Raw genomic sequence first — 142,944 nt, forward strand, 5'->3', positions numbered from 1 at the left:
CAGGAGATAACTGACCCAAAGCTTTCTTTCCATCCTTCTCGTTGTCAAGGGGCCCTCCATCGCATACCAATTCTCCTCTCCCCCTTGTACCAGAGGAGAAACTTCAGGATGTGGTGGGTCCTATGGGACCTAGGGCGGGTGACTGCCTCCCTCTCTTGGGAGGCCAAACCTTTGCCCTGAGAGAGAAAGCCAGGAAACCACCTGGGTGGAGAGATGAACAGAGTCTGTTTGAGGAAACTAGAGCCCCGCCAGCATGGGACAAAAGAGAAGTAGGCCCAGAGGCCAAACAGGCAGTCGTATATGGGGGGGGGGGGTTTGGGGTGAGGCAAGGGTTAGGGAGGGAAGAGAGAACCAGGCCCTAGGGGAGCCAAAGCAGGAAGGGAGGCAGGCCCTTATTCCCCAAAGGCTTAGCCTGTGAAGAACCTGATCATCTCCTCTTCCTCATTTCCCCACCCTTCTTGGGGAAGGGAGGAGGTGAGGGGACAGAGGCCGGGCTGCCAGGATGTCTCCCAGGCTCCCTCTCGGTGGGGATGGCTGTTTGGCAAGGTTCCGGGATGAGTTAGGGCTCTGGTGGGGAGGAAGATCCTGGTCCTGGGGTCAGAAAACCAGGAGCTCCAAATTCTTGACTCTGCCCCTAATTCACTATCTGACTTTGGCCAACTTCTAAAAGTTTCAAGGAAATGAGAACACTAGACTAGAAAATCTCTGAAATCCCTCCACTTCTAGCATTTTGGTGCTAGGGGGGCTGAAGGAGTCTCTGCAGGTGCCTTGCCCGCCTCTCCCCCCATCTGGAGAGTTTGGGGAAAGGGACGGGCTAGGACAGAGTGAGCCCACAAAACTGGGTGGGGGCCGGGGAGGGAAAGAGGTCTCTTTGGAGATGCTATCAGAAGGCCGCTGAGCTCCGGGTGGGGAAGAATGGGCCTAAAATGGGTCCCTGCAATGGGGGTAGGGGCGTGTCAGGAAGATCTCACACACTCTTTAATGGCTTTAATGGCTTTATTGAGACAAGCAGGTCAGTGCTTTGCTCTCTCATCACTATAACCCTTGGAGTGTGGAGTGAAATCAATCCCTGACCCTGGCTGACAGGCGCTATCCTGGGCATGGGAGCTCCTCAGGAGGCCATGGGAGGGATGCAGGGGGTGGCAGGGGTGGGCCCAGAAGAGGGAGCTTTCAAGGGCCAGTGCTGCTGGTCTCCACAGTCTCGGTCTCAGGTCTCAGTGTAGCTGGAGGAGGTAAGCGAGGACTCCGGTGAGGAGGAGGATGCTCCAGGTAAAGGGTCCGTGGAACATCTGAGATGACTGGCTCGTCGTTGGCGTTGGGGTTGCTGATGTCGGGTTGGAGGCCTGCAGAGGACGGACAAGGTTATGTAGGGGGGAGATCCAGAGCCCGAGCCCACATGCAGCTCCCCAGGACAAGAGGACATCACTATTAGCTGGACGAGAGTCCAGCTGGTGGGAGGTTCCATCCATCCCCCCTCCCCCATCTAGGCCCTCTTTGGGAAGAGGGAGAAAGCCTTCATCCTCAGATCTTCCATTTTGCTTAAGTAATGAAAAAAGACCCTGAGGGAAAATCCCTTTGGGTTCTTTTAGAAGCAAACACATTTCAAAGTGGGAAAACCCAAAGTAGAAAAAAAAAATTGGTGCTGGAGGCCCTGGGTTTGAAACCTGCCTCTCTGCCCACATAACCATGGAAAGTCACTTCTCTAAGTCTTACATTTTTATCTGTAAAATGAGAATGTTGAACTAAATGATTTCTAAGGTCCCTCACAGCTCCAGATTATAAGGAAATTTGGGAGAGAGGTCAGAGCAGAGAGACATTGGAAAGGGCAGAGTTCAAATCAATTTAACAATTAAAAAAATATATTATGTATGAGGTACTGAAAATATAAGATTAAAAAAAGTCTTCATCAAGAACTTTACATTCTACTTGGAGTGGGGAGGGATATGCCATATACATTTAGAGGTGATTAGAAGTAATTGGAGAAGAGAGAAAACTTTTATCAGTGGATAGGGGGAGAGAGAGACAGAGACAGACAGACTCTAAGAGACAGAGACAAGAGAGACAGGGGAGGGAAGGAGAGAAAGAAAGAGGAGAAGGAAGAGGAAGAGGAGGAGAAAGAGGAGGAAAAATGAGGAGGAAAGAGAGAGAGAGGAGAGAGACAGACAAGAGAGAGATGGGGGGAGGGACGGAGAAAGAAAGAAGGAAATGAGAAGGAAGAGGAGGAGGAGGAAGAAAAGGAAAGAGACATAGAGAGAGAGCATTCATAATTGGTAGATTCAGGGAAAACTTCAGGAAAGTGATACCTGAATGACTGTAAGCTTGCTTTCCATCACCATTATCTACTTAGCACAGTGTCTTAATATAATATAAATTAATAAAATAAGTGGTTATTGAAAGAAGGTAAAGATTCTGAGAGGCAGAAGGGAACAGAGAACAAGTTTTCAATAAATGCCTCCTGTGAACCAGGTACTGAGCTAAGCCCTGTACAGATAGCATCTCATTTGACCTCACATGAATGCCTTCTGGATAGGGGCTGTTATTATGTCCATTTTACAGTTGGGAAAACCGAGGCAAACAGGTTCAGTGACTTTCCCAGAATCACACGGCTCAGTTTCTGAAGGTTTGAACTCGGGTCTTCCTGACTCCAGGCTTAGTGAGAAGGACACATTGCAGAAATAGGGCACAAGGCTCTGGGGAAGGCCCGGGGCGATTGTTAAGTCACAAGGCAAGTCTATGAGAGAAGTCTGAAGAGGTCACTGGGGGCCGCCCTGGAGAGGGTCCTGCCTGCCAGACTGAGTAATTTGCACTCTATCCCAGGAGGAACCGCCCTGGGCAGCAGAACGAGTGGACATCGGAGAGAATAGAAGAGCTGCAAGGGGTCAGAGTGCACAAAAGAACATGTTGAGAAATGCCTTAATTCGCAGATGGGGAAGTTGAAGCCAAGGAAGGGGAAGTGGCTGGGATAAAGTCACATAAAGGAAGGCAGGACTCCTGCGCCTCCCAGCCGGGGGACCTTCCAGGAGAGGAGGGAGAAGCGTTCTCAGCTTCTAGTTGAGCATCCCGGCCAGTGGGAGGGAAGGGAAGAGAGCAGGGCTGGGACCCCGGAAGGCTGGGTGTGCCTTTTTCTGATAACTGCAGGTGGCATTTCCCTTTTCTGAGCCTCAGCTTCCTCATCTGCAAAACGGAGCCCCTGAACCAGAAGGTTCCTACAAGCGCCTGCAGTCTCAGTTTCTGGTCTACTGAGAGAAAAGCCAGCTGGGGCAGGGCTGAGTTATGGTTCTCTGACTTCCTACGGTATATTTTCCTATCGCTGTGGGTTACCAGGAAGTCTGATGCAAATGAGGCAGTTATACCTGTGGCAACTGGGTGGGTACCTTGGAGAGGGGGAGTATTGAGGAGGAAGTAGTTGTAAGTGAATCTATCCATCAAGTCCTGCTCGCTCCCCTACTCAACAACTGGGATAATCCTTCTTCTCTCCCCAGGAATCGGATACAATCCCATGAGGTTCAAACTGTTGGGCCTTCCAATTTAACCTTGCAGGAAGGGGGAGAGGGAGATGGAGTGAGGAAAGTATGGCGCAGTGGATAGAGGATGGGCCCTGGGGTCAGGAAATGTCATATTCCCACGTTCAAAGCCAGCCTCAGACAATTACTAGCTTTGTGACCCAGGCCGAGTCACTTAACCCTGTGTGCCTCAGTTTCCACATCTGTCAAATGAGCTGGAGAAGGAAACAGCAAACGACTCCAGCATCTTTGCCAAGGAAATGGAGTCACAAAGAGTTAACTGTGACTGAAAAATGAATCAACAACCCCTTTATGTCACAGAAATCAGATATAAAGTAAACCAATCCAAGAACTCTTTGGCCAACTGTAAGGACTCTAGCCTAGTTCCAAAGCTGCAGGGAGGAGAATCCCCCTTTTGGTTCAATACAACCGTGCAAGTTTGGTTTTCAGAGGCAGGGGAGAAGACTGAGTCTCCCTTCTCAACTAGTGTGGAACTGAAGCTGCTACTCGGGACTATTCAGTCTGGAGATTTTAACCCTCTCCTAGGCTGCCCACCTCCACTTCATCGAACTGTCTTTGGCCCTCTTGCAGATCAAAACTCCCAAATTCCAGAGATCCACCATTCTTAACCTTCCCCCGGCCCAGCAAGGATGATGGACATGGACTGTCCCTGAATCTGGGAAGCACCATATCCTACTGAACTCCCAAGGGTCTGGGGATAGATTTCAGGGGTTTATGAACTAAGCCAAAGGGGGGGGGGATCACAAAGGCCTTATTTTCACACACTGCTACTTATAATTAAACATTTCCTACAATCATTTAAAAGTCTTATTCTAAGAAGGGACTCATCAGCCCCCCAAACTGCCAAAAAGTCCAGGAAACAAAAAAAGTTAAGAACGCCTGATGGCATCCTTTGGTGTTGGAAGAAATTGTCTCTACCAACACAGGCTGTCAGCTTCTCCATAACTGAAAGCCATAGAGTCTTGCTTGAGGGTACAGAGAAGTTAAGTCAGAGAAGCAGTACTTGCACCCAGGTCTATGACATGCAATCAACAGGAAGGAAACCCAAAGGCAAAGGGTTTATCTAGTGGTCTCTTCCCATCGTGGGGTCTTTCTTTAGAGCTGCCTCTGAGGAATATTTCATCCAGAATCTGTCTTCTAAATCTCATAGGGTACTTAGCTCAACTCTTGGCATTAAAATCAGTTCCCCACCCCGCTTTGGATCCTCAGGAGGGAGGTAGGATAGTTTATATGCCCTGGGCTCCCATCTAATGGCCTGATTTCATCCCACTGTGGAGTAAATGGGCATTAACTGGGTTAGTGGGGGGGGAGTCTTTCCAGATGCCAGGCAGTAGGAAGGATTTGGGGGTTAGTTCCCTTTCTCTGGAAAAATTCCACTGAAGCTAGAAATCAGAGATGTTGAGCATCTTGGATATGATAGAACAAGGGATGCCCTTACCGCGATCTGAATCATGGCCCCAAGGCAAAGAAGGAGGAGGAGGAAGAAAGCCTTCATCTTGGAGCCTTTGTGCACAGCTGCTGTTCCTCCTGGCTGGATCTGTGAGAAGCTTTTGCCTCAGAAGAGATAGTGGTAGATATAGTTGAGGGAGGGGCATGAGCACATGGGAGGGACTATCACTGACTCCTGGTGAGGGAGCAGTTGATCATCATCATAATCATGTCCTCTAAGGTTTGCAAAGCTTGTTACAAATGTGGTCTTATCACGATCCCCGTTTCAGAAATGAGAAAAGCAGGGCCCAAGAGGTGGGGATTTGGTCGGGCTCACACAGCTGGGAAGAATGGGAGGCAGGATTCCAGTGTTCTTGGCTCCAAATTCAGCACTCTGCCCAAAATGCCAGGGGACTTTGGGATGCAGAATGGAGCCCAAAGAGGATCATTAGAACTTTGGAAAATACACTGTTGGAACTGAAAGAGACTTTAAAATATAGAATGCTAGATCTAAAAAAGGCTCTATTTTCTGACTTTTCAGAGGAAGTCAGAGTTGGAGGATCCTTAGAAACTAGTCTGTCAGAGATGGGAGGGAAATGTCAGGGCTGGGAGGGCCCTTAGAACCCAGGATGTCAGAGCTGGGAAGGGTCCTTAGAACGTGGTATATCAGAGCCAGAAGGAATTTGTTAGAACCCCTTCATTTTTCACATGAGAAACCTGGGACCCAGGAGAAGCAATGCCTTGGCCAAAGTCATATAACTATTCACTTGGAGTTACAGAATCCTAGAAGGTCAGGTCTGAGACCATTTGTTCAAGCATTTCAAACTACAGAGGGAGCAAGTGAAGTCTAGAAAAGGGTAGCACATTCCCCAAGATTACACAGCAAGTTAATGGTAAAGTTGGTTCAAGAACCTGAATATTTTGGTTCCTGGCCCAGACATCATCCATCAACAGATTTTTGGTGAAAAAGGGAGAATGCTGTTCTCCAACTGATAAATGGTCAAAGGAACAGACAATTTTCAGATGAAGAAACTGAAGTTATTTGTAGCTACATGAAAAAATGTTCCAATCACTATTGATCAGAGAAATGCAAATTAAGACAACTCTGAGACACCACTCCACACCTGTGAGATTGGCTAAGATGACAGGAAAAGACAATGATGAATGTTGGAGGGGATGTGGAAAAACTGGGACACTGACACATTGTTGGTGGAGTTGTGAAGGGATCCAGCCATTCTGGAGAGTAATTTGGAACTATGCTCAAAGGGCTATAAAACTGTGCATCCCTTTCGACCCAGCAGTGTTACTACTGGGACTGTACCTCAAAGAGATACTAAAGAAAGGAAAGGAATCTATATGTGCAAGAATGTTTGTGGCAGCCCTCTTTGTAGAGGCCAGAAACTGGAAACTGAGTGGATGCCCCTCAGTTGGAGAACGGCAGAATAAATTATGGAATATGAAAAGGGAGAATGATGGCCTGACAAATGATCAATGTGTACTAGATCCTGGTCGACTCGACTGCCAGGTAACTCGAGTTCCACTTTCATTTCTGCCACTAAATGTTTTCATTTTCTCTGCTCTAAGGACCTTTTCAGCCTTAATATGGTCTGAGATCCTTTCCAGTTCTAATGTTCTATGTTTTAAGGGTCCTCCCAATTCTGACATTCTGCGTTCTAAGCTCTTTTCCAGCTCTGTCATTCAGTGTTCTAAGTTCCTTCCCAGTCTGTATTTTAAGATCTCTCCTAGGATTGACAGTCTGTGTTTTAAAGTTCTTACCAGTTCTGAGGTTCTCTGTTCTGAGCCCGTTTCTAGCTCTAATATTCCATTTTCTAGGTTCTCTCCTGATCCCAACACTGTTTTAAAGTCCCTACTAGCATTCTGTGCTCACTGCAGGTTGATACTCTGTTAGTTTAGTGAAAGGAATGGCCCACAATGAAAGAAACTCAGTGGAATTAGCCACCCTGGGTTCAGAGTAGGAAGGGTCTCTGCAGGTACATAGACATGGAGTTGATTTATATTCCTCACTTCTTCCAAAGGGCCCTGGGACCATCCCATATAGTTTCTGCGCATTTGCCTCCTAAAGTGAAAGGACTTTTGATCAGTTCCATATCCCCTTTAGGCCCTCAGGCTTCCTTTTGATACTATCATTTGCATGTGCTTTGTATAACAAATCTAAAAACAGAAACAGAATCTCTCCACCTCCACTCATTTGAGTTGACCTGGGAAAAGATCTGAGTTTTGGGATGCCTATGTGCTTCTTTTGTGACCTCACTCTGGAGTAAGAACTGAGACTTGGGGAGGGAGGGGGAGAAAGCAGGAACAGGAAGTGGGGGTGGAAGAACCTGGGGCTGAGGGGGCTGCTTGCTCTTTGGGGAAGGAGCAACTTGGGCAGAATTAACTTAAAAACTTCATAACCTCCTTCCTCCTCCCCTAGTGAACCAAGACTCCTAAGCCTTTCCCACACAACCGGTACTTTAAGACTGAACCCAACACTTCCTTTTTAGTGTAAAAATGGGTCCATCTCTGAGTGGTTATCATCTGTGAGCTCTTAAGTATGGCCCTATTTCCTTTCCTTTGATCCAGATCTAGAGTTGAGAGGTTAGTGTTCAAAGTCCAATTCCAGTATTTACAAAAAATATGATTTTGTGCAATCACTTAACTTTCGTGAAACTTTAGTTTTCTAATTCATTAGGTCACTGGGGTATGATAATATGAGCTAACAATGATGATGATAGCTAGCATTTATATAATGCTCTCAGTGAACAGTCGATAAAGATTTATTAGGTGCCTACTATATGCCAATAACCACAATAAGTACTGAGAATACAAGAAGAGGCAAAATACAAGTTCAAGGAAGTGGCAATCTAAGGTTTGCAAGCTGCTTTACTTAGTTCGTCTCATTTCATCTTGAGTCCTCTGAGTCCCACATAAAAACATTTTTGGTATGCAGCGTTCTCCTCCGAGCTTAGCCATGCATCTCTAGTCATATTAGTGCACTCGATCTGGGGAGGACAATTGATTTCTTCTCCCTTTGATGTTCAGGGGGCAACCTGGAAAGATTTGATATCTGGTGCTGTCACTCATTAGCTGCCATCCAGCATACTTCTCACTCCCAATATCAAATTGATATCAAACAAAGAGAAAAATCCCAAAGCTCTGGGGAGAGTGGGCTCAAACTTTGAGGAACGTTGGGGCTGAGGGCTACTGGGCCCTTTAAGTCTCCCTTCACAGCGTCCCCACCAAGTTCCTTTTTAGACAGGTCACTCTCAAAAGAGCGTTTTGGCTGCTGCTGGTTAAACCACCGCTGGGACAGGTCAAGCAGGGGGCTCATCAAGGCTGGTTCTTCACCAGATTCAGCTCCTGCTGCTGTTGACTCAAGCAGTCTCAGCTAGTGACTCAGGTTGCTAAGGGGACCTCTGTTTCTTCTTCTAATCTTTTAAAGATCACAAGATCATAAGCTGATCTACCCCATCTCTAGATACTGGTTCATTGAAGATCAGGAGACAAGAAACAGGCACTGTGGTCAACAGGTTAGAGATAGGGCTTCTGCCTTTCTCCCTCGCTATAACTCTCCTCACTTGAAAACCACCAGGGAAGAAAACGAAAAGGGTGAAAGGAGGAAATGTGTGGATCCTCTCATATACAAATTAAGTCACATCCTTTCACCTTGCCCATGCATCCTTTCAGCTCTGAAGCCAGCTGGAAAATTTATTGCCGAGCCTTCCCATACATTGAAGTGGTAGAATGCAGGGGAAAAAACTGTGCATGCTCTAAAGCCTAGTCAATCATACATTATTTTATTGAGATAGGGATTTCCTAGGAAGGAAACTTTCTCTTCTAATGTAAATTAACACCTGCTCAGTGCGTTGCCTGAGTTAAGTGATCTATACAGTGGACAGTTCTCTGATTCTGGCGTCATGAAGACTTTCCTTCAAAACTGGCCTCAGACCCTTCCTAATTGTGTGATCCTGGTCAAGTCATATAAACCCTCTTTGCTTCAGTTTCCCCATCTGTAAAATGAACTGGAGAAGGAAATGGAAAACCATTCCAATATCTTTGCCAAGAAAACCCCAAATGGGATTACAAAGTCAGACATGACTGAAACAGTTGAACAACAAATTATTATTATTATTATTTGCACAGTTATGCAACCAGTATGATACTTGAACCCAGGCCTTCTTAGCTTCCAGGGCACTTCTCTATTTACTATACCCTGCTGCCTCTTGCCATAATCACAGTAGGGGCTTTATAAGTGTTCTTTGAATAGAATTGAATTCCCTGAATCTCTTCAATTTTCATTAAAAATTAATTTAAAATTTAAATTTAATTTATTAAAATTAAAATAAAAAAGTGCTAGTCTACTCTATGCCCCAATTGTTGATATTTCTTTTCCTTGAATTTCTCATCACATTTTGCCTTCTCCTCTCCTTTGTAGCTGTCACAGACTCCACCCAGGATTTAGTTATTTGTGTAAATTCCATTCCATGCCCCTTAGATTGAGAGCTGGATCTGTGTTGTATGAGTATAACTCCCACTGGGCATTTATAGGATTTCATTGTTTTGTTTCTGGTAGGCAAATTTACAGGAATTTGCCTCTCCATATTTAGCTTAGCTGGTCCTCAGATGAAAAATCTGGAATCTTGCTGGCCATATGCACTGAATAAACGTTTGTCTAGTGTCCTTGTAAAATGGAATTGTATGAAAGGTTCCAGAAGAACAATGAGGAAGCATGCTTTCTGTCTCTTGACAGAGGAAATGGATTGAGGTTGCAGGAGAAGATACTTTTCTGGCAGTCAACATAGGATTTCTTTTATTTTGATTATGAATATTTTTACAAGAGTTTTGTTTTTCCTTTTTCCACTTTAGGAGGAAGGAAGGGAAAGGAAAAGGAGAGCTAGCAATGGGAAGAAAGAAGGAAAAGAAAGAAGAAATAAAAAGGAAGGAAAGAGGAAGGAAAGAAAAGAGAAAGAGAGAAAGAGGGAGGGAGGAAAGAAGAAATGAAGGAAAGAAGGAAGGAAGGAAGGAAGAAAGAAAGAAACAAAGAAGAAAGGAGGGAAGGAAGAAAGAAAGAAGAAAAAGAAAGAAAGAAGAAAGGAAGGAAGGAAGGAAGGAAGAAAAAGAAAGGAAGAAAGAAAAAAGGAAGGAAGGAAGAGAGAAAGAAAAAGAAAGAAAGAAAGGGAGGGAGGTAGGGAGGTAAGAAGGAAGGAGGGAAGGAGGAAAGGAGGGAAGAAAGGAAAGAAGGAAGGAAGGAAGGAAGAAAGAAGAGTCATTGAAATATGTTTATGAAATCACTGAAAAAAACAAAGGAAGGCCTGAAGTCCTAGAAAAACAGATCAGATTTGAAAATAATATGTTGAATTTATTAAAAAGAAAAGCTAAACCAGAAATACACTTTTGTACAAAGCCAATGTGGGAGTTTATTTTGCTTGTCTATGCATACTTATTACAAGGTTTTTTCCTGTGGGGATTTTTTTTCTCTTTTGGGTTTGGGGGAAGGGAAGTGGTTTCTAGTGGTGTATAAGGAATCCGTTGGAGGAAAACAGAGAAATAAATGCTTATTAATTGAAAAAATAAAATTTCATTTAAAAAAGAGAAAAATAAAACTAGTGGGTTCAACCATGTGACTATTCACATTGGGCAAACCACTTTCTTTGTGGTTTAGTTAAATCTGTTAAATAAAATGAGATAATGTCAGGAAAACTATCCATAATGAGGGAAGGGCCTAAGCACCTTCTATGTACCAGGTACCATGCTCAGTTCATCACAGTAGAGCTATATAACTTCATATTCAAACCTCTGTCTCTGGAAGTGCTTGTTTTAGTTGATGCTCATTAAGAATTTTTAAGAGGGAGGTAAGGATAGTATGGAATGAATTATGAGTTTGTGCTGTGAGAAAAATCCTGGGTTTCAAGCTGAAATGACCTTATTTTAAACCCCCACTCCTTCTACCTTCTACATGGATGACCTTAACCAACTTAGTCCTTTTATGTCAAAGCATTTTAACTTGAGGACCTCAAAGACCTCTGGAAGCTCTAGATGGACATTTCTATAATCATACAGGATTGTGGTTTGGTGCCTCTGGTGATTGCTGGGTCTTGTGAGAGCGTGTAAAAGTCTGCATATTTCTGTGACAGTATGATAGGAAGTGCTTGCTGATAAATGCTTCATATCAATTATAACTGACTACATTTATGCACCTGAGAGTGGATGCATCTTCTAGCCATGTATGTGAGTGAGTGAGTATAGGTTGGGAAGGAAGGGCAAAAATATCTTCTTTTAGTTTTTATTTCCACTAAAAACCTCAAGTTTCACTTCTCTGTCTCATTCCTGTACCCATTTACACCAAGAACAATGAGACTGAGCCGGGTTTTGGGGAAGGAAAGTGGTTTTCAGTATGGTCACTGTGGCCTATAAAGAATCCCTTATAGGAAGGCTCAGGCCTGAGGACTACCTGGGAATCTGAAAAGGACCCAAGTCCTTTACCTCCCTTGTCATAAAAACAGTTTCCTGAGGCCCCCATTGTTGCCAAATTAAATTTGAAAAAAAATAACTGCTAAAAGATCAGTTTTAAGGGCCTGTGATAATAGTAGTGGTGGGAAGAGGAACAGACCTAGTTTTGAAAGAACCCCAAAATAAAATTTAACACAATTACCAACTCACATTTTCATAGAGGATTTAGCCACTACAAAATACTTTTACTGAAAACAACCCAGTGAAGGAGAGAGTAGAAGTTTTGCCATTGTAATGGTATTGGTGAGGAAACTGAGGCCCAGAGGAGTCATGTGGTTTACTTCATAACAGCAAGCATTTATCACAGCTGATTGTCTGAGGGGAAGTTTCATGGCCTTAGGCTGAGACATAACCTCACTTCTAGTGATTTCCTCTGTAAAGAGGCGGGTCTAGATGGTTCCTAAGTTGCTTTTGATCTCTGACATTTTCTTTTCTAAGGATCTCCCCCAGCTCTCACCTCCTGGGTTCTAAGGGCCCTCCCGGCTCTGACCTCCTGGGTTCTAAGGGCCCTCCCGGCTCTGACCTCCTGTGTTCTAAGGGTTCCTCCAGCTCTCACGTCGCATGTTTTCTGATCTTATTCTGATCTTATTCTGGTCGTATTTGTCTCATAATCCCCAACTCTAACATCCTTATTTTAATTGTTTTTGTATTTACCAAACATATGCATGGGTAATTTTTCTTTTCTTTTCTTTTCTTTTTTATTTAATAGCCTTTTATTTACAGGTTATATGTATGGGTAACTTTACAGCCTTGATAACTGCCAAATTTTTCACCTCTTACCCCCCACCCCCTCCCCCAGATGGCAGGATGACCAGTAGATGTTAAATATATTAAAATATAAATTAGATACACAATAAGTATACGTGACCAAAACGTTATTTTGCTGTACAAAAAGAATCAGACTCTGAAATATTGTACAATTAGCTTGTGAAGGAAATCAAAAATGCAGGTGGGCATAAATATAGGGATTGGGAATTCAATGTAATGGTTTTTAGTCATCTCCCAGAGTTCTTTCTCTGAGCGTAGCTGGTTCAGTTCATTACTGCTCCATTGGAAGTGATTTGGTTGATCTTGTTGCTGAGGATGGCCAGGTCCATCAGAACTGGTCATCATATAGTATCGTTGTTGAAGTATATGATGATCTCCTGGTTCGCTCATTTCACTCAGCATCAGTTCGTATAAGTCTCTCCAGGCCTTTCTGAAATCATCCTGTTGGTCATTTCTTACAGAACAGTAATATTCCATAGTATTCATATACCACAATTTATTCAGCCATTCTCCAACTGATGGGCATCCATTCAGTTTCCAGCTTCTGGCCACTACAAAGAGGGCTGCATGGGTAATTTTTCAACATTGACCCTTGCAAAACTTTCTGTTCTAAATTTTTCCCTCTTTCCCCCCCACCCCTTCCTCTAGATGGCAGATAGTGCAATACATGCTAAATATAACATCTTATTCTAAAAGAGGAACTTGGAGTGGAGGAGGAGAGGAGACTTGGGTGCAAACCCCATAAATGCCTAGCAACACGTACTGAGGGCAACCATCCACTAGAACCACAAGCCAGATTAGGACAAGAGCAGAGGCCTGGAGAGCCCTTATCTGTAACTATGCACTGACCACAGTGCCTCACATCCCAGCCTACCCAGACAGATTTCCTCACTGTGCCTCCCATGTGTAACTTCTGATTTCCTGTCTCGGCCATTTTGCCCAAAATGTTCTTCCCACTCTATGGCTCAAAATCCTTTTCTAGTCTGCAAAGTTCTCTGGCCCACTGGAGCTTTCCTCATTGGTGATTTCACTTCCCCCGCCACTGCCTAACAACGGAGCCTTCCTTCCTTTGGCTTCTCGTGGCACTTACTCCAGTCTCACAGAGCTTCCTCATCTGCGCTGATCCTCAGGATGGAACACAAAATTCTGGCATTCAAAGCTCCCTCCCCACTTCACCCCCATGTTTCCAATCTCCCGACTTTCTACATTTCTCCTCTATTCAGTCCGACACGGGCCCCTTTCTTGTTCCTTTCACAAAACACCCTGTTTTCTGACCGTTTAGGTGTCTTCCACACCTATGACACTACTTTATCTCTGACTTCTGGTTTCTTGGACTTCAAGTTTCAGCTAAAATTTCACTTCTACACAAAACCTTTCCCAATCCCTCTTAATTCTCGTGCCTTCCCTCTGCATTTTTCAACTTATTGAACTCAACTTATTGAGAACCCTCAACTTATTTTCAACTTAAATCGTAATTAGCTCGTTTGTACATATAATTCACATGTTTCCTCCACCACCCTGTGAGCTTTTTTTTTAACCTTTTTTTGTGTGTCCAGAGTTTAGCACAGTGACTGGGCACATTGTAGGTGCTTAATAAATGCTTGCTCTCCATCTCTCTGCTATCTAATCAATCCCATATAAACACATTTGTTTCTGTCTCTGACTTCCTTTGGGTATGGGCAAGGCGATGTGATTTTTGTTGTTCAGTCACTTTGGTATGACCTCATTCGAGATTTTCTTGGCTTGCCATTTCCTTCTGCAGCTCATTTTTACAGATGAGGAAACTGAGGCAGGCAGGGTCAAAGGATTTGCCCATGATGCTCTGAACTGCATTTGAACTTAGATGAGTCTTCCTGACTCCAGGCCAGTGACCTTTTTTTTTAAGAACATCACAATTTCACCAAAAAAAAAAAAAATAATAATAATAAGATGATAGTCATGATGCGGGTGTGGTCCCTTTAAGGACTGACTTGTTCCTTTCTTTCTGATTCCCGACCCCTCCTAGTGGATGTCATTATCAATCCAGGACCTTTGGATGTATAAACCCTGGTCCCTTTGAATTCCGATAGAGGATCGCACCCGGATCTGAGCCAACTTGGGGCCCCTCTGGCGAAATCTCCCATTATAAAAGGGGCCAAGCTGGCCCCTGGAACTGCGTCTCTTCCTTTACCTATTTCCCTAACTATACTTTAACCTTGCTTCCAAACCCAGTAAAAAGCCTCTTTTATCGATCTAGCTTTTTGGGCCAATAAATGCTTTTTTTGGGATTTGCCCGCCGCTTCTGGAACCTGCCACCAGACGCAACGAACCTCCACTCCACTTAGGCCCTGGCCCTCATCAGTCTTTCCGCGGCTCTTTCCCAGAAAGCCCCGCACCCCGTTTGCCATTTGCCAGCAGAGCCGAGACCTCCTAAGTGACTTTAATTTGCAATCCCTGATTTTTTGTGATTTGGGAGTGTCACTTTAGATTTAGTTGCTGGATATCTGCCCTTGATCACGCATGATGCCCTTTGGGATAGGGCTCTTCCGGGTATGTTTGTTTCCGGTCTCCATGGAGACATCTTCCCCACTCTCCCTTGGTCTTTGTAACCGTAGCCCTGATTGGTACGTGGTGAATTTCGGGTAAATGCTTGTTGATTGGTTGATATCATAGATATTTGATGCAGAGATATATTTTTCTATTTCATGATTTCTTTTCTTGCCCTAATTAGCTACTTTTTAACGGAAAAGGGCGCTCCTCTGCGGCAGACCCGCCCACATTAAGCGTTAGGACAAAACTTTCCAGAACTCTCACTCTCCCTGAGAGAAGGCGGAAGAAAGAGAAGGGCTGAGAAACACTATAATTGGCAGGATGCTTGTCCAATCGTCTGAGACTGAGTGCACGCTCTCGTCTCTTCAACTGTCTGAGATTTGCAATCCCACAGATGGCGCGAACCAAATTAACCAATCACATTTGAGGAAAGAAGGCTTTTTCCCACCCCCGCAGGAATACTCCGTACAGAGGGGCGTAGAAAGGAATTGATTGACAGATTTATTATCCAATCGAATTTCCCCATCCTGCCGCTACAGATTAGTCAAGACCCATTACTATGGAGTCGGGATTTGTAATTCCCGGACACTGAAATCACCAATCAGGTTTAAGGACAGAGTATTATACCCACCTTCGGTAGGCCCGTTACTAGGCGACTGCTCTAATGACCAATAAAAATCATGGAGCCCTCGGTCGCCGTGGTGACCGCGCTGATAACAAGATGGCGGTGCTGCCAGGCCGGTTCAGTGCCCTGGCGTGGTGAGTCCCCCGCCAAAGGCCTTCGCTGTCCCTAGTGACCCCCAAGCAGCCCGGTGTCCTCTCTCCCCGAGAGTCCGTTCCTGGAGCTCACAGTAGGACTGAGTGAGTCACAGAAGCGGAGTTTGGGGCGGTCTAGGGAGCTTTCTTCCTCCCCCAAGTCCTGTCTAGTAGAGACCCGAGCTCTCGTTACCATGACGACGGGTCGGATGCGCTTTGAGAAGAGGGAGTACGGGCTGCACAGAGCCGAGGAAGGGGGAGGGTTGGGGTCGCGTAGTGATGATGTCACGCCGCGATAGGAAACGTAGTGAGAAAGGGGAGACAGCCCCTGTCTTTGGGGAGCCTTTGGTCTGGTAGGAGGGACACAGCCCCTGGCCTCGGGGAGCCCCCCGACCTAGAAGGGAAGACACAGCCCCTGGCCTCGGGGAACCCACAGTATAGGAGGGGAGGCACAGCCCCTGCCCTCCGGAAGCTCCCAGTCTAGGAGGGGAAGAATAATCCCTGACTGCTGGAAGCCCTCCAGCCTGGTAGGGGATACGTAGCCCCTCCCCTCGGCGAGCCCCTGGTCCGGTGGGGGATACGTAGCCCCTCCCCTCGGCGAGCCCCTGCTCTGGTGGGGGATACGTAGCCCCTCCCCTCGGCGAGCCCCTGCTCTGGTGGGGGATACGTAGCCCCTCCCCTCGGCGAGCCCCTGCTCTGGTGGGGGATACGTAGCCCCTCCCCTCGGCGAGCCCCTGGTCCGGTGGGGGAGTCTGAGGGCAGTCCAGTCCCTCCATTCAGGGCCTTCACCCTCAGGCCTGGTCTAAGGGAGTGAGAGTCCTTACCCCTAAGAAACCAAGCACCAGCTGAGAGTAGAAGGCACCATAGCCCGAAGCCTCTGGCTCCGTGAGACAGACAGACCCGTGCGAAGACTTAAGATGCTCCTAATTGCAGAGGGGATGTAGTGAGAGTGTTCTCTGGGTAGGGACTGTGGAGGGTGCGCGCATTGGAGGAGCAAAGGGAATTTGGGGAATTCAGGTGGGGAAGGCTGCTGCCTGCCGAGGAACTGTGTGTAGGGCCATTCATTCAATATTTATTGAGCACTTTCTCTGGGTTAGGATCTGGGATACAAAGCAGAAGACCTGGTCCCTGCCCTCGATAGTCCAGCAGAGGAACAAGGCCAGTATACAAATACTCCTAACAGAAATAAGACACTAACATCACCACCTGGGCTCTGGAGCTAAAAGGAAGAGATCACGTCTGACTGGAGTGGGTGACGGGGAGGGCTTCCTGGAAGAAGCAGCTTTTGAGCTGGCTTCATTGACAAGACCATACCCTGTCACTGAGCTGTATGTTGTCTTAGAGTTGCAGCCAAAGAGAGGATGCTTTGGGTGTAAATGGGTGTGTGGAGGGAAGGGACCAGGGGAAAATTTTTTATTAAGAAATCTGTTTGATCTCTTCCTCAAAACATCCTGACCCCAAGACTTCCTGTCTGATGAGGCGATTTGTAAAACTCATTCTTTCCTTCAGCACTTTTTCACTTTTAGCTAGCTCTAGTTGTTATGACATATTCCCTAGTCCAATCCCAAATTTGTCTCTGCAACTTCAACCCATTCTGCCTTCTGGGGCCAAGAAAGACAAGTTTAATCCCTCTTCTTTTTGACCTAATTAAAGCTATTCTATATGTGTATTTTCCCCACCACCCCCACCCCTGGCCTTCCTGCCACTTAGTCCAGGTTAAACAATGAGGGGATTGTTTATCTTTGTCCTTTGTCCTTACTAAAAGGGGGCACATAAAAGACTAGAAATAATATCCAGATGTGGTCTCACCAGGCAAAAGGCGGGATTATCATGTTCTCTCATCTAATGCAGTCTATGGGCAGCTAAGCAGGGCAGTGGCTCGAGTGCCAGGCCTGAGGTCAGAAAGGTTCATCTGCTTGAGTTTATGTCCAGCTTCAGACACTAAATGTGTGACCCTGGACAAGTGATGTAGACCCCTTTGCCTTGTTTCCCCACATCTGTGACATGACACACCACTCCAGGAACTGCCAAGAAAACCCCAAATGAGGTCATGAGAATATGAAATGACTAAACAACAGCAATGCAATCTATGTTTTTAGTAGCCTCCTTGGCTACAGTGGTATAACAGACACATCTACCAGTTAACTAATCAGTAAATATTTATTGAGTGCCCACTATGTTCCAGACACAGTGCTAAGCCTTGGGGGATACAAAAAGGAGGCAAAAGACAATCCTCAACCTCAAGGAGCTCACAATCTAACAGGGAGGTGACACATAAATAACCATGGGCAGCAAGCTATGTACAGGATAAATAGAAATAATTAGCAGAGGGAAGGCACTGGAATTAAGAGGGGCTGGGGAAGGCTTCCTGTGAAAGATGAGGTTTTAGTTGGGACCTAAAGGAAGCTGGGGAGGTCAGTGGTCAGAGCAGAGGAGGGAGAGCATTTTGGTCATGGGCTATAACTTGAGGAAATGCTGGGGGCTAAGATAGAGGACCAGCCTGCCAGTTACTGAATCAAAAAGTACTTGGTGGAGAGTAGGATGTAAAAAGACTGGAAATGTAGAAGGGGACTGAGTTATGAAGGGTTCTGAATGCCAAACATTTTATATTTGATCTTGGAGGCAATAGGGAGCCATCGAGGTTTGTTGAGTAGGGTGATAGAATCAGACCTAGATTCTAGGAAAATCTCTCTATAACTGAATGAAAACTGTGAGTGAGGGAAAGACTTTAGGCAGACAGACCCACCAGCAGGTTATTGCAGTAATTGAAGCGTGATAGGAAAAGGGTCTGTACCAGGATATGGCAGAGTCATAAGAAAAAGGAGCTAATTTGAGAACTGTTGCAAGCTGGCATCTGCGGGTCCTGGCAACAACTTGGGTGAGAGATGCTGAGGAATCCAGGATGGCTTTTAGGTTGTAAGGGATTGAGAGGATGGACTTGTCCTTTACAGTAAGTGGAAAGGTAGAAGTTGGGGAGGATTTGGGGAGAAATAATGAGTTGTTTGGACATGTGGAATTTAAAATGTCTACATTGGAATCCAGTTTTGGATGTTTGAAAGGCAGTTCAAGATGTGAGATTGGACATCAGCAAAGATTGCAGCAGGAAAGGTTGAATTAACAATTGTCATATTCAGTTTGCCCTCTCTTAAGGCCTCTGGATCTTTTCAGATTAACAATCGAGCAGCTATTCTTTCTTCCCAACTTTCACTGTTGATTTTTTTTAAGCCCAAGTGTAAGACTTGATTGATTTTCATCTTTATCTTATGTTGTGTCCTTGTGTGTTAACTTGAAAAGATATCTTTTGAATTCTGTTATCAAGTGTATTAGCTTTCTCTCCTAGGTTTATGTCATCTGTACATTGGTTGAGCCTGTGGCCCATTTCTTTAATTCATCCATAAAAATGATAAACAACCCAGGGCCAAGCTGAGCACCTTGAGGTCATCTTTGTAGAACTTCCACCTTGACAATAAGTTAGCACTTTGTGTTCCATGTACTTAGCTGTCCAAACCCTTGGGTGGAAAGTGGATAAAGCATTGGGCTTGAAATTGTGACAACTTATCTTCCCGAATTCAAATCTGCTCTTAAACTTGTACTAACTGTGTAAACAGTTGCCCAGCAGGGCAAGTCACATCACTCTGTGTGCCTCAGTTTCTTCATCTGCAAAATGAACTGGAGAAGGAAATGGCAAACTACTCCAGTAGTTGCCAAGAAAATCCCAAGTAGGATCACAAAGAGTCAGACATGACTGAAAGGACTAAATAACAAAAATTTTTATCAGTTTAGCCCACTATATGGATTATAGCATAACAGGCTCCTTTTTTTCCCCACTATCTTTTGCAGTCTGTCTGAGTTCACATTTGTTGCTCCCATGATATCTGCCCATTTTCCTTTACTCTTTCCCAGCATCAGGGTTTTCTGCATTGAATCCTGTCTTTCTCATTATGTGGCCAAAATATTTAAGTTTTAGCTTCAGTGTTCTAATGATACTATGTTCTCAAATTCTTTTAGGATCAGAAATCAAACTTACTGGCTTATCCTTTGAAGATTTTCTCTCTTTTATTATTAATAATGGGACATTTTCCCTCCTGTTCTTCAATCCTTTAATACCTCTTCTGCTTTTTACATTTATTTCAGAGATTACTGACAGTGGCTCAGCAACTCCACTAGTTCTTTCAAAATCCTCTAATATAGTTAGGCTGGGTCAAATGAGTTCAACTCACCAGACACAATGAGTAGTGTTCATATTTCCCTTTGTCTCTCTGTTTCTGTTTCTGTCTCTCTCTCTCTTAATGGGCATTTCCTTATTAAAATATAGACAGTGGAGCTCAAATCTTTTATATAATCAGACAAAAAACTCATAATAATGAATCTACAAAGAAATTGCTATCATTCCTACTTGATACAGTATGGTCAGAATGTGGCAAAAAAACATGCTTAGTGGAGGCCCATGGTTGGAGGTAGTAACAAAACCCATATTAGCCATCTTTGTTTTCACCTTTCCAATTTAAGATCATTCCTCTTGGCAGAGAAAACTAGTTTAACAGCCCAGTCATCTCTCTGTTTTTGTTGTTGTTATTCTGTATACTCTAAGCAATAGTCCTGCCCCTCTCTGATCTTCCTTGTTCTTCTAATGTAACTCTAAAAACCTCTCCTTTTTGTGACCTGTAGGTTTGCTCTCCAGATTCAGCCCAGTGTAAGCATTGGCATTCCTCACATGATTCCTTAGAGAACTCTGCCAGGATTTTATTTTCATTTTCTATTATTTACCCCGTTTTCATCTTCTCTTCATGTCTTAAACATCTAAGGTGAGTGCGTAGTTGGGTCTCCATATTGGTCTTAGACAACTATTTTTCCTCATTCCTCTTCACTGGAATTGACTTTTTTTATGTGTCTTCAGAATTTCGTTCTTGCTCACTTGCTCTTCTTCCTAGACTGACTTCTCCCTGAGAATGTTAAATTCTGAGATCTTTGAATCCATTCTCCTGAAAGTTAGAATGCATATTAGACCACTCCCAGCTTTCCTCCCCCTCTTCACCATGCTCTGATCACTTTCTACCTCAGCGGCCAGTTTCTCCTGTTGAGGAGCCTCGGAGCCCAAGGAGAAATTGTCTAGTACTCCCTGCCTCCCTTGAATTCTCTGTGGTGCTCAAAGTAGTTCTATAACCTGAGAGCAGAGGAGCCGTGGGCAGGCTCCTGTAGTCTCCATCCTGCCCAACAGGGGATCATTATGCAGGATACAATGGGGCTTTGGGGTCCCCAAACACCCAACTGTGAGGTGGGGAGAAGAGCAGGAAAGGGATTAATTTGTGGAAAGAACAAAAAGGTATGGGACATTACCATCTCTCTGCACTCATTCAACGAGCAGTCATTAGACACTTATTATGAGGAAGAGCAAGGTATGAAGCAGTTCTTCCTTGCCATCGACTCTGTGACATATGTGGCGCCCTGTGATTATTGCCATTTTACAGATGGGGAAACTAGGCCCTGCAGAGGAGATGTGGAGGGACTAGTCACCTCGAGGGCCAGTGGCAGAGTCAGGACAGGAGCCCAGGCCTTCTGGTGTCCAATTTGGTGTTCTTTCCACCATCCACATGCCCTCCCTAGAGAATGTGTTGTAGGAGGACAGGAGAAAGGTGTAAGGGGCTATGAGATTGGGGGATCACAACCAGCTGTAGGGAGGCAGGCAAAGAGGCCATAGAGCCCCAAAAGACCTCAGGAAGGAAGGGGGTGTTTACTAGGTGCTGTCTGTTCAGGGCCTGTGGTAGTTGTTAGGTGTGGCAGCTTTTCCCCTGGGGGGAAGGGGAACATAACTGTCTTCAAGTGTGGAAGTGTCTTCAAGAAGTCTTCTTTTATGTGTGCATGTGTGTGTGTGTGTGTGTGTGTGTGTGTGTGTGTGTGTGTGTGTGTGTGTTGGGGACCAGAAGTGTGGTATAGAGCAGGAGTTAGAGGCTTGATGTGGGTGTAAAACACTTTTGAATTAGAGCAGCTCAAAAGGACAGAGGACTGCTCCACCATGCAGGAGGTCCCCTTCAGTTGGCAGGGGTCTAGAAGGAACCTGTTTGGGCCTGGGTTGTTCCAGGTGACCTCTGATACCAGGTGCTGCCCCTCAGAAATTCTGTGACCTGTGCCTCCAATGCCAGTAGTTGAGGGCAGAGACTTACAGCAGCAGCTGCTTCTCGGTGATGGTCGCAAAGCACAGCTGTGGGAGGGTGGTGGAGGCCCTTGCCCTGTGCCAGGGTGGTGACTGTAAATCCCTTCATGTCCCCAGGGGTTTCTTTCGGTTTGCTTTCAGGGACCTCCTGACCGATAGGATCTAGAATTAGCACCTATGAGTTCCCCTCTGGCCTCACTTTCCAAGACTCGGAGGGTGCCTCTGCAGTCAGACGTCCAGAACTCAGGGTAAGCAGCAGCCCCTGTCAGACAGCAGCCCCTATCAGGCAGCCTCGAGGCTGATGGTTGTGCTGGGGGGAGCTGGGTGTGGGTGTGGAGCACAGCCAGAGAGAATCTGTTTCCTAGGCCCCAAAAAGGTGCAAGTACTCTTCTGGGATTTCTCCTGGACCCTGTCTGGGCCTCTGTCCATGGGCTGACAGTTTTGGCCATCTATGTCTAATTGGTGGATAGATAGCCTCTGCTGGCTACCCTTCCAATGCTGAACACCCCTCCTACCTGGGAAGTTCTGTCTATGTCAGAACAGAACCCAGAAATTCACATTTGCTGATGTTGAAGAGTAACAAGAAAAGCTAATGGATCGCCGAAACCCTCCCTAGTACCTCACAAGCACCGTGACTTTTTCACAGAGCACCCAGAGATGGCCTTGGGACACTTTTCCTCTGTTGGAGATGACTGTCACTTCCCCCAGGCAGATGATAATTGTCACAAAGCATTTAACACTGGTGTGGCGCTGGATTGTTTTTCAAAGTACCTCAGTAATTGTAACCCACATTTCTATAAACCTTTACCTCTGTCTTCTCATGTAATTCAGTTAGTCACACCACACCTCCTACCCATTTTAAAGATAAAGAAACTGAGACTTAAGAGAGTCCAAATGTGTTGCCTGCATTCTGGGTCTGAAACCCAGTGTGTCTGATGCCCATCCCATTTAGTAACAGGCTTTCAGTCCCAAGCTCTCGGTGCTTGCCTAGCACTCAGCTTACTGTGTTTCCTATGCCCCGGTGCCTTTATTGTATTCTCCAAGGAAGGGAAGGAAGATGTCAATTCTCATGACTTTTACCCATAGCAGGCCTTCCTCTGGTGGAGGTCTCTAGACTTCTGACCTATTTGTTTTTGAAACTGCTTCTCAATTCTTCCCTCCCATCGTTTTGGATGTTTAAGAGCAAACCAGGGATAGGACGCCAAGTCCCCAAATGAACCCTGCTTTTGCTCCCCTCCTCCAGATTGGTGATTCCCTTGAGGTGGAGGCCCTGGCATATGCTCCCAAAGCAGAAGGAAGAAGTTAGCCTCCACCTCTCCTCAGTTCCTTTGGATCCAGAATTAGGGAGCCTGGCCTATGGGCAGGGGTGGGGATGTTGCTGACTCCCCATTTTCCCCCTGATGTGTGGCAGTTTCTAACTGGCATTTCCTTCTTGCCCCTTTGGATTTCCAGGAGGAGAGCATTATCTTCTCGGATGAAAATCTTTGGTGGTGAGTGTCAGCTCTAATTGATCTTTATCTTCTTGTCCTGGATGCTGCTTGGGGTGGAACAGATGAACAAAGTAAAAAAAAAAGGGCTGGAAACTAACAGCCCCTTCTCGATACTCCTCATGTTGGCAGGCTGGAATTGGAGAGGAAACTTCAGTTGCCACCCTTCTGCCTGAATTATTTGCCAGTTGGGCTGACTGATGCCTCTCTAGGGTTCCTTTCTTCTCCTGTCCCCGTCATGTCTCCCTTCTTCCTGTCCTCCCTCCCCTCCCACCCCAGTCCCCACCTCCACAGTCCTGTTCTCCAACATCCTGTTAGCCATCTGCAAACCACCTTCCATAGGATGATTGGATGCCCTTCCTTACAGAAATCCTTCAATCCATTCCCCTTGTTCTATTTGATCCCCCAAAGTGCCTGTTACTTCCTTGTTTTCCTCAATTCCTTGAAGCTTCTACCTCAGTCTCCTCTGATGGTCTTTTACTTCTCCAGCCTTTTGTCAGTTTGATATGGACTAGACAGGGAAACTTGCTGATTGAGTTCCTAATCCTTATTCTCCCTTCTCTTTTTGAAAGCCCCCACTGGACTCTCTGTTTTATGGTTTTCTAGCTACACTCCTGACCTTTACACACAGGGACCGTCCCTATCGTCTTTCTTCCTTCCTCCTTGTCACCTCAGTCCTTCCCAGGAGCTGGCCTCTAGGGCCTATTTCTGGCATTCCCCTCACCGACCTACCAGCATTCTCAAGAATGACTGTTTTCTTGGAACCCCTTTTAGAGATGAATGTTCACCCAATTATCCAGTGGGCTTTCCCTCTGGCCTGGTCACCCTGAGAGTTGGGTACAGCCTTTCAAAGAATTGGGACCTCATCCTCTCTTTCTTTGGAAAAACCCTTACTCCTCTTTCCTTCCCCTAACCTAACACCTTGAACCCTGAGACAGTCGGATTCCAGAGTCTGCATAATCCCTTACCTCCCTTAAAAAATCACCTCATACTCTTTGATCTACAGAAGAAGAGGATGATTTGTCAAGTGATGGACTTAGTTCAGAAGAAAGGAGTCCGGGCCCTGGCAGCAACAAAGAAAAATCCTTCCACGTGGGAAGAAGTGGTAAGAGCTCCTGGCTGCCTCCGGAGATACAAGGATAACCTCATGGGTGGTCAGAACTCTTCAGGAACCTTGACTAGTGGTCATCCTGTCTCCACTGATTGGGCATCCTGCTGAATGAATTCTTGGACAGCTCTGATTGTTAGGGAATGCTAATGTCCACCTATTGGGTGGGAAGGGTAAAGAAATAAGCACTATGTGCCAGGTACTGATTGAGTTAAGTACTTTAAAAAGAAATTTGATCCTCACCACAATCTTGGGAGGTAGATGTTATTATTATATCCATTTACAGGTGAGGAAACTGAGGCAAACAGGGTTATGTGACTTGCCCAGAGTTACACAGCTAGGAAGTATCTGAGGGTGGATTTAAACTCAAGTCTTTCTGGCTTGGTCCGTTCTAATCATTATCTCACCATTTACCTTTACCATCAGTGGGTTGAGCAGAATAAATCTGATTTTTTTTTTCTACATGAAGAGTAAAAGTGACCACTTGTAGAAGATTTCTGGGGATTTAGCCTCCTATGTCTATCTGCTTCTTCATCTCCTTGGGATGAAGGACCTGGAGATTTCGAGAGGGGACTTGGTGATACTAGTAGCAGGGTTTAGGATGGGAGTGTTTGAGACAGATGTGGCTCTGTGCAGGACTTGGGAAGGAACTGGGAAGCCCAACATAACTCCTAATCGATGCAGACATACTTGCTGCAGCTTTGGTCCAGTTACACAGTTGGGCCTCTGTGTATCCCAGAACTATTCAGTGTCTGATGGAAGATAAAGGAAACAGATATTATCCCTGGCACAGGATAGGGGGACATCTATCCAAGTGGCCAGGCAAACTTCTCTGGCACTTGTAGTGAAATTGGTCATATTGAATATGAAAGCACTAGAGGGTGCTTTCTTGGGGGGCAAGACACGATGAGGTATGGGGCTCAACAGCTCACCACCTTGTTTCCTGTAAGTTCTGAGCAAAGTACCCTAGGAAGCTTTGTTGTGTCTGGATCCCACCCTTTAAATAGAGCCTTGGTTCTATTTCTTTGCCTTCTAAATGGAATATTAGCCTCTAAAAGAAAGCTAGAAGTTAGGCTGTGGATGTGGGGAGGCAGCTACTGAAGTCCAAACAATCAGGGCTTTCTTGTGCCAGGGCCACCAGGAAAGACAGCACCTCAAAACAGGGAGAAGTCTATGCTGCTGGCATTTTGGAGGGTAGCTCCCAGGAGGAAAAAGAAGACCAAAAGTCTTGTTGGGTCACCCAGATGTGGGGCTTAAGGGTTCCTCAGTACTTTCCCCTGTGTGACTTGTGGTCCCCCATTGCTGGAGGTGTTTCCCCAGACAAATCCTTTGTGTATTGGGTCATGCTACTGGGCTACAGGAGGTCTGAGTCAGAGAGGGAACACTGCAGCCTTTAGCAGGGCAAGAAGAAGCCACAATTGAAGTCTGAGCCTGAGCTGTTCATTAAACCTACCTCCATGGAAAGTACAATTGGTGTTTGGGCTCAGAGAATTCAAAACGGAATAAAAATAAGCTAGCCTTTTTTTGTTAATATTTTATTTTTCCAAATATATGTAAAGATAGTTTTCAACATTCATTTTTGTAAGACTTTGCGTTTCTAACTTTTCTCTTTCCCTCCCTTCTCTTCTCCTCCCCAAAACAATAAGCAATCAGATATAGGTTAAATATGTGCAATCCTTTTAAATATAGTTCCATATTTGTCATGTTGTACGAGAAAAATTAGACCAAAAGGAAAGAGGTCACAAGAAAGAAAAAAATAACAAAGAAACAAACAAAAAAGTGAAAATACTATGCTTCAATCCACATTCAGTCTCCATAGTTCTCTCTCTGGGTGTGGATGACTTTTTCCATCCCAAATCTATTGGAATTACTTTGAATCACCACATTGAAAAAAGCCAAGTCCCTCACAGTTGATAATCATATAATCTTGTTGTTACTGTATATAATGTTCTTCTGGTTCTTAAGCTATACAACCATCTTGGGCAGGGGGCAGAAGTTATGATTTCTCTTTATTTTTCAGAGGAGACATGACAGATTCTCCACTTGAGAAACTTATCATGTAGTGAGGGAAAAGACACAGATACTAATAACTATATTTCTGTTAGTTGCTAAGTGCCCTCCCAGGATTCTCCTGTCCAGATCCAGAGCTAAGATTAGCTATGTCTATAGTTCAGATAAGGACTTCATAACTGTTATTGATGTTTACTTTGTGATGAGGTGTCTGGGAGTACCAGCAATTTGTCCACAGATCCTACCCTCACAATTGCTTACATATCATGATGATCAAAGGGGGAAGTAACTCCATAGCAAGCCCTTGGAGGAGACCTCAGCTCTAACTCTACACACTCAGGCCTTTTCCAGAATACTGTTGAGGACCAGAACTCTCAGGTTTCACAAGCAATCCCTATACCCCATCACTGTCTTTGTGCTCTAAGTATACCATACCATATTTGTCAGACCAGGGCAGTTCTATAGGTCTCTGGCCACTTTCAGACAACCTTACATATACTCACGCCTTGGAATGGCCATCACTTTCCTTTGCAATCTTCCCTATAATAGCAAGGGTTGAGACAGAAATATCCCTATAAGTACAACCCAGTTGTGTTTGTTTCCTTCTTAGCCTTGTAGCATCCCAAGTTTCTGACAGATACAAGAGAGTATTAAGTGTAAAAAAGAGATGGAGGCCCAATGAATGCGATGAGACATTTGTGGCAAGAGAAGTCATTTTCATCTGGGCAGTTTCTGAGAAGGCTTTATGGAGGATGTAGCAACTGAGTTACACCTTGCATGAGGATATGAGCTTTGAGTGGGAGGCCCATTTCAGATATGGGGGATCTTGTGTGTAAAGACAGAGACATGAGAAAGGGCAGAACAATCTGTAATGTAGAAACCTGGATAGGCTGGTTAGGTTATGGAGGGCCCTGAATTCCAATGTCATGAATTTATCCTTTGTTGGACAATGGAAGGATGTGAAAGATTTTTGAGTCAAAGGATGATATAGTCTGAATTGGGAAGATTGTTAGGGCAACAGTGTGAAGGATAGGTGGGGGAAAAGAAACTGGAAGCAGTAAGACCAGTTTGAAGACAATCAATAGTCTAAGAAGAAACAGAGACTAGACTCATGATTTCCTCAATATTTCCTGATAAATGCCACTTCTTTGAGATCTGCTTAAACCACTCTGAGGATTAATGATTTCCCAGTGTCATGCAGCCAGTATATGACACTCAAGTATGCTCTCTATTCATTGAGTCTTGCTGCCTCTCGCGGTTGAGGCAAGAAGAGATTTAAAAATCTCCACAAATGTGGCTGGAGGAGAAATGGACAAGAAGAAATGGACAGGTTCACTTGAATGCAGGACAGGAGGTAGGAAGAAGTGGGTGTATGGATGGAGAAGATTGGTGGGTTTGGATTAAAGGCACTCTGGGACCTTCATGTCTCATGGCAAAGGCAAGATACAGTGCCAAGAAAGGAAAGACAAGTATAGATTACTAAAGTACAGGGGGGGAAGCTGGAGAAAAGAGAGGTGACTGATTAAATCTTGGATGAAATTAGTCAAGGAAAGCTCCAGGGAGCATTGAGCCAAGTTTAGAAGGGGAAGGGAAGAAAAAGGGAGGTGACAGTCCTACTTACTGTGTTCTGACCTTGTCAGGCAGCAATTGGAGAATTACAGATACAGTATTCAGGAGTGAGATTGGTCAAGTGGGTGGGAGCTTGAAGCCAGGCCAGGCCCATATGCGTTAAAAGGAACTTAGTATCATGAAAAGCACTAGCTTTGGAGGCTGAAGACCCCAGTTCAAGTCCCTGCTCTTTTACTTAGCTGTTTAATTGTAGTTAAGCAGAGCCTCAGTTTCCTCATCTGTAAATTGGGTAACAATTCCTGCAAGGCAGGTATAGCACTTTTGTGTTATAGAAATATGAATTAATTAATATTGAAATTATAGAATATAACATCAGTGGTGGGAGGAGTGGTGTCTGCAGCCTTGATGCCATGTTAGAAAGCCCTCTGATGCTCATTCTGCTTGACCTCAGATAGGAGAATGAAGCTAGAAGCACCGGGAAGACAGTTTGGTTCTCTTTAAAGCAGTTTTCTGTACCAATGGGGGCTGTTCAATATGGAGTAGGCTCCTCCCCGTTATCTTTTAGGGCATCCCGGGACACCTAACAGCCATTGGTCTAAGACTGAGAGATGGGATTCCTGCTTCATATTTGTTAGCAGATTGCCCTAAAGTCCCCTTTAGTGCTGAGATTCTTTGATTCTTGGTGGATTGGGTATTCCAGAGATAGCTGAAATTTCAGGAAGCCCTAATGAATAAAGGCTCGGTTGTAGATTTGGACACCCCTGAGGCAGAGCTGAGGGTATGGAGCCTACTAGAAGATGGGGGTCTTGAAGTTTAGCCTGAGATTCCCAGGTCAAGGTTCTTTCCACTTGATTAGCAAGATTTGGGTCATTTGGGATAGATGAAGGATCATTTAAGTAGTGAAGGGTCTAGTCATGGAGATAGGCAGGTCAAGGGCATAGGGGTATCAGTCAGGACCCAGAAGTTAAACTAGGTGTAGAAGGATTTCAGGAGCTGGGAGAATCAGGTCTTAGGCAGTCAATAGGTAGTTCATGTCCAGGTTGGGCATTCAGGGGGCAATTACTGGCAGTGGTTAATTGAGGTCAGGATGGGGAGGTCATTCAAAAGCTGGACAAACTCTCTGAAACCTTAGCAACTTGGTGGAATTGGGAGGATAAGGATCCATTCATTTGGTAAACCCATGGGCCCCCACCTCAGTTCTTTAAGCTGTGGCCTTAAGTCATTTTTTGTTAGGGTCCCTGCCCCCCGATATGGGCTTGGTCTCCTCTTTGGTGAAGAGGTTAAATGAACTGGAACAAAAGGTGAAGACGCAGGCTGAAGAAATCAACCTCAAGGTACAAGGTACTGGGCCCAGGCTGAACCAGCTGCTGTCTGCCGGGCCATGGGGGATTCCAGATGAGGCTACAGAGGCATTCAGCCCCTGTAGCAGCCCCAACACATCCCCATGGCAGCCCCGCAGTTCAGTGGGAGGCTTGGGCATCTTTCCTTTGCTTTCTCCTGGGGTGTTGGGGATCTAGGGCTCCAGGACTGAGCCATGGCAACAGGGTTCCAACAGCTTTGTTCTGCCACTCATTCTGGAATCTCAGTTTTTATACTTGGGGCCGGGAAGGAATACAATAGCGACTTCCCAGAGGCACCGTTCCCAGCTTCCCGAGTGCCAGGAACCGGTCTGGGGCTGATGTTGGTGCCTTGGTACTGCAGGACCAGTGGATCAAAACCCTCAAGTTGAAAATCAAAAACCTGCAGCCAGGAGAAGGTAATAGAATTCTCTGGCCAGAGTCCTGGCCTGTCTAGCTTCCCCTCCCATTCCCAACTCCAACCCCAGTCCTGGTAAAGAGAGACGCCATCCCTGCCTTGTGGAACTGCCGGGTGGGACGGGAGCCTGCATACACAAACCTGCAATGGCCAATGGGGAACAATATGAGCATTGTGTGGAGGAGAGATTAGACGTGTCTGCTTGGCAGCAGAGTAGTGAGAAGTTGTCAAGGCAGCTGCAGGCTCCATGTGGGCAAGTCTCCTCTTAGGGCCTTCCAAAGGTAGAGCAGGCTTCCTTGGGAGACAGATTTGCCCTCATTGAAAGTCCCCAAGTAGAGGGTCGATAACTCACTTGTCAGGAATAAAATTATAAGGAGGATTCTTGGTCAGATGGGAGGTAACTGGAAGCTCAGACCTGGAGCAGGAGGTTGGGGGGGTAGGGTTGGGATGGAGAGGAGTACTGGAGCAGGCAGCTGGGGAGGAGCACTGAGGTGTGACCATGGGGACAGGGCATTCTACAAGTCTCTCCTGACTTCGCTCAGAAGCATAAGTGCTACACACTTAGAAAAACAACTTATAGAAGATTATGTATCTTAAGGCTTCAAAATATTATTAAATTTCGAGATAACCACTGTCTTGTTCTATATGTTGCTCTAGTTCATTTTTAATTTTGTATACACTTTTATCAGCTGTGACTCAGTGACTGAATGATTACATTTGCAAGCTGGGCCTTCAGAAGATCCTAAGAATGAGGTTTTGACACAGACATTATAATTTTAATGTTACCCACAAGAAGTCTAATGGAACTAGATCAGGTGACCCACATGGTCAAGTGAGAAGACGTCCTGTAGGGATCAGTCAGTCCCAGAAAGTGCCCTCCCTAAACTGTCATGCATAATGCATAAACACATACTGCCTTGATTTGTTAAGATTAAAATTTTATTATTCAAAATTCACAAAATGGATACATTGAAAGACATTTAAGTAACTAAACTTGAAATTTTTGAGGGGTTATGTAAGTTTGTAGCATATTTCTGAAGTTTCTAAGACTTAAAACCACTAAGATTTTGGAAACACCCTGTATGAGGAGGTGGCAGTATTCTAATCACTGAGGAATGATCCAGCGGGGTGAATCAATGGTTGGAGAGAAGTCTTTTGAAGTGGGTCAGGTAACCAGACTATATTCGTCATCCTCAGAAGAAGTCTAAGTGAAAGCTGCCTGGAGACATTATCATTTAAGATTCACACAGTCTATTTAGAATGTCCTCTCTCCTCTTTGTTGTCATCTCTCCAGGTTACTGCTGCAATTTACTCAATTATGTTATTAGTTATTTTACAGACTTTTCATTGCAACTCCTAACATAACCTTCTGGGACTTAGGTGTACTTATTCAGGAACCATTTAGCACACTGACTTCTTAAGTCCTCCTTTTCAAGAACCGCCTCTACTCTATTTGGCCACACATCTGGATTAGCTTCACTCATTTCCCAAATTACACTGCTTCTAAGATCGAAATCTTCAAAGTCCATAACATTTCCTCCAAGATCACAACCTCCTATTTCTCTACTCATTCTCATGCACACGAGACCTATTTCCTTTTTACCCATATCATGACCTCTGACACCTCCACCCATCTCTGATCTCCTAGTCCCCATCCCCTGTTTTTTTTTTTTTTTCTTCTTTTTTTTGCTGAGGTAATTGGGGTTAAGTGACTTGTCCAGGGTTACACAGGTAGGAAGTGTATTTGGTTTCACTTTTGATGTCCTTTTAATGCCATTTAATATGATAGCTCCTTTGGTGCCTGGTCAAGTGTTAGAATGTTTCACTAGAATCCCTTACCCTCCTCTCAGTTAGCTCTTCTTGGCCTGGAAATCTTGTAATAATCACTTCCTGAGCTCTCTGCTCCTGTCCTGGGATTTGTGAAGCTATCCAGAGAAAAATTCAGAATCAGACATTTGTGTCATTTTTCAGCTGAGCCTTTGCTGTACTTTAAATTTCTGCCTTTCCCAACTCATTTCATTTGCCACAGTATCTGTTCTTTAAATCAACCAGACATTCATGGAGGCAGAAAAACCACAATAAGGTGCTGGCCCTCAAGAACTTTCATGCCCCTTGGGCAGTTTTGTTAGAGGCCTGGAGTTTAGGAGAGATACTGGGGCTGGCTACACAGAACTGGGAATTATCTACATAGAGATGATAACTGAGCTCAGGGTGCTAATGAGGTTACCAGGCAAGAGTGGCCTGAGAGAGACAGAGATAAACATGCACACAGAGGAGAAGAAAGAGAGAGAGAAAAAGAGGGAGGGAGGGAGGAAAAGAGAAAGAGGGAGAGGGAATGAGAAAGAAAGGGAGAGAGGGAAAGAGAGAGAGAGAAATAGAAGAGGCCCAGCACAAAGTTTACAGCAGAAAGCCACCTACTTCTCTGAGAAATCTTAGCCCCTCTTCTTGAAATTTCTGAGTATCATCAACTATCCTTTCCTCCTCCCTTCTGGTCACAGAAAAGATGCTCCTGCACCTTCTTTACTTACTCTCCCACAACTACCAATACCCTTTTTGTTGGCAAATCTTGATAGTCTTTCCTCAGGCTTCATCTTCTTGAACTTTCTGCTACATTTACTACATTACATCCCTTCTTAGGTTCTTTGCTCTGGATTTTCATGCTCTCTCCTGATTCTCCTCCCCTTCTAATTCCTCTTCTCCAGGCTCCTTTGCTTTCACCATTGTTCCTCTGTCTTCTTCATTGATTCCCCATCCTCTTCCCAACTCCTTAAGCCCTTTCATTTATTCCTCTGGCACTTGCTGGTCCTTTTATGCACATGGCTCCCTTCAGTGTCCCAGCCCTAATCTAACTACTGAACTCCAGACCCACGTTTCTATTGGCCATCAGGGCAAGGACATTTCAGCATCTTTTTACTACCTCAAAACTCAGTGTAACCAGATTTCCCCCATAAGTCAGTTGCTATTTCTGACTTAACATTTCTGTGTTTGGCACTGCCAGTCACCCCATCTCCCAGGTTTGGGTCTTGGGGTTATCTTTGACTTCACTCTCCCTGAGTGCTCATGTATAGTTAGTTACCAAATTCTCTCTATTACATCAGCTCTCTCCTATTTCATTTGCTTTTACCCAAGTAGTAAATATATATATATATATATATATATATGTATCACTCACAAGATGATTTCAACAGCAAACTCCTATTACTTTCGAAACCTGTTCTATGTCCCCTCGTTCCCTTCTCTATTTTATTCTTTCACTTTCCAAAGGAACTTTACTAACAGTAACTGCCCCTGGGATAAATTGAGTTGGGGGATGGGAGTATGGTCTGATTATTTTATGCTGGGTGCCAGGGCAGCCCATCCCCCAAGACTGGCAGTGACAGCCTAAAGACAGTCAGGTTAGGTTTGGGACCTCTGACTGCTTCAGGGAAGAACCTTGCCCTTCTTTGGGGGAGATTTCATTTGCTAGGTTCGGTATATAGATCTGATCATGTCACTCCTTTATTAAATAATCTTTAGGGGCTATGTCTGGTGCCTACTGAATAATGTTTAACTGCTTTACCTTGCATCTGAGGCCCTCTACAATTTGGACCCACACTCACCCCTTTCCAGCTGAATTTCATATTAAGGCCTATCATGAACTTTGCATGCCATTCAAATTGGACCAATCTCTGTCCTGTGAATATACCCTGTGATTTCCCACCTCCATACTACTGCTCATGATGTTCTTTATACCTCGAGGGCCCTGCAATCTCCTCTTTCCATGTTGAATTTCTATTCACACATTAAGGTGGACCCTAAATGGTGCTTTTTTCAAAAAAGTTGTCCCTGAGCCCACTATGGGTTATTAACGATCTTTTACCTTAGAGCACTCTTACCTCACAGAGCACTCTTCTCTAACACTTCTCTCTAACATACCTAAGACACAATGTTGTGTTTTATAGTTCAGTGTATTTCTTATCCACGTCTCTCTGAAATTTCATATTCAACCCAAGACTTGGTCCATAGTAATCATTTAATCTTGATTGTGTGAAGGATTGACTCAGCAGAAAGTAAAGAATACATGACTAGCAGGATTAGTTCGCCCCCAAATTTGTGAAAGGTGATGTGAAATTCTGGGGTTTGTATACAATCTCATTCCAGATTGTGCCTGACCCTCGAAGGTGTCTCCTTGGGCAGCACTTGAAGGCCCAATGGTTGGTCAAGGAGGCCACCCTGAGCCCTGCATCTCTGCTTTGGGGACCTCCTGAACCCAACCTATCTTTTTCAGAAGATCAAAAAAATTCAACTAATACAGAAGAACTGGAAGCCAAGTGTCAGCACCTTCAGAAACAGGTCCATGAGATGGAGGTGAGACAGATAAAGGGGAGAATGGGACAGGACCCTGAAAGGAGGAGGCTTTGGGGCATCTCCCAGTTGGGGGTCAAGGACCATAGGGGTCTTTTTCACTCGCCTTCCCACCTATCTATCACTCCCAATAGACCTTCCTGTCGTCACTCATTCACATAATATTCAAATTCTAGGGGCTGATGCTACCTGTGCGATCTCTTTATCTCAATTTCTTTATGTGTAAAATGATGGTTGGACTAATTTTAAGTTCCCTTTCATCTCTAACCCTGTGAAACTATGAAAGAGCTCCTAACTTGGCTTCTTATGCCCTGTGTCTGCCTGTGCCATGACTGATGCTTATGTAAATGTGCGCTGTCACCATCACCAGCATTCTCAGAAACCCCCCCTGGAGAAGACTCTGCCTTTTGCCTTGGTCACAGTTTAGCCAGAAGGAAGCAGTAAGCTATGGAGGAAATGACCTGGATCTTAAGAGTCTTAGAGTCAGAGAGTCTGGACTCAAATGCTGGTCCCAAGACTTTTGAGCTCTGTGATGAAGGCGAGCCACTGAGCATCTCTAAAATGTCCATGCTTGGGAAAAGCAGCTCACTGGGATAAGGGAGGCCGCTCTATGTCAGCCTTCCCATGATGGTTACCACCTTCTCACTTCCACAAATAATTGCCTGATGAAGTCAGTGCCTAGTTGCCAGTGTCACAGCCTAGTTTAGAGCCAGGAAGACCAAGCTCCAGACCTCAGCCCAGGCTGCAACATCAGCAGACTCCTCTTGAGGCTAAAACAGCCTTCACCTTGCCTTTCACATCTCATTTCCTTGTGCCACATTCAGCCCAGGAGCACATGTCCTATTTAAACCCATGGCCTGTGGCTTCTGGCAGTACCCCTCGCTGATGAGTGGAGTTGGTTGGGGGAGCAGAAGCGGTCTTTGGGATAATAGGAGGGAGGCCAAGCCTAGTCCTAAAATAGTGTGCTCCCTCCCACCCCTTCTTCCTTCCCTGTTTATGTGTCTGCGCTAGAACTCGGGATAGGGGGATAGGAGACTTGGACTTGATTCTCAGCTCTGTGCAAAATTCTAACCTGTTCTATGATCTTGAGCAAATCACTCCTTGCTGGCCTCCGTTTCCTTAGCTGTGAGAATGGAGAGTCTGACTAGATGATCTTTAAGGGCCTTCCCAACTAGTCATAACAGCTTATATTATTATACTTTTTAAAAATCATTTACAGGGTGAATGCATCCTTTTTAAAAATCTGATCTTCAGATCTAGGTAGATCAAGCATTGGTATTCCCATTTCACAGATGAGAAAACTGAGGCTCTGAATGAAGTGACTTGCCCTAGATAACACACTTAGAAAGTCAGAGGCAGGAACTGAACCCAAGTCTTTTGGCTTTTCTACCAAGCCACACTCAGTGCCTCAGCTCTGAAGGTCCCTACTGAAACAGGATGGATGCTGAGACTTCACAGCTCTGGCCTTGATTCTGCTGAGAAGTTGTTATTGAATCATGATATCGGTGACCTTCACTGTCCCTTCCCTTCTTGGTGTCTCCTGAGAAAGAAGCTTAACTAATGACAATCTTCCTGTGTCCTTTTCCTGTTCAGCGATTTCTGAACGACTATGGACTGGAGTGGGTGGGAGAACCATCGGAAACTGAGATGGAGATGGAAACGGACTTAGAGGCTGAGAAGTGGACGCTCAAGAAAACCTGGAAGCCAGGTAGAGTGGGGCCCGTTCCCTGACTCCAAGAAAGGGGACCTTTGGGCAGGACATGAGCTCCAGCATGTCTGTGAAAAGAGGGAGCTGGATCCTTAAGATACCTTCTAGCTCAGTGATCCTGCCACCTCTGAAATCCTCTCAGAGCTTCTATTCTAGACTCTCAATCCCTCCCATGTCTGTAGTCCCGCCATCTCTGAAGTCCTCCCAGCTCTACTGTTCTAGATTCTCAACCCCTTCCAGCTCTGTGATCCTTTGCCTCTGAAGTCCTCCCAGTGCTTCTATTCTAGGTTCTCAGTCCCTTCCAACTCTATGATCCTGCCACTTCTGAGGTCTTCCCAATGCTTCTATTCTAGATTCTCCATCTCTTTCACCTCTATGGTCTTGCTGCTTCTGAGGTCCTCCTAGCACTTCTCTTCTAGATTCTAATCCCTTCCAGCTCTGTGATCCTTCTGTCTCTGAAGTCCTCCCAGCTATATTCCTCTAGCTTTTCAATTCCTTCTAGTTCTGCAATCCTGACAGTTCTGAAGTCCTCCCAGTGCTTCTATTTTAGTTTTTCAGTCTCTTCTAGTTCTACGATCCCACCAGTTCTGAAGTCCTCCCGGAGCTTCTCTTCTAGATTCTCAATTCCTTCTAGTTCTGTGATACTGCCAATCCTGAAGTCCTACCAGCGCTTCTATTCTAGGTTCTCAATCTCTTCTAGTGCTATGATCCTGCCAGTTCTGAAGTCCTCCCAATGCTTCTAAATTCTCAATCTCTTCTTGTTCTGCAATCCTGCCAGTTCTGAAGTCTTCCTAGTGCTTCTATTCTAGGTTCTCCTTTCCAGCTCTGTGATCCTTCTACCTCTGAAGTCCTCCTAGGGCTTCTATTCCAGGTTCTCAATCCCTTCCAGTTCAGTGATCCTGCCAGCTCTGAGGTCCTCCCAGTGCTTCTATTCTAGATTTTTAATCCCTTCCAGCTATGCAATTCTGCCACCACTGAGATCCTTCTGACTCTTCTAGATTCTCAATCCTTTCTAGCTCAGCGATCCTGCTGCCTCTGAGGTCTTTCCAGAGCTTTTCTTCTAGATTTTCAATCCCTTCTAGCTCTGTGATCCTGCTGCCCCTGAGGTCCTCCCAGTGTTTCTCTTCTAAATTCTCAATCCCTTCCAGCTCAGTGATCCTGCCGCCTCTAAGGTCCTCTCAGTCCTTCTTTTCTAGATTTTCAATCCCTTCCAGTTCTGAGATCCTTCTGCCTCTGAAGTCCTCCCAGTGCTTCTATTCTAGGTTCTCAATCCCTTCCAGCTCAGCGATCCTGCCACCTCTGAGGTCCTCCCAGTGTTTCTCTTCTAGATTTTTAATCCCTTCCAGCTTTGTGATTCTGCCACCTCTGAGTTCTATTCTAGATTTTCAGTCCCTTGTAATTCTGCAATCCTGCTGCTTCTAAGGTCCTCCCAGTGCTTCTCTTCTAGATTCTCAATCTCTTCCAGCTAAGTGATCCTTCTGCCTCTGAAGACCTCCCAGCGCTTCTATTCTAGGTTCTCAATCCCTTCCAGCTCAGTGATCCTGCAGCCTCTGAAGTCCTCCCAATGCTTCTCTTCTAAATTCTTAATCCCCTCCAGCTCTGTGATACTGCAGTTCTGAAATCCTCTCTGTTATTCTAGATTCTCAATCCCTTCCAAGCTCTCAGGTTGTGAGCTATCTTCCAGCGTTGATACTCCATAGTCAGAGTTCTGTCCTAGCACCGATGTTCTGTGCTTGGCAATGAGTCCTTGCTTTATTTTCAGGCTCTTCAGTTTGTGTGTGGCTTTAAGTCAATATTTCTTGCCCATCATATGCTGTATTCTCATCACTCATGTGCTATTCCTTCTGTAAATCCTCTTTCTCTCTCAGCTACCATCCTTTTTTCCATCCTTTGTCCCTGTACTCAGAACTCACATTTACCTCTAAAAATTCTTTTTTATGATTATGAAATTTACAAATATCAACTATTTGTCCCTAGACAGAGAACAGAAGAAGAGGATTGCATAGAAAACCATGAATTTTCATTTTGTATTGTTGTTTTAAAAAAATAAATTTCAGAGTTATCATGTTAGTTCCAAAACTGCTCTGCTTGGCAGTATCTCTTTTTGGGTTTCCTTCTGCTTTCTTCTATTTAGTTTTTAAAAGCGATTCATTAAAGCTTCTTTGCTTTCTTGGTTTTTTTTTTTTTTTAAAGGATCATTATCATTATCCTCTTCTCATACTTCCCTTCCCCCAAATAAAAGCCCGACCCTGGAATAAATAAATGTAATAATTCAAAAGAAATCCACACATGTGCCTGCTGTGTCTGAAAATATAGGTATCATCTTACATCTGAGTCCTGTAGCTATTTGCCAAGAGATGGAAAGCATGATTTGTTATTAATCTCATGGAGTCATGATTTGTTTTTGTATTAATCAGGATTTTAAAGTCTTTCACAGTTGTTTTCCTTTAACAGTGTTGTAGAATATAAATTGTTCAAATTTTGTCCACTTAGTATCATTCACACAAGTCCTTTGAGGCTTCTCCGATTCTGTCCTTTTTTAGCAGTTTTATAGGGCTATTGCCCCATATTCATATGCCATAATTTATTTAGCTAATCCCCAATTGATGGACATCTACTTTATTTTCCAGTTCTTTGTTCCTACAAAAATTGCTGCTATAAATCAATATATACTTTTTACACATGGGTCCTGTCCCTCTTTGGAGTATAGTCCTTGTCATGATATCACTGGGCATTGAGTATGCAGAGTTGAAGTATTTTTTGAATATAGTTCCAAATTGAATTCCAGAAAGTCTAGATTTCTCAGTCCCATGGCAGTGCCTTTGTGTGCCTGTCCTCCCCAAGCTTCTCTGACAACTGTTATTTTTCCTTTTTTGGTCATCTTTATCAGTAGAATGGTTTTGAGGTAGAACCTCAGAAGGATGTTGTTGGGTTTGTTTTCTTAACTTTATTTTTTTATTCTGAATTGAAAGCAAAAAGAAAAAAAAAGCTTTTCCATCTACACAACAAAATAACAGAGAATTGTATCTGAAGTCATGAATTATCATTTTATGCTGCTCGATTTTTAAAAATAAGATATAATACATTTTCATACTTTAGTTTAAACATCATCCTGTTTGTGCTTTCTTATGAACTTCCTTCTGTTCTCTTCTGTGTATTTGAACAAATGTTTCAGAAGCCTTTTTTTTTTTACATCATTTTTGCTATCAGGAAGCCTCCCTTCTGTTTTCCACTCCAAGTCAAAAATAGAGAACAAACCTTGTAACAAGTATAATGAAACAAAACATCCACACAAGTGACCTTGCCTCTCTCTCCTCCCTTACCCTCTAAGATCCTCCTCTCCTTTCTCAACCGTCCTCTCTCCTCATTTGAGAGCATGAAAAAAGCAAAGCCCATTACCAACATTTATAGTCAATCAAAACAAATGTCTACATTGGCTGTGATCCCCCAAAATAGTTGTCTCATTCTGAATTCTGAAAAACTTCACTTCTCTATTAGGAGGTGAATAACAGATGTCTTTATTAGCCCTCTGAAATTCTGGTTGGTCATTATACTGATAGGCGTTCAACACAATAGTTTACCAGCACATTTATGTTCCATAATTTGTTAGGCCATTCACTGATTCATGGGCACTCCCTTGGATTCCTGACCATCGCCACTTCAGAAAGAGCTATAATTATTTTTGTATATTCCTTGGAGTTTTGCTTAGGATTCATCTCTCCCTTGATCATTCATTCCCTTCTTATCTTTCCCCTTTCTCTCCTATTTTCCTCTTGAGTAAAATAAATGTGTGTATTTCACTCATGTGCGTGTGTGTGTGTATTCTTCCTTCTTTAAATCAGTTCAGATGAGAATGAGGTTCCTGCTATGCCCTCTTCTTTGTTTACATAGATGTCTACTTAATTCATCCTGATTATGTGAAATAATTATCCCTTTCCTTCCTTTCCCTTCTACTCTCTTCTCCTTTTTCCCATTCTTAAAACTATTGAGAGTTAAAAGAACCACTTCCCAAGACTTGTCTAATTTGATTTCCTCTATGAATTCTCATGATGATGACACATGTAGTGTCCTAGTTAAATACAAGCAGTTAGTCCTTTATAATTTTCCATCATCTTGCCTTTTTAGGCTTCTTTTCACTCCTATGTTTAACTTTTTTTTGTTGAGGTAGTTGGGGTTAGGTGACTTGCTCAGGGTCACACAACTAGGAAGTATTAAGTGTCTGAGGTCACATTTGAACTCAGTTCCTCCTGACTTCAGGGCTGGTGCTCTATCCACTGTACCACCTAGCTGCCCCACTGTGTTTAATTTTCTTTTCTTTTTTTTTTCTTTATCTTAAATTTATTATTTTATTTTTTATTATAACTTTTTATTGACAGAGCCCATGCCTGGGTAATTTTTTTACAATATTGTCCCTTGCACTCATATCTGTTCCATGTGTTTAACTTTCAAAGTTTCTTTGAAGCTTTAGTCTTTCCATCATGAATGGTTTAGAAGATCCTTATTTTATTAATAATCTATATTTTCTTCTTTAGAGATTATATATTCAAGTTATTTTTGGCTACAGGCCTATATCCTTTTCCTTCTGGAATATTATATTTCACGTTCTCTGGTACTTTATCGTGATGGCTATTATATTTGATCTAGACTGTGGTTCCTTAGTATTGAATTCTTTCTGTTTACAGATTTTTTTTTTTAAATCTGAAAGCTCTGAGTTTTGACTATGTTGTTCCCAAGAGTTTTTATTTGGAGGTTTCATCTAGAAGGTGATTGGTAGATTCTATTTCTACTTTTCTTTCTGGTTCTAAGAGATCTGGCCAATTTTCTTCTAAGACTTTTTGAAACAGGATGTCTAGATTTTTTTTTTTTTTTTTTTTTTTGAGTCATGGTATGTAGATAATTCAACAATTTTAAAATCTTTCCTTCTTGATCTATTTTTTAGATTAGTTGTTTTTACTATGAGATCCATTTTCTTCTTTTTTCCAGCCTTTTGATTTTGTTTTAACATTTCTTGTTGCCTGATGAAGTCACTGACTTCTATTTGATTGATTCAAATCTTTAGGAAGTTTGTGGCTTGGGTAAGGTTTTTGAACCTTTTATGCTGTTAATTCCTTTTCTAATTCTTCCATTTTTCTTTCTTTTAATTTTTTTGCAACTTTTTTTTTCAGGCACTTATCTCATTTATTAAGAAATAATTATTTTTTAACCTTCCAAGCTGTGTTTTTCTCTTATAGATGTTTTGAAATCATTCTTTTCTTCTTTGTTTGTTTTTTGAGTATATAGCTCATAATAATTTAAAATAGCTTTTTTTTTTGGGGGGTGGAGCTTATTTTTCTAACCTCCTTCCTGGCTAGGGGTTTGTAGTTAGGACTGAGTTCTATATCAATTCTGGAGGGAAGGCCTGGGATAGCGCCATTGCTACTTTCTGGCAGTATTGAGTGTTGTGTTGTTATGAGATCTCAGGCATAGTCTGGGAAACTGCAGACTTCTGGTGTTCCCTAAGTAATCTCATCCAGGGCAAAATGTCTGACCTCAGTTTAGATCTGAACAAGAGAAGTACTGGGCTCCTCCTCTTGTCATCCAATTTAGAAAGATCTGTGGGTTCAAAATGGAAGAATTTTAAGTTTCCCCTTTAGTCTGGGTTTCCTGCTTTGGTTATTTGGTAGACTGGCCTAGATGTGAGAAGTGAGATTCTGCTCTGAACCTGGGAACTAAGCCACACTACTGTGACTACTGCTGCTGGCTTCTGAACTTTCTCCTTTCTCAGTACACTGCCCAGGTCCTCCTTTCCTGGCAGCTCCACTCTGGCCCCACTGGGCACAGGTCCCTTCCTCACTTTGCTCTGGATCTGAGACCTAGAATCCTGGGCTAGTGCCCTGGTCTCCTTTTGGATTTGGGTGCAGCTTCTCCTTGAGTGCTAGAAGGCCCTGTGCTCCTACCCCAATCCTGTTCTCAGTAACCACAATCCTGCCTCTCTTTACTTATCTAGGTGGGACAAGAGACTCACTGTGACTTTTTTTTCCTATATTTCTCTGTCAGGATTGGTCTGGTGTATTTTATAGCTGGATTTTGAGGAACTGTAGACTTCTCTTGAGCTACCTCATCAAGTCATATTTCTCAACATTCTCTGAAATCATTTCATCATGTATTACACAGTTCAGCATATTCAGATACCACAATTTGGTCAGCCATTCCTTAGTTGATAGACAATTCTTTAATTTCTTTTTTTTCCTTTTAATCCCCTACCCCTCCTCATTTTAGGATCAAGAAGTTTGTTTTGCTTTGGATTATTCTCTCTTTGCTAATAACCTCCAGCCCCAATCCCTGCTTATTTCCTTATTGAGCTTGATAGAGTTCTACAACAAGCAGTATGTATGTATATACAAGTAAGGTGTGTAAAGTGTATTCTGCCATTTTTTTGGTTCAGATAACAGTGAACTTTATCAGAATTCCCGCTCCCTCCACTCCTTTCTCTATGTTAATATACTCTATTTTTCACATACCTCAATTATAAAACATAGCAAGTTCTTTTTCCCTTCCTTCTGCACAAGGTTATACCTTTTACCTTTCCTTTCTTTTCTCCCCTTAGAAAAGAACTAATTCACCCATAGGTCCTCTCCTTTTATTATTCAACTCCCTTAATACCCTTTGAAGACATTAAGATTCTGAGGGGATATTTATTTCTTTTTCTTACTAGAATATTAGCAATGAATAAGGTCTGTTCCAGTTGCTCAAAAAAAGCTTACTTTTCTTCATTTCTCTTGACTCTTGAGTTTTGTATTTCTAAGTTCCTACAAGTTCTAGTCTCTTCATCAGTTTGCTTGAAAGTTCTCTATTTCATCAAAGAAACACTATTTTTTAAAACTCTTGTAGGATTTCTACTCAGCTTTTTAAAATAAGTTATTCTTGATTGTGAGCCTATATCATTTGCCTTTTGGAATACTGTATTTCAAAAGATTTCTTTTCATTTATAATAAAAAAAACTGTCATTTATAGTAAAAGAAGATCATGGTACTTGAACTTCTTTCTGCCTTCTTGAAGAATTTTGTTTTGATATAGATTGACTCTGGATTTTGACTATGACATTCCTGGGATGTCTTTTGTGGTTTCTTTCAAGAGATAAATAGGGGAGTTTTTTCTTTTATTTTGTACTTAGATTTTATTATATCCAAGCAGTTTTCATGTATGATTTTTTGAAATATAGTGCCCAGGCCTTAAAAAATTTTTTTAAATAAAAAAATCATCCTTTAGCAGTTTGAGTGGAAAGGAATCATAATAGTTAACACTGTCGTTGTAATTATTTTGGCACAGTCTAATTATGAGCAACCAATCTTTATATTTATTAAGGTTAGTCTTTATTTCTATAAGGACTGTCTTAACAATTGTGTTAATTTAATTCCTGTGTGTCTTAGTGCTGGACTCAGAGATATTTTATATATTTTGTAGTTATTTTCTATGGATTTCCTGCTAGATTTTGTTAACAATATACCAAAAGACCAATATTTTTGTGGCTTTATTTTTATTATCATGTTGTTTTTACTGAAATTTGTTTCATTTTAATTTTTAGTTGAGGCTCTAAACTTCTCTACATAAACTTTCATTCATCTGCAAAAGAGTGTTCATTCCCCACACACTTATTACCTATTTGTTAATATTTTATTCAGTATTTTTGTGTTGATATTTATTAACAATTTTGTTGTTGTTGTTGTTGTTGATATTGTGTTGATATTTATTAGCAATATTACCTTGCAGTTTTATTTTTTTTGTTCTATCTAACCCTGCTTTTGGTGCCAGGACCATATTTATTTCATAGAAGGAATTTTTCAGGATCCATTTTTCTTGATTTTTGTAAACAATTTATGTAATATTAGAATTAAGTGTTCTTTGAATGTTTGAGAGTATTCATTTATAAATCTATCTGGTTGTATGAGGTTTTTTTTTAATTCTTTTTTTTGGCTTGTTATCTCCTCCCCCTACTTCCCCATGATTAGGTTAGACAAATTCTCTATTTTATATGTGTGTGTGTATACACATATGTATAGTATTAATATTATTTCATTATCAATGGTACAAGGGTAGCTTTTCTTTTTATTTCTTGTCACAAATCTGTTTTTTATAGTTACTTTGTCTGAGATCATAATTATCTCTCATTTTTAAAAAAAACACTTCAAGCAAAATAAATTCTCCAGTGTCTCAGTTTAACTCTGACAATTTATATCTTAAATTTTTCTGGTAAACATATTGTTCTGTCCTATGACTTTCCTTTATTCTATGGGTGTATTCAATCCTTTAACATTCACTCTTTGAACTGGTGCATATGAGTTATTTTTGCCTTGTGTGTCCCATTTTTAGCTTGTTTAACTGCTTGTTTAAATACGTTATAATTGCAAAGATTTCTTCTTATTTTTATCATTTCTTCTCATTGGTGTTGACTTTAACTTTTGTTTTACTGGTCAGATTGCATAAACAATTATTCAGAAATGACTTCTATATCTTAACCTTAACCCTCCAAACCCTAAAAAGCTCATTCCCCATCTATACCAAATGGTTTATTATATGTTAAAGTAGTTGGTGTTATATTTTATGGCTACTCTGTGTTTACTGTACTTTGTGCTTTCCAACTTTGTTCTTGAAGAAAATATTCATGATATAGGCACGAGGCCTCTCTGTAGTCTACAAGTCCTTTGGTGTCTTCTTTATTCACCTTTCCTGGAAGAGTTTGGGAACTATCCTTCTATGTAAATGCAATTTTGTTTGTATCAATCAACTTATAGTGTACAATATCCATTTTAAAACAATATAAGAGTGTTTTTTTTACTGATAGTAAAGCAGCCTGACACTTTAGTCTTTTTGTTAAGAGAAAAGATGGATATTTCCTTTAAAAGCATGTCCAGTGTTATTGCTGTTTTCTAAAATCTGACTTCCATCATTATTTAGTGTAATTCAAACTTCATTTGTAGTGAGTGTGTTCATAATGGAACATTACTTATCAGACTATTTGTCTTTGGGAAAAGATTTCAAATGTAGAATACAACTAAATTAGTGTATATATGCCTAATAAACATATGATTCTTTATAACCTGTCCCATTTTCTGCCACTCTTCTCTTGTTAAGAGCTGAATAAGTGGACTAAAAGTACACAGGACTGAGAACTGTATTTTGATTTGTTTCCTGGATTGTAGAGAGAAGCAGCAGCATGATGTAGTAAATAGAGTAATTGGCTTAGATTCTGGAAACTCTGGGTTCACATCCTGAGCTGTGTGACCACAGGCTAGTTGCAGCTCCCTAAGACTTATTGATTTAATTATGAAAGGGATTGGTGGAAAGAGTTCTCATATCATGAATTCCTTGTGCTGATGAAATCCCAGATCCTTGGAGGAAGTGGGGGTTGTTAACCATCTGGTGGCAGCCATGCTGCTGGTAAGGAATCTCTTGGCTAAGCTGGCCCTTGTAATGGGCCCAGCAGGTCACTAGGACCGGAGGGAAGTCAGCTTCGAAGAGGCTCATCTGAAGCCTTTGGAGGAATAGGGCTTCTAAATTCTCTAAGGTTGATGACACCCTGGGAGGTAGCAGGTGCACTTAGTATTCTCCCCATTTGAAAGGAGAGGAAACTGAGACTTAGAAAGATGAAGTGACCTTGCCAGATGTCATCACCAGGGTCCGCCCTGGCCTGTATGCCCCCACGTTTCCTAATTGTGTCCATTATTATTTCCCTTGCATCACCCTGAGGAGCACCTCGTAATCATAAAATGTTTGTAATGATGGTTGGGGTGCAGCTTGACCTGGGTGGATCCCAAGGGGCACGAATCCTGTGACCTTTCTGGGTGCCAGGAGCCCCAGGAATTGGTTCTGTCCCATGCCCCGTGGCCCACACAAGAAGCTCTCCTGGAAAGGGGACCACAACTCATCTCATGGCCCACTGGGTAGTCAGACCCATGAAAAGGTGGCGTACTTTTCGAAGGATCATGGCCCCTCAAGGACCCTTTGGTTCCTAGGAGAATCCACAGTGCCCGCTCCCACAGTGGACTTTGATGAGCTGCTGGAGAACCTACGAGATCTCAGTCTGTTGGCTGGCGAAGGGCAGTCCTTGGTACACACCTCATCCAGCATGGCGGTGCTCAAGACCCCGGAGCCAGTCCCCCTGACATTGTATCAGAATGGGATCATCATGTTCAATGGGCCCTTCCGCCCCTTCTCAGATGTCTCCACACAGGTAAGGGGCCCAGGGGGCAGGGAGGGGGAGGGCCCAGCTGGCCGGGCTTCCCGTCACTAGCCCGCCACTGATCCTTCCTGTGGTCTTGGACATGTGAACATGGTCATGGGCTGTGAAATGGGGAGGGCTGGACAGAACCCTCTTAGATGGCCTGAAGCTGTGACATCATGGCTTTGCATAGTCTGGGGGAAGCTTGGGGGAAGGTAGAGGGTAATAAGGGAGACGAGTAGTTCACACGAGAACGCACCTGTCCTCATGAATCCCACAATCCAGTGGAGAGCAAAACTTAAATGCGGATGATGGTGATATGCCATAATCTATTCCGAGTGCTGCCCGAGCTCTCAGAGAAGGGTGGGAGGGAATCAGGATGTCCTTCCTGGAGGTGGGCAGCTTTGAGCTGGGCTGGAAACTCTGAGAGGCCACCAGTCAAAAGAGGACTTGGTTGTCACTGGTAAAAGCCTGAGCAAAGTCAGCTGGGGAGGGAGTGCAGGGGTATGGGGGGTAAGGGCCACTTCACTTTGGGCACACCAAACAGAGATACATACATACATATATATGTGTATATATATATATATTATATATATATATACATATATATGAGATATTCACCTACCATGTCCAGCACATCATGCCATTTTCTTTTTCTTGCTTTTTTTCTTTTTGAGGCAATTGGGGTTAAGTGACTTGCCCAGGGTCACACAGCTAGGAAGTATTTTGAAGGCAGATTTGAACTCAGGTCCTCCTGACTTCAGGACTGGTGCTCTATCCATTGTACCACCTAGCTGCCCCAACAGACTGGTCCAGTTTCTCTCAAAATATGTTTCAGACGCAAAAATGTCTAATCCAACAACCTTTTTTTTTTTTTTTTTTTTGCTGAGGCAATTGGGGCTGTGACTTGCTCAGGGTCACACAGCCAGGAGGTATTAAGTATATGAGACCAGATTTGAACTCAGGTCCTCCTGACTTCAGGACTGGTGCTCTATCCATTGTACCACCTAGCTGCCCCAACAGACTGGTCCAGTTTCTCTCAAAATATGTTTCAGGCTAAAAATGTCTAATCCAACAACCTTTTTTTTTTTTTTTTTTTGCTGAGGCAATTGGGGCTGTGACTTGCTCAGGGTCACACAGCCAGGAGGTATTAAGTATATGAGACCAGATTTGAACTCAGGTCCTCCTGACTTCAGAGCCGGTGATCTATCCACTACATCCCCATGCCATTTTCAAGAAGTAGACAAATGTCTGAGTGACCAGAAAGGGTAAAGGTTTTGCTCAGAGGTCAGGAGGTAGCTATTGTGACTGCTGTCCTCCAAGAATCAGCCCCTTCCCAAACACTTGGCTCCCAGAGAATGAGTCTGTTTGGCTACAACGGCTTCTGAAAATCCCTTACTAAAGTGTGGGGGAGAGGAAAAGTCACAGGTCCCTCAAGTTTAAAGAAGGGGACCTCCTCTCCCAGCCAGTGTAAGTAAGAGAGGTGGTTTGTGCCCCAAAGAAGCAGAGGCTGCTGGTGGGTGGTGGAGGTAGGGGATGCACCTTCCTGTGACTACCAGATATGCCCTTTCCCTGCGGTACTGAGGGTGGTCTCTGTCTTCAACTCTGGCTGATGGGTGACTCTTAGTGCCCTCATGACAGTGACCATCTTCCCCCCGGACATCCCATGAGGGCTTCCAGCCCCTCGAATAACCCTGAAAAGGTTATGTCTGAAAAGACATGTGGAAATAACCCAAAGGGGAAGCTGGCAGGGCTGGGCCTCTGGGACCTTGGTGTTCCCCAGCTCCGCAGGGACTATGGGTGGGCGTGGAGGAGGGAGGGAAGCGGTCTTGTTGATGCAGTGGAGCTCGATTCCCTCCAACCTCCTGCCTTCGGCCTGTCTTCCCTGCAGCAGTGCATCCAGGATATCCTAGATGGCTTCTTCCCTTCGGAGCTGAAGAAAATCTACCCCAGTGGAGTCCCTTTCCAGGTAAGGGAGCGTCTAGGACACAAAAGTCTCCCTGCCTCGACTTCACTCCAGGGCTTGGGGGGGCCGGAGGAGTTAGACGCAAGAAAAGCACATGGCCCCAAACTCCCATCTGGGACCGGGGGACCCTGCTTGCCCTTGGGGAGCTCCCCATTCTGACAAGTCCTTAGGGTGCAGCCAAGGCACAAAAGCCAAGGGAAGGTTTCAGGGCAGGAGCATGGGAATGGCACGAGCCGGCTGTTTGGGAGATCCTCCTGGAGGACGACCGCCTGGAGGCCCTCCCCTGGGGAGAGACCAGAGGCCTCTCCTGGCCTCTGCTGGGCAGGCAGGGAGAGCCCCCTGCTGGTCATACAGAGGGAAGGCTGCAGCCCTAAGTGCGGGTCCTGAGCCAGGTACGGAGGTCTCTGCCGCAAGAAACTTCGTTTGGGAAGAGTCTGGTCTGGGAATGAAACTCACCAAGCAGAAGGCGGAAGGGAAAGAGGCCGGGGTGGGGAGGGCTGGGGAGGGGAGGAAGTGGGACCGGCCACTTTCTCTGTGGGCTTGTTGCCTTTCCAGTAACCTGAGGGGGTTGCACCAGATGACCTCCTGGATCTGAGTTAAAAAATAGAGCCAACAGAAGTGAAGCTCTGGGTGGGGATCTCCCTCCACCACCACCCCCAAGGCAACTGGGGTCAAGTGACATGTCCAGGTTCACACAGTAAATATTGTGTCTAAAGCTGAATTTGAACTCCGGTGGTCCTGACTTCAGGGCCAATGCTCTCACCACTGCCCATCTAGCTGCCTCAGTAATGATCCCTTTCCAAAAGCTTTTATATACACACTTTCCAATTGCTCAGCACTGGCCAAGACAGAGGTGGAAAAGATGCTTTTATGGAGCTTACCATCGGTTCTGGGCAGGGGAAGTCATTTGAAGAAAAGGGCCAAGCTCAGAGTTGAGGGGCTGTGAAAGAGGCTGGCTATCAGGGAAGTCAGCCAGGGGGACTGTAGGAGGCAGAGTGAGGCTGGGAATAAGGAAGCAAGTCCACTGCATGCCTGAAAAAGGGCAACCCAAGGCTGTGGGTATTTGGGTACCATGGGAGACAGTGTAGATACAACTTCCCACAGCTCTTTTCTTCATGGAGATTACAGTTTATCAAAGACATAGAGAATAATCTAAATAAAAAGGTGGGCAGGTGGTTCAGTGGGTAGTGCACTGGGCCTGGAATCGGGAAGACCCAAGTGAAAATCCTGCATCAGACACTAGCTATGTGATCCTGGACTGTTACTTAACCTCAGCTATCCTTAATCCGACATCTATGCCAAGAAAATCCCATGGGCAGTCTTGCTGTGCCATGGGATAGTCTGGGGGGTCATAAAGAGCTAGATATGAATGAACAACAGAGCAGGCTTCCGCTTGACTATTCACAGGGAGCTTTCCCTCCATCATCTCTGTGTGTTGTGATGATTGTCTCTATGTTAGGAACAGAATTTCTGGGAGCTAGTGATAGAATAATGAGCCCAAATCACTGTTCATGACTGATGTTCACTTGGAGAAAGGGCAGAGACAGAGTGGGGCCCACTTCAGGCGTGGGCCAGAGAAGAAAAGTGCAGCCATGACAGGAGGGTGTTGGAGAGGAGCAGCCTCAGGCCCTCATGGGAGAGTACAAAGAGCATTGGACTTGGTGCAGAAGATCTAGGCTTTTCAATTTGGAACTGTGCCCAAAGGGCTGTCAAACTGTGCATACCTTTGATCCAGCAGTGTTTCTACTGGGCCTATATTCCAAAGAGATAAAAGAGAAAAGGACCCACATGTGCAAAAATGTTTGTGGCGGCCCTTTTGTAGTAACAAGGAACTGGAAACCAAGTGGATGCCCATCAGTTGGGGAATGGCTGAATAAATTGTGGTATATGTTATGGAATATTATTGTTCTATAAGAAACAATCAGCAGGATGGTTTCCAAAAGGCCTGGAGAGACTTACATGAACTGATGCTGTGTGAAGTGAGCAGAACTGGGAGAACATTGTACACGGAAACAGCAAAATTTTATGATGGATCAATTCTGATGGATGTGGTTCTTTTCAACAATGAGATGATTCAAGACAATTCCAATAGATTTGGAAAGGAAAGTGCCAAACACATCCAGAGAGAACTATGGAGACTGAATGTGAATCAACACATAGTATTTTTATCTTTTGTTGTTTTTTCCTTATTTTTTCCTGGTTTTTTTTTTTTTGTTTTTTTTTTTTTTTGCAGCACACTGAATATGGAAATATGTTTAGAAAAACAGCACATTTCAACCTATATCTGATTGCTTGCTGTCTTGGGGAAGGGGATAGGGAGAGGAGAGGGAGAAAAATTTGGAACACAAGGTTTTGCAAAGACAAATATTGAAAAAGATTTTTACGTATATTCAGAAAAATAAACTATCAAAAAAAAAAAAAAAAAAAAAAGGATCTAGGCTCTTGAGCCCTGCTCAAACTGGCCTTATCTCTCAGGAATGTCACTGCTTTGACTTTTATTGTTCTACAGAGGCCCCACAGTGTGGTGGGAAAGCTGGTGAACTTGACATGTCACCTCGAGTTCAAATCCCAGCTCTGTGACTCACTAGTTCAGGGACTTTGGGCAATTCACTTCTGTGAATTTCATTTTCTTCATCCATAAAATGGGAATAACTGCACTTGAAGAACCTACCTCTGAGTTATTAGCACTTTAGTCCTCAATTTTGTCATCTCCAAAATAGATATAGATAATACTTGCTCCCAGAGCTACTGGGGGGCTAGCACTTTGTTAAGTGCCACAGAAATGCGATTACTATTGTTTGTGACCCCTTTTCTGTTTAGACTTGCTGGAAACCAGGGAGGGGGAAGATGGAAGGCCTAGATCATCTCTCAGGATTTGGCTGCTATGGGACCCAAGGGGAGGATAGCTACCACCCATATCTCCTGCCAAAGAAGTTTGTGTCTGTACAGCTACTCCCTCTTTCCCAACTTCTTCCTTGTCTTCCTCAGGTGACAGACCTGCGCAGTGTGGTCTACCAGGAGAAGCAGCTCCCTAAGGTCTTCTCAGGCCCTGGATATGTGACAGGAACACCGAATTCTAAGGAGACCAAGAAGCTGAATGACCAGTCAGCTGCAGGTGAGCCTCTGGCAGGGAGGGGAGCAGCCGAGTGCTGAGGGCAACTTTACTGGAGGCAAGCATTGATGGGGACTTTGGGAAGCCTGGAGGTGCCATCCCTGACAGATCAGAGAGGCAGCCTGCTTATTCCCTTCTGCTGTAGAGCACCTCTTCTTGCTGGGAGGGGCCCACACAGTACTCCAGCTACTTGAAGGCAGTCATCGTGTCCTCCTCAAATCTTCTCCAGGCCAAACACCCCCAGTTGCAGGAACTGGCCCTTACCCTGTGTCCCTTCCTTTCCATCCTTTCTAAAATGTGGTGCCCCGAGGGGTCAAGTGTCCCCACGTGGCCTGTTTGGAGCCACCCGTTTGGAATGGACAGTCACTCACTGTTCCTCGCAGACCCCATCTTGTCCACATGACTCGTTGGCTGCCTTTCCAAGCTGCCTGGCCCGGTCCTGTGCACAGCTGATTTTACTATAAATGTAGACCTTGGAATTGATCCCTATCAGTTTGATAAGCCTTTGGTCTAGACCTTCACCTAAATCACTGGTGACCCTGTCGAACTGCAGAAATCCTGGGACAGATGTCATGCCTAAACTCCATCCCTCTAACTTTGCCAGAGAACCCCCTTCCTTTTGTGGGGAACACCTTCCCCCAAACTTCCACAATCACCAAAGAGCAGTTTCTGAAAAAGCTTCCTAAGTTTGTGATCCGCCATGGGGAAGTGATTGAAGTTCGGGAACCTATCCGGGAAACACTGGAGGTGAGTGCCAGCCGCCCTCCGGCAGCGGTCCCTGTAGCAAGGGGGCTGGGACACTCCTCCCGACTTGGGCGGCCACTGGCCCACCATTCAGTGAGAGGAACAGCGCCAATACCCATAATTCCCAGGGTAGGAACCGGTACCAGAGTGGGAGGGCTGATTCTGGATCCCTCTGGGGACCCTCCTAGAACAGTTTCTCTGATTTCTGTAGCCCGAGGTCTTGAGCTAGAACTAAATCACCACGGGGTAAAAATCCATATCTGGGCCCTGGCATGACCTGTGGAGAGGGGGGAGAGAGACGCCCCCTCCCTTAAGTTTTCCTGGAGCTGGGCCAGCCTCAGCTCTTCTCCCCTTCCAATCTTCACCCGATTGTTCTCACTAATCCTCCCTTTTCTGGGGCACAGCATCTTCTTCCTAACCCGGCCTGTCCCGGGCTCCCTGCGGAGGGACTGTGCCCTCCCCCCCCCAGTCTGTGGGTTCCCTGATTCTGGGGCGCTCTGTGGGCACCCCCGGTGGGGGAGGAGTTGCCTCCAGCGAGACTTTTGGGTTTTCCATTGTAGACAGTGGGGCTTCTGACACTCCTCTGAGCACAAGCGGGGAGGGGGGGGGGGGGGGGGGGAACTCTAGTGTCAGGGCCAAGGTTTTGCTTCCTTGCCTCAAAGGGCTGCACAGGGCCCCAGGAGATCTTGGTGGAGACTGAGAGGTGAGAAATTGGGACGGGGCAGCCTGGGGCTGGGGGGAGGTCCCCTAGGTGGGCTGGGTGGGGGTGGGAGAGGCTGCTGGGACCAGTCCCAAAGCCCCTGCAGCCCTGGGCCCCAGGGTGACGGGCCTGAGGCCCCCAGGCTGAGGCAGTCGTCCACGGAGATTCCCACCACCACTCTCCGGATCAAGTCCGAGAACGGGGAGCAAACGTTCGTGCTCCCCATGTCGCCTCTGGACACCATCGGGGACATCAGGCGCTACCTTGCCCAGGCCAGGTCAGCGCCTCCCCTCCCCATTCTCCAGCAAGCCTGCCGGACGAGCTGCCCCTCCTTGCCCCCCTCCCCAGCTGGGGGGACCTGCTGCCCTTCCCACCCCAACCTGCCACTTAGAGCGGGGAAGGTGCGGCTAGGAGGGAACGGCCAGATGAAGTGTCAATGGCGGAGCCACCACCTGAGCACGGGTCTATTTACTCTAAGCGGGGACGGGGGTGTGTGGCGGTCTGTTTACTCTAAGGGCCCCCTCCCCATTCATCGGCAGTCTGCGCCGTCCCCACGCGCAGGCCAAGGCCGCCCCGCCCCTCTAACCCGACCCCTCTCGCCTCAGGAACATGGACCCAGCCACGTTTGAAATCTTCACCGTCTTCCCACCCACCGTGTACACAGATGATTCAAAGACGCTGCAGGCCTGTGGGCTGGTGCCCAATGCCATCCTGCTGCTTCGGCCCCCCAGGACTCCACACCCAGTTCCCAGTCTCTAATAAAATCACATTTCCCCTTCCACATTGGGGACTCTGACAGGCTTGGTCTGTGCATCCTCTCTGCTCCCAAGCAGGCCCCGCCGGCCCGCAGCTGGCTCCTCGGGGAAGAGGTGGGGCCCGCAGCTGGCCGGGGGAGGAGGACAGAGCCCACAGCTGGGGGATGGAGGGCGGAGCCCGGCCTCGGCCCCATTCACTTCTTTCGAGATCGCAACCGAACTTGGCCAAGAGGAGGAGAACGGGGCCAAAGGGGAAGGCGTGGCCCCGGCCAAAGAGTAAGCGGGAAGGTGTGGCCCGGCGGCGGCGGAAGGTGCGAGCCAACCAGACCTCCACCCCCGCGGACACGATACCTCAAACCGGGCGCAGTCAGGGGACTACAACTCCCACCGACGCAGGCGCCCGGGCTGACGGGCAGGTCCGCGTACAGAGGCAGGTGCACACCCAGGCAGAGTGGTGGGCACAAGCCACTCAAACACAGGAGCAAGACCCAAGGCTGCAACTACCCCCCCTCCAGGGACGGGCACTGCCTCAGGAGCCCACCAGAGGCGGAAGAAACGCGTGGGGACGGGCCTTCCCTGGGGCCACCCCAAAGGACCACTCGCAAACTGGCTCCAAGCCAAATGGAACGTAACATTTAATCGCCCCTCAGTAACCGAGGCCACGGAAGAACAAGAGCCGTGGCCGGTCACCAACAGGCCCCAGGTGGCCGCCTTTGGGAGGGATAGCAGCAGGAGGGAGGATCCCTCCCGGGAAACCCGGCGCAGACGGAGGAATGGGGGAGGGGGGACACAGATACTTGGGCCAGTTTCTAGGGCCGATGGGCAGGGAATGTAAGGCAAGGGGATGGAGTGCTGGGGGTCCAGGAGTCAGAAAGGGAAAAGAGGCAGAGGATCCCTGGAGGTCGGGGCAGGACTACAAGCACATGTGGGTACGGGCAGGGGGGGGTCTGGAAGTGGAACCCGGATATACAGTACAGGTCAAGAAGTTGGTCCCAGGATCCTTCGTGGCTGGGAGTGGGAATGTTGGTCAGTCTATGGGGCTGGGGGGGTGTCAGTCCAGCTTCAGGAACTCCTGCAGGGTGTCCTGTTCCACAGCCTCCACAAAGAGCTCATAGTCCTGGGGAAGAAAGGGCACCCTGAGCGCTCGGAGCTCCTGCCCGTCTCCACACCCCCACAGCCCAGCCGGGAGGCCCTTACCCCACAGTATTTGTTCCCGTTGCATATCTGGGGAGGGATGGCCTTGGGGTCCCCAGCCAGGGTCCTCATCTCCTCCCGAAGGGCGTTGTCCTGGGAGATATCCACCAGTTCGTACTGGATCCGCTTACCATCCAGGATGCGGGTCACCTCACTCTGCTGGGACTTGATCTAGGGGAAACCAAGAGGGAAGGACAGCGGGGCACTGAGCCGGGAGGGGGAAGCCACAGCGGGGGAGGTGGTTCGGAGGGGCCGAGCTGTGGAGGTGCGCGGCTGCGGCTCCGGGAGCAAGAGCCTCCAACAAGGCTCGGGGCGGGGACTCGGAAGGATGGAGCAGGGGGCGTCCAAGGCCAGCCCACGTCTGGGGGGGAGGAAGGTCGGGGGAGCTCCCGGGCAAGCTGGGGAGGGGCCGGGTCACGGGATGGGGAGCGTCGGAGAGATGGGGAATCAGAGCCGGGGGAGGGCGGCACTGGGCCGGAGCCCCCCACCCCGCCTCGCCCCTGGGAAGGCCCGGCCCCGCGGTCCGCGGGCAGCGCCCGGGTGCAGGAGGAAGGCTGGGGGTCCCGGCTTCCCGGGTCCCGCAGCCGCCCGGGACAAGCGGCCCCGCCCCGCCCCCTCTTTCTTTCTCCGCCCCGCCCCCTCTTTCTTTGGCTGCTCACCTCCCGGGAACCGGTGACCGAGGTGCTGTAGACCCGGAGGCCGCTCATGCTGGGGCCGGGCCGGGCGGACGCGCGGGGGTGCGAAAGGAGGGCCACTCCGGGGCTGCGCGGGCCGGGCCGGGCCGGACAGACGGTCGGACGCACGAGCTGAGCGAGCAGCGGCAGCAGCAGCAGCGGGAGCAGGAGAGGCGGAGGAGGCGGCGGCCGCGCGGCCTTCGGGAGGGGTTTCCTTCCTGCCCCGCCCCGTGAGTCAGTGGCGCTGGGCACCAATGGGCGGGCCCAGAGGCGGCCGGGGGAGCGGCCTCCCCTCCAGCCTCCGCGGCGGGGGCGGGGAGACGGGGTCGCGCGCTCGGCCTGGACCCCCTTGCAGCGGGTGGCCTGGATGCGTGGGCTCCCCGAGCCCCGGGCCTGACCGGGGGAATGGGATGTTAGGGGCAAGGCCGGGCCGGCCCTCCTCCTCCCCGCTGCGCGCTTTCCCAGTTTCCTGCCTCCAGCCGGGGGCCGGACACTCCGAGACGACAGCTGGGCTTCTGCAATCCGGGCCTCCCTGTGGGCCCCGGCCGTCTCCCGAGGAGGTAGCAGCCCCAGGTGGCGAGAGGCCCTGGGGCCCCCGAGGCACTGCCGGAGCCCCCTTCCCCCGACCCCCCCCAACACCCCGGCCCGTCCCTGGTCATCTCCGGGGGACTCATGTCGGTTCCCTGCTGGGACAGTTGGGGGGATAGGAGACAATTATAAAACTTGGGCAGCCGGTTAAATCTTTTTATTTTGTAATCAAAATAATACAAACCAGTCAATATAACAATATAACAAAGATTCATATAAATACTTTGTGCTTATAAACTTAAGAGGAATAACAGCCCTGAGCTCTGCACTGGCTCCCGGCCCCCGGTGAGGACAGCCTCACCTGGCTTGGAGAAAGGATGCTCGGGGACCAGGAGAGGGGGCAGCCTCAGGGGCATGAGCAGCTTTCCCCAAACATCCTATAAATGAAACTAAACCGGTGGAGGAGCATTCCCCAAAGGCTCACTGGCCTCCAGACTGCTGGGGGCAGCAGGGACCTGCACAACGGGGTGCTATGGGCCAGCCCTAATCACCCCGTTCTCTCCACCACAGGCCAACGCCTGGGACCTGAACACGATGCCGCATAAAGATGAGAAAGACGGGCTTGATCCAAGGCTTCCCCAACCGTAGAACAAAAACCAAAATGGGCCCTGGGCCCAAACTCAAATCCAACTGACCAGTAACTAAAAAAGTCAACACGTTAACAGCTATAAAATCTAGAACCCAAGGGGCCAAGGCCTGTGCGAGCATTCGTGGCAAGCAGTTTCCACGGGAGCCACCCCTCTCAGGCCTTCCCTCAAGGGGCAGGGAAGGAAGGAGAGCCCCACAGCCAGGCAAAGTGGCCAGAAAAAGGGGGCAGGGAGGACTGTGGAAGGATGGGAAGACCAGCTGCACCATCCCTGAACAAACCAAATGGGCCTAGGCACTCATCCAAGCTGACCAGTAACTAAAAGTCATTACATTAACAGCATAAATCTAGAACAGGGGCCAAAGTGATGGGCTTGTTGAGCAGTTCCATGGTGGTCCACCCTCTCAGCCTTCCCAAGGTGATCAGGAGGGGATGAGCTCCCAGCAGAGAATGGCCAGTTAGGGGCATGGGAGGCTGAGGAAGGATGAGAAATTACAGGCACCTCTCAGGACAAGCCTCAGCGCCTGCTTCATCCCACAAAGACCATGAGACACTGTTGAGATTGCTGGTCACACCATCAGAGAGTGGATCTGATGCTTCCAGATACTCCCATGGTGAGAAATAGCTAGACATATCATTCTAAAGACCAGAACACTGAGGAGAAGAAGCATGAGAAGTGTGTCTGGGCACCAGTCCTGGGTATGGGGGTGGGATATGTGAGGGCAATCACAGCAAGGGCCTAAGGAGCTCAACCTCTACTGAATGCTGTGGGCAAAACAGCCTAAAGAGATTCTGGTCCCCATCTGCAAGGACGGGGCTCTGACAAGGCAACAGGCCAGGCTTCTCTGTGGCCTGAGGACAGGACAGGGTTTTCCTGGGCAGCAGGTTGTACCTTGGGAAGGCCAGTTAATGATTAACTCACCCTCTTCATCACTACCCAGGGGCACAAATCAGAACTGGCAAGTGCCAATAAACATGTTCCTGAAGGACAAGATACATCCTCAGCAGGGGGCTTTCTAAATCATTCACCGACCCCTCACAGCAATCAAGAGGCAGTGCTGGCCTGGCCTTCCCTCCCTCTATTTCCTAGGTCCTCATTGGGTGATACAGTTGTCTCCCATGTCCTGGGCGTATCTGTCAGACATGGTGGTACGTATTTCCTCAATGTCACGATGCAACTGCCTGACTTCTTCTAGCTTCCTGATGATCACATCTGGCTTCTGCAAATCTGGCTCAGTCGGGAGGTGGGATGTAGCTGGGGAGGAAAAGTTCATCAAGTGGGCTTATTGGGAAAAGCATGCCTTAAGACTCCCACAACCTTGGAACACAGCTCTTCAAGGGCCAACTTATCCCTACACACGAGTCTGGGTCCATTTTGGACCAGACAAATCAACATTTATTTAGAACATGTTTTTGTGCAAGGATTTTAAGTTCCTCAAGGAGGCTAAAGTGGAAGTGTTGCCCTCAGAAGCTAAAGGCCTGTGATCCTGCTGGGTGACCTGGGTCTGAAGCTCTTTATACAATGCCCCTCCTCAGGGCTGCTGGGAGAGAAGGGCCTTGGAAACCACAAAGGGTAGGCATGGCTGTGGCTCTAGATACTTGGTACACATGGATGACTGTGATGACCATGACTGGGCTGAAAGGTCTGACTGGCAGCTCCCTTCTAGTCCTGGGTGGCCTAATGAGGGTCATTTCCTGTACAAGGCCCCAGCACCCTCCCTGGCCCTGAGACTTACAATGGATGCCCAGGAGAAGGGACAGGTTGGGGTCTCGTCCCTGGGCCCTCTGGGTCACGATACTGCAGACAGCCTGGAGATCATGCAAGCAGTTGCCCAGCTCCTGGTGCAGCTCGTGAACCAGTTGGGCTGTGTCTGAAGAGGGCAAAGAAGCTGGCTGGGCCTGGCGAAGATGCTCCTGAAGGGTTAGGTTCTTCTCAATCAGGTCCTGGTTCTGCACTGAAAGCTGAACATACAAGGCAAACCATGGTGAAATCTAGGCTGGGGGAGGGCAGACATGTGGCTCTGAGTCAGCAGCAAGCAGCAGGGCCCTGGGCTGGGCCCCCAGAGAGCAGGGTCTGACTCGATCCTCCCACCTGCCTGCTAAGGGAGGATTTCTCTGTGAAATCTTGGCCTACCACAGGGGACCTGAGTCACTAGCCTGAAGGTTCCTATTTGGGAACCAGAGAAGTTATTCTCCACCCCTTGGAAACACATCTGCAGCTAGTGCCTCGGCCAACACTGTTAGCCAGGCCATTAGAGAAGCCTGAACACATACAAGTGAAATCTGAGGAGAACAAAACCTCCGCTGGAGATACTGGTTTCAATCTTTCTCCTTCACCCTAACAAGAGTGGCTCTGGGCCAGGTTGGCTGGGCCCCATCTCTTGTGAGGGAGGTGATGAAAACAGGCAGCAGGAGGAGCAGCACTGAGATGACCAACATGGATAGCCCAGGTCTCCATTCCCGGTGACCATCAGCTTGTCACTTCACATCAGGGCTCCAGTCTTCCCATCTGGAGACTGGCAGCAAGGTGGCTCAGGGGACAGTTCAGATTCAGCCTCCCACTTACTAGCTGTGAGACCCTGAGCAGGTAACTTGAACTTTTGCTTAGCTAATCCATAAGGAGAAGGAAATGGCAAACCACTTTGTATCTTTGGTAAGAAAACCTGACCTGAGGTCACAAGTCAGACATGACCCAAACCCAGAAGGCATTAACAGGATAGTCATGGGATCTTTTGAGTAGCAAAGAATCTTCGATTAGCTCTTTAGAGCCCCCTCCTACTTCTGATACTTGGATTCTGCCCTCTTGAATTAACTGGAATGCCAATTAACTGGCTAAGTACAGCTCAACCCATCCTTCACTGAACACTGGACCTGTGAAGGATGGCAGCCTCATTCCACTAAACTCTCTCGGATGTTCTCTGGGGAGATGCTCAGCAGATTTTTTTCTCCCCAAGTACCCCCCCCCCAACTTTAGCCCCAACTCAGGGTTGAGCCCAGTTAAAGAACTTTTCACCCATTACTTAGCGTGTTGTGTGTGTGTGTGATCCACTGAACAGTGGAAGGGAGTGATCCCTAAAACAGAAGTGTAGGGGTCAGCCTGGATTCTCAGTAATCCTAACTGGTCTGCAACACAGACTTCCTGGCCTCTAAGACCCCTCTGAAACTACTGACACTGAAAGGCCCCAGACTCTCATCCTTTTCTCACCTCCTTTACTGCCAAGCGCAGCTGCTCCAAGGCATTTTCCCTCTTCTTGGCCTCCTCCTTCAGAGCTTGACCAGCTCCTTCTTCTTGAGCCACTTCCGCCTCTAATTTCTGAGGGCCACCAAAGGGAGTGGAGAGAACCAAGAATTACAAGCCAGCAAGCCACAACTGATGCTGTGTCAGCCAATTTCCTACCCTACTAGTTTGATAATTTTATTCAAACACCATAGAAAGCCAGGTAACTGATGGAATGGGAAGATCAAACAAAGCTTCAGGAAAATTTGAACTCAAGCCCTGAAGGACAAGTTTGTTTTCAAAAGGTCAAGGTGGCAACAAAGAGGAAAAAGAGAAAGACATTCTCTATATAGTGAATATGGGCAAAGGCCTGCTGGAACTGAGAGAGCCAGAGTGAGATATGGGGAAAGGCAAGCAGCCATTGGATTTCAGAGCTGGAAGGGGCCTTAGACACCAGCTAATCCAATCCTCAGTAATTCAAAAAGGAGCCAGATGTGAATTGTGACAAAGACAGAAACCAGGAAGCCTGAACCCCAGATATCAGCTTTGCTGGCTGCCCCAACACCCCGTTGGCTCTTACTCAGCTTATGAGCCGCTAAAATACAGATCTTTATTCAAATCAAAGCTTGAACCCAAGAGGACGTCTTTACATTGAATAAAGTTAAGTGATTCAAACCAATTTCAGAGGTGTTGCCCATTATCTGTGATCAAAGCCCAAATCATCTGTCAGCAAACCACCTTCCACTTTAGTGTCTGCTACAAATTCAAAAAGCAGGGATCTATGCTTTTATCCAAGACACTGATAACCACATTAAACAGTTTAGAGCAAAGGAGGAACCTCTGAGGCACTCCTCAGATGATCTGGGTCCCTCCAGTCTAGTAACCCTGTCAAAAAAGGAGAGTGTGTTAGTCTGACATGATGAAGTAATAGTGATTCTGAAATCACAACTTTCTAGATGTTCACAATGCATTTTTAAAAATATACGTTCTGAAATAACTCTAAGAGCCCATGTCAAATTGCCTGACATAGAAATGCTGCAGCCCTTCCTTCCTCCCCTTTTAAATTAGGACAGCTAACATTCTCCTCTCTTATTCCTCTTGCTCTTGTCCTCCACACACTTTCAAAGGTCTTTGACCATGGGACACCATCACAGCTGCCAGTTTTTTCAGTGCCTTAGGATAGTTTTCCTGGGTTTGCTCTCTTGCCATATTTCTACTTATCTTGGGTTTCAATATTCATTAGCCATTTTGACCAGAATTCAGTATGCATAAAGGAGAAGAAGTAAGAGGAGAAAAGGCTGAAAAAACTTCACACTCACGTGGATATTTTTATGAGATACTGTGGGTCCCCTAATTAATCATCTGCTAGCCAACTACATCTCTGAATTTAGTAAGGCTAGTCTCTGGGCAGACAAAATCTTCACCGCCTGTGCTCCATGTCTTTTCAGCTATATAAGATATGTCACCATCTGTGCCTGGCTGCTATTGCTTTAAAGAACCTCAGGGTAGGGGCAGCTAGGGGCACAGTGGAGTGAGCACCAGCCCTGAAGTCAGGAGGACCCGAGTTCAAATATGACCTTGGACACTTAACATATCCTGGCTATGTGACCCTTAGCAAGTCATTTAACCCCAACTGCCTCAGCAAAAAACAAACAAAAAACCCCTCAGGGTCACTTTCTCAACATTTCTTAACTAGGCATCCAATGAAGGAGGATGATAGTGAAGATTAAATATCCAGATTTTCTCAAATACAGGCTGCTCTCTCAAATCAGTCATACCCCTTAAATTGAGTTCTCTTTGAAAGGGAGAATAAGTATGTTTATACTCAACCAGTAAGCATTTATTAAAGCACCTAATATGTGCCGACGATTGTGCTATACCAAGAATAGCACGAATTATAGGTCATACAAGGATTTTATGCAAGCCAATTCTGAGAAGGATGGGGATATTAGGTGGGTGGCAAGCACAAGATGTACTTGGATCAATATAACACAAATAAGATCTTTTGTAAAGACCTAGGTCAACTATCTAGAATAGAATTATATGGTTTTGAGTCCCAAAGAGGAAATTAGACCTCATAACAAAACCGGTACATTATAAGTTAATGCTTTAAAACAATCGAAAGGGGCAGTCTTGTTACCTGATTAATTTTCTATGATGCCTCTTAGAAGCTAAATATAAATAGCCCAGACCACACAAGGACAAAGGGGCACAGCAGGCTTTTAAAGTAGATGCTAGGATTATTAATTGCAATTCTATTACATGATGGGTAGAAGACAGGAAATTTTTCCTATAGAAACATACCTCTGAAAAATACACAAAGACCAGCTTTACACACAACTTCTAGAACATATCCAGGAGATTAAGTGAAGTCACACTAAGGCCATGTAAAGATCTGGCCCCTTTGTAGGATCTAGGTCCTGCTTACCTTCACTTGTGAACACAACTGGTCTATTTTCTTCTGTTGCTTATCCACAATCTAAAAGACAAAGAAAGCAGAAGAAAAAGTCAGGGCTTATTTTCCCACAGATGAATTTGCAGTATCAAACATCAGCAGTATATTCACCAGCCCCACTGTGTTCCATGTTTTGGTTGACCAGACAGCTGAAATTTGGGGTTGTGAATTCTAACAGAAGTTCTGAGAGTGGGGATTATATTTCTATATATTTGTCCCTTTAGGGATTAGCACAGTTCTTGGCACATAGCAGGTACTCCCTATATGCCTGTTTAGTGGCTCAGTTCAATGGGGAGCTAACCAAAGGAATAGAAAAAGTGCTGGCCTTGTATTCAGAAGACATGGGTTTCAGAGAGAATTCCAAATTTATTATGTGTCTGTGGGAAAATCCCTTAATCTCTGTCTCAGTTTTCTCACTTACAAAATGGAGATCATATTATTTGTTTTCCCTACAACAGGTTCATTGTGAGAAAAGTAAACAACATAAAATGACTCATTATTTTGTGTGTTGGGTACCAGCTAAACCAGGGCTTGGTGGCAACTGCTGCCTTAGCCTAACTAAGAATGGTTTTTATATTTTTAAAATCAAGTTTTATGGTATTTAAAAATGTAAAAATTGTGATTAACTTGCAGATCGTACAAAACAAAAGTGGCATGTTGCATTTGGTCCTGTGTTTTGTAATTTGCTGACCCCGGGTCTAAACATTATAGATGAATACTACTGATAGGAAAGGGACGTTGACAAGCAATGTTTCAGTGCAAGATCACCAATAATCCGGGGAGAAGAAATCCCTGTTAAGGTATAGTGGCCTGAAAAAAATCTGGGGTTCATGAGATAGATGTGCCCTTCATCAGGTTTGTACTTCACTTATTAAGTGCCCACGACAGGCAAGGTACTGAGCTTGGTTCTGGGGATAAAAAGCTTTTTAAAAAATTCCCAATTAAAGAGTCTGTGTGCTGGGGAAATAGGGAGTAGGGAAAATATCACACTGATCAGTCAAGATGAAGTCAAGGAGGAGAAAGAATGAACAACTGATATTTGGGGGCAAAATCAGGAAAAGTTTCCCATACAAGTTACCGAAGATGAACTTTGAGGTAAGCTAGGTATTCTAAAAGGCAAAGGAGGCTGGTTTAGGGTGAGAGATAGTCTATATAAAACCTGGAGAGAGGAGAGGAACCATCAAGTTTGGGTAACAGCTGGCTAGAATATACATGTGTGACAGGGAGTAGTTGGAAATAAAAGGTAGAAAAGATAAGTGGGAGCCAGACTGAATGTTTGCATTTTATCCTTTTTATTTTATTTTGTATTTTTGTGCATTGTATTTTAAATGCAATGGAAGATTTTTAGAGCTGAGATCTATGTTTTAGAAATAGTAATTTGGCAGCTATGTGGAGAATGGATTGGAGGAAGACCTTTGTCTTTCTAATAGAGAAATCCACTAGGAAGCTACTGAAATAGAGCAGACAAGAGATGATAAGAATATGAACTAGCATAATAGCTGTGGGGAAGATAGAGGATATTGTAAAGGTAGAATTGATGAAACATGGCAACTGATTGGACTTAAAAGTGAGGGAGAAGGAAGAGGAAAGAATGCTATAATGATATGTAAATGAGGCACTACAGAGTCAAACAGCCTCCTTTACTTTCCCACTCCTTTATAAGGCTTAGCACATAGTAGACACTTCCATCAACATTTACTGTCAATTGAAGTATGTTTACTTGAGTGAATTTCTTGGTTAACCGAAGTTTCCTTTAGAGTAGCAAAACTTTTAAATCTTTTGAATGGAAATCTAAGTGACTTTAGATTACTGTGTCATTTAAATTCTTGAATTTGCTGTTTATAATCAAAAGACAATCGAAAGGGTGAGATAGACAACGCAATGGGTCTGAATTCAGAAGACCCAGGATTCAAGTCCCATCACTGCTCCAAACTTGTTTCTTTTAAAATGACAACTATGTCTTCTCTGGTTATTGAGAGTAAAGGAGCTCCATAAATTTTAAAGTTCCATGTAAATGTCAGCTACTCTTAGCAGTATTTGTCCATCACATCCCAAATCCCAAATACTTTGCCCTGTCTGCCCATGTTTTTCCTGGACCATCCACCTTCTGTCCTTTATTTGGAGGTTCCTCCATACAAATGATCCAAGTCTACCTCTCCTTTTCTCTATATTCTCTCTTTCAAGAATCTCAAGATGATCATGTCTATTCAGGTGAATCCCAAATCTACTGACTCTTAATCTCCCCTCTTGAATTTGAGTCCCTCATCACCAACTGTCAGCTAATCACCTCCATACCTGTATGTCAACAGCACTCTTAAATTCAAGCTATCCTAAATTTTTATTTTTATACTAAGCAGCAAGCAAGAGAATCAAAAAAATGCCAGCATCTGGAAGAAGCTTAGAGATCATCTAGTGATACTCTCAAAGGCAGAAATATTTAATAATTATACCATTATTTTTAGTTCTATTGTGAAGGATAAACAAATTATCAGGTGCTTCTTTAAGACAGATCCTGGAGCTTGATAAAAATGTTTGCCATATAAAAATATCAGATAAGATGTATCCTGTTGGGATACATACTACATGCAATTCATACTTACTTGTCAAAATCAAGCTTGGGGGAGGCAAAAATTAGTACCAGCTAAGAATACCTTAATTCCAACTCATAAATGATTAGAGGCAACAATGTAAATCTAGAGAAAAATATTAATTAGCAGCAATTTAGTAGTCAGGTGGCCACTGGTCATTTACTGCTATTACCAACCTTCAGTGGAACCTCTCTGCTCTTCAGTTTGTCTCCTATTCTGCAAAAAGCTATTAAATCAGTCAACTTAGCATAATAGCATTATGTAAATCAGTAGTGGTAGACATACTAAACTATGAGAACTGAGAAGGAGCTTTAGTTTCAGGGCTGTAGCTATCCACTTTGGCTAGCCAGAGAGTCTTATTTTTTTGTCCTTCCTGGTTACCCAAATGAGAGGAGTCTCCTTTATATAAGTGGAAATATTACTATACACCATATTTTTTAAAATCACAAAAGAAAGCAGTTCCTCTTCTGAATCACATTTTGAAAAAACAAAGCATTAGATTGAAGAGCTGTAAAATGCTTTAACCCAAATGAGAAAATCAGCTGCTCTGGTAGCCAGGTACAGGACAGCTCCAATCACTGACCTTCCCTGTAGCTCTCCCTCCCTTCCCATTAGACCAGGGTACACATTATCAGTCACCTTCCTGAGGCAATCACACTCTTTCTGCAAAGATTCAGTCTCTACTTTGGGGCTTTCCACCTGTTGAATCAGGCTTCCTCCACTGGCCTTCTGTGAAGATTGTTTATCTTGCAAACTGAAAAACAAAGTGCCTCAACAGGTTATCCCGTCCACGAGCCAGCCTCCTGCCCAGACAACTCTCTATTTTTAGAGTAAACAGAGCCCAGGCTCTTTCACTCCCCTCTCCTCCATCCCTCTCTTTCCAGTTCACTCAGGTGCTGTACTGGGGCTGTTATGGGGATTTAGATGTCCACCATCCCACCACGAAGTAGGCAGGAACAACCAGAGGGTTCAATAACTAGGGAGCCAGGTGCCACCTCCCAAGTCATCCTTCCCTTAGGTGCTGAGGTCATTGTTATTTTGTTCCTAAAAGCCTACTGTGGGAGTTGAAAACCATCCCAGGGTGGGGCTCTTTACCTGTGTACAGTGGAGAGGAGTTCCTGCTCTCTCTGTTTCAGGCTCTCAAGTTGGGATTCCCGGTCTGTGCAGCCTGCCCGGGCCTCTCCCAGCTTTCTCTCCAAGTCCGTCACTAGCTCCTGCAGGTCTGAGTTTTTCAGTTCCAATTCCCGGAGCTAGAGACAGAAAGCCAGGCTCAGATCCAACAAGTTGGGAGTGTTCATCCCCCAGAGACCTCAAGGTGCTTTCAATCCAACCACCAACCAGCAACCCAGGACTTTGAACACGGTGGACATGGAATTTTCCTTTAAGGAAGCACAGAGGCTTGAGAGGTAGCAAGATGGAGGGAAAAGAACAATGCAATGGGAGGCAGAAGAGAGAAGTTTGCATTCTAGCTGTGCTACTACTCGTGTGACTTTCTTCAAGTTATTTGACTTTGTGGGCCTTAAGTTTCCTTCTCTGTAAAATGAAGGAATTAGATTAGATTTCTCAGGTCCTTCCCCCACTCCAGAGCCTCTCAGCTTCCTGGGTGTCCCCATCTTCCCCTCACAGCTGTGTCAGATACTCTTTCTACCTTGTGGCTCTGCTTCTGATGATCCTCCCTGGTGGGCAGGTCAGCCAGGTAGCGCTCTAGGGTCTCAATACGCTGCTGTTTCTCACGGTTCTGCTCCGATTCCTTCTGACATTTCTTTTTTAGATTATTAATGTGTTTATCCCGTCCCTTGACCTATGTGAAGGGAAGTCACTCGTCTGTTTTTGTTGACTCAAAGTCTGATTCCATCAGACCCTGAACGCCAACTTTCTTTCTCCAAACAATCTTTTCCCTTTGGCAATTACAAACTTTGCAACCAGTACCTTTTCCCTTGGGACTCAGGATGACATTGCACTTCGATAAAGGCAGAGAACATGAGAAAGATTAACTGGTTATTTGAGATTGGGGTACAGAGATTTAAAATGCCAGTACTTTTCAAACAAGGAAAGAAGATCATCAATCCTTCATTTCCCCAAAAGTTAGATGCATTTCCTGCCAGAGGCATTAATCTTGTCCATTTCACCTGAGTGGATTAGTAACATGTTTCTTCTCCCCCCCCCCCCCCCTCCAAAAAAAAAAAAAAAAACATTCAGTTACAAAAATAAATGAATCACTGGAAAAGGCAACTTCTCCTTAGAAAATCTAAATTAAAAAAGCCCACAGTAGCAGAGAGGAGACTTGATTTAAGACCTGGCCTTAACATAGATGTGACTTTGAAAAGATTATTTTATTTATCTTCCTCAGTTTCCTCATCTGTAAAATGGGGCTAAAAATGTTTACACTAACCATTTAAAGCACTATAATGAAAAAAGTACTCTGTTAACCAGAGAGTACTATAAACAGTTTTCTTATTTTCAGAAAATACAACCAAAAGGGAAGGGAAAAAAAAAAAAGAGAGAGAGAGAGCTCAGTGAAATGGAAACAGACACAGTGATTTCAGAGGAAGCACCTGATAAGATTAGAGAGGAAGACATGAGCAAAGACTGACTCAGTAATGAGCTGATGGCACTGTCTCAGGCGAAACTATCACTATTTATACCTGAAAAGCTGTTTGGTAACAGCTCCTCTTTAATGCTTAATGGTTTACAAAGCACTAGGGGCATAATACACCTACATACTAAGAAAGCAGTCATTATTTACCCTTCTTTACGGGAGGAAACTGAAGGTCAGAGAAGGGAGGATGCCAAACTTTGGCCATACAGCCACTCAGAAAGAACCAGGTCCTGAGCCAGTCTCCTGCCTCAAGGCTCTTTTTCCTACTCTCTACTGCTATGTAAGAATACAGGTGTGGATCAGAGAACAGAGCCAGCTGTGTTCTTAAATTATCCTTTGGGACAATCAGAAGTACTGGGGCAAGGATTCTAAACTCTCTTAATTGTAACTTCATTTTTTAGTCCACAGGATAAAGAAAATCAAGCAATTCGAACCCTGAGTGTGTTTGCACTCCTGGATACTTTGAAGAATGGTGTAACTGCTCTTCACTTCTGCCAGCTGGCAAGGTTCAAGGGAATGGGGGAGTGAACAGTGGGAAATGCCCGTGTTACTCCTTTATTTCCTTTGGGGTAGGTAACTAGTGAAGAACAGGCAACTGGTGTTGATGAGTAGCAGCAAGCCCAGCCCAGAAGCCTTCCAGCTCTCGTCCTGGCCCCCAGCCCTGGCTCGTCTCTGACTGACCCCAGAGCCTCTCCCACCCCCACTCACCCTTTCTTCTTGCTTCTTCCCTTCTTCTGAATGTTTCTGCAGCGCCACCCTGAGGGACTCCCGGATGAGCTGTGCATCCACTTCTGAGGCAGACAGTTTCTTTTCAAGCTCTAACTTTTCTTTACTGAGAGCCTCTGTCTTCTGAGCAAACTGTGCTCGGAGGAAAGTGTTCTCTCGCTGCAGCTCCTGCCAGAGATGCCTTCATTGTGACCAGTAGCTCGGTCCCTGGCTTCAAGTAAACCCCCCCTACACACACTCCCTCCCCCCTACACCCTTAGATAATTTAACTGCTAAAGAATCCCTTCACAGGAAAATATTTATAGAAGGCACCTTTAAAGATCATCTAGTTCTCCCTTTCTCATTTGAGAGGTGAGCAGCTGAGGCCTAAGGAAACAAAAAGGGCTGTCCAAGGTCGTACAGTGAGCAAACAGAACTGGGCTCCAAGTCACTGTGGACAAAGCTTGGTGGAAAAACCAAGTCTGGTAAGTAGGTAACAGAGTTCAAAGGGTCCTGGCACATAGGCAGGTGGACCAGCCTCTACCCTGACCTCCATCCGCTGGGAATTTGGCGGAGTGGAAAGAATACTGGATTAGCAGCAGAACTTGGAACCAGAAGGACCCACAGAGGCCATTGCGCCTGACTTGCAACCTTGAGAAGCCAAGAGCCTTTCCATGGTCACACAAGTGGGAGTGGGACACAGCCCCAACTCTGCCGCTCTCACTTCCAGAACTTCAGAACAATCCTCTCCCTCAGCGAGACCATTCCTTCACCCTTACCGCACAGAGCCCAGCACACAGCTGACTCCTTTCTCAACAATATTTTATCTCCTTTCCCAACATAACATAAAAGAAAGTTGGGGGAGGAAAGTCAATCAGACTGAGTCTCAAAAATCCCCTTTTCTAGTTCTATGGTATTCTATTATGGGAATTGGGGATGCTATTCTAAATGCTTTGTCCCCTCACTCCTAAAGTGAAGATATTGGCTAAAAGCCAATATCTAGTAGATACTGGCAATACTGTAATAATATTTAATACTTTTACAATACTAAACACTAAGATGATATCTAATACTTTTTTATCCATCAATGTTGAGTAATAAAGTCTGAGTTGAACTCTTTGCTATGACCCATATATGCTTTCTAACCTCTTGGGTCCTCATGCTTTTGCTCAGTTCCTCCCACCCAGAATTCCCTGGTGTAATTTCTACTCATCACTCAAAGCCCAGTTCCTGAATCCTGGTAAAAACCTCCCTTCTGGGAGCTGTACTTTGTATTTTCTCCTAATGCACTTTCAAATTTTACTACATATTATGGTAGACTGAAGTACACACACATGTGTGTGTGTCTTCCCTATTGTACTCAAAGGTGTGCAAAGTGATATGTTTATTGTCTGATGTATGTCACTAGGTCCTTACAAACACAAATCCCCATTTGTGATGAGAAAACTGAGATGAGGTAAAGCTATTATGCCTGTGGGTATAATGGTAGGTTAGGATTTGAGCCCAAGTCTCTCCAGACTTGAAACCCCAAGTGTTGTTTTCATTATGTCATACTGCCTCACCATAATGTGAGCTGTTTAAGGGCAGTTATTATATTTTATCTTTGTAACAACTTTCCCCTTACACACACACACACACGCGCACACACACACACAAACACACACACACACACACACACACACATGACTGAGAGCACCCCTACAACAATGCCTTGATCGGCAGTGCTTACTTGCAGTCTCAGCATGCAGACATCCCCATAGTGGGCAGGGTGGCCCAACAGAGCACTGTGGACTTGAAGCTCACTTTCACGGACTTTCTGTTCCAATTGAGAGATATGCTGCCTCTGCCTGCAAAGAGCCAGCAAAGTTAACCTGGGCACACATCAAAGCAACCTTCTTGAGTAACAGTCTGCCTGAAATTGGAGCCTTCCCTTTCACTAGGCAGATAGGCACAATCGGTCCTATTTAACTGCGATGAGAATCTCAAGGTCTGGGCTGATGATAGAGGAAAGGAAGAAGGAAATAGATTTCTGGGGGAAGGGACAAATAATTAAAGATGAGTTAAGTTGTCTACACAAAGGACTTCTTATCAGTCTCAAAAAGACACACAAGAACAGGCTAGTTATTAAAGTAGCTCTTTTGCCCCTAGGCAATAAGAACTCAGAGGCAAACATGATAAAATAGCAAGTTATATGTTTGAATGAGCATCCCCCTCTTCCCTCTACCCTTACTTGTTAATAAGAATATCCTTTTCCTTCAGGAGGTTCTCGTTGCTGTTCAGGATGCCCACCCACTGGGCTGGCTCCAGGGCTGGCAGAGATGAAGCATAAGCCGAGGGGTGGTGGCAAGTAGCTCCATTCTGGAGCTGAAAGACAGGCAGGTCATGGTAAGTGGCTTAATGTCTCTACTAAGAACCCTTCAGGGCCTCTCCTAACCATCCAAAATGAAGTATAAACTTACATCCCAGAATTCAAAGCCTTCCATAATCAGTCTCCTCTTTCCAGACATTTCTCATTGGAAGGAAGGCACTTTTAGTCCAAGCCCTACTTGGAGAGCAATGATATCCAGGAAAGGTTTTTTTTAAAAGCCTCTGCTTGAACATCTTCTACTGAGGTGGGGATTCCCCACCTACCAAGACAACCCAGTTCCATATCTGGACATCAAATTATAGGAAGGAACCAACTGGGTGGTGTAGTGAATAGAGCACCAGCCTGGAAACAAGAGGACTTGCATTCAAATCCAGCCTCAGACACTCACTAGCTGGGTGACTCCAGACAAGATGCTTAATTCTGATTGCCTCAAAAAAAAAAAAAAAAAAAAAGGAAGATTCCGTGCCCTTCCCTGCGCCCCCTATAATAAGCCAGAATCTCTCTCTCAGCAACTTCTATCCACTCTTCTAATTCTGCCTTCTGATGCCAAAGAGAAAAAGTCCAATTCTTTTTCCACTATAGCTCCTGAAACATTAGAACCGATCAAGTAATCAATAAGCATTTATTAAGAACCTACCTTATGAAGAAAGCTATCATGTTTCTCTTAAGCCTTAACTAGCCTTATGTCCTTTGAATACTCACACAACAGACTCTGGTGGCTTCCTCATTCTGGTCATCCACCTGAGGACAGGCTCCAGCCCGTCACTCTTCCTCCTCTAAGTCTAAGTGACATTCCAGTCAAACCTGACTGGCTCTTCTCACCATATTCTACATCCTCTCCAAGGCTCTGTTCTCACTACCCGTACTAGTTCCCACGACCTTCAGAAAGGGCTCTTCACTGTGCTGAACTCCTGCCTTTCTTTCAAGGCCTGACTTCTCCATAAAACCTTTCCATATCTCACAGATGGACAGTGACTTCTTTCTCCAATCTCTCAGTGCACATGATTTAGGTCTATGCTTTGTATTCCACGGATCTGTGCCTTATTCCATCTTCTGTTCTCCCACGCCCAAACAGTGCATTTAGATAGATAGCTGAGGTCCTTATTAAGCTCACTGAACTGAAATGACAGAAGGGCTGTGACAGGCACCTGGTCACTGGACAGCATGATCTTCAGCTGAGCTCTGTTTTGACTGGGCCTGGGAGAACCCTGTGTTTATTGACTAATTTTAGCTCTCTTTCAGGATTGGAAGAACTCATGAGGGAGGCTCTGCCTGCAAGCTATATACTCCCCTATCCCAAGCTCTAAGGAAAGGTCAGTTAGGCTTTATCTGGTAACAGAGACAAAGTACACAGCTGAGTTAGTTCTTTTCATCAGGGGGCTAAGAATTCCTCTTCCTACCACCCCTACTCACTCCAATGGAGGAAGCAGAGAACTGGAAAAACACCACGGATGTGAAGTCTGGAAAAATGGGTTCAAATTTGAGATTCTATTCACACTAGTTGTGTGACCTTGGCTAAGTTCAAGTCTTGGTTTCCTTATTTATAAAATGAGACTTAACAACTCCTGCCTTTCCAGCTTACAAGGATGTTGGAAGAATCAAATCAGATAGTTAAAAACTTTGAGGACAATATGGTACATATATCTATATACACACTCATAGCATCATCATTCAGCAGCACTTGGAATTTCTCTGAAATAGAAGCTTTTTTGTGTTTCTCCTATTAACTTTCTTTTCTTATAAACTGCTTCTATGTATTAAAGACCAGTGGTCTCATGATGTTCCTTTGTCCAATACCATATCTCCATGATAAGTAAATTTTTCCTCCTTTTTTGATTATTCTAGATCAACTTTAAGTACTCAAGGCAAAACCTAAATAATTCTAGGTGCACAATACCTATCACCCCAATGCCCCTTAATAAATCAATGCTCAAGAATGACCAACGTAACATTGTATCTCCAATGATGCCCATTTTTAACATGCTTTAATATTTACCAAGTATTTTTCTTGCCAAAACCCTCTGTACTAGGTATAAATCAGTCTTTAGAAGGGACCTAAGAGATCCACTAATCCAACTCCCTTATTTGACAGATAAACCAAGAGCTAGAAGGGAAAAGCAGCCCAAAGTCACATAGCTAGTAAGTGGCAGAAGCAGAATTCAATCATTACTCTTACCACTCCAAATCCAGTGCTCTTTCTACATGCCATCAGTAAGTAGTGCAACTTAAGATTTCCCCCATCTTACAGATGAGACAACCAGAGTTAGTGAGTGTCAAATGATTTCTCCCCAGGCTAGCTAGGAGGTGGCAGTGACAGGACTTTTAAACTCAAGTCTCTTGTCTGAAAGTCCAATGTTTTCACTACACCAGGTTTTATTATATAATAAGAAAAGGGATGTTTACCTTCATTTGTTCCATCTGTAACCGAATTGACTCCAGCTGCTGTCGGCATGAGCTGAGTTCACAAGATTGTTCCTGGGAATGCCAAGCATCAGGGCCTTGAAGCCATCCCTGTGACTGGAGAGGCTTTGGGAAGCCAGATGCTGCCTGAAGCAGCCCACCAGCAACGGCATGGGCTCCATTTCGTTCACATCCAGCCCCAACACCTGGGGCCTTCTTAGTCTCGGGCAGCACCTTATACAACTCCTTGCCTGTCTCAGCTGCTGGATTCTGCAGGTGGAATCGGTAGTAGGGATCTGAATACAGTGTTTCCATCAGTACTGACTGGTTGAGAGTTGTCTCCATGTTGGGAGTATCAAACTTCGTCATCTCCTCTTCCCTTTCATGGCCCAAAGCAGGAAACCAGGACTGTTCAATTCCATTTTCTCCAGGAGTTCCACAGAGGTACATGAGATCCCTAGGCAGGCCTGGAGACCTTTTCATAGTGCTGAGGTCTCCATTCCGGGGCAGTCCCGAAGTTTCAGACAATCCCGACACAGGCAGTTTGGAGGAAAGAAGCCCCGTGTGGGTGGAAGTTGGCTTGACTGGAGAGGTCCCCAAAGTAGATGGCATCACATGGGCTGTAGGAATGGTTACTTGGCTTTTGATGGGCTGGAAGGATGAGCTGCCACTAGAGCTGCAAAACTCTGGAGAAAGAAGAGCCTTCTATAAGCCAGGAAAAAAGCATCAAGCTTTCCCAAGTTCAGCTGCTGTAGAGAAAGGGACATCAGCTTAGAAGAGTGGCGTGAGTTCCAGGAGTTCAACTGCTATTTGCCAAGATAAACCCACAAAAGGCAGCACTGGCTGTTTCTAGAGCCACATCTCCAGGCCTTCCTCTTAAAGTTATATTCTATTCCCTGTCCCCCCAGAGATGGCATTTTCTTAGTCAAGAAATTAAGGCTACTAAGGATCCTAAAAGGAGAAAAGAATTAGTTCCTCTCACAGATCAGCAACCACTCCAGCAAAAAGAAATTTTCCCTGGCACAAGTACCACATAATTACCCCAGTGACTTTTGCCATTCCTAAATGAATTTGAGTATGAAACAACTATCCTAGGGGGGAAAAATGAAGTCTTTGTCTCCTTCAGTGTTCAGATCAGCAAGGGGACATGGTGCCTGAGCAATTGACTGTCCCGGTTCACACACCCCAAACCTGGCTTCACATGGAAATGCAAAGTTATTCTTAGTAACTCTCAGGTTTCACTCCGGCAACACTGAAGCACACTGTGTTTTTAATTTTACTTGCTTGCCCATTGTCAATGCACAAGATTCTATGGTCATGATTTTAATCTTTTCCTTATATCATTCCTGATCCCAGTTGATCTTCTGGATATCTGAATATTTATTTCACTTAATCTCTGGTTCTGTTTCTATGTACAGAAAAAGAATGGGATGGATTTAGCAATCTCTAAGGTTCCTAAGATCTCTAATATCTAAATATTCTATGTATTCTTTAGCCTGGAAGATTAATGAGGCCATGAGTACTATCTTCAAACATCTAAAAGATAATATAAAAGAAAAATAAGGTTTCACTAGACCTTAGAATGACAAAGTTATATTCAATCAGTGTGAAGTTACACAGAAGTTTGATTTGGTATAAACAAAAAGTATAAACTTTGGTATAAACAAATAAATGGTATTTTGATTTGGTATAAACAAAAAGTAGTCAAAAAGAGGGAGATAGGGTGGAAGATAAAGAATGAGATGCCTTGGGAAGTAAAAAATTCCCAGGCATTGGAGATATCCAAAAGAAGACACTGTCTGGGAATTTCATGGCTCAGGTAAGAATGTGACTAGATGATTTCTAAAGGTAATCAGCACTTAAGTTCCCTAAGACTATTCATTATACACATAAACCTAAAAAAAAACAACTGACTTTTAATATTCTAGGTAGCTCAAAACTAACAGTAGTAGAGGAAATAAATTTTTTTAAAAAGAAATACCTGAAAAGATACCAAATCCATTATTAACATTTTTGAAAGACTACTATATCTTTTCAATCAATCAGTATTCCTTGAGCCAATACTACTTAAGACATTAAAAGAGAGATCTAAAAGGACTAAGTTGAAATCTCTGCCTACTAGGAAACTGCAATTATTCTCATTTGAGAGAAAGCAAGTAAAGAAAAAAGAGAGCAACAAGAGTTATTATATACGCCAACACAATCCCCTGAATTAGTCCATCATCACTCAGTAATTTGTCCTCCTTTGAGCTTCATATTATTCTTATTTACACCCAATCACAATCCTGATAACTGTTGTCTATAGAATCCTAAACCACCTCTACTTTCCCCACATCCCACTCCTTGTTAATCCTTTTCCTTTCTCATTATGATTTATTATGACACCTGGCTCACTATTTTTTTCTCCTCCCCAAGTCCTCTTCTAATACTAGGAGACTTCAGTTCCCTCTCAACCCATTCACTTCCCATGAGCTCCATGGGAGCTCCCATTCTAATTCTCCATCTCAGCCACACACAAAGATCTTGCCACCACACCTTCCCCATTCAAGAATTCCAAAATCCCTCTAAACAAACAAAACCTATTAGCTTTCCACTAATCTCTCTGTCTTCCTTTACAAAATCCTACTCTTTGTCCACACTGTGGACATTTCTCTCCCAAGGCCCAGCATTAGCCACTCTCTTCTCTTGTCCACATCTTGGTCCTTTGGTGAACCAAGTCAACTGCACAGTCTCCCTTTCCTGAATCCTTATCATTTTGCCTTACTGATTATGCCCCACCACCAAGGCTCATCCTTCAATCTCTCCCACCATTTGCTGCCTTTGCTCCTATACACATGCCACTCACTTAAAGGAGTAAAATCACACAACTGTTCTGCCTGGGTCCATTACAAAATGAGGCTAAACAATCTCACCTGGGTCCTTACTGTCCTACCACACTTCCCTTATCAGCTCCCTCTCCCTCTCCCCTGCAGCAATTCTAAACCTTTTCATGCTTTCTCAGACCACTGAGTGGCCTCCTCCCCACAATACCAAGAACTTTGCTTCTTATTTTACAGAAAACATTCAGGCCATGTGCTGTGAACTCCCTCTTCCTCATCTATCACTCAGATGTTTTCTGACTCTCTCCTCCCTCACTCTTTATTCCTAATCCCTCTACCTGCTCAGCAACCCCTCCCAATCCCATCTCCAACACATTTCCCCCCCCTTCCCCCTCCCACTCTATCCCTTCTTTTCAATCTGTCCCTGACCATTGGCTCACTCACTACCAACATGCCCACATCTCCTCTATCCTTCCATTCTTATTATCCTGTCTTGTCTTTGGAAGCTAAACTCCCCACAAAGTCTGTCCACAATAGGCACCTCCTCTCCCTTTCTAATTAACCCTTTACAATTTGGCTTTCAATCACATCATTCCACTGAAAATGCCCTCTCCAAGTTACTAAATCTCTTAGTTACCAAATCCAGCAGCTGTTTCTCAATCTTCACTGACCTTGATCTCTCTGCAGTCTATGGCAGACTGCAGAAGTTTCCCTCTTCTCTACTTGGATACTCTCTTACAGGATATCAGTCTCTCCTAGTTCTCCTCCTACCTATCTACCTGTCCACCACTCCTCATTCTCCTGGGCTGGATCTGCTCCTATATCATGCCCTCCAATCATCAATGTCCTTCACAAGGTTCTGTCCCAAGCCTCTTTTTTCCTCTACACTGCTTCACTTGGTGATCTCATCAGTTCCCATGGATTTAATTACTATCTCTATACTAATGATCTACCTACCCTGCACTAATCCCTCTGCTGATCTTCAATCTCTCATTTCCAACTGCCTTTCAGATATCTCAAATTGTATGGCCAATTGATATCTTAAAATTCAGTTCACTCAGAATTGAGGTCATTAACTTTCCCTCTAAATTCTCCCCCTCTTCCCTCTTCCTGTCAAAAGCACCATCATCCTCCCAGTCCTCCAGGCTTACAATCTAGAAATCATTCTCAACTCTTCACTATCTCACCCCCATATCAGCCTGCACTATCAGAGCAAAACCTTCATTACTTCAAACCTGGACTACTTTCAATAGTCTCTTGCTAAGTCTGCTTACCTCACATCTCTCCCTACTAAGGTGAGTTTCCAAGAGTACAGCTCCAATCATCACAATACATATTCTCTTCTCTCTCTCGTCTATTCCTGACTCTCAAACTGGTGACACTGGCCATATATAGGTCACTCTTACTCTTGCCTACAGACATTTTCTGTAACTTCCCCGATGGCTGAAATGTTCTCCCTCTCAACTCTGCCTACTGGCTTCTTTTCAGTCTCAACTAAAAATCCCATTTTTTACAGGAAGGCTTTCCCAACTCCTCTTACTTCTAGTGCTTTCCTTCTGTCAATTATTTTCCATATAGTTTGTTTCTGGATTTGCTTGTTGATTCTCCCATTAGATTGTCAGCTCCTTGATTTTCTTTGACTTTTTTGATATCTTTATGGCTTAGCTCAGTGCCTAGTACACAGGAGGCACTTAATAAACGCTTACTAACTGATTGAATTACCCTCCAGTTTTGGAAATTGATTGGATGCCCATCCGTTAAAGATAAGTTATGGTTTGGAATGTAACGGAATATTTTTTAAGAAATGATGAGCAGACTAATTTTAGAAAAGCCTAGAAAAACATGAACTGATGCCGAGTTAAGTGAGCAGAACTAAGGAAACATTTTACACAGCAACAACAAGATTATGTGATGACTAACTGTGATGGACTTTTCTTCTTTCAACAATGAGATGATTTAAGGCAGTTCCAATAGACCTGTGATGGAAAGAACTGCACAGGTTTAACTTGGATTGCTTGTTGTCTTGGGGAAGGTGTAGAGGGAGTAGAGAAAAATTTAGAGCACAAGGTTTCATAAATGTGAAAACTGAAGACTATTTTTGTATGTATTTGGAAAAATAAAATACTATAAAAAAGAAAAAAAAATTTCTAGTTTTCCCAGGATTATTCCGGTTATACCATCCTACCTGACAGCCATGCTGCTTCCCCTCTCCCCCGCAAAAATCCTGTAACCTAGAAAGCTATATTTTATTTTACTCAGTGAATTATATAGATAGGACATCTGGGGAAAATCCACTCTACCCAGATTTATTGTTTTTCTATGGATGAAAAAAAGACACTTTTCCACATCTCACAACTAGAGATCCATATTTTCATTTCAAGGCAATACAGTATTTAAATGAATAATAAAGAGAGCTATATTTTATAGGCATGAAGAACAAAAGAAGAAAAAATGCCATGGAAAGCATAATGGGAAAAGCCTCAAGGATAACATAGGATTGTGAGTAGACCATGAAGGATAGACACAGTCTGAGAAAGGAATAATGAACATTTCATAGAAAAGGAAAGAAAAAGGAGGGAAACAACTTGAGAAAAGGCACAGTGGTGGGAATGAGCAGATAGCAAGGATACTAGCATGGCTGGAGGAGAGGGTTTGTTATAGATAGCAGCAGGAACTATCTGTTTAACCCAGGAGTTTGAGCCTTGTCCTCTCAGAGCAGGAAACCACTAGAGGTCACTGAGCAAGGAACTCAGAAGTACTATATAAATGTAAGCTATGATTACTATTTTTCTACTAAAGTCTTTCTCTGCTGTGACATGGGTGAGTGACCCTGAGCTCTCAAGGACATACCAGTCAATATAAACTTTGGCAGCTCCAACTAAGCTGGAGCTCTGAATCTAAGCCCACTGACAGACTGCAAGTCTGTATTACAAGAATCAGTTCAGAGAAGATTGGCAACTAGGTGCTGCATTATTTTTGGTAACAGCAATTCACAAAAACTCCCTACTCAGGAAAGACAAGGTTGTATCTTCATTGGTAGGCAGTCCCCTAAATCAAAAAAGCTACAGATCTTTGGAATACTATTAATTATGACACAAAATGAAAAACCAGTATTTTTAAAAAATTATTTACTTATTATCACTGAGAGAGACAGAGAGATCAACGAGGAGGTTACTGCAATAGTTCAGGTATCACAGGCGAAGCCCAAGAGCCAGATAAGGCCTGTAAAATCATTTGATTTGGCCCTGCCAAGGCCACAGCAGGTGACAATAACCTTGAGTTCTTTTAAAGTTGATAATTTTGTATGGTCCTCGAATGATGTTATAAATATCCAAATGGCCTTTGACAGAAAAAAAGGTTCCTTATCCCAAGTTATCAAGTGAAACTGGATTAGGATTATGGCAATGAAATGGAGAGCTGGATGTGAGACATTTTGAAGAAACAAACTTGGTATATGATTAGACTGGCTTTATGAACACTCTAAACCACAAGACTACAATCTTTAAAAGGCAGTACAATGTTAGCAATCTCATTAACAATTCAAACTTACCTTCAGCGATGTCGGAACACGATGTGCCGATGGCTGTGTCAGCCACACTTGAGCAGCGGCTGAAGTGGCTTCTGTATGGCTCTGAGACTGGGGTCTGCCATTCGGTCCCCAGGGAACTGCCCTTCTGAACCAAATTGGAATCTGAAACAAGTGCCACTACCCACCTTTAGTGTACTCCCAGTATTTCTTTGACTCACTGACATCATTTAGCAAAAATCACCCCTAAACCCACACTGTAAATTAAATCATAAGCCAACAGCTCACCTTTTCATAGCTGTTCCAGCTATCTGGAACTGCCTAATTTCAAAATAAGATCAAATATTTATCTTGTTTTTGTTCTGTGCCCAAGACCATGCTGGAGCTATGAAGAATATTAAAGAAATAGATGACCCATTGGGAACTTACAGTCTAGTAAAGACTCAATAAATACATACAAATGTGAAACAGCAAACTGATATCTGAATTATTACAATATGCAAATATATACATTATACATATTCAATATGATTAAATGCAAAAAATATGCAATCAATAGGAATTTGGAAAAAGGAAAGATCATTATGACTTGGAATTAAAGTGGCATAATGTAGTGAAAACAGAATTGGAATGTGGAATGAGGAGACCAGGTTTGAATCCTGGTTGCAATGTTCATTAACTGTGTGATCCTAAGCAATTTATAACTCGTTTCTTGAATCTGTGAAATGGGTAATTTTACTATATTATCAAAAGGGTGGTATGAAGAAAGATCTTAGGGGCAGCTATCCTACTGTAGATAGATAGAACACCAATCCTGAAGTCAGAAGGACCTGAGTTCAAATCTGACCTTAGACATTTAACCCTTCCTAGGTAAGTGACCCTAGGCAAGAACTTAACCCAAAATGCCTCAGCAAAAAATAATAAGATCTTTATAAACTTATAGCACTATACATGCAAATATGATTATTCAGAAGAGGTTTTATACAACTTTTTAGCTGGACCTTGAAGGAGAGAGAGGATGTGGTTGGGCAGAAGTAATGAGAAAACTTCTCCATGTGATGATAGGGCAAAAGCATGAGATAATGGGATAGTGAAGAGAGTTCTAATGCAGAAAAAAAAATAGAAAAGAAATCATTGGGGCCAGGTTCTAGAGGATCTAGAAAGCTAGTCTGAAGAGTTTATATTTTGTTTAGAGCTCTTGGAAAACATGCTGAATAGAAAACTGACATTGAATTCATTTCAAATAGTCAGTAAACATCTACATTAGGAGAGTGCAGGGCTCCCTGCTAGGCACTGGGGCTACAAAAATGAATACCAAAAAATCCCTGCCCTTTCAAGGAGCTTACTCTCTATTGCAGGAATGTAGTATATACAGGTTAAATACAAGGTGGAAGATCCATGTTTTAGGAGATTAAGCTTTAGAAATTCAATTTTTGAACCATCAACCAATCAACAAAGCATTCAGGAGCCTACTATGTGCCAATAAACGTGCTAGGTGCAAAGGATACAAAGAAAAAGATTAAAATTTAAGACTGAAAGGGATCTTAAGGGTCAATTAATTCAAAATCTCCATTTCAGAGTTATGAAAGTAGGCTCCTTTAACTACCATGGAGCCAGAGCCAGAGCCAGACCCAGACCAGAACTCACGCTTCCTAATGTAGAGGCTCAGAAACCCTCTTTCTTCAACATCACATTGCCTTTGCCATCACCAGTTTTAGTCTGGGCCGATTAGAATGCTATTTTGACCTTGACGAAAGGTGGTATGTCAGAGTACATAGAGGAATGGTTTGGAGCAGTTAAGACTTGGGTTCAATCTGAGTCAGCCTGGCTCTGAGGCAGTCTTAGGTAAGTCAGAGAAGTTGATGATCTAAATCAAGACAGGGAGGTTCTACACACTGGGTATACTTTATACCACTGGAATCCCAAATATGAATTTCAAAAAAGATAGTCAAGAAAATTTTAACCAAGAGCAGACAACAAAATACTAGGATCCTAATCAGTTATGTCATAAGCTGCCCTCTCAATTCTAAGCAGACACAATCCCCACATCATGCAAGTGGATCAAATATACACACATCTAGAGAAGCCATTTGGCCCAACTCCCTCATTTAAGAGGAGTAAACTGTGACTCAGGGCTTTGGCAGTGACTTGGGCAAAGTCACGGCACAAGCAGGGACTCTGAACCAAGTCTTCTCACTGCCCCATCAGCTCTTTCTCTTCTGGTCCAATGGCTGATAATTAGGGTAAATTTAAGTCTCCTAGTCTATCTCAATCTCCCCCACCTCCCAACCAAGCCGCAAAACTGAGGCCTAATAAAGATTTCAGGATGATTAGGGTTCTAATCTGAGATATAGGAAATTATCTTTCCCCTCAAAACCTTATGTAACAATTAACTTATACTTTTGTTCATTTTTATATTAAAAGTATTTGGGTGCATTACATTCTCCCTATTATAAATCCTCGAGGGGAGATGTATATATGAGTAAAAATTCATATCTTATAATGCCCCAAGGTTTTACCAAGTACTTTCTCATTAAAAACCCTGTGAAGGAGACAGAACAAGCAGTATTAGTCTCATAATACAGATAAGGGGCCCTGAAGTTTTGGAAAATGAACCAACTTGTCCTACAATCACAGAGCTAATAAGGTGCAGTTCAAATCATATATATATATATATATATATATATATATATATATATATATATATATTTAGCTAGGTGACCTTCAGCAAGTTATCCAACCTCTTAACCTTAGTTTCTTCATCTGTAAAATGGAGATTAAAAAAATGAGCTAACAAGCATGAAGTGCTTTGCAAATCTTCCCATACTGCCTGTCTGTCTTGTCATTTTAAATCCTTTATCCTTCCCATCCTCTGTACATAGCAGAGGCTGAAGGAAGGTGAATTAAGCTGGATGTGCCAAGCAGAATTTCAGCATAAATCACCTTAGTCTAACACTGTTTTCCACATTAATACCCTTCAGCCACCACTTCTCACCAAAATGAAACACAAAAGAATCATTCAAAAAGCCATTTTACAGAAGGAAAACTTTAGTCTAGGGAGATTAATGACTTGCTTAATTACAAGTAATTGTAGTTGGAGGAGGTTTAATTGGTGAAGGGAAAGAACACAACCTATTCAAGGGTAAGGTTCAGGGAGATCAGAAATCAGTCAGTCAGTCAGCCTAAAGCACAGAATGTGGGGGAAAGAATAGTATGTAAAAAGCCCAGAAAGATGAGTTGGATTTTATTGAAAGGCTTTTAATGGAAGAGTTTATATTTGGGTTTAGAAACAAAGGAGCAGGGGTAGGTAGCTGGCACATGGAAAGAGTATGGGCCCTGAAGTCAGAAGGACCCGTGTTCAAATCTGACCATGGCACAACACTTCCTATCTTAACCCCAACTACTTCCCCAAAAAGAAGCAATTGGCTTTTTCTGAGTCTAGAAGCAAATGGAATTATAAAGTCTTAGGAATTTAGTAGCCATGTGGAGAGCAGGTTGGATAAGGGGAGGTCTGAACTGTAGCCAGTCTATTTACCTCCATGCCTATCTCTTCTTTCAATCAAATAGTCTAATGAATGCCAACGTTTGCCACAAGGGTGCATCCATGACGTTTTATTGAATTTAGGTAAAGGGAATACAGTGTTGGTGCTGAGGTCATGAAGTGCACAAATCATTAATAGTAAATGATCATTGTTGTTAATGTTTCCAACTCTGTTCCTCCCAAGGACTCCCTGCCATATGTGGTAGTCTGAGACTAGCCTAGCATTAAAGTCACCCAGAATTATAAGCTTGTCCTCTTTTGGCACATTGATAACTATCTCCAGGTCTTCATAAGATTTTTTTTTAAACCTCATCAGGATTTGTCTTGGTGGGGGGCATAGGCTTTGATGATGGTAAGAAGACCAATTAGGAGGCTACTTCAATAGTTCAAGAAAAAGAGGAGCAGGGTCTGAACTGGGGTGGTGGTAGAAGGTCATGAAGGTAGAAAGGTCAAAGATGAGATTGTAAAATTGAGTGCCTGGGAAGAAACCAGGAAGTTAGGAATAGGATTGGGTTGAGAAGGAAGATAATGAGTTTCATTTTGTCCATGTCTTTTAAAGTTGTCTTTTTGTTCATACACATACATGCCTACATGCACATGCATATTTACTTATATGTAAAAATGATTTGAAAGCAAGATTTTTCTTTATTATCTTAGGCCACACCAACACCATAAGGACCCTCAAATGAGCATGAGCCATAGAAAGATGAAGTGACCAAAAATTAAATTTTTTTTTTTTTAAAAGAAGTTAATGAATGAAATTTCAATAGCACTTGAACAAAAATGAAAAAGAAAAAAAAAAAAAAAAGGAAAAGATCCAAATACAACATCACACATATAACATTCTGTTAATTAATTTGTTGTTAACACCGAGGCTCATCTCAAGCTCATTCCTGCCCATTGTAATACTGTCTCTTAGCTCTTTGCGTGCCCTTTTCACACACTTTTGCATCATTTTATATTCTTGACAAATTACCTTATTTGACTACAAGCTCCACAAGGTATTGGAGGGTATTTAAAACAAAATAAAAACCTCTACAGAAAGTAGATACTTTTTATTGAATTACACAGCTATGTTGTCAGAAGAGGCACTTATCTAAACAACTGCATTTCCCTTTTGGAATGTGGCATATGAGCTTTCATAAGCAACTCTGCAAAATTCATAAATAGAAGAGGGGGTGCTTTAAGAACTAAATTCCCACATCTCCAATGACGCCACCAGAATACATTGGCATCCAACTGGAATTTGGATCTTGTGGGACAGGAGACAATGGGCAGCCCATATGACTGCAAAAACAACAAAGAATACAGTAATTAATCATGCTATTTTCTTTCTCACATAATTCTATATGCTTCTCCCCTCCTTCTTAAGTACCTGTTTGCTATTTCAGATAATTATCATGTTAAGAAACCACAACTGTTTGTTCCATCCTCTATATATATACATGTCAATATCCATTCAGACTTGGTTTTCTATAGATAATAATTCACTTCAAACATTATTACTTTTTAAAAATTTTAACACCTCAGTGAATTATGTCTTTTTTCTTTCTTACTTCAAAGAGGGAGGGAGGGAAAGAAGGAAGGAGGAAGGGAGGGAAGGAAAGAGGGAGGGAAGGAAGGAGGGAGGGAGGGAAACAGGGAAGGAAGGAAGGATGGAAGAAAAGAAGAAGGAAGGAAGGAAGGGAGAGGGGGAAGGAAGGAAAGAAGGAAGGGAAGAAAGGAGGGGAGGGAGAGAAGAAGGAAGGAAGGGGGGGAGGGAGAGAGGGAAAAAATATAGCCAGTGTTGGGATTTGACAGAGAAAAATTTGTAATACTTACCCGATGGACTGGTTTGAGAAATCCTCCCTGCCAGGTACTTTTCTTGCACAGCCATTTTGGGAGATGCAATCAGCTGGGGAATTAATCAACAATCAATGAATTTAGCTAATATCTTTTAAATCATTATGATCAAATCCACACTGAAAGCTTGTCCCCTTTTCCTCAAGAATATTCAAACCCAGGGTTACACTTCCTTCCCTAAAAGACAATTTCATTTGAGCACAGCACTTTCTCCACTGCTTCTTTTGGAAAAAGGGGAAAACAAAGCAGTAGTCAAATGTATTTGTAATTATGTAATGTAATTTGTATATTGTAATTACAATACAATTACATTACAATGTAATTTGCAATAAAAATGTAATTTGTCAAATAACAACAGATCACACTTACTTAAAGTTTTCTTGGCAGAGATAGATACTGGAGTAATTTGTCATTTCCCTCTCTAGCTCATTTTACAGATGAGAAACTGAGGCACACTGGGTAAAATAACTTGATCAGTGTCACACAGCTAGTGTTTGAGGCCTAATCTGAACTCATGAAGATGAGTCTTTCTGATTTCAAGCCCACTATACTATCCATTGCACCATCTAGCTGCTCTTTGATTCCATGGACCATCTTAAATTACCTAATGGATGTCACAAAATATTCAGTAAAATAGTTTATTTTATCTTTGTAGTTTTTGTAGTGAGGGATGATGACTCTCAATACAGATGACAAAGAATTTTAGTGTAGTACAAACACTGGTTGTTATCCCTCATTCTGGAAGAAAACTAAACAACATCACTATTTAGAATCAAGTTACAGTGTGTCCAACTGCGACTGAACAATTCCAGCTCAGAATGCCTCACCACAGGTGGGACAACATTTGGGATGGATTCTCTAAATTTGCACATCTGGAGTTTGTTTGTTCACAGAGCACAGCACTTTCATTGATGCAGGCATACTATGCTGGCGAGTTCTTTGCCAGCATCTCTCATGTCATACAATCAATTCCAAAGTTCTTCAAAAAGTCCTAGAGTATCCTTGTTTTGCTTCTTCTGACCACCACACAAGTACATGTCTTGTATGAATTCTCCATAAAATAGTCTTTTAGGCATCTTTAGTGAAATGTCTGGATTTTGGTTATAATATTCCTAAAATCTTCCCTTGGGGAACTAGGGGGAAGGAGGTGTCTTCCAGAGATGACTAATGGACTTTTTCTTTCTTTTTCTTCTTTTTTTTTTTTTTACCTGTTACTCTGCCCTCTGGTTCAAATGGATCTAGGTAGTTTTCATTTATGAATTCTTGAAATATAATATTCAGGCTTTTTTGGGGGGAGGACGGAAGGCCATGGTTTTCAGGGACTCCAATGACTTAAAATCTCTCTCCTTAACCTGATAGCCAGATTTTTTTTTTTTTTTTTTTTTTTTTTTTTTTTTTGGTGTGAGGCATGCTCAGGGTCACACAGAAGCTCTAAATGTCTGATGCTGGATTTGAACTCAGGTCCTCCTGACTCCAGGGCAGATATTTTATTTTTGCACTATCTTGCTGCCCCTTCATTTTTTATACTGGATATAGAAAATTTCTTATATTTTAAAAAATCTTTTCAAATTCTAATTTTCCTGCTGTTTCATAGACATTGATCTATTTTAGTTTTCAGGGAGTGTTATCAAACAAGGTTTACCACTTTCTCTTTTATTTTTCTTTCAATTCTTCCCTTTAGCATTTTTATTACACATTTTTTCTTGATTCCTATAGATATCCATGTAGCCCTGGTAGAAAATCCATTTTTTCCTTTTAGTCTGTGTTTGCAGTCATTACAAAATTATTCATTTGTAAGAAATCTTTAGATCTATAATTTTTTATTGTAGCTTTCCGTCAGCTCTTCTAGAGTAGTTAACAATTCCTGCCAAAAATTTCTATGTCCACAGAGCAGGCCTACTTGGATCTGTGAGATTTAGACCTTCAATGCAGTCTTATGTCTTTTATGATCACAGTGCCTGGGCAATTGGGATATCCCTTTTTTGAGCACTGGTTGGTGATGTTCCCTGAGGCTTTCAAGGTCCTAATCTCAAGGTATTCAGGGGGCTGGCAGGAGCCACTTTTATCTCCTCTGGATACAGAGCCTTACAGGTTACACATTTCTGGCCTGTCTCTACTCATGATAGAATTATTTGCCTGTGCTGAAGCAAGCAAGCAATGATAGCACCAGATTAGCTAGCAGTCTCTTTTTCCATTACTCACTGGCTTCTGGCTGGTTTTTTGTATAGTTCCAGGGTAGAAGTCACTGTAATTTCTCAATGAATTCAACCTGGTACAAGTTTTAGATTTTTGCCACAATAGCATAAAGCTGAGCAGTCTGCTCCTGCTCAGGAAGTTATCTTTACAAGAAGTGTGATATACAATAACATGCTTAAATTTTTTTTTTTAAAGTAAGTTTACTCTTAAGAATAAGGAGCTTAATTGCCAAGACCTTTGAACATCATCTTTCAGCACAGTGCTCTAATTCTAATACAGATATCATCTAGTCTAAAAGCATTTCATACTCTTATGTACTCATAATTCTACTTGACATACAGATCTGTGACTGTTTCCTTTAAAGACGTTAATTGCTACCCTTCCACATCTTAATGGATAATCTTCATGAGTTGCAATGGTCCTCTCAACAATCCACCTCATGGCTAACTTTCTAGGACAGGACTTCACTTTTTAGATGATGGATACTCAGCTTATTGTTGGGAATGCTTGTACTCAAACTCATTCTAGCTTTGTATGACTTAGTTGAGCTTGGATAAATTATCTCTCTGTAGCTTTTAACGTCAAGTTGCCTCAATGTCATAATTTATGTACACATTTATGTACATGTTATTGCCTATGTGTATATAGATACATACATACATATATATATATATATATATATATATATATAATCGCTTGGATAAATTATCTCTCTGTAGCTTTTAACAGTCAAGTTGCCTCAATGTCATAATTTATGTACACATTTATGTACATGTTATTGCCTATGTGTATATAGATACATAATATATATATATAAAATCACATATATTTTAAGATTCTTGAAAGCAGGAGCCATGTCTTATCTGCATTCATCCCCTCAGCACTGAGCAGAGTACATTATACATAGTAGGCACTGTACCCTTCAGTCCAACATGGTAACAAAAAACAACCAATTAATATAGGATCCCTTTGTGGAAGCTAAAGGGTCACAAATAGGAATCCTCATGATCTAGCCATAAAGAATGATACTATAAACAAATGAGAAAATAGGATAGTTTATCTTTCAGATTTGTGGAGAAGGAAGGAATTTGTAACCAAAGAAGAACTGGAGATCATTATTAATCATAAAATAATTCTGATTATATTAAAAAGTTTTTGTACAAACAAAACTAATGCAGACAGGATTAGAAGGGAAGCAATAAACTGGGAAAACATTTTTACATCCAAAGGATCTGATAAAGGTCTCATTTCTAAAATATACAGAGAACTGACTCAGATTTATAATAGTTCAAGTCATTTTCCAATTGATAAATGGTCAAAGGTTATGAACAATTTTCAGATGAAGAAATTGAAATTATTTGTAGCCACATGAAAAGGTGCTCCAAATCACTATTGATCAGAAAAATGCAAATTAAGACAACTCTGAGATACCACTACACACCTGTCACATTGGCTAAGATGACAGGAAAAGATAATGACTAATGTTGGAGGGGATGTGAGAAAACTAGGACTGATACATTGTTGGTGGAATTGTGAACAGATCCAATCATTCTGGAGAGCGATTTGAAGCTATGCTCAAAAAGTTGTCAAACTGTGCATATCCTTTGATCCAGTAGTGTCACTACTGGGTTTATATCCCAAAGAGATACTAAAGAAGGGAAAGGGACCCACATGTGCAAAAATGCTTGTGGCAGCCCTCTTTGTAGTGGCCAGAAACTGGAAACTGACCAGATGCCCATCAGTTGGAGAATGGCTGAATAAGTTATGGTATATGAATGTTAAGGAATATTATTGTTCTGTAAGAAATGACCAGCAGGATGAATACAGAGAGGCTTGGAGAAACTTACATGAACTGATACTAAGTGAAATGAGCAGAACCAGGAGATCATTATATACCTCAACAATGATATTGTATGAGGATGTATTCTGATGGAAGTGGATTTCTTTGACAAAGAGAAGATCTAACTCAGTTTCAATTGCTCAATGATGGACAGAAGCAGCTACACCCAAAGAAAGAACACTGGGAAATGAATGTAAACTGTTTGCATTTTTGGTTTTCTTCCCAGGTTATTTTTACCTTCTGAATCCAATTCTCCCTGTGCAACAAGAGAACTGTTCAGTTCTGCACATATATATTGTATCTAGGATATACTGAGACATATTTAACATATATAGGACTGCTTGCCATCTGGGGGTGGGGGTGGAGGGAGAGGGGAAAAATTGGAACAGAAGTGAGTGCAAGGGATAATGTTGTAAAAAATTACCCTAGCATGGGTTCTGTCAATAAAAAGTTATAATTTAAAAAAAAAAAAAAAAAAAAAAAGAAATGACCAGCAGGATGAATACAGACAGGCCTGGAGAGACTTATATGAACTGTTGCTGGGTGAAGTGAGCAGGACGAGGAGATCATTATACACAGCAACAAGAAGATTATACAACGAACAATTCTGCTGGATACAGCACTTCTCAGCAATGAGATGATTCACACCAGTTCCAATTGTTCAGTGATGAAGAGAGCCCTCTGCACCAGAGAGAGAACCATGGGAACAGAGTGTGGAACACAACATGGCATTCTCACTCTCTCTGTTGTCATTTGCGTGCATTTTGTTTTCTTTCTCAATTTTTCTTTTTCTTCCTTCTTAATCTGATTTTTCTTGCGCAACAAGATAACTGTATGAAGATGTATACATATACTGGATCTAACATGTATTTTAACATATTTAACATGTATTGTACTACCTGCCAGCTAGGGGAGGGGGTGGGAGAAAGGAGGGGAAATTTTGCAATAAAAGGTTATGCAAGAGTCAATGTTGGAAAAATTACTCATGCATATGCTTTCTAAATAAGAAGCTTCAATTAAAAAAAAAGACCAAAAAACAAACAAACAAAGAAAAAGAAAACCAAATAGGAACCCTGAGGAGCAAATGGAGGAGTTCAGGGACAACTCATCTCTAAGACATAGGCCTCAGAGGAGAAATTAACCCTAAGAGAAAAAACAAGCAGCTTATCACGGTTTTAACAATGTACTTTACTGCCCTCTGCAGTTTTCTCCTAATCAATACACCCATGATCTTCAACAGCCTCTGTATAGAGATATACCACCACCTACTGAAATTCCAGTTGACTACACTGACAGAAAAAATGGTGTAATTCAGCATCTGGAACAGAGCATTCTGGAGTAGGAGAGCTAAGTTGGCTCTCCAACTCCTTTTGTACAAAATCCAGTACTTTTTGCTTTACTGCTATCCCTTTTTTTCCCCCTGAGGCAACTGGGGTTAAGTGACATACCCAGGGTCACACAGCTAGTTAGTGCTAAGTTTTTGAGACCAGATTTGAACCCAGGTCCTCCTGACTTCAGGGCTGGTGCTCTACCTACTGAGCCACTTAGCTGCCTCTACTGCTATCCTTAAATACTGTCATTCATAATTAGTACCGGCCCTCAACACCTCTTAATGAACTACTGCTGTGCTTTAAGTCTCTTTCTAAAGCACACACCCTGACCATGTCAAGCCTCAAAACCTATCAAATCTGGTGGCTCCCTATTAACACCAGGATCAAATCATCCACCTCGCATTTAAGGCCTTCTTACCCGGCTCCTTCCAACCTTTCCCATATTATTTACTTTATTTTATTCCTCCCAAGCTCCATAATACAAATACTTTTTTGTACTGGCTGTCCCCAGGCCTAGAATGTTCCTTCTCATCACTTGCCCCCTCTAGGTTCTTTGGTTCCCTTCAAGATTCAGCTCTTCATTCACTTTCCACAGGCAGCCTTTCCAAGTTCCTTGTGGACGTTCCCTTCTCCTCCCTTCCCTCTGAAATTATCTTTCATTTAGACAATTTTGACTGTTCTTAGTCTTCCTTGGCTATCATGTCTGCTAACTCTCCTGTGCTCCCCAAGCTTCTGTGGCAGGCCTTCTTGCTCTCTGTATACTCTTGGTAAGCTTATCGGTTTCTACAGGTTCAATCCAGTATATCTCACATTTTTAATTGCTACAGTTCTAACTAGTTATTTCTAATTTGATGTCCCAGAAACCAATCTTCAGATTGCTCAGGTAAACAAGGCAGCTGCCACCAGATTGCTGGGCCTGGAGTTAGGAAGAAGTGAGTTAAAATCCAGCCCCAGATAGTTTCTGACTATGTGATCCAGAGCAAGTTTCCTCAAATGTAAAATGGGAATAAGAAGAGCACCTAAAATATGTGGAAAAACTGGGACACTAATGCATTGTTGGTGGAGTTGTGATATGATCCAAGCATTCTGGAGAGCAGTTTGGCACTATGCGCCCAAAGGCCTATAAAACTGTGCATTCCCTTTGACCCAGCAGTGCTATCATTGGGTCTGTATCCCAAAGAGATTATAAAGGAGGGAAAAAGACTCACATGTGCAAAAATGTTTGTAGTAGCTCTTTTTGTGGTGGCAAATAATTGGAAAATTAGTAGATGCCTATCAACTGGGTTGTGATACAAAGGTAATGGAACATTATTTTCTTTAAAAAATGACGAACAAGCTGATTTTAGAAAGGCCTGGAAAGATTTACATGAACTGATGCTGAGTGAAACAAAGAGAACCAGGAATACATTGTACACAGTAACAGCAAGATTATGTGAAGATCAATTATGAAAGAGTTGGTTCTTCTCAGTGGTTCAGTGACCCAATGCAATCCCAATAGACTTTGGACAGAAAATGCCATATGCATCCAGAAAGAACTATGGAGATTGATGTTGCAGTGAATAGAGTGCCTAGCTTGGAGTCAGGAAGAGTCATCTTTCCAAGTTCAAATCTGGCCTCAAATACTCACTAGTTATGTGACCTTGGACAAATCACTTAACCCTATTTACCTTAGTTTCTGAATCTGTAAAATGAGCTGGAGAAGAAAATGACCAATTACTCCATTATCTTTGCCAAGAAAACTCCAAATGGGGTTACAAAGAGTCAGACGTAACTGAAATGACTGAACCACACAGATAAGCAGCTGCCAAATATTTCTATTTCTACCTTCATAACCTCCCACATATTCAAAACCCTTGTCTCCACTTACCCAGCTACCACCTAATTCAGATCCCCATTACTGCTCATCTAGATTATTACAACAGCATCCTGCTTAGACTCCTTCCTTCAGGTCTCTCACTACTCAAACCCATTCTATTGTTGTCAAAGTAATCCTTAAGCACAAACCTGACCATGTGACTCCTTTACTTAACCAACTCCCGTGACTCCTAATGCCTCTAGAATGAGACAAAACTTTAGCTTTTAAAGTTCTAGAGTCTAGAAGCTAGGTGGTGTAGTGGATAGAACACCAGCCCTGAAATTCAAATCTGATTCCAGACACTTAACACCTCCTCAATGTGTGCTCCCATTCTAACTCTCCACCTCAGCCACACACAAAGATCTTGCCATCACACCTTCCCATTCAAGAATTGCAAAATCCCCTTAAACAAACAAAACCAATTAGCTTTCCACTAATCTCTCTGCCTTCCTTTACAAAATCCTACTCTTTGTCCACACTGACACCTCTCGATTCTCTCCCAAACCATCTGCCCAGCATTAGCCACTCTCCTCTGGTCCACTTCTTGGTCCTTTGGTGAACCAAGTCGACTGCACACTGTCTCCCTTTTCTTGAATCCTTAAGAACCCTTATCATTTTGCCTTACTGATTATGCCCACCACCAAGGCTCATCCTTGAATCTCTCCCACCATTTACTACCTTTGCTCCTATACACATGCCACTTAAAGAGTAAAAATCACACAACTGTTCTGCCTGGGTCCATTACAAATTTAGGTTAAACAATCTCACTTGAGTGCTTATTGTCCTACCAAACCTCCCTTATCAGCTCACTATCCCTCTTCTTTGAGAAATCTAAATTAGTATATTCATTATACACATCATCTTGATAATTCTAAAAATCATAATAATGTTTTCTCAATGTCTTCTAAACCTTTTCATCCTCATTCATGGTTCCTCCTCCCCACAATACCGAGAACTTTGCCTCTTATTTTACAGAAAACATTCAGATCATGTACTGTGAACTCCCTCTTCCTCATCTATCACTCAGATACCTTCTGACTCTTTCCTCCCTCATTCCTGGCTCACATGAAGTGACCTTACTCCTAACCCCTCTACCTGCTCAGCAACCCCATCCCATCCCATCTCCAACACATTGCCCCCTGTTATCCCCAGTTTATCACTTTTCTTTCTTTTTTTTTAAATAGTATTTTTTCTAAATACATGCAAAAAGATAGTTTTCAACATTCACCTTTGCAAACCTTCTGTTCCAAATTTTTCTCCCTCTTCTTCACCCTGCCCCCCAAGACAGCAAGCAATGATATAGGTTAAACATGTGTAATTCTTCTAAACATATTTCCATATTCTCATACTGTACAAGAAAAATCAGATCAAAAGGGAGAAAATACAAGAAAGAAAAAAAAGCAAACAAGGACAACAATCAAAAAAAAGGTGAAAAATACTATGCTTTGATCCACATTCAGCATCCAAAGTTCTCTCTCTGGATGTGGATGGCACTTTCTATCAGAAGTTTATTGAAATTTCCTTGAAATCATTTACATACTCTTGTTACTGTGTACTATGTTCTCCTGGTTCTGCTCACTTCACTTAAAATCAATTCATGTCTTTGCAGACTTTTATGAAAATAAGTGCTTATTTTCAATCTGTCCCTGTCTAATGGCTCATTCTCTACTGTTGACAAGTAAACCCCTATATCTTTTTAACCTGAAAAAAACCTTCCCTTGATTTTTCCATTCCTATCAGCTTATCTTCTGTCCTTTGTAGCTAAACTCCCACAATGTCCACTTCCTCTCCTTTCACTCTCTACTTAACTCTTTACAATTTATTTTCTCATTTTATCATTCCACTGAAAATACTCTCTCAAAAATTATTAATAATCTCTCATTTGCTAAATCCAATAGCTTTTTCTCAATCCTCATTTTCCTTGACCTCTCTGCAGTCTGACAAAGTTGTTCCCCCCTCTTAAAATACTCTTTTTTCAGAACACCACTCTCTCCCAGTTCTCCTATCTATCTGATCACCACTCTTTCCCAGTCTCCTTTACTGAATTTTCATCTAGGTATCCCTTAGAATTCTGTCCTGGGACCTCTTTTTTTCTCCCTCTCTACTACATCATTTGGAGATTTCATCAGTTCCTATGGATCTGAATTGCCATTTTTTGCTGATGATTCTCAAAATCTACCTACTATGTGGCTAATGTCTCTATATAGACATCCAATGTCTCATTTCCAACTCCCTTTCAGATATCTCAAACTGGAGATCCAGAAGACATCTAGAAAATCAACATGTCCAAAAAGGAATTCATTATGTTTTCCTCTAAATCCTCCCCATTTTCTATTTTCCCTATTACTGTTGAGAACAGTATCTTTTCAGTCCCTCAGAAGCACAACTTAGGCGTTCTTTTGGAGTCCTCACTATCTCTCCCCATATTGCCAGGTTGCCAAGGCTCATTGATTTCACTTTGCAGCATCTCTTGATTATACCCCTTCCTCATGACTTCATGCCTAGGCGACTGAAATAAGTGTGCCAGCCTCAAGTCTCTCCCCACTCCAAACCATCTTCCCTTCAGCTACTGAAATGATTCTCCTAAAGAACAAGTTAGACCCTATCATCTTCTCCCCATCATCTCTACCCACTAAAGTCTAATGGTCCCTTATCACCTACAGGATTAAATACAAAATCCTTTGTTTGGCATTGAGAAAACATTATTGTGATTTTCATAATTATCAAGATGATGTGTATAATGAATATACTAATTTAGATTTCTCAAAGTTGTCTTTTCTGGCCTAGGAGGCAGTCTTATCATGCAGTTTGAATGATCAATCGATTCTTGACAATGCTCTCCTGTGTATGTTAAATGAAGTGAATAGAAGCTGTAGAACCTGTTCCACTCATAGAACTCTAGTCCCGTCCCCCACCAAGTGATGACCCTGTGATTTCAAACAATCATTTGTGAACTGTTCCCACAGGACTGCAGAACATCCATTGTGTCCTGGATTCATGGGCTTGTCATGGGAAAGCATTCAGGTCCTGAAACTGACTGTATTGTATCCTCCTTCTCCCTCCGTTCCCATTTACGATTTGTATATATAATCTCTATCTTTCCTGCAATAAAGGAGGTTTCCTGCCCAGGATTTGGAAACTTCCAGTTTGCAAACTGTATTCCTTACTCTGAAAATGATTTAATTACACTTGTTCTCTAACACCTCTGCTTTGTATGGCGCCAGTTGTCCACTGTTTAGAGAACAAGATGGCATTTATGATTTAGGCGCCTGCTACTTATCCAGTCTTCTTATTCCTCACACTCCTCCACAGTCTCTGATGCAGCAACACTGAACTGCCTGTTGTTCCACTAAGACATCTCTCATCTCCAGAAATTTTCTCTGGCTTTCTCCAAACCTGAAATGCTTTTTCTCATCTCCTCTTGGATTTTAAATTTCAACTAAAATCTGATCTTCTATACGAAGTCTTTTCTAAACCCTCTTAAATTTTAGTGCCTTCCTTCTGTTAATTGCTTTTTATCCTGTATATAGTCAGGGTTTTTTAAATGCTTATTTGCTTGTTGTCTACTCTATCAAACTATGAGATCCTTGAGTGTAAGGGTTATCTTTTTGTATCCCTAGCACTTAGCACAGTGCCTGGCACATAATAAGTACTTAATGTTTACTAACTGTACTTATGTTGTATGTTTTCCTATATACTCATTTTCACCCTCATTAGAATATAAGGTGTGAATGAGAATTATTTAATCCTTTGTACTTGTGTCCCTAGCACATAGTAGACAATAAATACACTTTCTTAAATTTCATCACAAAAGATAGATTTTCCACAGGTTTAAAGTAATAGGTCTGAAAGCCCTAAATATTTGCAGAACTCCACATAGAATATATCAGACTGCATTAGACCAAATAGGAAGTTCCTCCCAGATTAAGGGCTTCTCCTTATGTTAGGATGCAAGGACATCCTAATTAGTAATAGCCTCTAAGCACTTCTACAGATTCACCAAATCCTTTGAAGTCAGGGCCCAACTTTGCTCTTGTATTAGTATCTGTAATGAGTAGCACAATGCTTTGCACAAAGTGTAACGGTTATCTTTTTGTATCCCTAGCACTTAGCATAGTGCCTGCCACATAAATACTTTAATACTTTTTAATTCATTTAAGGATCCGGGGAGTCTGAACCAATCCAGGGAAAATAGGTTTAGACTAGATGAGATAGGATCACCAGAAACAATTCTGTGTTTTTGTTAATAACATTTGAGCTTTGCAATGAGTTTGTTTTGGGTTGCTTTTCCTATTAATCATTTAATACAAGTTATTTTCTTTAATTCAACTTCTCAAGTGGTCAAAGAAAAAAAGAGCTTTCCTTCCTTATGAGGTTGAGATTTGGAAAGATGCAGGTCATAATAATTCATGTTTCTTAGTACTTTGGAGTTTACAAAGAACTTTCTTTATAACAACTTTGTGAAATATGTTCAACATGTCCAAAACTAAATTCATTATCTTTTTTCTCCAAATGCTTCCCTCTTCCCAACTTTTCTAATACTATTTTGGGCACTACTATCCTCTCATCTGGATGATGTGAAACCTAGTGTCACTCTTAACTCTATAATCACTGAAAAAAAACCCATATTTATCTGTTGTCAAGCTTACCTTTATAAATCTCTCAAGTACACCCCCCCTCTCTTTGCTATGACACTGTCACCACCTGGGACAGGTCATCTCAAGCCTAGACCATTCCAAGAGCTGCTGGATGGTCTTCCTACCTCCATTTTCTCCCATCCTCTATTCAGCTATTCTTCCTAACATTAGAAAGATCAAACTGATCTTTCACAAATCAAACTATGTCAAACTACAGCTACTCTCCCAGTAGCTGCCCATAACTTCCAGCATCAGTTATGAAATCCTGATTGGCTTTTAAGGACTTCTACAACCTGGTCTCTTCCTACATTTCCAGTCTTTTCCATATTACTCCCTTCCACCTATGCTGTGATCTAGTGATACTGGCCGCCTAACTATTCCTCAATCAAGTGCTCCCTCTCTCCATACCTTTTCACTGGTTGCCTTCCATACCTGTACTTCTCTTCCTCCTCAATAAACAACAAGCTTCTTTGATTTCCTTCAGGTCCCGGCTAAAGTCCCACCTTCTGCAAAAAGTCTTTCCCAAACCTCCTTATTTCCAGTGCCCTCCCGGTAAGACTGCCTCTAGATCTCATTCATATATAGTAGTTTACATGTTTTCTCCCCATTCAGCTGAGAGCTCCTTGAAAGCAGGGCCTGCAGAATGACAGGGAAAGATAATGGGGAATGTTGGAGGGGATGCGGGAAAACAGGGACACTGATACATGGCTGGTGGAATTGTGAACACATCCAGCCATTCTGGAGAGCAATTTGGAACTATGCTCAAAAAGTTATCAAACTGTGCATACCCTTTGATCCAGCAGTGTTACTACTGGGCTTATCCCAAAGAGATAATAAAGAAGGGAAAGGGACCTGTATGTGCCAAAATGTTTGTGGCAGCCCTGTTTGTAGTGGCCAGAAGCTGGAAAATGAATGGATGCCCATCAATTGGAGAATGGTTGAGTAAATTGTGGTATATGAATGTTATGGAATATTATTGTTCTGTAAGAAATGACCAACAGAACAAATACAGAGAGGATTGGCGAGACTTACATGAACTGATGCTGAGCGAAATGAGCAGAACCAGGAAATCATTATATACCTCAACAACGATACTGTATGAGGATGTATTCTGATGGAAGTGGATTTCTTCAACAAAGACAAGATCTAACTTAGTTTCAATTGATCAAGGATGGACAGAAGCAGCTACACCCAAAGAAAGAACACTAGGAAATGAATGTAAACTGCTTACATTTTTGTTCTTCTTCCCGGGTTATTTATACCTTCTAAATCCAATTCTCCCTGAGCAACAAGAGAACTGTTCGGTTCTGCACACATATATTGTATCCAAGATCTATTGTCACCTATTTAACATGTATAGGACTGCTTGCCATCTTGGGGAGAGGGTGGAGGGAGGGAGGGGAAAAATCGGAACAGAAGTGAGTACAAGGGATAATGTTGTAAAAAATACCCAGATATGGGTTCTGGCAATAAAAAGTTATAAAAAAAAAAAAGAAAAGAAAAGAAAGCAGAGCCTGGTTTTTCTAACACAAACACTTGGCACCTGGAACTTAACAGGTGAGTAATAAATGACTGATGACTGGACTTGAAATAAATGGTACAAGGATTACTATCTTCATTCTACAGATGAGAAAACTGACAAGGTTGTCATTTCCATAGGATCACACAACTAAAGAAATCTGAACCAAAATTCTAAACCACTCTGATATTCAACATAGGACTCAAAAAAATTCCATTACTTGTAAGGTTCCCTCCAGCTTTAATATTCCACGAGCCTGAGCAGATCAGAGAAAATAGTGGCCATTAACCCCTCATGATCCAAAGACAGGTGAGGGATCTGTTAAGACACTAAAAGTTTTAGGGGAAGCGGATTCGGGTTCTGATTCCTCCTTTACCGAAAGCAAGTCCTGGACTTTACTTGGAACCCCACCCCTTGAGAGATCTTTGTGTCACACCACCCTCTGCAGCTGCTAAGAGGATGGCACTGCAGACAGAAGGGATTTAGAGGGAGACACAAGCGGTTGTGACACAGTGGCAGAAGGAATCTCACACTATCGCACCCTTTTCGACATCTTGACTATTCATAAGCCACCCCCGGATCTATCCCCGAGCGTTACCTTTCCCCAAAGTAAGTTTAGAGCTACACAAGACGAGTGTAAGAGAGCACGGGGAGGGATTTCTGATCCTCATTTTCCTAGAGCACCGTTTGGTCGCCATCATCTCCCTTTCCTCCTCCTGCGCGTCAGATTTCCCCTTCCAGAATGTGAGCTCTTTAACGCCCCGGTCACCTTCACCTTTCCGTTCCCAGCCCCTAGCAAGGAACCTCCGCAGGACGGCACCGAATAAAGGGTTAGGGAAAGAATTAGCGTCCGAGACTTAGGAGAACAGGAGTAAACGTATCCTTTGGCGAGAGGGCAAGCGAAAAGTCGCTCCAAGCGCAGGGCGGGCAACGGAAAACGAGCGAGCCGGAGGCCAGGGGCCGCGTCCTTGACCATCCCTCCCCAGCAGGGGATCAACTTGCATTATACCGAACAGAATGTGAAGGCGATCGGGGGAGCCAAGAGGGAGAGAAAAGGCATTCTGGGGGGGGGGGGAGGCGGCAAAAACGGGGACAAAGTAGGCCAGGACTCCTAACTCAGGTGACCTGGCACTACTCCGCGCCTCAGTTTCCCTAACTGAAAAAAGGTGGGGGAGGGGAGGGTGATGTCAGACGATCCCTAAGCTCTGGCAGAGTATGATAAGCCATCAAGCTTTTCCTTAAGGAGGTTGGCGGAGCTCGGGATTTGGCTGGAAAGGGGGACGGTGCCACCAAAAGGGAGAAAACATTTGGTGGCGTTCCTGGCTCTGCGCATGCGCCCGGTCTTTCGCCCTCCTCCCGGCTCGACGGGGTTCCTAGGGACCCGAGGCTTAGGCAAGGACAGCGAAGGCGGCTGAGAGGAGTCAGTTCCGAGGGAGACGCCCCCTCTAAGGAAGGATACTCACCGAGGGTCCGGGCAAGAGCAGCTCCAGTACGGGAGAGACAGACGCTCTCCGAGAGACGCCGCGTTCTCCGCTCCAACGGCCGTTACAGCTCCACAAGACCGCGCCTCAGAGAGCGCGCGCCGCCCCGCCCCGCCCCTCTCCGCTAGCCTCCGGCCAATAGCAAGGCGGAAGCTTCTCCTTCGCCCCGCCCCCGGCCGCGGCGCGTTCTGCTTGGCCGCGGGAGCAAGGTCGGGCGGGGAAGAAAACAAACGCTTTTTCCTCAAGCTGGCCCCAACCGCTTCTCGTAGCAGATGAGCTTCCCCCGTCTTAGCCATGAGACGGTTGGAGATTTGGGACCGGATTCGCACAGGTAGAGGCTGTGATCCTGATAGCAACGATGGCGCCCAATTAATAAAGCACCTCGTCGGAATAATGACAACGTCCAGGGAATAAAGCACTTGAAAGTCTCTCCCCACCGTGTCAGGGCGAATATTGGCCCAGATGTATAATTAATGCAATTGAGGGTCAGTATCCGCAACCTTATCCAGAGCCTTGCCGTGCTCAGCCTTTCATAAATGCGCGGAGGACTCTGGGACCCGTTGTTGCTGTTCAGGCGGCTCCCACTCTTCCTGAGCCCGTGGACCCCAACAGCACCCAGGCCCTTCTACCCCCCACTCGCGTTCCTTGTTCCCGCGACGCCGTCCCTCCGCCATCCCCTTTTCTATCTCCCTTCTTCCCCGACACCAAGGGCCTCCCCAACGAGGCCCGTCTCCTCGTTACGCGACCAGAGCATCCGCGCTCCAGCCCTCATCTTGCGGCGAGTGCATTTCTTTAACGATTGACTGCTTCGGCCTTGCTGCCCCAGGGACTCCCAGAATCCTCCAGCACCACAGCGCATCATTCTGCGAGGCTCGGCTGCTTTTTGCAATCCAGCTCCCACAGCCGCGCGGTGCTACTAGAAGAAACAGCCTGACCACGCCCCTTTGTCGCGCAAGGGGACGTCCTGCTTCGGCGCGCGGCCTACGTTCGCCGCCCGCGGCCTACGTTCGCCGCCCGCGGCCTACGTTCGCCGCCCGCGGCCTACGTTCGCCGCCCGCGGCCTACGTTCGCCGCGGCTTCCCTTCGGAGGAGCGGCCGAGCCTCTTTTAATCTCATGGCCGCAGGCGCTGTCCGCGGGGGTCTTTGACCCGAGAATACAGAATCCGATGCGGCTTCCATTTCTTCTATCTGTTCACGGAACCAGGCACCAAGAGCCTAGGCGCTTAATGATGCTGTTGGTGCGCGCTTCAAACTCTCCTCTGCTACCTTCATCAGGAGCTTTCTTGATCCGCCCCACTTTGGGCCATCAAAGTGGTATCATCTGCCCATCCGAGACTGGGGATCTTTCTCCCCCAGACCCTGATTCTGGCCTTTGATTCGTTCAGCCTAGTGAGGTGCCACATCTGCACGAGGCAGGTGATTTGCCTAGAATCCCCAAAGCTAATGAAGAAGACAAGAGAGACGCGGCGTCTGTTGGGAGCGTCGCAGGAGAGTATTAATGCACCATCGGTCTTGCTGTTCTGCAAAGCAACTAGGGACTATGCCTCAAGAGCTGTTCATTGTGCACATCCTTTGACTATTTATATCACTGATAGACCTCGATTCCCAAAGAGAGCAAAGAAAGAAAAGGCCCATATATACAAAAATGTTTTATAGCAGGGTTTTTTGGGGTTTTTTTGCAGTGACAAAGAACTAGAAACTATAAGAGTATCCATCACTGACTGGTACATGGATGTAGTGGAATAGCACGGCATCGTGGAGAAAGCCTTGAACTTGAAAGGCAAATTCAAATCTGGCTTCAGATATTTACTAGCTTCCGACCCCCGGCAAATCACCTGTCTGAATTCCTTCATTTGTGAAAGGGGGATAAGAACGTCTACTTCTCAGGGTTGTTGTGAGGATCAGAAGACATCCCATTTGTAAAGCGCATAAATGTTGTCCTTTATTAACTACTAATATTGTTACCATAAGAAATGATGAAAGGGACAATTTTCACAAAACAAAACAGGAATACTTGAATAAAACTGATGAAGAATGAAGTGAGCAGACCCAAGAGAACAATTTCTAAGACAATATTATAAAAATTTTGAAAAACTTTAGAACCTGATTAAATGCAACGACCAGCTACTATTCCACAAGACTCAATGATGAAGCCTGCTTTCCACATTCTAAGAGGGAGGAGAAGTGATGCCTTAAGAGTGCAGAATGAGACAATTTTTTTTTAAGACAAACAATTGTGGGGGTTTGTCTTGCTTGATTCTATATATTCATCACAAGAATTGTTTTTTTTTTTTTTTTAAATGGGGGAGAGATGGGAGAGAAAGTAAGTAGACTTTTGTTTATTGAGAAGAAGAGTGATTAAATTTTTTTAGAGTACTTTCCTATTCCGATGAAGAGGTTTTGGGACTCTTGATTGGATTTCTAGTGCAGTGGGACATGGCATTTCCTTCCCTTCCCCCTTATCCTCATCTCCCAGTAGCAGTGGTGACTCACAACTTAAGTTAATCATGGGGAAAATTTGGACTTGCCTAGGTAAGCTCAAGGTTGCCTTTTTGTATGTGTTTGTGTTTATTTTCCCCCTCTGAAGCCACATCAACAACAACAAAATACCAAGAACCAAACATTTCCAGTCCTGACAGTTGTCTCCTAAGTTCAAGAGAAAGAAGTGGATTTAATATAAGATGAAGAGAGTCTTCAAGGCACTTCAATGGCACTGGAGCTGAATATTGAAGAAAGATGAGAATTCTAGAAAGGCATAGATGAAGAAAGAGCATATTCCAGCAGCTAGGAATTACTGAAGCTATTATATGAAAGTGAGAGAAAGAATGTATAATATAGAACACAGCTAGTGGTCAGGTTTGTACAAAACATATATCATGTGTGAAGGGTAATGCAAAAAATCAAAATCTTAGAGCTGAAAGAGGTCTCTGAGATCATCTACCACACATCAGAGCAGTGACCATTCAACCTGGGTTTGGATGGAGACCTTTAATGAGAATGTAACCCTTTCTACTTTTGGATAGAGCCAATGGTTAGAAAGTATTTCCTTCTGTGGAGCCAAAATGTGTACAATAGGCATTTTCCATTCCATTTATCTGGGAATATTAAGAACAAGTTTAATCTTGCTACCATATAACAAGCCTTTAAATACTAATATTCAATTATCATATTCCCACTGATTCTCCTCTGCTCCAGGCTTAAAATCCCAATGACTTCAATACTTATATGACATGGCATTAAGGGGCCTGGTTACCATCCTGGTCATTCACCACTCTCTACTTTACCAATGTCCTTTCTACAGTGTAGGAACTAAATTCAATGAGCTCTGACCAGGACAGAATGATTACTTTCTTAGTACGGTCTCTCTTAGCCGACCCTAAGGTTGCATTTATATTTTTGACTGCCATATCATGAAGTCGATTCCTATGGGACTCATAATCCACTAAAAACCTTAGGTCTCTGGAAGGTGGATGAATTGCTATCTAATCATACCTCTACCCATCTTGTATTTGTGAAGCTGATATTCTAACCTAAATATAAAAAGTTATATTATTAAAATTCATCTTCTTAGAATTTAAACCATGCTGCTAACCTGTTAAGTTTTTGGATTCTGACATCCCGAGTGTTAGTTGTTTATCTCAGGTTTGTAAGACTTGCAGAGTTGAAGGGTATAACAATTATGCCTTCATCTAGGTCCTAGAGCACTCCAGCAAAAGCTTTCTCCAAATAGACTCATTAATGCTTATTTTTTGGTACCACTCATTCCATCCCACTCAATGAAATAATATGATTTTGTTAAATGCCTTTCTGAAATCTAGGCAAATGATATTGTTTGTGGCTGTTGTTTTTCACTTTAAAAGTACTTTATTAAACACTTCACGTTTCCTAATAGATCATGAAGAAGACTAAACAAATAAGTAAATATTTGACTTTTTGGTCTACTTATTAGAAAATGGAGATGATCTCTTCACAGTTCAGAGAGAAAATAAAGTTACTGATTTTTCAGGAGGAGTCCAGACAGAATTCTCAATAGTATATCAAAAAAATATATATCAGCAAATGATATTTTTGACATTTTGTTGATTTTCTGATCTTGGAAAAAAACATGTTTAGCAAATATTGGATTGCTTGCTGTCTAAAGGAGGGGGGTGGAAGGGAGGGAGGGAGAAAAACTTGGAACACAGGGTTTTGTAAGGTTGAAGGTTAAAACTACCTTTGCATATATTTGAAAACAACAAAGCTATTATTTTTTTAAAATTAAAAAGAAAAGAATTGTGTAAAAAAAAGAAATTCAGTTAGTCTGAACCTATTTTAGTTAGCATGACCTATTTTTGATGATGTTATCCTGCTTCTTTGGAACCACTGTGGTCACAAACCATCTCCTTAATAATATGTTCCAGAATTTCTCCAGAAATCAGATTTAAACTTACTAGCATAGAGTTTTCAGACTCCACTTTTCCATTTGAAAAAAAAAATCAGGATAATAATCATCCTTTTCCAATCCGGTGTCAAATAAGATTCTCTTATTCTCCACAAACTTTTAAAGGTCATTGAAAGTCAGCTATTTAGTCAACAAGATTTTATTAAGCACCTGCTTATGGGCCAGTTATGTTTATAAATGCTAATGAAAACTGTATTTTTATTAGCACTTATAAACAGCTTTAACTCCTTATGAACTTGAATGCTCTTGAGATTCTTACAGGATCACTCTGTGCCTCCAAATTCAGTCTTCATCTCCTGTTCTTGCTTCCATTTTCTCTTAGTGTGTTTTTAAGATAGGGCAATCATTTCTTCTTGACTCCAGATGGGTCTCTTTTTCTTATCAGAATTGTCAGATTTGTTTACCTTTGCTTCTTGAAAATTGCATTCTTAAGAGCTTCCTATCTCTGCCTTGCTAACTTTAGCTGTAGAAGTTTAGAACTTGGGAACCTCCCTTTCCTTTTTCTGAATGCTTTGAAATCCCTTCCAAAATTTGTGGTTCAAATGAGCCTATGACATTTTCCTCTTTCGTTATCTTAACTACTGTTGAAATAACCATTCCTTGTCAACATTCCCATATTTACTTTAGCTACAGCTCTTCTTTGGTGGTGAAAATCAGGTCTAGAATAGAAATTCCCCTTGTTGCCTTTTTTTTTTTTTTTTTTTTGAGTATTATCATTAAGCCAAGTCAAAAAATTAAGTCTGGATTGTCTAAGTCTCTCATCATCACTGTGACATGCCTCCATTTGAAACATGATGTGTCTACAACTTCATGTATTTTTTCTGGCTCAGTGGTCTATAATATATGCCAGTGACAATATCCTTCCTATTTCTGCCTTCACTAATAATAAAGCTAATGTTAACTACATTTATATCAAGTTTATGATGTATAGACACTGGACTAAGTATTTTACAATTATTTCCTTATTTGATTTTCTTCACAATTCTGGAAAGCAATGATAAAATAGTAATAACATTTACATAGCATCTACTATATGTCAGGCATTGTATTAAGGGCTTTGCAATTATTATCTCATTTAATCCTCTGGACAACCCAGAATGGTCTTGTTATCCCCATTTTACAGATGAGGAAACTGAGGTAAACAGAAGCTAAGTGATTTCTCCAAGGTCACACAGTTAGTAAATGTCATTTAGACCAAATTTGAAATTAGGTCTTTCTCACTCTGGTTCTTAGCTTTATTTTTAATAAATCTTCTTAATAGATGCTGCTGCTATGTTCCCCCCCCCCCCACTCCAGCTTTAATCTGATTCTACTAATCAATAACTATCAATGACCAGGGGCCATGTATGACCTCTTCCTCCTCAGCAGCCATAGTAGCACTTTGAAAAGACTTTGAAAAGAAAGTTCTTAGCATTCCTCAGCTAATAAACTCCAATTTACCCTGTCTATACCTTAAATATATGTAGCTCTTTGCATGTTGTCTCTCCCATTAGACTGTGAGTTTCTTGAGAATAAGGACTATTTTTGTTTTTCTTTGTATCCTCAACCCTTAGCTCAGCACCTAAAACTTAATAGGTGCTTAATAAATGTTTATTGACCGACTGTCCATCTTTTCCACTTATCAACTTTAATAATCATAGCTAACATTTATATAGTACTTACTATGTGCCAGGAACTATGGTAAGTACTTTACAATTATTATCTCATTTGATCCTTACAACAACTCTCAGAGATGGGTGCTATGATTATCCCCATTTTACAGATGGGGAAACTAAAGTAAACAAAAGTCAAGTGGCTTGCCCAGGGTTACACAGTGTCCGAGTTCACATTTGAACTCAGGTCTTTCTGACTCTAAGCCTGGCACACCATTCACTGTGCCACCTAACTTAAAGCCCTTCTGATGACATTTGCACAAGTTAAGGCAAACAGATCATTTGGAATCAGTCTCAGCATTTTTAATGTTGGGCAGAGTAGATAAAGATAGAAATAATAAGAGGCATGTAATAGCTGAAATTCTCTGAAGTTTCAGGTGAATTATGAGTTCTTAATTTGATGTACTTCTATTGTTAAGAATCATAAGCCTAGCTGGTTTTTACCGAATGAATTAGTTATTGGAAAAGCAAATTTAGGAGATTGCACTAAATTGTATTAAGTCTTATTATTGGCAGATTTTATCAAAATTACCTAGGGTTCTCTGCAAGTGACTTGGAACCAAAGAAGCAAAATTTAGGAGGAACCCCCTTTAGAACTTCCCTCTACTTCAGAATGTGCAAAAAAGATTTTTCCAAGGGACTGTATGACTCCTTGAATCAGCTGGGACTCAAGATGAAATATGCTAATTACAAGGACATTGGGAATGGGTTATTAGGATACAAGAAAATAATGTTCTTTAACAGTAATGATCACCATTATTTTACTTCAGCTTTTTGTTTCTGGTGTTGTTTGCTGAGTTTTCTTGGTTACCTTAGTTACATGAAAATCTCCCTGAATCCTCCAAATAGTTTGAAATTCTCACTTGAAATTGAGAAGTTGGCTTACAATGAGTCCATCTCCTTTCTCTAGATTGAGGTAGGTTCTGTAACTCAAAAGACTTTATATATATATATATACACACACATACATACATAGCTATAGATAGATAGATAGATATAGATGTTTAGATATTTTTACTACAACTCAGGGAAGGACTTGTGCTATGATTAATCAATCTTGCTGTTTTTGCTTTTACCTGTTAAAAGAAATTGTTAGAAGCCTACATAAGATTTAATGAATTATAGTAGAAACACAATTACTTCCCCCAGATGACCCCTAGTGGAACCCCTCTTCTTGATTCACTTGGCTACAGGAAAATGGCCTGCTAGCCATTCTTGATAAATGGGATCTTATTGCCCTGCTTTATTTTTCTTTTTAGATTTTGCCTTAGTTGCAATGCTAAAATCTGTTCTAGACTACCCACAGAAAAGCTTTTGGAAATATGCATTGCTGATAATAACTATGTTAAAAAATCTTATAGAATTACTTATAGATAAGTGATCCATAACAGATATATTTACCATTAATCAAAGAGGAGGATTGAGAAGATTAAATTGATTCTATTTGGTATCATTGAAAAGACTTTGTATAATTTCATAGGTCATATTTCTTTGTCTTTGAATTAAGTTTGGAAGCTTATAGATTCAGAAGTTCAGTCTTCCACTCTAAATTTAAAAGTTCAATTTCTCTATAAATCACTTTAATTAAAACATATCCACTATCTCTGTGCCACAGGTTGTCCTTGTATAATCAAAAGAAATCTTACCTATATTTTATTAGTTATCCTTGCAGAAGGACCATATCGATCAGAATTTCCTTAATAAAGTAGAAGGGGTTATTGCTAGCTCCACATTCCCAATTTCCAGCCAATCATATTGTTTCCCACATTTCTGATGCTTCTGACTTTGTAATCAATCATATTGTCTACCACATCTAAGATGCTTTTGACTCTGTAACCAATAATATTGTTTTCTCCAATTATGATACTGTCTTCTGATTGGGGGATGCTTTACCTTTTGTCTATAACTTATCACCCTCTTTCAGGGTCTGGCCGAGGAGGCTGAGACCCAATTTATTGTCAAATTCATGCTTTGCTGATAAATTGATCATGCTTGGAATTATGCCTCAGTTTACTTTAGTTTCAGTTGACACACTCCAAGGAAATACCCAAGAGAAGATGAGTAATCCTCAGATTGAATATAACAAGCCATTAGTCACTACAGCTGTCTCTCTCTCTGTTCTTTAGACAATAAAGCCAAGACTCAGAGAAGGAGTAGATTATTCTAATTTCACCCAATAGGAATTAAGTATATCTTTTTTATTCCAACCCCAGCCCAGACAGGGTTAAAAGCATTTCCCACTATGGTGGGAGTCCATAGTTTTTATTGATTGTGTCCTGAAATGTGCTTTCAAGCAATTGTGGGATTCTCTGGCCATGTATCCTAGAGATAAGTGGAGTAACTGAGATGGGGAAACCCTGATACTGATTAACTTGGAAAGACTGGCGCTCTCTCTAGCTACCAACTTAGAAGACACAGACATTCCACTTCTAAGTTACATGGGTTTATTTCCTAATAGATCCTTGGAAAAGGATGGTAGGGAAGTGGGAATCTCATGCCAGCATCCAACTGATCACCACCAGGAGAAAGAATGTCAGCCAAATCCTCATAGGTCCTAGAGAAAGGAAGAAATAAAAGGCTGCAAACCAGAAATGGAAAATCTACGGTGGAAGGGGCTTTAAACTCAGAATATTAGAAATGGGAGAGACCTGAAGATATAGTCCTCAATCGTACTGTCAAAGCTGGGTTCAGGGAATCAACTTTGTAAGTAAGGAATCTAGGTACAACTTGGCAACAAGTTCATAGAAAAAGAAATCTAGTTTTTTATGGGTTCATAGAGCAGAGGCAACCAAAAAATCCAACCTAGCTTGGTACAGTATCCTGAGTGAACCAGTCAGATCATATCTGAAGTACTGTGTGTCTGTTCAGGGTGCCACATTTTAGGAAGGTCAATGAAAGGGTGGAGATTGTCCAGGTTGGTGAGGGCACTGGAGACCATGCTGTAAGAGGATTACTTCAAACTTAAATATCTTCATAAATTTGCAGAGAGAGAAGATTGGATCTCTTTGAACCTAAAGAACTGGACTAACTTGGAATGGATCTGGATAAGGAAAACATTCCTACTATTTAAAGCTATCTCAGATGCCTCAGGATAGCCACTTATTGGGGATATTGTTGAAGGAACTCCTGCACAAATATGGGTTTAGCTAGATGTCTCCTGAAGTCCCTTCTGCCTCTCAGAATCTGAGACTTTGGGAACTGACTTGCCCAAAGTCATTCAGCTAGATGTTAGCATAGCTGAACAAAAACATGGATTCTGGCTCCATATAAGTCCTTTATCCTTTGGAATAGCTGCTAATGAGCCATTCATTCATTTCCATGTAAGGAAGGAGAGGGAAGAGAAGGGTTACCAGAGAGTGTAGACTACCTGTTTTGAATGCAGGCTATACATATGTAGAATGGCATTGAGAGCATGATGCCCTAGTATTTGCTGCTCCCATTACCTGAATATTTTTTTTATAATTCAAAAAATTATATTTTTAATTGAAGCTTTTTATTTTCAAAATGTATGCAAGGATAATTTTTCAACATTGACCCTTGTAAAACCTTGTATTCCAATTTCCTCCCCCCTTCCCTCCACCTCCTTCTAGGGATGGCAAGTAATCCAAAATATGTTAAACATACTAGAATATTTTTAATCTAGGAATCCAATTACCCCATCCTTTGAGGGCCTTTTTCTTTAGGGTAGGGAAAAAATAAGAGGCTATGGAAGGACGCTGAAGACAAGAACAGGATCCCCGGAGGACATCTATTTCTCCTCCTTTCTGTCCCAGTTCACATACCTATCTCTCTCCCATCCAATGTTTTCTGATTATTTTCCTAGTCAGAAAAATCTTGGCCATTGTCAGTAGAGGAAACAAAATCCAAACAGTTTGAATTACTTTTTCAGAGTTATATAGAAAAGAAATGGGACCAGGATCAAGTGACTCTGGCTCTTAATTTGAGACTTAAGCTTTAAGACCTTTGTTGAAACACCAGAATTGGACCAGAAAATATTTATTACTGACCTGTTGGGGCCCTGTTGTGGGAAGGATCAGAATCTGAAAGCATAAGAATTGAGGGATTGATCACGTTCAGATAATATGGGTTTTTACCCTCCAGCCTCTTACTTTCTAGCCAGACTTGGAAAAATAAGAATCCCAGGGAGGGTACAGGAAGGGGGAAGAAGGGAAAGGGGTATTTCAGTGAGTCTGAAATTAAACTCATCATCTTCCTCCCTCTTTGGCCACCAAAAAAAACCCAAAACAAACAAACCCCAAACCCATGTCTTCTTATTTCTGTTAATGTTGCTGCCATCTTTCCAGTCACTCAAGCTCAACAACTGAGCTCAGTTTTGCCTCTTGACTCTCCCTCATTCCTAATTTTTTTTCCTGAGGTAATTGGGATTAAGTGACTTGCCCAGGGTCACTTAACTAATAAGGAAGGGTTATGTATCTGAGATCACATTTGAACTCAGGTCCTCCTGACTTCAGGGATGGTGCTCTATCCACTCCTCCATGTAGCTGCCCCTGCCTCATTCCTATTAATTCTCCTTCAGATCCTAATAATTCTTTTTCCTTAGCATCTTTCCAATATGTCCCTTCCTCTTTACTGACACTGTCCATTTGCTTAGCTCAAGCCTCCATAGCCTTCTAGCTGGATACCAGTCTACCTTTCCAGGGTTGTTTTTCCCTTATACTCTTCTTTCCAGTTCAGCGGTCCTCTTAGCTCTTCTCTTACCTTGTCCATCATTCTCCTGAAGGGACATTCACATTGGCCTGATCCCATGGTAAAGGTGTCCAGCCTCAGCATCTTTTTGTCTTTTGAGATTCTTGTTCTTTTTGGAGGGCTTAGCTTGGTGGGAAGCTTTCCATGAATCTTACTCTGATTCCCCGCAGATCAAAGTGATCATCTCCTCAGGTTTGTTTGTTTTTTTAATTATCTTTTTGTCTGGATTTCTCCTTTATCCTGTTCAGATGCTATTTTGTATCATATTTACTTTTGTAAATGTTGCAGTCCTCTTAAGCTATAAGCCCCTTTAAGACAGAGACTGTCTAATATTTTGTCTTCCTATGACAAGATGTTTTGTTCAATGGAATTGTAAAGTTGGAGACTCAGTGAGGAGAATGAGGAAGTTCAGACATGGAGCTGTAGGCTCAAATAGAGACACTACATGGCAGGAGAGATATGAGGCTTCAGGAATCTTTTTCTGCAAGTACTGGTGGTCTGGGTATGTCAATGCCATTGGTAAACTAAGGATAATATCAGTTGCTTCCTGACCATGGGTCACAATGGCCACCAAAGTACATTGTATTCCAGTTCCTAGCACAGTGTTTGGTAAACAGCAGTCACTTATTGAATTTAATATAATTGTTGAATTATTACCTTGGAACCGGACTGGCCCATATGTTAGCCAACCACTCCCATTCTTGTTCTGGTATTTCAGCTCAACCCACTTCCTCTGTTTCTGGTGCATCCTAGTACAGTTCTGTAGAAGACATAAGAAAGGAGAGATTGGGAATAGTCTCCTCTTCCTTCCTCTGATCCAAGCAAGCCCTCCTCCTAGAGATATTTGGTCAAAACCCCAAGCAGCCCACCCCCTTCTACTGACCCCTGTGGTCTCACCAATACGTGAGAACCCTGTTCCTACAAGCCTTTACTTTTTTTAATCATAATATTTCTAGTCCCTCAGAGATTTGCCATTATGAGCTTCTGGGTCTTATACCCCCCATTGGGGTATGGTGACATTGGTGACATGACCAATCTCTTAGAGAACAGTCTGTCCCATGGAAATCCCAGCTCCCTTGTCCCGTTGTGCTGGACACGATCAAGTCCTGCTATTTAAAGGTTGCCCAGCCCTACTCAGGGTTCCTTCTCTGCCCCCGTCTCCCGGGGGCTCAGATCAGCTCACAGGTTGGCAGGAGCTCTTTCCCAGCTTGTCACACAGTGTCACATGGCTGTGGTAATATAAGACATCGCTGGAGAAGAAACGGAACGCACGGAAGGCCAGCTTCACTTTCAAGGAATCCCCAGTTGTGTTTGGCTGCATGAGTAACTTGTCACTGACTGGGCAGCTGCGGGGAGAAGCATCGGAGGACACTGTCAGGAGCACTGGTTCTGGGCTCCAGGTCCTGATCTAAGACAAACTTGATGTAGTCAAGTCCCTTCTCCTCTATGAGTCTCAGTTTCCTCATCTGTAAAATGAGCTGTTTGGACCAAATAATCTCACAGATCCTTTCCTGGCCCAAATTATAATCTGCCTCAAATTCAGTACTGGCTGACATTCACTTGGATATGAAAACAGGGGTCCTGCCCAAAAAAATCGATAGGGATGCAAGTATAGTATGATAGGATTTAGAAGGGACCTAAAATCTCCCCATTTTAAAGAAGGAAAAACTGAGTCACCTTTCATTTGAGCTGAGGCTCTTAGAGACCCCTCTTCAGAAGAAGTAGGCGCTATGACTAAATGTCTGTAACTGCTGTAACTGTTCTTCTTCCCCCTCCCCTGCTGCCATAGTTCCCCTCTCAAACCATCCAATGGGACAGGAGCAGGAGGAGATAGTTCTCAGGGAGCCTAAGTACAACTTTCAGATCAGCCCAATGGCTCCCACTGCCCAGCCCTCTGTTAGGATGAAAGTCAAACATCAATGCAGCTTGGTACTGTCCAGATAAGCAACCCAGAGCTGGACCTGATCTCTCTAATTCACAGACACCTGTCGTATGGATTCATAGGCAACATGGTCTGTGACTGGTCACACAGACCCTCCTGAGTGCACGTGTACCTGTGCACTTATACACACACACACACACACACACACACACACACACACATACACACACATGCACATGTACACACACACAAGAAGGAACAATGCAGCAAGGGCACTACTGTCCCTCCTGAGAAGGGAGAATCAATAGAGAATCCTGGGTTGAATTTTGGCTCTCTTGCTTACTCCCTGACTTCTTTAGATCTCAATTTCCTCCTTTGTAAAATGAAGGGGCTTGTACTAGATTAGGGGTGTCAAACCCAAACAGAAACTGGATCATTAAACCATATATAAGGACCCCTTAAGGATGCATACTGACCTAGAAAACTATAAATTGATACTTATTTCTCTTGTATTTTTATTAAATATTTCCCAAATACTTTTCAGTCTGTTTCTTGCTTTATTTCTGAGTACTGTGGACCAAATGCAACAGGTGTTTGACAACTCTGGTGTAGATAACCTATACTGTCTTGTCTAGCTCTAATACCCAAGATCCCAAGCCTAATTAAGACTTCCCTGATACACCAACCAGTCATTTTTGCATTGTAAGTCCTGTAAGTCCCCCATTGTAAATATCTATGGGATCAGCTACCACTCCCTTTAGACAGCTGCAGGACAGCAGAGATCTCTTAGAGAATGCTCCCTTCTGTTTTGGCCTGAGGCATCCTGAATTTTCTCCATTACAACTCATATCCAAGACTTACAATCTCCCAATTCTCAGTCTCTGAAGCTAGGGAGGAGACTTGAGGAAAGAAAAGGTCTTACCTCTGTTGCACAAAGTAGTAGGTACTCTCAGGGGCTGAAGGCCCAGAAGCGTTGATGCTGGCAAAGAAAGCATTGACCACCAGAACAAACCGTTCTGGATCAGCATTGGTGGCTTCTAGGGCCACATATAATGTTGTGTTGAGGGCCACAGGCTGGTCCACAAGCAAGGAAGAGTACTGGGCGTCAGTGAAAAAGGACAAGGTGATGGTGGATTCTCCAGTGCCTACAACATGGATTTTGGAGTGTCTTGGGAAGGGACAGAAAGAAGAAGGGAGTGAGGAGAGAGCCTTGAATTCTATTTTGCTCTTACTGGAAAACATCCAATCTATAGGGATGTGAAGGGAACAAGATAAGAGTTTTTCAGCTTCTTAGCTCCAGCCCTTAATCTTAGGGAAAATGTGGACCAAACCATAGCACCCCAGTAATCCCTGGGGTTACTCCTAGATTTTCATCAATACTGCTAAGCTTCACGGTTTCATTTGAAGAAAAGCACTTCTCTTGCCCTAACAATTTGGAAACTTATTCTGAGACTTGGGGCAGGAACCAGACATAAAGATAGCATTCATGAGGAGCTGATTCTCACTGCTCTGGCTTAGTGATAACAGAAAATATGGGAAGGGGAGAGACACAAACATATACTACTGGAGAGCCCTGGAGATAGAGGACAAAACTTACAGTGAGGGAGCCATCTGTGGGGGTTCCTTCTGGCTCACATTTACTACCAATGGGTACACACAACTGAAGGTGATATCAGTGGAACCTTTGGAGATCTCAGAACCATGAGAGACTGGAGGGAGCTGGACAGTTAGAGAATATACAGCATGGCTTGTATTGGTCTAGAATGAAAAGCACAAGAGAACAATATTTAGATAGAAGAAAATTTAGACTATCAGAGCACAAAGGGATCTTTTAGATACTGAATGTCAGGGCTAGAAGGGGCCTTAGAACATAAAATGTCAAAACTGAGAATCAAAGCTAGAAGACCCGAAAGAGACCAAAGGAGAGCTGAGGATAAAAAACTTTAGAATTGAAAGAGGCTTATGACAGAGTAAGTCAGAGTGGAAGAAAATTCAGAACATAGATTGGTAGATTTGGAAGCAGCTTTAGAATGTAGAGCAAGAGTTACGTAAGTACCTGGAAGCGATGAAGCAAGACAAATATAAAATAAGAGCTCTGGAGGAAAGAGTTGGAAGGCTTATAAACAGCTGAGAAGAGAAAATGGTAAACCCTATATTACAACAAAATCAAAAGATTGGGAAAAAATGTAAAATATCAAAAAAATGAGTGAGCCAGAAAATGGGAAGGAGAGAGAATTTAAGAATTATTGGATTCCTTGAAAACCAAGGTCTGGGATACTATTTTCCAAAAAATTGTAAATTAAAACAGCCAGGATCTATTAGAAACATTGGACAACATCACTTGGGGAATGGTTGAATAAGTTATGGTATAAGTTACTATTGCTCTAAAAGGAATGATGAGCAAGATGATTTCAGAAAAGCCTGTAAAGACTTACATGAACTAATGCTGACTGAAATGAGTAGAACATCGTATGCAAGCAAGAATATGTGTTGATCAACTATGCTAGACTTAGCAAAGCAATTCCAAGAAACTTTGGGTGGAAAATGCCATCCATATCCATAGAAAGAACTATGAAGACTGAATTCAGATTGAAGCACACTATTTTCACTTTTTTTCTTCTTTTTTCCTTTCTAGTTGTTATGATTTTTATCTTCCAACATGACTAATATGGAAATAAGTTAAAAAAAAAAAAAAAGGATGTACATGTGTAACCTAAAAAAAATTTTTTTTTAAATAAAAGAAAAGAATACTGATGAATTCCTAAAAGAAACCACAAAAAGGTTGTTGAGCCACCCAAGCACAAAAAAATCTAAGGGAAGCTATTAGAAAAAAACCAGAACGAAAGAAGTAAAGCAAGGAAGGAGAATATAGACATGGGGTAAACAGAAGCTAATCGAAAGAGTCAGAAATATAATAACTGTTTGACTTTGCAAAGACATGAAGCTCTTTAAACCTCACCTTTTTCATTTGTAAAAGGAGGGAACTAAAAGGAGGGAATTGGATCAGTTGAAATCATTTGCAGTTCTAAGTCTGTGATCCAATTACTCAGATTATTTTGAGAGCTGATTGAGACTCTGATAGTCTTAGTCCTACAGGGCCCAGGATCTAGTCCTAGCATCAGTCATTTGGCTTCCTTGAGCAGGTCACTTGACCTAAACCTCAGTTTCTGCATTTGTAGAATGCCAGTTATGTAGGATCAAAGATTTAATATTAGAAGGGGCTTTGGAGATCATTTGAGGCTCAAAATATGGGGGGAAATTGTAAGTTTTAACATTAAGTGGTCCTATATTTAAATTACACTAGTGCCAACTCCTAGTGGTGGAGAAGGGATGGGTCAAAGAATAGATGATGGTCATTTTATATAAACATATAATTAAATAATGAGACCCAGAAAATCATCTCAGTTAAGCGATAATATATAATATAATACTTAAAGGGATATTGTCCTTTATGTTCTTTATTTAAAAATAAGTTTTAGTTTATTATTTTTTGTTTGTGAGCAATTGTATTCTTAAAAAACAACAATGGTGAGTGCCTTCAGGGGCATATCTTTGATTTTCTGATTTTTTTCACATTCCAAATTTTTCATGGGCCTGCGCCATCACCCAAAAGAGGGGCCCCACATCATAATTATAACTAACAACCAGTAAGCAATACTAGAAGGGCAGAGGATTCAGAGAGGATGATACTGTGACTTCTTCAGGATATGTCCTAATCCCTCCAACCACAATGCCAAGGTCATGAAGGAAATGTTCATCTACCCTAGGAGAGTTCCTAGACTAGTGTGGCCTTCCCTTAAGGAACCTTGAGCCTAGAAGCATAAACTGAAACTAGGATTGGATAATGGTGGTGGGACTGTGTCTAAGGCCCACTCTTTCTCCCCCCCAATCCCTGCCAAACCAGGTCTGATCCTTCCCCTTATTTCTAGAGAAGACGACAAGGTGGGGACTCACAGAAAGCTTAAGTCCACATGTGTTCTCATTTCTCTTCATCACGAAGGTGATGGTTCTCCAACCACGAACGATCTTGCTGACCCCAGAACATCCTGGAAAGAGGGCATCTCCTTGGACCCAGCCATGTTTTTTCAGGAAGCATTGGCTGAGGGATACTTCAATCTCCCAAGGTCGGCAAAAAAGGGCCACTGTCACATTATTCACTTCTGAAAAAGGAGAGAGGGGAAGGTGACCCCAGTGACCTAAGTAGGGGATGGTATTAGGTAGAGTATTAGGGATCTAAATTCTATACAGATGATTTGACAAATGCTCTAATCAATAACACAAACTCTGTGTCCCAATTAAGGTTGTTCCAATATAACTTGGGCTTTCTGGACTGAACACTTGTGTTCACGCAAAGACTGGATCCTAACTTAGTAGATTGGCATTCATTTGTTCAATAGAGACAAAGAGTCAGCAAAGTGAATAGAGCACTGGACTCTGTAGTTAGGAAAGCCTGAGTTCAAATCCAGTTTCAGACACTGATTTATTGTATGATCTTGAACAAGTCAATTCAATTAATTTTGGTTCTGTTTTTCCATAGTCCCTTATCATACATCATTTTTATTGCATCATGATCTGAAAAGGATGCATTTAATGTTTCTGCCTTTCTGGAATTGATTATAATATTTTTATGCCTTAATATATGGTCAATTTTTGTGTAAGTGCCACATATCACTGAGAAAAAGGTATGTTTCTATTTCCAATTTTCTTGAGAGATCTATCATACCTAGTTTTCCTAAAATTCTATTCACCTCCTTAACTTCTTTCTTGTTTATACAATTTATCCAATTCTGAGCAGGAGGTTGAGGAAAAATGGTTAAGTAATCGTTGTTGTTGTTCAATCATATCCAGTTCTTCATGATCCCACTTAGGGCTTTCTTGGCAAAGATAGTGGAGTTCATTTTATAGATGAAAAGACTCAAGAAAGAGGATTAAGTGACTTGCCCAGACTCACAGAGATAGTAATTGAGGTCAGATTTGAACTCAGATCTTCCTAATTCCAGGCCTGCTATTCTATCCATTGTACCTCTTACTTACTGGAAATAAATAAGTACCTTCATGTGGCAGGATGCAAGAGAAAGAGCCCTCGATCTGGTTAGGGTCAGAGAACATAATTTCAAATCCAGACTCTGATGCTTACTCACATCTGGGTACCCTTGAACAATTCCTATTGCTGACATGAATATTATATGAACTGAACATAAAGGTGTTTAGAGTACGTTTCATAATTAACTCAGCTGATCCTCATCACATGGGGAGAGGGCCAGGATAATAGCTAATATTATTAACTATTAATATTATATTATAATAATATAATAATTATAAAATAGGTGATATTATTATTATTATTCTAGATATTTTACTGACTTAGAAAAAAACACAAACCCTACAAAAATTCAAAGAGATCACAGAGCTAGGGAGCATTCAAGGTGGGATTCAGGTCTTCTCTCAGCCCTGGGTCCAGCTGGACCCAAGATAGGCAGGTCTTAATCTCTGCTTATCTGTACAATAAAAAGATTGAACTATGCTCTCCAAAATCCCTTCCCAACTTTCAGTTCTATGATCTTATGGCAAGTTTGTCATCAGCCCCAAAGGAAACCAAAATCATTTCTAAAAAAAATTGATCAAAATTTTTCTTCCTGTCCCAACATCTCAAAGACCTCAATTCAGTCCCTTGCTTCACTCATTCACTGAGGGATAGCTGATGGAAAACTATGGCTTTGTTTTTCCTGATGTCATCTGCAAGGGCCCTGATTTATCCTCAATTTCCATTGATGGCTTTCCCTTAATTATTACCAAAATCCCTCTGGGAGCCTGTTGATGTTTCTAAACTGTCTTAGCTCCTGAGGGAGTATAGAGAAGAGATCCTGGATTTGAAGCTGGGGTAGAATCCTGTTTTCTGCTTTTCTTCCCACTTCCAACTTTGCCTGTTGAATTCTTAATTACATTATGGGTTCAGCTCAGGAATCACATTCTCCATGAAACCTTCCCCAAATCCTGAACTGGAAGTGATTTTTACCTCATCTGATCTCATAGCAATCTATATTCCTCATAGTGCCTATCATTTTCTAATTTATATTATACTCAAGTTCATAGCTGACCTCCTCAGTTACCTACTGTTTTACATACAGTGAAAGATTAATAAATATTTGCAGAATAAAGGAATGTCTTAGAATCAATCAGAAGGCTTGGACTTGAAACCCAGCTCAGCCATTTATTGAGTCAAGGTCAGTCATGGCCACAAGGTCACTCATAACAAGCCTCAATAAATAAAACTTTTTTTTTTTCTTCCTGAGGCAATTGGGGTTAAGTGACTTACCCAGGGTCACAAGCTAGGAAGTATTAAGTGTCTGAGGTCAGATTTGAACTTGGGTCCTCCTGATTTCAGGGCTGGTGCTCTATGCACTGAGCCACCTAGTTGCCCCTAAATATAATCATTTTGAGATAGAATTCTCTATATGACAATACCTACCTCTTAGAGTCAGAGTTTATCTGAAATAATACATGAAATTCCTTTGTAATTTATGATTTGAAAGTGCCATACAAATTTGAGTTGGCATTACTAAGTAAAACCAATAAAGTTTTTCCTCCTCTTACCCTATAAAGCAACATGGCCATTGATTAATCCTGAATTTACTTCTTTCTGAATTACAGAGTCCTTTCATTCTGTTTATCCTCATTTTCCCTCACATTTGTGATTTGTCCAATTTTGATTATCCTGGCCCTAAAATCTTTTAGCATTAGACTTTTAGCGGTCTACTTGGTAGAGAGGGTAGGAAGAAGGAGATTGAAAATTATAAATTAAGATATGCTGAATTCATGAATGATGTAGATAATCCACTCCTAATTTTAGCTAATTTTAGAATTAGCCAGGCTCATCTTGTTGCCCTGAGACAGACCACCACTCCCTTTTTCTTAAACACACACACACACACACACAACTTGTGGTCACAAAAGTTTCATATTTACCTGGGTGAGCATAGTAGCTGCTATTGCATATACAGTTTTTCTCTAGGGTGGTGCTAGGGTATTCATCTGAGGCACAGGGACTGCCCATCTCTGGCAAAGAACTACTGGCCACAGGCATAATGGGGAATGAATTTGTCCCAGAGGAACGGGCACTGAGTGTTGTAGTGGTAAGCGATGCTGTACGATTTATAGCCACCCTAGTATCGACTGTCAGATTCACAGAACCTATGGGTGTGTGCATGATGGTCCCTCCTTTGGTCTGAGACCCAGAGATCATTGTGGCTACTGAAAAAATCGTGTCCTTCATTGTGTCTGCTATTGTTGGAACTGTGGTCCCAGCTTTGGTTTCAGATGTAGTCATCATCCCCAAGGTCTCAGCACTGGTGGTTGTTTTTTGGGGGTAAGTGGGTGTAACATCAGCTGTCTCTTTCAGGGACTCAGTTACTGTCATTGAAGTCAGGGATGTAGCATTGGTTGTCTCAAGACTAGAACTCTTTTTGATAGATGGAAACCGGTTCTTTGTGGTGATTGTTGTTAAGGTTACAGATAGAGGATTAGTCTTAGACATGATGGTCTTTGTTGGTCCATTTATCTCAGCACGGGTGGTTGTCCACATAGAGTGTGGGGGAATACCTGTAGGGGTCCCTTCTATGGTCTTAGATACAGATTCACCTTCCTTCACTATGGAGGCAGCTGTCGTTGAAGTTAGAGTTGGAAATGTTCCCTCTGAGCTTTTAAGCAGAGAATTTATCACAGCTGTTGTTTGAATCAAGCCTTGTTCTTTTGTGGCAACTGTAGTTGAGGCTATGGGTCTAACTTTGATCATCCCATTAACCTTGTCTGAGGCTCCCTTGGTTGTTGATGAATCTGTGTTCTCAGAAGTTACGGGGACCATTGAGGTTATAAGTGTAGCTTTTGTCTCAGGTACAGCATTCTCATTAGTTATTCTCCTGCCACTTGTGTTGGCTGCTTCCATGAGCTGCGTAGATGCAGGCTGAGTAGTCTCCATCTTGTTTTTGGATATAGAGCTCACTGTAATGTTTGATGGAACCACGTCCTGCCTGGTTGTGGCGACTACAGTGGAGGATGAGCTTGTAGTAAAACTCCCTTCTTGGTTATCAGCCATGGGTGTCGTCATATAAGTGGCTGTCCCATTAGTGGTGATCGCTGTTGAGGCTGTTGTTGTAGTCATCCCAGTAGTTGCAAGAGTCGTGGTTACCCCAGTGCTGCTGGTTTGTAGGACTGAGTTACATGATATGCCAGGACCAGTAGATTGATCCATTTGCTGATCATGCTGATCTGGAGGATAGAGATATAAATCTAATATTATTCCCTTAGCTTTGGCATGGAGGAAAAAAAAGAAAGGAGAAGGAGGAAGTGGAGAGAGAGAAAGAAAGAGAGAGAGAAACAGAGAGAGAGAGGGAGGAGAGAGACAGAGAGAGAGGAGAGACAGAGAGAGAAACAGAGAGAGAGAGAGAGAGAGAGAGAGAGAGAGAGAGAGAGAAACAGAAAGAGAAACAGAGAGACAGAGAGAGAGAGAGAGAAACAGAGAAACAGAGAGACAGAGAGAGAGACAGAGAGAGGAGAAACAGAGAGAGAGAGAAGAAGAGAGAAGACAGAATATACAGAGAGACAGAGACAGGCAGAGAGACAGAGAGATAGAGAGAGACTTAAAACTCAAATCTGACCCCAAGGCAATTACTTTTATGGAGATTTGAAAGAGAAAGTATGTACTGCTTTTGTTCCCCAGAGTAGCAATGGATATTAACTAGCTTTCTAATTCTGTGAGGAATGATACCAAATATATATATATATATATATATATATATATATATATATATATATATATCCCCACTCCCAAGAGACACATGATATTTTGCAATTCATTTCAATTAAATAAGTAATGAAATATTAATTATTATTATATTATATTATATGGCATATATTATATAATAAAACAATAATTTATAATGAATGATTTAATTATTGAATTATTGAACTGAATAATACAAATTAATTATGAATAAATAATGAATGATTAAATAATAAATAGTAAATTTATTAAATGCCTACTATGTGCTGGGTAATAAACACTGCAAAGGCATTGTTTCCATCTTCCTGCCCAACAGGGGGCACTGGGGTCTATGCCTGGGAAACAGTATACTCAGTGAGAACGTCTCTGGAAGGAAGGAAAAGGAATGCATCTAAGTCCCTGCACCCTCCTCAGGTCCCTGTCTGCCCAATGCTCTAGGTTGCAGGGGTCCTCAAACTTTTTAAATAGGGGGCCAGTTCACTGTCCCTCAGACTGTTGGAGGACCGGACTATAGTAAAATCAAAAACTTTGTTTTGTGGCCTTTAAATAAAGAAACTTCATGGCCCTGGGTGAGGGGGATAAACGTCCTCAGCTGCTGCATCTGGCCTGCGGGCCGTAGTTTGAGGACCCCTGCTCTAGGGAGTCCTAGCCCACTGAAATCCAAAATCCAAATTAGTAAAGAATATCCAGAAAGGAGGAGATAGCCAGAGACCAAATGACAAGGAAGACAAATCCACTGGAAAGGGACAAACAAGCAGAATCAAAGTGATGATATAGCCATCCCTTTGCCTGCTGTTAGTTGGTCTCGGTATTCCTAATACAAAATGAGAAACCTAAATGGACATTAGTCTTAAAAGCTAACAGGAAAAGCAGGGATCATCAAGACTACTGAGACCTAGATTAATAGGAAAGGTTGGTACACTGTAGGGTTGGGAGGGGAGGAGAAGGTACTCACCAGCAGTTTCAGAGGCTAAGGTCAGCTGTAGCAGCAGCAGTAGCAAACTCCCCAAAAGCTGTCTCTCCATGACTCAACTGGATTGAAAAAGACAGCAAGCCTAAGCCTGAGAAAGCTGGCCCAACACCTGGGCACAAAACAGGAAACTTTGGGACAGGAAGCACAGGGAATGAAGCTCTGCCAGCTGTTGACTTTAAGCCCTCCACTCTCAATACCTCCTCCAGGCAGAACCTATGATATTGTCAGGTCCAGGAAATGGAGGAAGGGATGGGCAAAGGGTGGCAGGTGGAGTTTCATGTCAGTGGCAAACATTGTGCACCTGGGGAGTCTTTCACTGGTAACTGCATCCCAGAGGCAGCTGTCATTGGCAGCAGGAGCCACAGCTGTGTGATCAAGAAGGCTGACATCTGACCTTGGCTCTCCATCCCCAGGGTACATCAGAGAAAGAGATGCTGGGGATCATGGACAGAGTGTTGGGGATACCTTCAAAGATCATGGATCCTTTGGCATTCTGTGAAGGCTAGAAACCACCCCAGAAGAGTGTCTTTTAATGCATTAAATAAGATCCAAGATCAATAATATTATACATATAATAATAATAATAAACTAAAGATAAAAAGAAAACCGATTATATTATAATACAGGTACCAAAATATTTTTAAAACAAAAATTCATAGACTCCAGGTCAAGAATCCCTGACCTGTAACAATCTTTTATTTATTAAAAATCTTTGGACTGAAATCCAGAAAGGAGATTAAGAATCAGTAAATCTCAGAGGTTACTTAGTCCAACCCCTATCTGAAAAGGAATCCCCTTTACATCAATTCAATTAAGCAAACATTTATTAACCCGTTCCTAAGTGCCAGGCTCTGGGCCAGATATTATGGATCCAAAAACAAAAATGAGACAATCCCTGTCCTAAAGGAATCTTTCTAGAGCAATACAATCAGTCAGTAAGTAAATGCAAAATGACTGTCAGAAGAGAGAAAGCACTAATGAGAAAGCACTCATAGGAGGCTTCTTGGAGATGGGTCACCTAAGCTGTTGTTTATCTTTTGTTGTTGAAGAGGAGCAGGACATCAGGGAGGTGATGTCATGACATGCAAGTGAATTGGATTTAAGAGGGGGAGGGCTGGGCAAGGTCACCTGCCTCATTTTCTCCAAGGACCTGAGCTAAATCTAGGAAGAAGGATTTTCTGAAAGGGAGAAGAGGAGGAAGGTTATTTCATCATGAAGGACAAATGAATGCCCAGTGTTGAGAGATGAAATGTCAAGTTTGGGGAGCAGCCAGCTGTCCAGTTTGGAATACAAAAGGTAGGAAGAATAGGAATTCAAAATATGGCTTAAAAGATTAAAGCAAGGTTGTGAAAGCCTTTAAAAGCCAGACTGAGAAGTTAGTCTTTTATTTTAGGAGGCTAGAGGAAGGAGAATGAGCATTTATTAAGCTTTTACTGTGTGCCAGACACTGTGTTTAGTACTTTGCAGATCTCTCCCTTGGTCCTCACAACAACCCTGGAAGGTAGGTGCTATTATTATTATCCTCATTTTACTATTTTTATTAATTGTTTTATTTTTCCGGTTATATATGTATATTAACTTTTTAAATACATATTTCTTTTATGAATCACGTAGAAAAATCAGAATTAAAAAAACAGAAAAAAGTAAACATAGCATATAGTGATTTACATTCAATCTTCATGGTTCTCTTTCTGGATACAGATGGCATTTTCTATCCAAAGTTTATTGGGATTACCTTGGATCACTGAGAAGAACCAAGTCTTTCATAGTTGATCATTGCACAATCTTGCTGTTACTGTGGACAGTATGTATTCCTGGTTCTGCTTGTTTTGTTCAATATCAGTTCGTGTAAATCTTCTCAGGCCTTTCTAAAGTCAGCTTGTTCATCATTTTTCACAGAATAATAATATTCTTATTGTTCTGTAAGAAACGACCAACAGGAGTGGAATTGTGAATACATCCAGCCATTCTGGAGAACGATTTGGAACTATACTCAAAAAGTTATCAAACTGTGTATACCCTTTGACCCAGGAGTGTTACTACTGGGCTTATATCCCAAAGAGATCTTAAAGAAGGGAAAGAGACCTGTATGTGCAAGAATGTTTGTGGCAGCCCTTTTTGTAGTAGCTAGAAACTGGAAATTGAATGGATGCCCATCAATTGGAGAATGGCTGAATAAGTTAGGGTATAATTCATATTATTTTGATAGAATTGGTTTTCTTCATAATCTTATGGATTTTATTTGATTTTTATCCTCCCTAGGTTTAAAAGCACCCCCTCCCCATATAATATATATATGAAGAAACATAATTCTTTTTTGGGTTCTGTAAATTCTCACTGGGTGGGGACCCATTTCGTGTTACTTTTTGGGTTAGATTATTTATTTACTTGAGTGTCCTCCTCTGAAGATGAACCCCGGTCTTACCAATTCCCATAGTATGTTTCAGTGCTGGAGTTCTTTCTTCTTTGCTGGCTCATTTTTTTTTTTTTAAATAAAGAGATATAAGTGTAACCACCTCTAATCAAGAGGGGTGGTGGTGCCTCAAACTTTCCTTCAGCTCTTTCCTCTGATCTAGAACCCTAAACTAAGAGCCTCTCCCTCCAACAAGGGCCCACAGCCAGCAGTGTCACTGCCCCACTGGTTCTGCACACTCACCAGATGCTGGTGGTAACACCTTCTGGTCCAGGGCAAGATCCTGCAGCACAGCTGGACTGGTGTTCCTAATCAGCTGAGATTTCCCCCCTCAGTCTTCCTGAACTCACACTCTGCAAAGTCTGGGAAGTGAAAGTTTCTGCTGAGGCTCCTGCCACACCTAGCTAGCCCCAAGGCTCCCCACTTGGTGTTTCTGTGGAGCTAACCTGGAGGTGTTTGCACATCACATAGGTTAATCCTTGGATCTATCTTCAGATTTTCTCCTGGTTGTATCAGGAGAATGCCAGTTCTGTCCCAAGTCTTCCTGATTTTTCATGAGTCTATGTTTGCCCTGAGGCACAAATTTGTTCCATTTGTGGGAGAAATCGGAAGAGCATGAAATTTACCAACCTGCTCCACCATTTCCCAGAATCATCCCCCAAAACACTTTTCTGAGAAGGGATCCATAGATTTTACTAGAATGTCAACATGGATGTGACACAAGTGAAGAATCCCTGTCCTAGGGAAATAGGGAATCATTGGAGACTTGAGCTTCAGAATAGTTAGTTACCTAGAAGGGCATTTCATCCATGAAGTAGAGATAACGGCAGACAGAGAACACCAACCTAGGGAGGATAGATTTTTCTGCCCCGGTTCACCAAGCTACAGCAATTTATAATAACCGACAATCTATGATACTGACTGGATGTCTCATCTTTGTCTACTCTGGGTCCTCCTGCTCTAGAATCTGGGTCATCTTATCTCTTCCAGTCTTGATCGCTAATAGAAGTGTCTTAACCAACAATTGCTGCCATCCAGTTGCCCTAGTTCCAAAGTCAACTGCTGCTCAACCACATACCATATGGGAAACCCCCATCTGATTGCCACAGCTCCCCAGTCCTAGCAAAATGGACAAGGGCAACCCAAGGAAAATGGAACCCTACAGTCCTTTTTGTAGTGGCAAGAAACTGGAAACTGAGTGGATGCCCATCAATTGGAGAATGGCTGAATAAATATATAAATGTTATGGAATATTATTATTCTATAAGAAACAATCAGCAGGATGATTTTTAGAGAGGATTGGAGAGACTTACGTGAACTAATGCTAAGTGAAATGAGCAGAAACAGAAGATCATTGTACATGGCAACAAGATTACATGATGATCAATTCTGATGGACGTGGCTCTTTCCAACAATGAGATGATTCAGATCAGTTCCAATAATCTTGTGATGGAGAGAGCCATCTGCATTCCAAGAGAGAGGACTGTTGGAACTGTGTGGACCACAACATAGCACTTTCACTCTTTTTATTGTTGCTTGATTGCATTTTTTCTTTCTCAGTTTTTTTTTCCTTCTTGATCTGATTTTTCTTATGTTAGCAAGATAGCTATATAAATATACATACATATATTGAATTTAATATATATTTTAACATATTTAACATGTATTGGATTATCTGCCATCTAGGGGAGGAGGTTGGGGGGGGAAGAAGGGGAAGATTTGGAACAGAAGGTTTTGCAAGGGTCAGTGTTAAATTACTCATGCATATGTTTTATGAATAAAAAGTTAAAAAAAAAAAAAGGAAAAGAGAACCCTAGACCTGTACTTTAGATATAGGGGACATCTTATGCAAAGACACTTGGGAGGAGATGAAATGTTGAACTGGGGCAACAGCGAATGGGTTAGTTTAGTTGGAAAGTCATATTCATGAAGGGGACTGAAAGATGTTGCAAATGTAGACTAAAGTCAAAGTCTTATGTTGAATTGGCTTTATTGTTCAGTGAAATGATCAATATAATTTTAAGACTACTTTCCAGAAGAACAGAAAAGATGAGTAAACTTTAACTACAATCATTATCTAAGGAAAAGTGAATAAGAAAGAATGGAAAAATAATACACATGATGATTTAGAGGGAAAGAATAAAAAAGTGTTTTGACAAATTATGTTGACTCTCATTAGTTTAAAGGTAAATAATTGGTAACATTTGATTGTGTTTATGTTTAGTGTTAAGGTTCAAGTAAACCACATAAAAACAACAATAAGTAATATATATACACATATATATGTATATGTTGTCACACAATATACTCATACCACTACAAGAAATGAAAAGCTTTAAAAATAAAAACATTCAAAGAAGAAATAAAAACCAAATGGGAATAGAATGATGTACAAGTTGTTGCCATCATCTTGCGGGCTACTGCTGTGGTCCTGAAGATGCTCTGTAGTGAGACTACAAAAGACAAGTTAATATCCTCAAATTTTTATTCAAGTATAAAATGGATTATTTTGTCTCTTTGGGCAGTACAGAAAACAATTAAATTTAAGTACTTTTATATGCTAGATAATGAAATACCCTTATCTGACCATAATTCATTGTCTTTTCACCTGTCCCTTTGCCTTCCTTTACTTTACCCCACTCTATCCATATCAGGACTTCCAATCCCTGGACCACTCAATTCTCTCTCAAGACATTTTCATAGTAGTTTGGAACTATGCTCAAAAAGTTATCAAACTGTGCATACCCTTTGATCCAGCAGTGTTACTACTGGGATTATATCCCAAAGAGATTATAAAGAAGGGAAAGGGACCTGTATGTGCACGAATGTTTGTGGCAGCCCTTTTTGTAGTGGCTAGAAACTGGAAACTGAATGGATGTCCATCAGTTGGAGAATGGCTGAATAAATTGTGGTATATGAAAATTATGGAATATTACTGTTCTGTAAGAAATGACCAACAGGATGATTTCAGAAAGGCCTGGAGAGACTTAACGAACTGATGCTGAGTGAAATGAGCAGGACCAGGAGATCATTATATACTTCAACAACAATACTAGATGATGACCAGTTCTGATGGATCAGGCCATCCTCAGCAACGAGATCAACCAAATCATTTCTAATGGAGCAGTAATGAACTGAACTAGCTATACCCAGAAAAAGAACTCTGGGAGATGACTAAAAACCATTACATTGAATTCCCAATCCCTATATTTATGCCCACCTGCATTTTTGATTTCCTTCACAAGCTAATTGTACAATAATTCAGAGTCTGATTCTTTTTGTACAGCAAAATAATGTTTTGGTCATGTATACTTATTATGTATCTAAGTTATATTTTAATATATTTAACATCTACTGGTCATCCTGCCATTTAGGGGGGGTGGGAGGGGGTAAGAGGTGAAAAATTGGAACAAGAGGTTTGGCAATTGTTAATGTTGTAAAGTTACCCATGTATATATCCTGTAAATAAAAGGCTATTAAAAAAAAAAAAGACATTTTCATAGTACGTATCCATTCTCTCCTCTCCTCTCTATCTTGATTCTTTGATGAACCAATTAAACTGTGCTCTATCCCCTCACTCTTGAATCCCTACCCCTCTTCTCATATTACTGATTACACTCAACCAAACTTCAATCTTGGATTACTCCCACCATTTTTCACCTTTATACCTATACATAGTTACCAAAAAAGTTAGAGAAAATCATGCAACTGTTCTGTCTGATTGGGTTAGTCAAACTCTTTTTTTTTTTTTTTTTTTGCTGGGCAATTGAGGTTAAGTAACTTGCCCAGGATCACATAACTAAGAAGTGTTAAGTAAAGTCAAACTCTTAAAGATTTCAAATACTAAGAAGTTTATGTTTTATCCTAAGGGCAATAGAAAACCATTGAAGATTATTTCTTTAACAAAAGGAAGGTTTATTAGATTTTTAATTATTATTTATATTATTATATTATATTACTTATCTTCTTTCTTTCTTAGATTTATTAGAAGTTACAGACAAAAGGAAGGGATACAATAGACACCAGGAATGGCAAATATGAAATAAAGTTGGGAGAGCATATAGTTAAAAAAGGAAAAAGACAATTAACCATGAGAAAGGAAATACTCTATGAAGTAAGAGAAAGCCATTGTCTGACAGGTTAGATTGACCAGAGTTACAGTAAGGAGAATGGCGCCATTAGGAGGAAAGCGCTAAAAGGGAGAGAAAGAAAGTACCTCATAGTGGGCTTAGTCCTGAATAGAACTCAGCAAAGATTTTCATCATAAATAGATCTATTATAGGGGAAAAAAATATCTTGGCGATTTCCCAGGTATAAAGGCTCAAACTCAAGAGGGAGAGAGTATCAAGGAGAGGAAGTGCCAGGAAGCTCAAAGGTGACCCAGACCCATCTAAAGATATGCTAATCAATCTCTCAAAAGGCTGCTTGAAGATTCTCAGTTTGGGGAACAGACAATGGGGTTTGCTAAAGGGTCCCTTCTGAGATAGTATGAGAATTATCTAATAGAAGTATGTGATAAAAGCTTGTGAAGATTACTTAGAAAGCCGATTCTGGCAACTGTATAGGTGAATTAGAGAACAGGGGCTTGAAACAGAAAGATGGATCAATCGGGAGGATTTTATAATCCAGATCAGTAGTGGAAAACTCAAATAGAAACAGGAGCCACTAACCTGTACATAAGGATCCCTGTGCGTGCATATCAATTTAGAAAACTATGTATTGGTGTTATCTAAATTTTATATTTTATTTAGTTAAATGTACATTTACATTTACAATTACATTTTTATTATTATTTTTATTTTTTCCCAAAATATGTAGAAAGTTAATTGTGCCGTATGTACTCCCTGTTCTAGTATTAAATAAACTTCTCTTCCCTTTACACCTATTTCATCTTCCAGAATATTCTTGACCATTCTGTCCCTTACTATTGTATTTTTTTCAATTTGTCTTTGTCTCCACCTTATCCACCTCCCCACAATTTCTATATAAATTAGGCCAATATTTCTCATCGCTACTTCCAAATGCTTCGACTGCTTACTTCAAAAATGCTTTTCGACCGACTCAGATCCATTATTCAGAAATTTCCCTTTTGAGTTGTGCTCCATCAATTCATATCATCTTATTGAAATCCTTGTTGTCTATTTATCCCCTAGTCATTTCCCCTCCTTTCTCAATGTAATGTGCACATGTCATGCCCTCTTTCAGATTACTGCTTATCTCAAGGCCTGGGAGGATGAAGATGATTTGTGGGAAAAGAAATCCTTGTCCTTGTCTCACCTCAGGCTTGAGGAAGTGAGAAACCTTATAAATAGGAAGGACAAGAATTAGTTGCCTCTATTTCCCTCTGTTGTTTTTAAGGGTATGCACAGTTTGAGAACTCTTTGGGCCCTCTGTTTTTAAAACTAGAGCTTTCTAGTCACCTTGCATAGTACCAGTAGTCAATTGTCCCTATAACCACACAGACTCTAGAGTCTTGATTGTTAGGCTATGGCTACCACATGAGGCCTGACTCCACACCTGCCAGTGATCAGGAGCATGGGAATAAGGGCCTAATTCATGAATAGTTCATCTTTAAATGATTCCCAGAAATCAAGCAAAGATGAAAGGATGTGCTGCTATTAAAAATTCTATAAGTCCTACTGATTTCTTTTGTTGCCCTTTGTAGTGGTCTTCCATTCATTGAGACAAGGTCTCAGACATTGCACATTTTCCTTTAATACTTTCTATGAGCTGGATTTGGGGACTGTCCTGCCACATCTTACAGTATCCCAAAGAACTGGAAATGGAAAATGGAAGAACATTTAGGGAGGATTTTTGGGCATAGCTAATTCCATTTAGGAAAACTTTTTTTCCATTTTTTTTCATTTTTTTCCATTTTAAATTGTGTTCAGTAAACTTTGTGTTTCAGTAAATTTTGTAGCTACAATTATGTCCTGTGTATTGTGAATCTAGGGAGGGGGGGAAAGGAAGGTCTTATCTGAAAGAAGAGATCCAATTATGAGGAGCTGGCTCTATGGTCATATATTTAAGAGTTTTTAAAATGCTGAATAATATGGCATATCATCTCCTGACTGACTTCCAAACCTGACTAGCCTGAATTGTAAAGTGCTCGGTGCCACCACTGGTAACTATACATCCTGATATTGGAAGGGAAAGAATAAATTATTTATTCACTGTGGTCTTTGGGACTTCCTCCCAACCATGTACCTAAAAAGATTTTGATTAGATCATTTGACTTTTGTTTGGTTAGATTGACATTTAGTGGACAAATCAGATATTGCACTCCCTCTTTGGATAAATAATATAGTAACACACTACTCTTCTGGAGGTTGAACTGTAGCTGCCTCAGGTGCCAAAGGTCATACATGTAGAGTGTCAAATATTATATACACAGATACTAAATATCTGGTTCTTAGTTTTCTTCTTTACCCCAACCTCTGTACTCAAACAAAGAGATTTCAATATAGGTACATTAATGTCAGCAAGTCAATTAAAGCTCTATGGTCATGATTCAGAACCCTAACATTTCTTTCTTCATCATAACCATCTATTTGTCCATCTCACCTTTGTCTTTGCTTTTCCTAAACCTATTCTCACTAATTTAGAAAGAGAAATTCCACAATGCAATAAAGTTTTTGGGTTTTGTTTTTGTTTTTGTTTCTTTTTGCAATTCCCATAATTGAATAAAGTTTTCTTGCAAGAAAGAAATTGAACTAGAATCACAATTGACTAGAAAGGGAACTAACTGAGCTAGTTTTAGAATTGAATTACAAGATAGAGTCAGTGTGGTTCAATCAATGCCTAAAATTTCTCTCTTTGACTCCCAGAGAAGATTAGCCCCCTTTCTTATGAATCACTTATTAATACTTGAACCAGTTTAAGATTTTCAGGAATTAATTTGGAGCATATTTTAACATATACTTTAATGGCCTAAGACAATTTTCAATGCATAGGGTAACCATTTGGCTATGGTGACTAACCTACTCTTATCCTGTAGCAAGTAAACCAGATAGAGGGATCCCACCATGGACAAATCCAGGTTACAGATCATATCTTAGAGTAACTAATTTGAGAGGGGAGATTTAACATAAACACCATGAAACAAAAGGCTAAAGCAAAATTATGATAATGATCAGTATTAAATAACATCAAATCTCTTTGCATTCTAGTTACCAATTTTCAATGTCCGTTTAATCAGTTTATTTTGTCTTGACTTCCAGATGTTCCATGTAATGATCCAGTTCCTAAAAATAGCTTCTTTTGAGCATTCTCAGGTCAGTTCTGAAGGGGGTTCTGTTTCTTTGGTTCAGAATCACTTGTGGAGGTTCTTAGATAATTCTGTAAAAATCTAATAGTAACAAAATTAATTACAACTTATTGCATCTTCCTAAATTTGGTTTTCCAGTAACAAGTTTATGAAATGAAAACCAGCTCAATTCTTATGATACTATTAACAACAGAGCTATAAGAAGAATATCAAAATAACCCATAATTCATCTAAAACTTTAGAGAAGTTGTTGTTTCTATCTTCACCTAAACCATGTGCCTAATATGGTCAATGCTATCAACAAGCTGAGGGAAGAATTTTTTTTTTAAAGTGGGGTCTAATTTGTAAATTATACCCTTCTGTCTTTCAAAATTATCAGATAGATACTTTAAAATTGGAAAATAATTTTGGTTTCTTTACAATTATAAGTGCAATTTTATATGTAAAATCTTTAATCCAATTTTAAGAAGTTACTACTAAAACATAAAACTTGAATTTCTGTATCAGATACATTTGGAAATCAATATATACACATGCACCTAGTTCTTAGAGAAAACAGTCTATCCCTTTGATCTAGTAGGGTCTCTACTGGGACTGTATCTCAAAGAGATCATGAAAAAGGGGATAGGACCCACATGTGCAAATGTTTGTAGCAGCCCTTTTTGTAGTGGCAGGGAACTAGAAACTGAGTGGATGCCCACAACTGATTAAGTTGTGGTATATGAATATCATGGAATATTATTGTTTTATAAGAAATGACAAGCAGGTAAATTTCAGAAAAACCTGGAAAGATTTATATGACCTGATGCTAAGTGGAGTAGAACCAAGAGAACATTGTACATAACAACAAGAAGATTACATGATGATCAGCTATGATAAGCTTAGCTTTTTTCAGCAATGCAGTGATTCAAGGCAATAAACTTGTGCTGAAAGAGCCATCCACATTGAGAGAGAGAACTATGGAGACTGAATGTGGTTCAAAGCATAGTATTTTTACCTTTTTGTTGTTTGCTTGTTTTTTTCTTGTGTTTTTTTCCCCTTTTGATCTGATTTTTCTTGCACAGCATGATGAATATAAAAATACATTTAGAAGAATTGCTCATGTTTAACCTATATTGGATTGCTTGCTCTCTAGGAGAAGGGGGGAGGGGAGGAGGAAGAAAATATTTGGAACACATGTTATAGTTGGTGTAGTGAATAGAGCGCCAGTCTTGAAGTCAGGAGGACAAGTCTCTTAACCTCAATTGTCTCAGCAAAAAAGCCAAAACAAAACAATAAAAACAAAGATGAATGTTGAAAACTATCTTTGCATGTATTTGGAAAAAGAAAGAACTAGTATTAAAAAAAAAAGAAAATGGTCTAATCTTGTTGCTTTCTCAAAATTTATGATTTCATCTAATTAGAAAACTTTTACTTTATGTCTTTGATTTATTACTTTGTCTAATTCCCTCTCTTCCCCATATCTCAGGAGGATATGATCACTGTGATTACTCTGATTACTAATGCAGATTAAAATCATAAAATTTTTCATACCTACCTCCTATTATGGTAACTCAGAGATGGTCCAGAATCAAATCTATTAATTAATAGATTTAGTATTGTACTTACAAAACTTCTGTTCACCTGCCTTGATTAAAATTTGCTATGAAAGGAAAAGGAAGGACATAGTTATAACAAGGGCATGAGGCTGCTATTTGGAGCCTCAAGAAAAAAGTTTGGAGCCTTGGGGAAACCAGGATGGGGAAACGTTATGAATACTAACTGTCAGTTTAACGGCATATTCTTCCCCTCATTTCATGCCAAAAGAAATGTTTCCTGAGAAGGAATCCTTTGGTATTGTACTATTATCCATCATTTCCTTAAAGGAAGTTTCTCTTTGGGATTTTACTATTACTAGAGCCCATCATTCACTTAAAAAAGAATATGTCTTAATCCATCATTAAAGGGATAATCTTTTCCCTCAACAATGTAAAGGCAAATATCTTAGCTTGGAAGAATTGAAATTGAGAGGGGAATCTGACTTTAGAGGGTACAAAGAATTCCCATGATAAAAAGGGAGTTTTTCTGAAAGTTTGATATCTTTCGAGGTCAGTCTTCATTCAGTCTAGCTTGGGTCATCAAAAACTTGTGATAAGTGAAATCTGAAATAACTGAGGAAACAAAGGTTCAAGTGAAATCTAAAATAACAGAAAACAAAGGTTCAAGCTTCCAGGCATATCAATATTAAGCAATGCAAGCCAACTGCATAACAAATTGGGACCAGCACTCTTCAGCTTGGCACTGGATCCCAATACGGATGGTGACAAACTTTTATGCATTAAAAGAAAACAATTAACAGGATATAAACCAGGACGCAAGATTAGGTCATCTGATTTCTAATTGGAAAAAAGATTAGGGACTTTTTCCATTTGAAAAGGGGAGAGTGAACAGGTACAGTCCCCTAAAATCAGCAAAAGAGACATCCTACTCCCCAAGTGTCTGTATTCAATCAAAGGAACTTGATTGACTGACCAGTATGGGGCCAGTTTTCAGATAAGATATATGCATTGCTTGAGATGTGTAATTGTGAGAAAATTCCCTGTGTCAGTCTTCAGATCCCACTGGTTTCTGGTCAGTCTAACCTAGGTCCTTAGTTAGGGGTTTCTAAGCAACACAAAGAGGTGGTCCAGCTTCCCAGCCACACAGGGCTAAATTCAAACAATTTAATAAAGTTTTCTCACAATTCTCATAACTGAATAAAGTTTTTTCACAAGACAGTAATTGGACTAGACTCACAATTAAATAAAAAGGAAACTAAGCTAGCTCCATCATTGAGTCTATGTGCTTTAGTCACTTCTACTACACTTGAGTGCCTCTATATCAGCCCCTATTCTCTCCTTATGCTTCAGTCTCTGACATAAAGGGAACTAGCCCCCATCCTTACTAAAGCCAAGTCTTCTACTTGTGCCCTTGATTGCATATCTCTAATTTCATCCAAGAACTTGCCCCTCCTCCCCCTCTTCTCTCTCTCTCCCCTTCCTTTTCTTCCTCTCTCCCTCGTTCATCTCATCTTTATCCATTACTGCTTCTCTGTTATTTACACACACTAGTATATTCCATCCTAAAAAAGCCTCCCTTCACCTTGCTATTCCCTAAGGTTATTATCTTATATTACTCCCTTGCTCTATTTCACAGCAAAACTGCGAAAACATGGTGAAATTTAGCAATGAAAAGATCAATGGTAACAGCTTCACTATGAGGTCAGAAATCAGATTGCAAGAGGATGAGAAGTGAATGAGAGGGAAGAAAGCAAATAACCTTGTGAGTTTTGCTGTGTATTTTGTCTATCCCTCTTAACCTCTTTGCAATTTCTGAAATGTTGGTCTCCCCTTCCCTCCTCTCATTTCATCATATTGCTTTTTTCCTGGTTCTCCTCCTACCTATCTGATCACTACTTTCTTTGAGGAATCATCATCCATTTCTTACCCCATAGCTATAGGTGTTTCCAAGACTCTATCATGGACTCTATTCTATTTTCTCTTGACAGACCTCTCTCAGTAATCTCAGGTTCAAAAAGCATCTTCATGCAGGTGATTTTCAAATCTATATACTGAGGTCTAATTTTACTCCTGAATTGCAGTCTGATGTCACAAAATCCCTTCTGGAAGTCTCCACCTAGATAGCTCCATGGCATGCCAAGATCAATATATCCAAACCAGAACTTATCTTTCCACCTGAACTTATTCTTTCTATAAATTTTCCCATTTCTGTGAATGAAAAAATCATCTTTCCAGTCTCAGATTCTTCCCCACCTTCCTGCCTATTCTCCCCATAATCAAAGAGTTGCCAAGTATGGACTCCTAAAGAGGCATGATTAGACTAGATAGCCTTTCAGAGCTCTGGTTTTGAGACTCTGAGTTGAAAAGTGAGTTAATGCTAAGTAAGTGGAAGCAGAAAATGTAGACAACTCCTTATAAGAGTCTGGTGGTGAAAAGAATAGAAGATGAGGGATTAAAGGAATGGGAGGATGAAGGAAGTATTTTAAAAATAATGCTTGCGTCAGACTCCCTTCTGACCCAAAAGGGCTATGCAAACTTTGGTTTAAACTTCTAATGGCTTCATCCATCCAAATGGAAAGGGCATAAGGGTGGCCATTAATTCCCCTACAAGCCTCATAGGCAAACAAAACATCAAATAAGGTTTATATAGTATAGCAGAGAACCATTGAAAGGTCCCATAGCTCACAGAACAGACAAAACTATTATGATTTAGAGTAATATTCTTAGAGTAATATTTTAAGGGTAGATCACCATCAACAACATGGAAGACCCTGGGATTGCTAGAAAGGCAAGCAGTCATCCATCCTTTTTTAGGGACCTACACAATCCATGTCTGCCTTTAATTGTGTCCCCTATAAGGGAAAAGAATTAAGGATCCTTTAGCTGGAGAATCAAGAGATTCCATTCTCCAGACAAGGCTCTTTTCAACAATGAGGTGATTCAGGCCAATTCCAATGGATCCAATGGATCCAGAAAGAGGACTGTGGGGACTAAATGTGGATCACAGCATAGTATTTTCATCTTTTTTGTTATGTGCTTGCTTTTTTTCTTTCTCATTTTTTTTTCCTTTTTGATCTGATTTTTCTTGTGCAACATGATAAATGTGGAAATATGTATAGAAGAATTGCACATGTTTGAACTATATTGAATTGCTTGCTGTCTAGGGGAGGGGGAGAAGAGAGGGGAAAAATTTGAAACACAAGGTTTTGCAAGCATGCATATTGAAAATTACCTTTGCATATATTTTGAAAATAAAAAGCTATTTTTAAAAAAGAGAGAGACTACATCCTTTTGGGACCTGGTCCCCAGAAATGTGAACTTTCATAGAATTATAGCCGGGAGAATCAGAGTTTTGGAAGTAAAAGGGATCTTAGATATATTTTAATCTCAACCTGTTTTTATTTTTTGTTTTAAATGTTTGCTTTTCAAAAAACATGTTACTTCCCAATAATCTCTATCCCTCCACAGGATAAAACTCTTCCACAAATCCTTTGGGTTCTAACAAATAAAAATTGTTAAGTAAATTAACTCATCCAAAACCAAGTCATCACAAGGTCATTTCCTTTACTCACCTCTAAATTAGGCCTCCATACCCTTTACTCCCCCCTCCACTTACCATTTCTCCACTTCCTTTATATGAATTGTCTCCCCTGCTTAGCATGTAAGCTCCCTAAAGGTAGGATTATCTCACCTTTGTGTTTATAGCTCCAGTGCTAAACCCATCATAAACTCTTCCCATTCATTCCTTCATTCCTAAATCAATCCTTCTACTTTTACCCTGATCCCCTTTCCTCATTTGTCTTAAAATGACAGCTGCAAGAAAAGACACTACAATTTGCAGTCTGGAGAAGTGGCAAATATCTGCTGAGAAAAAAAATGAATAGCAATGATACAGATCTTGATTCAAAGAATCACAGGCTTAACCTGAAAGGGACTTAGTCCAGCTGCCTTACTTAAAGGATCTAATCCAACCCTCTCATTTTACAGATGGAGAAATTGAGTCCAATAAAAATTAAGTCACTTACCTTAAAGTCTCCAAAGCAGTAAGTAGCAGAGCTGGGATCTCTAAAGCAAGTAGTTTTTTCCTTTATATGTGCCCCTCACACCTCAGGCCATGGCTTATCCCACAGGATGGTGAAGGGGAACAGAGCAGACAGACACTCACCTCAAAACACTCCACTTTATTCTTAATCCTATGCACCCTGAAAGTTCAGAGCCAAACTCTGAGGTGCCCCATTTAGCAATGAGAATTTACACTTCCTGGAGCTGGATCCATTTCATAGTGCCTATTATCTCCCCATCTCCATCCTAAAACAGCTTTTCTCTCCAGCCCCCCACACCAGACTGTTCTCTTCAGACCCAAGACCTCACACCAGGTCCAGGCTCTTTCACTGACCCTTCTCCTTGGTATCTGGTGGAGTGGGGAATTGGGGGTGGGACCCAGGTATCCTGCCCCCCCACTTCTGGGCCTCTGTGCCCATCTTCTGAGGAAGAAATTGACTGTTGGAGCAGCAGCCGCCATCCCAGGATGAGGGAGCTGGAGGGTAGGAAGAACAGGAGGGACTTTCCGAGGTCATGCCCAATCCGCAGGCAGATCCAGGAGGTTGGGATGAAGGGTACAGCTGCTCTTGCCCTGGGTCCTGCCCTTTCATCGATTCTTCTTAAGGTTCCCATAGAGACTGTCTTCTTCCAGAAGCTGAAGAACCAGAGAGGGTTTGTGTGGGTAGTCACCTCATCCACTCTCTCTCCCTACTCCACCCCCATTGCCCTGGTCTCCTAAAGCCAATAGACGCCATCACAAAGACAGCTGGAACAGACCTTAGAGATGATCTAGCCCAACTGACTCAACCTAAAGACTAGGAAACTGAGGCCCAGGGAGGGACAGATGCCTCTAAGGCCAAATACTGAATATCAGAACTGGGATAGAAGTAGTAGTTTTCCTTTCCAACTCCAGCACTCTTTCAAGGATAACTTTTTTTCTTCAACCTGTCTTAATGTGTCTTATTGGGCACAAATCCAATTTTCCAGTCTTCCCAGAGTTTCCCACCCTTACAAATACCATCTTGGGGGCAGCTAAGTGGTGCAGTGGATAGAGCACCAGTCCTTAAGGCAAGAGGAACTGAGTTCAAATCTGTTCTCAGACACTTAACACTTCCTAGCTATTTGACCCTGGGGCAAGTCACTAAACCCCCATTGCCTCAGAAAAAAAAAAGTCACCTGGTAACATAACAAATAACTGCTTCTAAATTGCTTCACTTAAAGCTTTCCAATGCTCAGAAAATCGAGACTATGTAATAACTTGGGCCAAATCATTGAAACTGTTTCCTCATCTGTAAAACGGGGATGGGGTTTGTTGGGGATGCTGCTCTCTAAAATCTCCTAAATCTATAGGCTCATTTTTGGGAGATTCTCTTCCCACAAGGATCCAACACAATTTGCCATACTACCGTGGATTTGAGGAGGAGGGCGTCCCCAAATCAGGAAGCCTACCCACTTTTTCTTTGTTTATAAGGCTGGAGAGAATATCTTGACTCTGCACCGAGGTTGCGCTCTCGCCTGAAAAGGTCCGGCTCCGCTTCCGCAGCATCTCTTCTTCCTGCTCCTGGTTGAAGCGGATGGAGCGAACCTCTTCCACGATCCTAGAGGAATAGGAATGGGGATGGCGGTGGGCGTGGGGCCGGGAACCGGAGAAAAAAGGGCGAGGGAGTCAGAAAAAGGACTTAAGAGAGGCCGGGCCTAGCACACTTCTCTGCTAACAAAGGAGGCTTGCGACTAGGGGAGGGAGTGGGGAGAAGGGAGGGGGAAAAATTAGAACTCAACATTTTGTAAAGGTGGATGCTGAAAATTACCCATGAATATATTTTGAAATTAAAGGCTTTAATTTTGAAAGAAAGGAAGGGAGGGAAGAAGGAAGAAAGGAAGGAGGGAGGGAGGGAGGTTTGGGGCAGAACCAACTCGATCTAGTAAAATTCATCCAGATTGCCAGCTTAACGATCTAAAAGAATTCCAGCGCAGTGGATGGAGCACCAGCTCTGAAGAAAGGAGGACCGGAGTTTAAATCTGGCCTCAGACAAACTTAACACTTCCTAGCTGTGTGACCCAGGGCAAATCACTTAACCCCAATTGCCTCAGGAAAAAAAAAATTTCTCTCCTTCCACCCAGCCATCGGCACACCCCTATCCCATGCGCCCCCTGCCCTTCTTAGAGGAGCCCTCCTTCTACCTGCAGGAGTCTCTACTTAACTCCCTACAGACTTGCCCCTTTTCTCCTAGGTTAACTTCCCCCATCTCTTCTCCCAAAGTCATCTCCACTACTACCCTCTCCCCTTTCCCTCCCCTGGCCGTCTTCCCCTCTGGATGGCCCTCCAAGTTGAAGACTCTCCTCCTAGCTGGGTTCCCGCCCTACAGAGCCCGGGTTCTCCGTCCCCACCCACTCACCCCGGTTTCTTCCAGGTCCCCCCCCCCCCCCCCCAATCCCGGGCCTACTTGTTGAGCTCCTCCCGGATCTCCTTGTAGGCCTGTAGGTTCTCCTGGATGCCTTCGAGCACAAGACAGAAATTGTCGCAGGTGTTCTCGTTGAGGTTCTGCATGGGTCCCCCAGCCAGCGGCTCCTGCTTTGGGGCCCCTCCCCAATCTGCCAGGCATTCCCTACAGTGCACTAGCTGAAGCTCTGGTTTCTCATCGCTCGTGTAATCATCTTTGGTCACCTAAGCATAACACAATCACAACACACATTTCTGTAGTGTCTCTTTCTTTCCCGAAGCCCTTTGGAAGTAGGCGGGACGGTGGTGAATTTTCTGCCCATTTTAGAAGTGTGGAAACTGAGGTGTAGGGAGAAGAGGAGGTCACGAAAATCACCGAGGCTGGAAGGAACCTCATACAACCCCTACCATAATCAGGAGTCCTCCCAACGGTATCCTAGATCTGTGGTCATCCAGCCTCAGCTGGGGCAGTCAGGGAGAAGGAGTTTCAATAAGTGCCGGGCAACCTCATTCACTTTGGGATAACTGATTGTTAGGAAGTTTTTTTTTTTCTTTCTATTAAGTCAAATTCAAAGTCTTTATTACGTTTTACCTGCTAATCCTAGTTCTGCCTATGGACACACACCTAGCAAAGTTAATCCCTTTTCAAAATGGTGACATTTCAAATGCTTGAACAAAATTATATCCCTAACTACCCGCCATCTAGGGGAGGGGGTGGAGGGAAGGAGAGGAAAAGTTGGAACAGAAGTTTTTGCAAGAGTCGATGTTGAAAAATTACCCATGCATATGTTTTGTCAACAAAAAGCTATAATAAAAAAAAATTATGTCCCTAATACAATTTCCCTAGATTATACCTCAATTCCCAGTTTTTTCTGCCTCTCCCAGTAATAATAATAATAGTACCTTAAAATTTGCAAAATACTTCATAGATAGTATCCCATCTGATCTTCTGGTCAACATTAAGAGGTAGGTACTAGGTACTATTATTATCTTCATTTTACAGATAAAGAAAATGGGGAATATCGAGGTCAACAACTGACAAACGTCTGAGGCAGGATTTCAATTCAGGTTTTTTTCTCACCTATACTCTATCCACTGCTCTACCTAACTGCCTTTAGAATATACATCTATATTTGGCATGATCTCTAGATTCCATGATATCCTGGCTGCCTTTTGGATAAATACTTCCTCCCATTTATGCCCTCATCCAAATCAGTGAGAAAATGTTGAAGAGCAGAGTTAAAGATAAAACCCTGGGACGATCTATTAGGTACTTCCTCCAAGTTGATTACTGTGATACTCTGAAGAATCTATGATCTCACCAGTGGGGGCACTCCCTCCAATGGTACAGATAGACAGATACTACCTATATATCCATGAGTACTCATCATGTCAACTCCTGTTCAGGTTGTCTCATAACTTCTTTTCAGGAGTTCCATCCAATCTACTACTTCCTTGCAGGAGTTGTACTTAATCTACTATCTACTAGATCACCCAGATACCAAAATGTCCATTGGTTATTCCTCAGTCTTGCCATGTGACTTGCCTTCTCTGGTCATGGATCTCAATAATAATGTCTTTTATTCTTCTTCTCCTATAAAATTTATTATTGGCAATAAATTCCAGCTAACTCAGCTCTACCATGTACTTTTCTATTGCCCTTCAGGTATCCCACAAATTAAATTCTTTGAAAATTGTGGTATATGATTTGCAGCCATCTAGTAACACTGGAAGATGATGTTTAATTTTTTGGAGTTATTAATAGTACTGCAGTTTTTAAATGCAATCTACCTCTCCCTTATTCCCCCACACCTTTCCTTCTTTTCTTTCTTTCCTTCTTTTCCATTCAGAGTCAATCCTGTTCATTCATTGTCCATCTGCAACTTCAGTTCAAAAGGAATACCCAAATAGATCAGCTCTACAGGCTGACCTGCAGAGCAAACAATAGAGATTTTTCATCTACTTGGTTTTTTTCTAGTGGGTAATAGACTGAATTCCTAAATTCATTTCTAACCCTTCATCTTATAGATTAAAACACTGAGACCTGGAGATAAGTGATTTGAATAAGGTCACACAACTACCTAGTAGGAGTAGGGGATTTTAAGTCTCAGTCCCAATGCTTTGACCACAATACCAGACTTCCTCTCAGGTCCTACCTCTTTAGAAGTTCCCCTATCCTCTGCCAGATCTTACCCCTAAAGGTTCAGAATGTAAACTCTTTGAAAAATGAGACCCATTGGAAAATGAAGACTCTCATCATTCTTAGACCCTCCAGCCTTCAGAACCCTTTTTCAGGACCCACAACTCTGATTCCTAGTACTTTGGTTCCTGACTCCAGGGAGTAGTGATTTGCTTATGGAGAGCCCTTGTTAACCCCAGGACGGGGCCCATTGATCAATGATCATCACTTACCTCCAGGATGGTGAAAGCAGTCACCTCCTGCTGCTGCTCCCGTTCTCTCTCCTTCATCATCTCTTCCAGGTTCGTGGTCACGACAACCACCAACAGGTTAATGCCGATGAAGGCACCAAGGGTGATGAAGACGGCAAAGTAAACAGCACCCCCGATCTCTAGCCCGTATTCCCTATTATCCATCCTGGAGACAGCAGGGACCCCTCATCACCTTGTGCCCCTTCCCTGAGTAAGAGACTGGAGATTCTGCTGTGCCTAAGGTTGGGGAGGTGTAGAGAGCCGGAACTCTGGAGAAGTATACTTGAAACAAGGTGTTAACTCAGTGGAAATGGTAAGATAACAGTTCTCTAGTTCATATATATACTTAGTATTTAGCATGGTGATGTAAGGGTTCTCTACTTCACACATACTCAGTATACTGTAATGATGTAATTGTATTAGGATATTTAAACTGGGGACAAAGTCAGACTCTGAGGGAGACTGGTTGAGAGTGTCAGACTGCTGGTGGAGACTGGGTCAGACTATGACAGACACAGACCGTGTAAGAGACAATAAAGACTTTGGACTCTATTCTTGTCCATTCTTGTGTCTATCCTGCTGAGACCAAGGCCCTTCCAGAGAAAGCTAGCTCAAACATTACAGGGAGGGCCAAAAGAACTCAGGAGGTTGGTCTAACTTGATGAGGGGAGAGAAAATACTGAAAATAGCTTGGGCTTATGTCATACCACAGTCAGGTTCAAAATGAATTGTCATCTAAATATAAGGGTCATATCATAAAAAAAAAAAAGAGGGGAAAAAATGGAGTTACCTTGCATAAATATGTCTAGGTAAAAAATTTCTAACTAAACAGGCAATAGATATAATTAGAGAGAATGAAATGGACAATTTTGATTATGTAAAACTGAAGTAATTTTGTGTGAACAAAAGCAATTCAACTATAATTAGAAGAAAAACAGTTAATTAGGAAAAAGTCTTTTCATATATATCTTTGGTAAAAATTTGATATACAAGATGTATTGTGAATTGATTTTTTAAAAGTAACATATACAAAATAAGAACCACTCTCTAATAGATAAATTTAAATTACTGATAGTCATATAAAAAAATGTCCAGATACAACTTAGAGAAATAAGAAAGTACTCTGAGTCCTCACCTGATACTTGTCATCCTGGCAAAGATGACAAGATAGAAAAAAGGTAAATATTGGAGGGGCTGTGGGAAGATAGACACACTAATGTGATGGAACTATGAAATAGTCCAATGGTTTTGGGGGAAAACACCTTAGAATTATACTAAAAAAGTAACAAAATTGTATG

General features: G+C 42.4%; 5 protein-coding genes across 19 annotated transcripts in view; 1 reads left to right on the forward strand and 4 right to left on the reverse strand.

Moving 5' to 3' along the window:
• The first annotated feature begins 15,451 nt into the window (after positions 1–15,451).
• UBXN11 (UBX domain protein 11) lies at positions 15,452–53,165 on the forward strand. 7 transcript variants are annotated; one of them, XM_031962528.1, is made up of 16 exons: positions 15,452–15,518; positions 16,613–16,673; positions 21,784–21,914; positions 23,119–23,156; positions 24,160–24,258; positions 29,074–29,174; positions 29,542–29,596; positions 33,863–33,942; positions 35,533–35,647; positions 45,640–45,857; positions 47,737–47,814; positions 50,800–50,926; positions 51,528–51,670; positions 52,330–52,370; positions 52,474–52,644; positions 52,973–53,165. In XM_031962528.1, exons 3-16 carry the CDS (start codon positions 21,844–21,846, stop codon positions 53,124–53,126), a joined length of 1,491 nt encoding a protein of 496 aa, XP_031818388.1. In that variant the 5' UTR covers positions 15,452–15,518; positions 16,613–16,673; positions 21,784–21,843; the 3' UTR covers positions 53,127–53,165. The 7 variants fall into 7 exon arrangements, with proteins under 7 accessions (XP_031818388.1, XP_031818393.1, XP_031818387.1 ...); XM_031962527.1 differs by having other exon boundaries at positions 15,458–15,620; XM_031962532.1 differs by having other exon boundaries at positions 15,458–15,620; positions 52,510–52,644.
• A 568-nt stretch (positions 53,166–53,733) lies between these two features.
• On the reverse strand, positions 53,734–55,198 carry SH3BGRL3 (SH3 domain binding glutamate rich protein like 3). Its single transcript, XM_031962534.1, has 3 exons — positions 54,976–55,198; positions 54,320–54,487; positions 53,734–54,239 (listed from the first exon to the last, which is right to left on the reverse strand). Exons 1-3 carry the CDS (start codon positions 55,021–55,023, stop codon positions 54,174–54,176), a joined length of 282 nt encoding a protein of 93 aa, XP_031818394.1. The 5' UTR covers positions 55,024–55,198; the 3' UTR covers positions 53,734–54,173.
• Positions 55,199–56,820: 1,622 nt separating this feature from the next.
• On the reverse strand, positions 56,821–99,854 carry CEP85 (centrosomal protein 85). 8 transcript variants are annotated; one of them, XM_012545536.3, is made up of 14 exons: positions 99,066–99,854; positions 84,204–84,276; positions 78,866–79,006; positions 72,500–73,182; positions 69,959–70,092; positions 69,458–69,575; positions 67,732–67,917; positions 66,073–66,225; positions 65,520–65,674; positions 65,064–65,178; positions 61,810–61,860; positions 59,370–59,477; positions 57,901–58,126; positions 56,821–57,419 (listed from the first exon to the last, which is right to left on the reverse strand). In XM_012545536.3, the coding sequence occupies exons 2-14, from the start codon at positions 84,256–84,258 to the stop codon at positions 57,259–57,261; spliced, it is 2,286 nt and encodes a 761-aa protein (XP_012400990.1). In that variant the 5' UTR covers positions 84,259–84,276; positions 99,066–99,854; the 3' UTR covers positions 56,821–57,258. The 8 variants fall into 8 exon arrangements, with proteins under 8 accessions (XP_012400990.1, XP_023355600.1, XP_031818383.1 ...); XM_023499832.2 differs by lacking the exon at positions 99,066–99,854 and adding an exon at positions 79,130–79,226 and having other exon boundaries at positions 72,500–73,242; XM_031962523.1 differs by lacking the exon at positions 99,066–99,854 and adding an exon at positions 79,130–79,226 and having other exon boundaries at positions 72,500–73,245.
• Positions 99,855–107,512: 7,658 nt separating this feature from the next.
• LOC105749917 (mucin-5AC-like) lies at positions 107,513–121,753 on the reverse strand. The gene is made up of 9 exons (XM_023499853.2): positions 121,500–121,753; positions 118,732–120,030; positions 115,720–115,925; positions 113,363–113,523; positions 112,688–112,933; positions 111,067–111,229; positions 110,541–110,643; positions 109,184–109,216; positions 107,513–107,730 (listed from the first exon to the last, which is right to left on the reverse strand). Exons 1-9 carry the CDS (start codon positions 121,567–121,569, stop codon positions 107,669–107,671), a joined length of 2,343 nt encoding a protein of 780 aa, XP_023355621.1. The 5' UTR covers positions 121,570–121,753; the 3' UTR covers positions 107,513–107,668.
• Positions 121,754–136,901: 15,148 nt separating this feature from the next.
• CATSPER4 (cation channel sperm associated 4) overlaps positions 136,902–142,944 on the reverse strand; it is a 20,878-nt gene continuing 14,835 nt past the window's right edge. The window contains exons 8-11 of one of the 2 annotated variants that reach the window (XM_031962535.1): positions 141,629–141,812; positions 139,221–139,441; positions 138,183–138,374; positions 136,902–137,431 (exon numbers count right to left, since the gene is read on the reverse strand). In XM_031962535.1, the coding sequence (XP_031818395.1) occupies positions 137,089–137,431; positions 138,183–138,374; positions 139,221–139,441; positions 141,629–141,812 (940 nt within the window). In that variant the 3' untranslated portion in view covers positions 136,902–137,088. The remainder of the gene's footprint in view (positions 137,432–138,182; positions 138,375–139,220; positions 139,442–141,628; positions 141,813–142,944) is intronic. The other variant, XM_031962536.1, reaches the window with a different exon arrangement.

Source organism: Sarcophilus harrisii, chromosome 3, assembly GCF_902635505.1.
Source record: "Sarcophilus harrisii chromosome 3, mSarHar1.11, whole genome shotgun sequence".
Classification (NCBI taxonomy): Eukaryota; Metazoa; Chordata; class Mammalia; order Dasyuromorphia; family Dasyuridae; genus Sarcophilus; species Sarcophilus harrisii.

Excerpts from the sequence above, each read along its gene's own strand:
- SH3BGRL3 (XM_031962534.1), bottom strand. The coding sequence starts at position 55,023 with ATGAGCGGCCTCCGGGTCTACAGCACCTCGGTCACCGGTTCCCGGGAG. Across the intron at positions 54,488-54,975 it reads CGGTCACCGGTTCCCGGGAG|ATCAAGTCCCAGCAGAGTGA; the intron begins GTGAGCAGCCAA and ends GGTTTCCCCTAG. Across the intron at positions 54,240-54,319 it reads ACGGGAACAAATACTGTGGG|GACTATGAGCTCTTTGTGGA; the intron begins GTAAGGGCCTCC and ends TTTCTTCCCCAG.
- CEP85 (XM_012545536.3), bottom strand. The coding sequence starts at position 84,258 with ATGGCTGTGCAAGAAAAGTACCTGGCAGGGAGGATTTCTCAAACCAGT. Across the intron at positions 65,675-66,072 it reads ATCAGAAGCAGAGCCACAAG|CTCCGGGAATTGGAACTGAA; the intron begins GTAGAAAGAGTA and ends TTCTGTCTCTAG. Across the intron at positions 61,861-65,063 it reads AGTGTGATTGCCTCAGGAAG|ATTGTGGATAAGCAACAGAA; the intron begins GTGACTGATAAT and ends TTTGTCTTTTAG.
- LOC105749917 (XM_023499853.2), bottom strand. The coding sequence starts at position 121,569 with ATGGAGAGACAGCTTTTGGGGAGTTTGCTACTGCTGCTGCTACAGCTG. Across the intron at positions 115,926-118,731 it reads CAGCTACTATGCTCACCCAG|AAGTGAATAATGTGACAGTG; the intron begins GTAAATATGAAA and ends CTCCTTTTTCAG. Across the intron at positions 107,731-109,183 it reads CCACAACAGGGCCCCAACAG|GACCTATGAGGATTTGGCTG; the intron begins GTCAGTAATAAA and ends TCCTTTCTCTAG.
- UBXN11 (XM_031962528.1), top strand. The coding sequence starts at position 21,844 with ATGAGTTCCCCTCTGGCCTCACTTTCCAAGACTCGGAGGGTGCCTCTG. Across the intron at positions 23,157-24,159 it reads TCGGATGAAAATCTTTGGTG|AAGAAGAGGATGATTTGTCA; the intron begins GTGAGTGTCAGC and ends TTTGATCTACAG. Across the intron at positions 52,371-52,473 it reads ATCTTGGTGGAGACTGAGAG|CCCTGGGCCCCAGGGTGACG; the intron begins GTGAGAAATTGG and ends AAGCCCCTGCAG.